Here is a 144,179-nt window from a genome sequence, read left to right as displayed (position 1 = left end):
TCCTTTGCTGGGAGGTCTGACCTGCCAAGTAGTGCCAATTCCAGTTCTGGAACCTTGGATGTGGCTTTTGCAGCAAGAAAGGAAGGAAATCCATGCACTAGCCTTCAGCGCCTATATTTCCTGCCGCAAGCTTGCCATGCGGTTGAAAAACCAATGCATCCCCACAGTGTGGCTGAAGTATCGACTCACCGCCTGTCGTGCGGCTCCAAGTTTGCCGCAGCCCGAGTTCGAGCACTGTGTCTCTCACATCCAGGACACCAGCTCCGACTTCATTGAAGGCCCTGCTGTACGGCTGAAGATTTGATGCATCACCTGCTTGATGCTGGGAAAATCGGCACAGGGCCTGTTTTGCCACCGCTACATCCACCCCAGCACATCCAGATTTTCCATGCATCGCACCTTATTCACCAAGTTCTTCACTTCCGTGGTCCCAGCTCTAAGGAATCGAGGCTGCAAGTCGGATACCGATGCATAACCTTTCCTCACAGTAAGGATTCAATGCGTCAAGTCCCCTGACAGTAAAGAACCGAGCCATCATCTACCCTGCAGTAAGAAACCAAAGCATTACCTTCCCTGGCAGTAAGTAACCGACTAATCACCCTCCTGGGAGTAAGGAACAGACGCAATATTTTGTTTTCTGGTGCCTATTTTGGTCTTTGAATTGTGACGCAACCCAGGTGCTAAAACTGACGCATCCATAGTTTTCTGTGAATGAACTATTTTAAACATTTTAAAAGTGATATCTTTGCTTGAGTATGTTGAAATTATGTTATTTTGGTCTTGTTTTACTGAGATATGGATTGGTTATCTTTCTAAACTGGTGTTGTGTCCATTTGTAGTGTTTTCACTGTGTTACTGTGCGTTTATGTGCAAATACTTTACACATTGCCTATGAAATAAGCCAGACTGCCAAGCTACCAAGGTTGTGAGCAGGGTGTATCTTAGCTGTGTAATCCCCTTACCCTCACTAGAATATGGGTCCCTACTTGGACAGGGTGCAAGCCACTGCCAACCAGAGACTCCCATTTCTAACACAATCTCTACCCATTCCATTACAAAAACAAAATAAAGACAAGAGCGGGGGTTACTTTTCTAGAATAGTACCCCATAATAATGATACAATTATAAACACTCTACTCATTTCCATAACGATTCTGTCTCAAATCACAAAATATCTACAACAAATAAAAAACTGGTTATATTGGGGTAACAATTTTATCATCTCCATCTTAGAATGGTTTATCATACAGTAAAGAAGAAAATAAAAGACCGATAGACATATTTGCATCTTATCAATAAATATATCATATGCTTTGTACCCAGAGTGTGGGTATTATGCGTATAAACATGTACCTTTCACTCCATTAATTTGTCAGTAATGTATAATAGTTGCCATAAACAGGAGAAGAATTCATAATTACAACTAGATAAATAGAATGAACTGCATCGCGATATGCATTTAAATCCGCTATGTTGACGTGATCTATTTTAAAGCTTTATCATCACGATATTAGAATCATTCATTGTACATCAAAAGATATATAAGTGTGGTATGTATTCATATTGTAAACGTTTTACACCCACAGAATGGGCATTATGTATATGCACAGATTCTCTGTTTGCATTCGTTTTTCAGAAATAACTAATACTTACCACAAACAGAAGACAAATTCAGGATTTCGACCATAGATAGATAATGGGCTGCTAATGCTTTTAAAGGGATTAACTCACCTCTAATGTGTAACTGGTTATAATAATGCATTCACAATGATATAATGTATCTTGTCAACAGATTGTATATGTGAACGTATGCAATACCAGAACAAATGTGCATTTTATTAATCATAAATAGTCTTTTCCCTCACAAGAGTAATACATTTCCTATTAAATCTTGTCTTCATATTGTACCAACATTAGGTACAGAAAATAATGCATTTCAATGTCCGTATAATGTACATATTTCACAGACCCTAATCCACAAATTGATTGGGTCTCATCTTGTCTTAAGCACATTTCTTTGTTCACCCCTTATGTTAACTTCAATCTGCTCAATGGCATGCAAACAAAAAAAATAGTTATTAGAGTGTACTTCTTGAAAGTGCACTGCAAGGAATTATTTTGTGTTTGTCTGTCAAATAGACATTGCATTTTTATGTATGTTTAATTTTAATGGCCTGGCCATACTGCCAATATAGATTTTGTTGCACCACTACCTAGCAGTGGCAGCTGGTGAAGTTTGAGGGTGGTGAAGCTGGGATGCGTGCAGTGTGGGGGGGGGGGCTGTTAGCATTAGGGCAGAGGACAACCAAAAAGGGGGATATGCATGCGTGAGGTCATTTTTTTACATAAAGGCGCAGCCAGCTTATGACTCAGACCACCACTAGAAAGTAGAGAAAATGCTTCAGAATCCTCAGAGCACAAGAGTATTCCCATAACCAACAAATGTACAACAATAATTAATATTCACTACACCAATTATTACCTTTTTTGGGACACCATTATACTCTGTAACCCAAAGAGCTTTAACTCGTAAGGGGTATTCAACGCTATGAAAATGCAATTACAATAAAACTACTTTACATTATTAAGTGCTCTTTAAAAAGTGCAGCTCTAAGCCTTAAGTGGTGATTCCAGTCATTCATGGCGAAAGCAGGTAACATCCTCCATCACCAGTATTATTGAGAGAGGAATATGCACATGTGGTGTTACCACCAACATATTACAACATGGCAGCAGTAACTCCACCAGGAATAGTTCCACCAGCAATGATCCTGCCCAGGTAAGCCTTACAAATGTATGACTTTACAACGCGTACATTTACAACGCATGCACTTACAACACAGTTTTTACATTGCAACATCCACTACAACGCATTCCATTACATCGCATGACATTACATCGCATATTAAAAAACTACCTTTACAACGCATTCCATTACATCGCCTACTACCTTTACAATGCATACCATTCCAACGCATACCAATACATTGGATTTAAGGTAAGTATTGGATAGTATAGGGGTAGAAATTAGTATTCTAACTCTAGGGGGTGCAACAGTAGGGTAAGTGTTGGATAGTGCAGGGTTAAAAATTACTATTCTAACTCCAGGGGGTGCAACAGTAGGGTAAGTGTTGGATATTGTAGGGTTTAAAATTACTATTCTAACTCCAGGGGGTGCAACAGTAGGGTAAGTGTTGGATAGTGTAGGGTTAAAATTTACTGCCTATCTGCAACTCAGCCTCAGGCCCTATGTCATGCATGCACTCAGGCTACTTTAATTAGAATTTAATGACCTTTCTCTTTTGCACCTAATTGAGGTCTCTGCAGCCATTTGTACGATGGAGAGGGATGATTAAGATTCTCACATGTCAGGAAATAAAATGGTTGCCAGGGCCGGACTGGGAACCGAAATCGGCCCTGGCAAAGTGCTCAGCCGGCCCCCCCTCTACCCCGGGGGTGCGACCGCACTCTTTGCCAGGGCCGTTTTTCGGCCGATTTTGTTACAGGGCCGCTTTTGCAGCTATGCTGCAAAAAACGGCCCTGTAACAAAAACGGCCACCTGGGGCCCAAAACCGGCCCCCACCCATGCGGCCGACCGGGGGATTGCCCGGTGCCTACAACGGCCAGTCCGGGCCTGATGGTTGCATGTTCGCAGACAGACAGGAAAGAAATTACATTTGTGAAAATCATGCAACATTATGGTTTTCAGCCATACAAAGTGGAAGACAAGGTGCGCCTTCACAACGATGTGGTCAGAGCCTCCCACAGACAAAATGGAACTGCACATGAATGATGCCATACCTTCACACAATCCTGCAGCAGCAATGCAGGAAGCTGACACCTCGAATCTGCGTAGTGTGTCTTAAAAATTCCTGATGACAAACTGCGTAGACTCAGTTTCCCACTTGCAGCCTCTGCCACACCCTTTTCCATCTTGTCACATGGCAGGACCCACCTCCCTGTAACGAGTTGGGAAAGGGTGGGGTGACCAGCCTCTCCACTCCCTGACTGATGTGAAGCCCCAGGCTTTACAGGGCTTGAGCCCGAAGCGCCCAGGGCTAACTTTAACCCCATGTCATCAGGGAGTGGAGACTGGTCCTCAAGGCTATGTCTTTGCCGAGCTAATGACCTCACAGGCCTCAGGGCTGTGAGCTCGTCAGCCCGGCAAAGTAGACTGAGGGGTCGCTGCCATGGTCATGTGACAGGACACTCATGATCACTTTTGATCACAGCAACAACAGCCCCGAACCATCCCCAAGCAAGTAGAGGTGTGAGTAATTGAATTTTTACTGATTATTAAAAGAATTTGGCTTGACTTTTGTAGTAGCCAACCCTGGGGGAGAAAGTAAAGGGGACAGAGCCCCGTCGTCCTCACACAGAAACCGCCGCTGCAAACTAGAATGTATTCGGTGAAGTTACTGTAACACTTAATAAACTTCCTGATCTTGTATCTTATTTTAGTTGTATAACTAAATTTATTGGTCCCATGTTGTCCATATTCACAGAAGTTGCAATTATCACATTTATAAAAACCAGTGGTTTATCAGGCAACCATGTGCTCTCTTTTGTACGTTTTTTTCTCCTTTCTAACATAATAAGGACAAAATACTTTCCCTGATTGTGTTACCTCTTCTATACACCACTTTGGGTTTGTTGTAAATCATTCCTTGTAACGCTGACAATTTGATAGAAATTGACCAATGTTCTTTACGATGTTCAATATTTTATCACTCTGAACTTTGTATAGAGTAATGACTGCCAGAGATGTGTCTTGTGTAATCTGTTTAGGTAGCAAAGTATCTTTTATTTTATTTTCCTTACCTGTTGTTCTGCAAGTCTCAGGCTTTTTACAGTATACTGTCTGACCCTTATGTTTTTTGATGTCATTTACATTTATTAACCGCATGCGCGCTAGCGGCTTTCCCGCTGCGCGCTGCGTTTTTCAAATTACCGCATTACATGACGAACTCAGCTCGTCATCATCGCACGGCACGTTACGCTCATGACGAGCTGAGCTCGTCATCAGCCCCGAAGGGGTTAAGGAATTGGCTTCTTGACTACAGCCACATCTAGATCTCACCATTTGACTATACGGGAACACATCAATTGTAGACCACAGGTGGGCACTCGTGGAATGAAGAACATTATTGTGATGTTTAGGAACTGATAAAATTCTTTCAACCTATTTCAGTTCCAGTCCAGATAACAAAAATGTCCTACTACATAACAGGAAATGCTCAACCCATTGTTTGGCCCTGTGACCCATAAATCCCATAAAGAGAATGGCTTACAACGGAGCAAACCTGAAGCTCATCGCAATTGGATTAGAACTCACATTTTCACAGCACTTAGGATCCCACAACTTTCTTGTGATATTATTATTATAGCCATTCTGATTCATAATTGCAAGTTCCAACCTTTATCTGCTTCACATATTACAGGTGTATCACTGTTTCCAAAGTTTTAATAATCTATTTCTCACTTTTGGAAACTCTGATACATTTTAGACCTTTTTCCTCAGGTGAGTACAGGTCTGCTGTGACTTTACCATAAAAGTCTTCAATATGTTGCTACACGTGACCTACTCGTATAAATATGAATTATTTTTAAGCCAACCATCCGGACAGGTGTCCTCTACTCCCCAACTAATTCAGACTCCTTTTAATTTCATTTTAAAATTCAAAATTAGTCAGTTTTCACAGAGTTTGGATTTAAAAAACCTAAGATATGGATTGATTTGATAGTTTCAGTCTATTAACTGTAGGCTAAAATTGATTAAATGATTGATTGAAATAACTTTGTAACATTACCTTTCTTATAAATTTATAGATATTCACATGTACATTGTAAAATTACAATATTCAGCTATACAACATCCAATATCTCTACTCAAAACAGCCTTCTCTTCATTATTCATTGGCCTATTTTGCAGATTAATTATTGAACATGTCTTCACTATGATCACTTGTTCTGTGATTCATGGATCTATCATTGATATCCTCAATCTCTAAATATAATCTGTTTTTTCTGACCCTCCCTTTCATGCAACCTGATAGGACCCCCACCTCAAATGTTTAAAAATAAGCATGAAAGTGGCAGATCTGAAGAAATGATTTTTGTTTCAAACTTATGAAAGTTTTTAATGGTTTTTGTGTCTTAAACTTTTCTCAATTTCTGTAACGTATTTTTAGAACAGCCAGCATGAGGAGCGCGGAGAAACAATGGACAGCTGGAGGAGGATGAGGGAAAGAAAAAATGGACAGTGGGAGGAGGGCGGGGAGGAATCAACACGGACAGCCGGAGGAGGGCAGGGGAAAAGCAGCCATGGATAGTGGGAGGAGGTAGGGAGGAAAACAAAATGATGGAGGTGTAGGGGAGAAAGTACATGAAGGAGTATGAGGCCAGTGCAAGAACATTGGCCTCAGACAGGAAGCTGTACTTGGCTCATGCTCCATGGCAGGGACAGGCACTGAAGCCCCAGGAGGAAGCCGGAGGGAAGGGGAAGGTGATGATCAATAAGTATCAAGGAAACAAGAGTGATGTTGAATGCAATCAATGGTAAGTAATGGGCAGGCTCTAAGCCCACTTTTGGTTAACAATATATTTCACCAACAGCGTATGTGCGCGGTGCAGGTGAGATCTGAAAAGCAGGGCCCTCTTCCTTCAGTATTGATGGAACTCTGGCTCCATCCCTTGTTTTGTTGGAGAAAGCAAACTGAAATGGAAAAGAAGTCACTTAAAGTAAGCAAAACACTCAGTTTGTTTATTTTGGTATTGCTCATTGTGGCATTCAGGCTTGCTTGCCCCAGTGTTTTTGGATTTTCTACTTGCATTAAAAAGAGAGATGAGCAGCTACCGTAAGTTACAGTAAAGTAGCATTATCATTTTACTATAACTGATTCTCCTCAGGGTTCTATGCGGCATTATTTTTGTTTTTAGTAGTATCAGGGATTTTAATACCCATATCATGCTTACCTACAGGTCAAGAATGGCTTCAGTTACACAACCTTTATGATGTCCCCTGGCCTGCAACTCGGTGCCTGACTGTGAGCTAGGTAAATAAAGGCTGGGACTTTAATGCTTGAATGATGTGCCAACATCTACACTTTGGGAAAGGCAACCAGAAGACAACTAAAGTCTTGCCTCACATGCACATCCCTGTAAGATATTACATTTTTGTTGTTACTGACTGCTGGTATTGGAAATGTCCCTTTCTGCAAGGTCTCCCACAAACCTTTTGCCATCATCCTCCCCTTTTTGCTGAATTTTCTTTTGTTGGATTTTGGACTTTGGGAGCTTTACCACGTTTAACCAGTGCTCAAGTGCATGTGCTTGCTCCTTAAAACATGGTATAATTAATCTCCTTAAAATATGGTATACTTAATTGGTTTACACCTAGCATGAGGAGTTCAAGGAGTGCGGGGAAGTTTTCTGAGTCTCAGGGACCCGACCTTACAACCTGAAACCTGTGCTAGCCCACACTTCATTGCATAAGGTGTCTGAGAGGTGTTGGGGGAAGTTTGGCGAATCAGCGGAACCCGAGCCTGCAGCCTAGACTGTCTCTGACCTCCAGAACAGGAGAACAACAGTTCCTGACATTGTGGCCTCAGTCCGAGGTCACTGGCTCCCTCTCCACAGACCGACAGCACAAGGCACTCTGTTGTTGAGAATATCTTGACTGAATCAGAGGTGTCTCATCTTGCTTTGTGTTGAATGCAAACAATGGTAAGTAATGGGCAGGTTCTAAGCCCACTTTTGGTTAACAATAGATTTCACCAACAGCGGAGGGGGCGGAGGGGAAATCATTCTCCAAATTGGAAGTGTGACAGCTTCCGGCATCACAGTCTTTTGCTTATGGGGTGGATAGTGTCAGATCCCATCTTAGTTTCTGCAGGAGTGCTAGGGATTTTCACAAGGTAAGTTCCCAACTTCACCCGCTACCGAGACAGCTCAACACTAGTCAAAGCTAATCTAGGCTAAATGAGTGAAGAGAGGATGGGAAGAGAAAGAACATTGGCCCCACGGAGCCAGTGCAGAGATGTATGTGTTACCCAGATTTAGTCTATATGCCTCCTGAAAAAAGTAAAGAAATTGGGAATCAGTGAATCTGCTACAACGAGAGGTCCTCTACAGCATGTGTCCATATTGCTTATTACTGGTGAAAGGCTACCTGAGTAAATCCCATCTTCCTTTAAGTGGGCAAATGACTGCATACATTGAAGTATCATACAATCTAAGGAAATACAAATAAAAATAAAAAGTAAAGGTTTATGGGGCAACAGGGTTCTAGAACACCATTGACCCTATATGCATGTGTGCGAGTTAAGCATACCTTGTAGCTTTCTGTTCTGGGTGACAATAGAAGGCTTAATCTACAGACTAGAGAAGTAGAAAAAAAAATCAGAGATAAAACAGGAACCTCTATATACAATTCCCAACTGTATATCAATTCTAGTAAAAAAAAAAACTCAAAAACAAAATCCAAAAGTATACAGAGCATTTGTAAGTGTCCTTGTACTTACTTCATTAGCATGCAGAAGCAAGTATTTTATTTTTCTTAATTTTTATCCTTGGAGTTATCACCACGATATGTCAGAATGGCGGACTCCTGATGCTGGGTGCTGTGAGCAGATAAGTATAGTTTCATGCCGTAATTATCATTAATTAAGGGCAGAGCGCATTACCACCGAGGAGCTTGAAGAATGCAATCCTTTAAATGTCCTGGTTTTCCTTTCTTATCTCTGCAGGGATGTTTAGGAGCTGAGCAGGAGAGGCCATGTAGGATACCAAGGATGCCGTGAAGCACTGGAGAAAGCTGATGAAAACACAACCGAAGGTGCCGAACATACGTAGAGTGACCCGGAAGCAGAAGGTAAGTGAACCAACATCAGGAAGGCTGCAGGTGCAAACACTAGAACAGCAAACAGCTTCTTGCCTAGTGAGGTCAAATTTATTCCTGAAGCTCTCTGCCCCTGCCGCATCTGGTATATGGATTGCGGCTTGTTGGACAGATAGTTATCCCGCTCTCGTGATGGTGCCACTGAATGCCTGAGGACCTAATACGGATGTACGGGAATACATGTCCTTTTGCTTTAGGTGCTGCTGGCACACTAATCAAAATGTTGTCAGCGTGTGCAACATGTAGTCAAAACCTGTGATTTCTTGACCATTACACCTGTACAGGGTATGTGGTATTGGGAATGTTGTGTTTTATGCTAATGTGTGAGCGGGAAAGTGGGATACCTCTGGACAGCCTGCATATATGTTTCTGTCATTTTTGATGGGGGAGGGATTGCTTGGATCGTGAATACCTCAGGGAAGTACGCACATGGGTTTATGTTGCTTATGAAGTTGAAGGGATACCGGGGCAAGTGAATACCTATGACTTTTACATCTATGTTCATGTCCTTCTGCTTCTAATGGATGAGTTTGACAATTGCATATAACTGTAAGGTATATACCCAATGTGCATGCCATTTTGATTTCCATGTGTGTGTAATACAAAGACCCAGTGTTTTCATACATACAGTGTGGAGTCTTTTTTGTAGCGTACACAGTGTGTTGCGAGGATGGGAGTTTTGCTAAAACTTTACAATCTGACCCTGAGGATAAGCCTGACTGCTCGAGGCTAAGTAACACAAGGGTGAGCACAGGTTTTCGGACAAGTGCACACTAATCCTATCTAGGACGGTGGATTCTACCTGACATCAATGTATTCCAGCCAGACAGAAACTGCTGGGTCTAAAATTGTACTTTTAAGTTTTACATGTAGTGGTAGTGGAAAATTCTCACATTCATTTTTCACTACTATGAGGCCTATGCGCGCACAGGTTAATATTGGGGATTCCTTGTTACATCTCACAAGCCGTAATTCCCAATTGGAAGGAGAGCTGTTATGTTTAGTATCACTGGAATGGTAATGATAAACCCTCTTTAATGGTAAAGTCAAATGTATCATTCCTATTTTAAAAATACAACTTTTAGAAAGATGGCATTTTTCTACTCTTAGCCCCGTGTGGCTGCAGCCTGTCTATAATACATGCCTGGGGTGGGTGACAGCTGGGCTTTGTGCATTCCCTCTAAGCAGCCACACACAAAGGGATCGTAGGTGTGACCTGATGGGCCATCCACATCCTGATGGGCCATCTTGGGAGGCTAGGATAGAGGGTCTAGGCAAGGTCTCACATTTACACCTGAATAGGCTGTTTCCTGTCCCCACACGAAGGACTGCTTAACCCCCTGTAGCGAGTCTGCAGCCATGATAGGAAGGGAGGACCGCTGTGCACCTCATAGCACTTCCTTGAAGCCTCCCTACTTCAAAGGCACCACTGGGTAAGAGAACTGGACTTCACACTCTACCACTTCTGCACACTTCTGGACCAGTGTATACTCGCCAGGAAGAAGGACGGCTGTGCTGCTGAAGGACTGTCGCTCTGTTGGACTGCTGCTCTAAAAAAACTTCTTTCTTGCTGTGCTGACATGCTGCCCTCCTTGCCTGAGTGAGTAGGACTGGACCAACATCATTTGACCCCATAACCAGAGTGTCTCCAAGGGCTTGACTACTGATTGAAGTCTCAAGGACATTACAGAATTCCAACTCACCTACTACAGCACCTGGACTGTGTCACCTGTGAGGCTGCCCTGCCAAGTAGTGCCAACCCAGTCATGGACCCTTGGAAGTGAGTTTAAAGTGCTTCTCCAGCAGAATCCACACGTTGCCGGTGACTCAAAAGACTCAGAACCAGAGCATCACCTCCACTGTGAACGCATCGCTGCCATTGGGAGGATCTACTCTGATTTATCACCAACTGCGCTGTGCATCAACTTCATTCTTGATGCAACCTCGCCGTTGCGCTGCTTGGAATCCAAGAATCGCCTTACTTGGTGGATTGATGATGATGTATTGCCTCACTTGCACCCCATTTTGTAGTTGACAGCACAACCAATGTACTTTGCAGCAGGCCAAGGCTGGTCCCTGCATCCGACCCGTGCTCCATCCCGGACAGCCTGAACTTTTGGATTTGACATGCTCTAGCACAACCAGATAGCCCCAGTTGGTGCTTTATGCTTTTAAGCACTACATTTGAGTTTATTCTTTACAAATTCATAACTCCTGTTCTGCTTATTGGATTTTTGTTGTTTGGGTCTTGTTTTGCTCCTTAAAGTAACCTCTATTTACTAACCAGGTGTGGTATCATTTTGTGTGGTTGTTGTATTTTTTACAGTGTTGTACAAATACTTAACACATTGCCTTTTAAGTTAGGCTGGCTGCTATGTTCCAAGCTAACAGGGGGTGAGCACAGGCTATTTTAGGGTTTGTTTGTGACTTACCCTGACTAGGATTGGGGTTCCTGCTTGGACAGGGTGATAACCTCTGCCAACCAGAAGCCCAATTTCTAACAGGTGGCCACCAAGCGTTGCTTCAAATTTACATAGCCAATGCTTAGCCTGAAAACACGTCTGTCTACAGTCCTCATGAGCAGAAACTGGACATCCCTGGTGTGAGAGTTGAAACTAGATAAATATGCTCAGTTTCTGTCATAGCTCGATCATGCTGTCATTTTAAGGCACGCATATGTCTTACTGGCTAGAAATGGACTCGTCATGGCTACTTTTTTCAACACTGGGCAGTGCCCTCTGTAAAGAGCGTTTTTCCGGAGGCGCTTATCCAAAACATCATTGCAGTTAAATATCGGTTCCAAAATATTTCTGAATTTAATGGCTGCTCTCTGGTGGCATCTCTGCTGTTGCTGCTTCTGTCTTTTTTAAAGCAACCATTTTGATCTTCTTAAGCTATGACCATGAAAATAATGAGAACCAGAGGTGCATCGTTGATAACTGTAGTTATTGTGTCAACCAGACATTATGCTTTAGTGTGTGTTTCACCGATGTTTCGGTCTGACACTTTTAGGCTAAAATGTATTAGTAAGCCAGCAGTAGTATATTAGTATGTCCCAACTACTCGCATAAACGTCTTTGTGGAACAAGACCAAAACCTGCATTCTAAACATTGAATTCATACCTACAGTATTAATTATGCAGAGGAACTTTGAAATATGTACTATCGTAGATTTCAAAAAGATAATATTCCTCGCTTTAATCCATCCTTATTAATTCAGCTCTCTAGAGTAAGCAAAAGACCACATAAAATGCTATACAACACTCCTTATTCAATAAATCCTTAGTATGAATATCGACCTATGAACAACAATAAATACATATTTGTATATTGCAGTATGCTCGATTGGGCACAAGAGCAGCTGGAGCAGATGAAAACTGTTCAAGAAAGCCAAGATCACTGGTTCATGTTTAATATGGTATTTTATCAGATTATAAGAGTCGTGCAAAACAAAACATTGTATCTGGTACTGACCAGGCGGGTCTTGCCACTTCTGTAACTTTACTACTGAGAGAAGCTCTCAAAGGCGCTAGAGTTGACAAGGCATACTACTGGAATATATTTATACTCAAAAAGAGATGTAGATCCATCAAATGTTTTGTTAGTAAAATATCAAGGCCCAAACATTGTCTAAAAAAATCCATTGAGCTAAATAAATATAATTTACAAAATGTTGGACGTCTGGAGTTAACAATAAAGAAAATACATAATGTTATCGTTATTTATGTAATGAATATGTATGCCATATGTATGGCACAGTATTTATGTTATCTCTGTTCTAACACACATGCCCAAAAGTTACAGTGGATCCAGGATAAAACTTCTTTTGTGAAAAGATTTCTGCGTATCTCACTAATGGCATAAGGAAACTACACTTATTCCAGGGGGAGGACAGATTTCAATATAAAATAGAATGCATTATTTACAAAGCCTGCTAGGGAGGGAGAGTCCAATACCTTATGAAACCCTCATCATAAAATCTCAAAGGAAATAAAACATCGGTCATTAGCACATGAAACGTCTCTGTACATTACTCTTAATATTTTATATTTGACACCATCGCAGGCCTTCCTACTGCCTGTATCTCTTTGTTTCAAAATCCTTTTTGTTATTTAATAAACCGGCTTAGCTCCTGCGTGCATCTTGGTGTTTGTCTAGGAGCTGGTTGCTCATCTTGATGTGTTAGTCAGTTAAGCAAATTAATTGCTTCTTTTTAGGCAAAACAAAGAAAAGTCTTAACCCTTGATTATGCTTTTAACTTGGGCAGGTCCTGAACATTACACAATCCCGATTTTTTTAAAGCAGATCAGCCATCTGATCTCAACAGACGTATGACTAAAGCTGGGTTTTCAACATTTCCTCTGCAGGAGATTCTTAACTAATACTTTGTTTTTTAGCGTTAGTTTTGAACATGTGAATTTCTCTGCAAAAAGTTACAAGTCTGGTTGTCAATACCCGCCTGTTCTAGAGTCAGTCAGTCAGTCAAAATACTTTATTGTGATAACTTAATATCATATAAAGACAATGGCAAAATACATGTTGTTTAACATACATATACAGAAAAAACATACTTTACAAATCAGTTAAAAAACTTTAAGAATTAAAAATCATACAACATGTTGCATATTACATGTCATATCAATATAAAATACAGAATACAAATGCTAAAAAGCTAGTAAGCCCCAGAAAGACAAACATTTCTGAGACCAAATATGTCCCTGTCACAAGTCCTATTATAATTACATAGTGCCTTTTAAAGTGCTCAATTTGTGCAACAATGGGGGTGGCCATGTTTTTTAATCTAATGTTCCTGCTCCTTATAGCACTCACCAGGAAACTAGCCACATGGAACATAATCCTAGGAGTCTGTAAAAGCTGTAGGTAAATAAGGGCAGGTTTGACTTGGATAAAACCAGCCTCCTTAAGAATGGGCACTAGAAACGTACTCCTTGCCTCTATGTAATGACTACAAAACATCACTAGATGCATAGTATTTTGTTCGGAGAAATGATCACAGGAGCATGGTAGCGCCTTTTCTGGGGTACTCCATACAGGATAAAAACCAAGATTAAAATGTATTAGATTAAAACGAAAACGAGTTAAAGTAAGCGTGTGGTAGGGGTGAGTCACCTTATTCAGGTAATTTTCTGGGCCGTCAGGTATAGATAATAATAGGCTGGCCCTAACGCAGGGTTTTTTCAGCTCACTCTCTTCTCTCTCCAGAGATAAAAGCTCTCTCATTGCACTCTTTACGAACACAATATCTTTGGGTGTTATAGTCTCTATTGCAGAGTATAGCTCTGGCCTCCCCAGCCTGGAAAAATGTTCCTTGATGTAAGTTAACCATTTAATGTTGTTAACTTTGTCCAAACACAAGCAATCTCTCATAATAATATGATTTAGGGGAATTTCATTATTTAGCCACATCCTCAGCCATGCTATTAAAGGTGCTGTTTTTATCAGGTCTGTGATTTGGCCTTCCCCAAGTTCCAAATGAACAGTGTAAGACGGGGTTGATTGTGGAACACCAAGAACAGATCTAAAAAATGTATTTTCCATGATCTGTAGGGAATCCAGTCCCCTATAACCCCAAATTGAGCTGCCAAAGGATGCCACTGATATACATTTAGCTCTATAGATTTTCAATATGGTTGCAATTGGCCTGGCCCCCAATTTGTTAGAGAACCCCCGAAGAGCTGAAGATGTTCTTGCTAACGAGGTTACTCTGTTCTTTACTTGGGGTCCCCAATTTCCCTTTTCATCAAATGTGATCCCTAAATAGGGAAAGGAAGTTACTCGAGCGAGCTTCTCCTGTCCACAATAAAAAGTTTTGTTGCAATTTCTCCTTGCTACGCTACCCATAAGCATAATTTGTGATTTCTTCACATTTATTTTTAAGTCAAGTGACCCCATAAAAGTTTCGAAGGCATCCAGAAGGCGTTGGAGCCCCACCCCGGTACGTGCAAGGAGCACCGCGTCATCCGCGTAAAGGAGAACAGGAATCCCCTGCTCCCCTGCACGCGGAATGTCCGGGGTCACATCCCTAAGGGCAGGCTCCAGAGCATTCACATATAATGTGAACAAAAGGGGCGCCAAAATGCACCCCTGTCTGACCCCTTTTTCTGATGCAAAAGCCTCGGTACACCTTCCACCCGAGGTAACTCTAATTTTGGCTGTAAGGCCCTAATGCAGGTCAGCCAATAGGTTAACTATTGTCCTATCCAAGCCCATTTCCAGCAACATTGACCAGAGTTTTCCTCTGTTAACAAGGTCGAAGGCAGAGGAGAGGTCCATGAAACCTAGGTACATGGACCCCTCCTTAGCCTTAGTGTATTTCTCTATCAACAGGTGGAGATTAAGACATTGGTCCTGGGTGCTTCTTTTAGGTCTAAATCCATATTGCACGTTTGTCAGAATACTGTTCTCAGTAGCCCACTCATTTAATTTTGCTAATATGACTCTTCCTAAGATCTTAACTGATGAGTCAATCAATGAGATTGGCCTATAACATGCAGGATCCTGCCTATTTCCCTTTTTAAAAACAGGGATGATTATAGAGGTTTCCATGATTCTGGAATATTATCATGGCTCAATGCGTTAAAGACCCTGCATAATAGTCTAGACCAAGAATTCGGGAAGCATTTAAAAGCGTCTGCAGGAACACCATCAGGCCCTGGCGCCTTTTTCTGCAGAGTACAGTCTATCGCTTGTAAAACTTCTGCTACCTCGAAGTGCAATTGGTTTACATTGGCTATACTGCCATCAAGAGGCCCAGGATCTCCACTACTGTGGTCAGAGTAAATATCACTAAAATGTTTTATCCAACCTTCATCAGATATGTTAGTTTCAAGCAAGGAATTTTCCTCCCCTGTAAATAATGGATGATTAACAATCTTCCAAAATTCACCACTATTTTTCAATGTGGCTGGATCCGATAGCTGAGTCCAAGCTTCATCTTTGATCTCTTTTTTTCTGTCTGCTATGGCTTTTTTATACTGGCCTCTACGGGTAGTAATAAGTGCAGGGAGTTTCGGAACAGCCTTCAAAGCATTTAACAGAGCAGAGTGTGCTTTTGAGCATCTACGATCAAACCATCTTTTGATGGGCAATGTCTTAAATCTAGGACCAACAAGCAGTCTTTGGTTAATCTTACTGCAGATGCTACCAAAGGCAGATATCACTTCTCCATTGGGAGCCACACTAGACAAGCAGACACCCACCTCGTCCTCAGCATCAAAGAGTACCTCTTGTACAAAGGATTCCGGGATTATGCTATCCCATTTCAATCTGCGACCCTGGTCTTTAACTTTGAGTACTAACCTGTTGTCGCAAGAACCAACTTTTCGCCCTATGAGGTTAGTGGTTACTAAATCCAAAGAGACAGGATTATGATCGCTAAAAACAGAGACCACAGTTTTATACATTAAAACATTTCCTAATAAACACAATGAAATAAATATGTAATCAATAATGGAGCCATTGTCTGTACCCTTGAAAGTTGGGACCCTAACTCCCCCCTCTCCGCACCCAGATTCATATAGGTTCCATCTTGCTAAAAAGTTTTCTAGACATTCCCCCTGTTTATTATGTTCAAGATGGATAGGCGAACAATTAGGAGGGGATTCTTCTTCATCACGAACGCACATCAGTAAGCGCGGGTGAATATTAAGGTCCCCCAAGAGAATAATTTCAAAAGAATTTACGTTTTCACTATAGACTGACAAAAACTGATCCAATCTATCTAGACTATATACAGTACAGTCAGATGCGTTGGAGTTATAAAAGTTTATAAATAAAATATTAGGGTATTCTGTTGAGGAAAGTTCGACAATTAAACAGTGCTCGGAGCCCGATTCACATTTCTTCAGGCAACCTTTAATATCTAATTTAAAAAGACTCAACAGGCCTCCCTTGGCTCTTCCTGCAACACTGGGCACTGCTGGGATACAAAAATAACTATAACGATCTAGTGAGAAACTATTTTTTGTGTCCCAGGTTTCTTGTAAAGCAATTATGTCGAACTTAGACACAAAATCTACCCATGCCACATTTCCTACTTTTGCCTTAATTCCTGCAATATTCCAGGTAAGTATGCTAAATGCAGGTACGTGTTCCCCTTCATGACTATTTTGTTTAGGCTGAAGTCAATCGTTTTGGTCCAGAAAGGACAAAGGAGTATAACGATTAGACAACAAGAGAGGTTGTGCAAAAGGATTTTGGTATGCTGAATGAACTTGATGGTTTACCATATTACAATTTCGGTCTTGGTCCCATCTATTATTCATATCCCAATTGTTATCCCACCCGAGTGCAGTGGTCCTAGAATAGGTGACATTCTGTTGTTCTCCATAAAAATTTTTTAAGGTTAATGGGACAACAGTGCCCCGTCTAAGTTGGGGCGGGAGTAAGTTGGTGAGGATGTTTGGCAGAACGCCTGGATGTGAAAAACTAACTGCCACACAATCCCCTTTAAATTTTTTGGGACGATTTCCTAACCAAGCAACCCTTTTTGCAGACTTAATGTCCCGAGCCAGTTGCTGCCCCCCCCCCCCCGGGGCTAACCTCATGTTATTTGTGAGCCATTGTAGTGCCTTGTTTGACAAAGAAGTGGAAGATTCTACTAAGCCACCTACTAAGGGGGGAACGTTGGCTAACACTAAAACCACAGGTGAAGCTTCAACTATGAATTGTAGAGGGTCCGTTATCTGAGCTTGTGTCTGGGCTTGTGCAGGGGGATTTTCAAATGTTAATAAATCATCACTTTTACCAGCAATTTCATTGGCATTCAATACCGGTAACTGCGTTGGGGGATTATTGTGCAGCAGATCATCTATTCCCTCACCAGCATCATTCCCTCCATTATTAACGCCCAAATTAACAACCAACGTAGTAATATTTTCAACACCCTCCACTACCTTGTTCTGGTGTGCCCCCAGCTTTTTAACCTCGGTTTGTAGTTTATCTATTTTAGCTACTAGGGGTTTAATAATGGCTTTAATTTCCTTTTCAATTAGCTCGGCAATTTTAAGAAACAAATCGTCATCAACATTATGTTTTAGTTTGCCCTCTCCCTTGTCTTTTGGTTTTGCCTTTGGGGTAATAGCCCTCTTCCTCCTTGTCCCAGACCGCAACCCTCCTCGTTTTGGCTGATTTTTTACACTACCACGTTCTGACCGAGGGGCGTGGTCTGAAATATACTGGTCTTCATCTGAAAGACACGCCTGTACCTCCTGGTCAGAGTCAGTGACTATGTCATTCCCATGTCCCGCAATAAGTACCTCAGGGGTAGGCACTACATTCTCCAATAAAGTGTTCCTGCCCTGATTGGTAGAAAGGACAGAACGGTCCTCGGGATCAGTTCCCAAGGGTATAATGTCATCCGTAAGAGGAAGTATAGTAGGGCTCAAACATTGTAAGTCTGGGGATTGACTAAGCCCCAAGGACTCCCTCCTCTGTATATTTATTTTTTGCACAGTTTGAACCAGGTCATTTTCAATAGTATTGTTTGTAGTAACAATACCTTTTTTCGGCATCCTGCCACTATAACCAGTAAACTATTGCTTCAAACTTCAATATAGGTGCTACAATAGAGTCTTACTTGCTTGATCGGGCTTTCCTCTAGCAACCGGCAGCGTTACTGGCCCTGTCCCTGTCTCTTCCTGCCGATGAGGGCCGTAGAGGGCCCGCCCTTTGCCCGGGCTTAGCCCCGGGCGTCCCGCTCGCGTCCCGTGAGGCGGGGATGACGTTCTATTTGAGAGCCTCCTGGTGCCAAACGCTGTAGTTTTGCCCCGCTGGGGCTGCTGGGATTTGTAGTTTCCTGGTGCCCGCCCACGCTCCGCTCGGTGGCCCTACTCCACGTTGGTAGAGGGAGTTAGGCGGCGGGAGGCGGGCAGGCGAAAAGACCCCTGGCGCTGTTTGTCCGCTTCCCTCCAAGCAAGGACACGAAGAACAAGAAGCTGACAGGTATAATCAGTCTCGGCAAAAGGCAAAGGTTCCCCCACTCGTCAGGGACGACGTTCTATTTGAGCGCCTCCTGGCGCCAAACGCTGTAGTTTTGCCCCGCTGGGGCTGCTGGGATTTGTAGTTTCCTGGTGCCCGCCTACGCTCCGCTCGGCGGCCCTACTCCACGTTGGTAGAGGGAGTTAGGCGGCGGGAGGCGGGCAGGCGAAAAGACCCCTGGCGCTGTTTGTCCGCTTCCCTCCAAGCAAGGACACGAAGAACAAGAAGCTGACAGGTACAATCAGGCTCGGCAAAAGGCAAAGGTTCCCCCACTCGTCAGGGACGACGTTCTATTTGAGCGACTCCTGGCGCCAAACGCTGTAGTTTTGCCCCGCTGGGGCTGCTGGGATTTGTAGTTTCCTGGTGCCCGCCCACGCTCCGCTCGGCGGCCCTACTCCACGTTGGTAGAGGGAGTTAGGCGGCGGGAGGCGGCCAGGCGAAAAGACCCCTGGCGCTGTTTGTCCGCTTCCCTCCAAGCAAGGACACGAAGAACAAGAAGCTGACAGGTACAATCAGGCTCGGCAAAAGGCAAAGGTTCCCCCACTCGTCAGGGACGACGTTCTATTTGAGCGCCTCCTGGCGCCAAACGCTGTAGTTTTGCCCCGCTGGGGCTACTGGGATTTGTAGTTTCCTGGTGCCCGCCCACGCTCCGCTCGGCAGCCCTACTCCACGTTGGTAGAGGGAGTTAGGCGGCGGGAGGCGGGCAGGCGAAAAGACCCCATGCGCTGTTTGTCCGCTTCCCTCCAAGCAAGGACACGAAGAACAAGAAGCTGACAGGTACAATCAGGCTCGGCAAAAGGCAAAGGTTACCCCTGTTCTAGAGGTTTAGCCGAGCACTTGGTGAGAAGTAAACCCAAAACTCTGTTGTGCTAGGTGGTGTTCCACAAGCGGCCAAGTGCGTTATGTCACACCATGCGCCCTGATCTTTAGCGCCAGGTGTTTGTCCCATGCTGGAAAATCAGTGCGAATGGCACTATGCGCAGCGCAAGAGGGCGCTCCTTCTTTCTGCCCCTTTTCTGCTCAAGCCGCAGCCACCTCAATGTGAACGGATGGTTTCTCAGCGAGTTGAGAAATCTCGCTGGGAGGAGGTCTAGCATTGGAATCTTTACACTCGTGCTCACCAATAATGTTGGCGAGCTTAAACGAAGGAAACGTTTTTTTTACACTCTGCATGGTCCGCAAAGCGCGGAGTGCGGAAAACTCCGCGAACGCCGTGAACGGAGCGAAGTTCACAGCCCAGGCTTAGCTTAGCAATGAAGTGCTGCAGATTTGTCCCCCTTCCATCGTCAATTACCTGAAAGGTTTCACGTCATTCTGATAATATGATTCTTGATTTATTCCTGTTAAAGATCAATTGAGTCCAAGCACTTTCACCTGACTCCCGTTCGTATCAACTGGATCCTCTAACATAACCTTCTGGTAATAGAGATAGAAAAAAACATTATACAGGATGCTATAAAAAAGACATTGCCTGTACACCTTGTTAGGAAAGTTCTCATACTTATCGTTTACCCATTTTAGATCTGTAGTGAGTAAATGTTGAAGAGAGCAAAGTCGAGTGCTCCCTGTTGCTAATCTTGCTTCCTGCACGTTTAATTTCCCTTGAATTTAGGTTTCGTGCTGCTTTCTATCACTTGTTTTCCAAACTTTTTCTCGTTATGAGGTGGCACAGACTATAACACTGAGCATTTGAGCTCATCATCACAGTTCTTTGAAGCATCGACTTGCTCGCTGTTGAGATTAATTTAATTTTGTCCGTGCGCACTGTTAAACTTCATCCATTAACCTTCCTTCCTGAGTCACCATTTTTCAAGGCATTGATTTTCAGCAATAGAAATTGGCAGGAAGACATGGTATAGGAAGCCTAAGTACCAACTCTGCTGTTATTTCTATTATTTTATAATGCAGTACACACCTTACAATTTTAGCTTGTCAGTGCCCACAGAAGTGTGCAATGTTCTCAGTTAAACTCTGCATCAAAATAAAGAGCGGGCCTAAAGGAAAGATCGCCTTTCAGTAGCACGGTGCTCAATCGATACATTGTTTCATTAAATGTCCAAGAACCTTGGCTCGGAGGCAAGATCGGACTAGAGCTAATCCAGACAATAAGGAAAGACTAATAAGGAACACACCAGGTACAGAAAGGCACACTCAAAAACATAACAATTTTCCTTTCTTAAGAAACGAGTGCAAGAGGATGATGAAAATGCATATGCATATCTTGAATATATCACACAAACCTTGTCAGGCCAAATTACAAAGGTCACTAAAAGAAACTGCCCTTAACCCATTGGTAGCTTGGCACAAAGCAGTCAGGCTTAACTTAGAGGCAAAGTGTAAAATCTTTCAGCAGAATACACACTGTAATAGTGTAATAAAGTTATAAAGTTAAAACATAACAGAGTAATTTTTGATAAGTAAAATGAGACCTGAACGACAAAAAAAAACAATCAGTGGAACTGGGGTAATGTAACTTTAAAGTTTTTAGGTAAGTTTACGGCCTAAAAGCATATCTGATTATGCTAGATTGGGATCAAGGCAAAAGCTGAGGTCATGGAGCGTGGCCAGATACATGGACCAGGTTAGTCCCACTGAAAAATCTACCTTCTTGAGTCCAGATTGAAGGGTTCTGTTCATGGTGGAGGAGTTTGCGAGTAGTAGGAAGAGCTTCACAGCTGGTTGTTGCTGTAGTGCAAATTGCAGGCTGGACATCATTGACAGCCATCTCTGTAGTGAGAAGATCCTGTTGGGCGTCACAAACAGTCGTTGATGAAGATTCGCGTTCACCATGGGCTATTGATGCTGTAGGGCAGATCTCACGTTGCTGGTCATCAGTGGCAGTTGCTCTAGCACGGGTTTATCTGAGCTTTGCGTTGGGGGTCAGCCTGGGTGGCAAGATCTTGACATGAACAGGCCAGTTGATTGTCACAAAGAGCCCAAAACACCAGGAATTCTCTTTTTCCTTTAGGAGTAGCTCAACTGAGGCTACACCAAGGGTCCAAAACCTGGGAGGCACTTTTGGGGATCAGGAACTCAATCCATCAGAGGCCAGCATAGCTCAGGCAGGTCCAATTGCAGTTCCAAACAGGTCCTGTGCAGCAGTTTAACTGGGCAGTAGCAGGGAGGACTCTGAAGCTTGTTGTGCCCCTGTAGCTCAGAACAGGACCGCAGCCAGCTGACCATTGATGTTATTACAGCCTGGTATGAAGAGTGCAGGTCCTGCGTTCCTTCTTGTAGGGAGTCAGAACTTCAAGAGTGGGCATAAAAGAACTATAAGATTGGGATATTTGACCAATTCCTTGCAGAAACTCCACTGCTGGCTGTCTTTTTTTAAATGCCTTCTCAGGCAGTCTGGCAGGCCTCAGGCAGGCCAGTTGCAGGTCTTGTACTGCAGGTTAGCTTGTGTGATGCTTGGATTTTTCAAAATCCCCATGACTTCAGTGAAGTAACACTGATGGCAGCAACCCCATTCTGAAAATATTTCCAACAATGTTGCCCAAGAGCAAGTGCCCTATTTTGTCAGAGATTTCCGCTAGTCACTCCACGTACCTGGAAACCTCAAACACTGGCCCATGTGACCTGCGATTTATCAACCACACTTATTACCTCTAGCGAAGTTAAGGACATCCGGTAGTATAGACATTAATTTTTTATTTTCATTCTTCAAGTGGCCCAGTCATCAGAGCTTCCTGATTTTCAGAAGGACTAGTCTCTCAATCTTGCACAGTCTTTTACTTCTGTTCTGTTCTAGCACGGTCAACCTCACTGCCTGTTGAAAACACAGGGCTGAAGCAAGTGTTTTTGACATTATAAGGCAATTTCTTTTTGCATTATACATTTATGTATTGTAAAACGATCGTTCGACATCCGAGCTAATAGCTACTGTATGAATTAGCTAAGAGAAAAACGTAACACAACAATTCGACTCCCCCTCCCTAGTAGGCTTTGTAAATAATGCATTCTATTGAATACTCTCCTCCCCCTGGAACAAGTGTAGTTTCCCTAGGCCATTAGTGAGATACTCAGGCTGTTTTCAAAAAAGAAGCTTTATCCTGGATCCGCTGTTATTTTTGGGCATGTATGTCAGAATACAGATTACTTTAGCACCTGAGAGAAAATAATGTAGCTTGATTAGTGAGTCAATTTTCTACACTTGCTTGTCTCTCTTGACAAACGTTTCTGTTCACTGTTCATCTATAGGGTGACAGATCTTCATATTGGGAATGCAGGAGTAGTTCTCCTGTCATCTTCCTCATGTATCTTACTGGCTACAGCACCTCAATGACTTCTAGTGCACTGTCAATGTTCCTGACACACTCAGTCTTCATTTAACACTCCCCAGTTTCTACTGCTTGGCGAGTCTCACTGTCTTTCCTAGTGACTAGTGGTTCCTCTGAGAGTCCATATAAACAGAGGCTCTCAAAGGGTCATTTTTGTAAACTTAGGGCCAGATGTAGGTAATCCAGATTTACCGTTTCTAAAATACCGAATTTTACCGATTCGGTATTTTAGAATCGGTAAATGGGATGTAGGTATTCATTCAGTAAATTTTACCGAATCGGTGTTTACCGATTCGGTAATTCCCATTCATCCCTATGGGCCTCCAGGCCCTTAGGAATGAATGGGAATTACCGAATCGGTAAATACAGATTCAGTAAGATGGGGAACACATTCAAGGCTGGCAGGGTGTCACTTTGACACCCTGTTGCACCCCTGAATAGTGCATGGGTGCACATGTGGCACACATACATGCCCTAGGGGCATGAATGTCTGCCACATGGCACTGTTATAATTTGCAAAAAATTGCTTTTTTTAGGGTTTTTGATATTTACCACCAACTTGAAGTTGGTGGTAAATAACGAATCCTGAAATGGGAAATGCACTCATTTGAGTACTCCCTACATTAAGGATTCGGTAATTTACTGAATTGGTATTTTAAGGAATCTGTAATTTACAATTCCTTAAAATACCGATTCGTTAAATTACCAAATCTGTAAATTGGTCACCTACATCTCAAAAGCCTAATACCGGTCGGTAACGTCCGAAATTCGGTAATTTCGGCCATTACCAGCCGGTATTAGGCTACCTACATCTGGCCCCAAGTTGGCAAATAATCAAAAGGGAAGTCAGTGAAATAACATCAGACCTCAGTTAAACAATACATGTAGATTACATCAAAGTAAACATCCAAATACAAGTGGACGAATTCCAGCATACACATGTAAGTGCTATTCTATAGTTTTGATCACTTAGTAATCATCACATTATTTCAATACTTTAAAAAAACATAAGTGGTTCAAAACTGCAGATTTGCACGTGTTGGTTCAGCAGGAGAAACAGTATTGCAATGTACATTTCACAGGTGCACAGATGTGCTACTCTGCTCTTGGGTGGCATAGTGTTCAAAAAGTATATCCTTTGGTAGCTTGAATAGTTGAGATGTTGGCACTTTAAATCCTGAGCAAGATGCGGAGTTTGAGTCAACATTTCAGTCTCTAGATAAATGAGTAGGCAAGATGGCCATCAGGACTGTATGCTTGCGCAAATCGACTCGGGCCATCCCTATTCAGTGTTCAAGAGAAGCAAGATACACCTAAAATAGTTCGATACAGGCAACGATATTAAAATCCAAACAATCAGAAGAGTTGAATGTCGATAGGTGGACCCGATATACAGACTTAGGGGCCGATTAGGATGGCGGACGGACTTGTGTCCGTCCGCCACCCCTGAGTAGGAGGGACCGTCCGCATGGGCAGCGGCGGTCCCTCCATGGCAATTAGGATGTGACCGCCAGGGTGGCGGTCACATCCTCTATTTTTAACATTGCGGCGGGTGCAGCTTCAAGCTGCACCCGCCGCAATGTTAAAAATGCATGTGTTGCATTTACATGCACAAAGCGGCAGGCACCGCACGGTGCCTGCTGCTTTGTGTACGCAAATGCAGGGGGGTACCATAGGTACCCCCCATGTGCACCCCCCACCCCCCATTCACCCAGGGGGCCCGCAACGGGCCCCCAAAGTGAATGTCCGTATGCTTTTCCATGGCGGAAAAGCCGCCGTGGAAAAGCATATTTACACCAACATCATAATATGGCGGACGGTGTCTCATAGACACCGCCTGCCATGTTATAGCTTTTCCGCCGCGGTCGGAAGCCGACCGCGGCGGAAAAGCGGCGGACGGAATTCCAGACCCACCAGCCATCCTAATTTGGCGGTGGGTCTTTGGAGTCTCCGCCGCGGTTTTTCCGCATCCTCCAGGCCGGCGGACACTTCCGCCGGCCCGGAGGATGCGGAAAAACCGCCATCCTAATCGGCCCCTTAATGTGGACATTTCCTGCTAAATAATAATTTAATACACAATCGGTTACTTTAAAGTTTGCTGCATATTTTGGTGTAAATAAAAGGTAAAAGTTGGAAGATGTTCATTATATTTAGGTTTATAATCGAATAAAAGATAGTTCATTTACAACAATGTTCTGACTCCATTGAGAAGTAAAGTAATTCTGGTTTCCTTTTCTCCACAAAAACATACACTAGTCAGTGACATCGATTCTGGAGTCACTCCTCCTTCGATACTTTTATCATTTATCATATGTTATGAGATTCAGGATCAGAACAGACTCACATTTGCTATTCAACATTCCGGTATTTAAGTTAACTAAACCAGCATAAATACTATGGGGCATATTACCAACAACTAGCGATAATTTTTGTCTCTAACTTGTTTAGAGACAAAAATTATCGCCGCACATCGGCGATTTTTATCGCAGATAAACCTTGCTATTAGCAAGTTTTATCGCAAATGCGATAAAAAACGGCCGCAATGCATGAATATCGCTGAAAAGTCAGCGATATTCATGCATTATCGAGCAAATGCTCTTAGCCATGTTATCCACCTCCCATTGGATAACATGGTGAAGAACTGCTCAGGGCAGGTGTTAGCTTTTGGAGATATTCGCGCTTAGCGCGAATATCTCCAAAAGTTGGTAATAGGAGATAGCGATGTTAGCGACTGTTTCCAGTCGCTAACATCTTGGCACGCCCACTTTGCATGTCATTAGTGATAAATATCACTGACATGCAAAGCGGGGCCCAAGATGGTCGCTATCTCCTATTAGCTGTCACTAACTGGTGTTAGCGACAGCTTGGTAATAGGGAGATAATTTTATCTCCGCTTTCTTGGATTTTAAAGCCAAAAAAGCGGAGCTAAACCCCCTTGATAATATGCCCCTATGTCCCCCATTAAAACAATTCTGTGCATTGAAGGGATTGACAAACGCATTTGGGCATGCCTTTTGCAATACCCTTTTCTTACAACATAGCCTACAGTGGAATAATTTAGTTGTGGAAAATGGTGCTTGTACTGTAGATTTGTCGGCAATTGCATTGTAAGTAAATATATACTATGCTTACCCTTCATTTTGTGATGTCTTATTTACTCGTGACAGAGTAATCAATAATTACAAGACTATTAGAAACTATCTTCTCAGATGGTTTCCTATTAGCACCCTCATTATATATGTTCAGCTGGTAAAGAGAGCTAGAGTCTGCTAAAATTTGCTCTAACACACCTACATATTTTCTCACACACATTTCTTTCAAATCTGTTTTATTGAGATTTGCATCAAAAATGGATAGACCAAAACATCAAAAAACACAAAGAAACAACAATTTTCCTAGAGAAGAAGGAGGAGAGGAGAAAGAAAAGAGGAAAAAGACCAAGAGATAGAGAAGGGAAAAAGGAGAAGAAGAGATGAGGAGCAAAAGGGAAAAGGGAGTATAAGGGGGAGTAGTCTGAGAGATCCATTTTCTAAACACAAAAGTAAAATACCATAGCAGCGGTTATGATAAAACCCCAAGAACGTCAGTTCGTATACAATGTCAAGATCGAAACTGTGAAAAAAAGAAAGGAGGTTATATTTCAACAAGGTATTCTTAGTGTAATAAGTGTCGGGAAATGAGCTTGGACAGAAACATGTGGACACCACTGTGCAAAATCCAGTTACCATGATTATTCCCCATTCCTAAGGATCCAACCATTAATGGTATTGTGATAGCGTAGCTAAGAGTTATCATACATTGGTGCATCAAGCTTCCCAGGTGAGGTATCACCTCATTAAAAGTAACAAGATCCTAGTAAAGAGGGCTTAAGTGTTTGTCATCACACTGAAACATACAGTAAACTCATATAATTTCTGAACTCAATGTTCGCTTATTGGGTAATATAGTCATCATTAATCTTGATTTCGGTTTACAAAAAACATAACGGATACAAAATAAACAATTCATACATATTGGCAACACACAGTTAAAATACAAAACATTCCATTGGTGCCACCTTAGAAAAATGCAGTTACTAAAATTTTTACATTTAGAATAAAATACAGATAAGTCGATATATCAAATAAGGCGCGATAAAAATGCTAAGCTTATGGTCCGGTATAATTAAAACATTGAAGGGAATATATAATCCAGGTTGGGTTAGGAAGGTGCAAATACTAGAATGGTACATGTAAATGAATAAAGCTTTCTCTCTTAGGTTCTGAACAGCAAACAAAAGTGCAAGTGCTTCAGAAGTGCTTATAAGCGAACTTAAGCAGCACCTACCATATACAGCAGTGCGTTCTGCCTAACCTCTGGAAAGTTCTAAAGTGCAAATGCAGGAAAGTGCATATTAGTGGTTAAAACAACACATAAGATTAGAAAATAAAAATGTCAAGCCTTTTTTTTCTCTTAGTATTCCCACAGCGAACAAATATCTACTAACACTAAAAACTATTTTCTGTGACGTGTCAGTTTTTAGTATTCTTTCCGCCTCGAAACAAGACCTATTTCCCAAATTTCGACAGATGGATTTAATCAGTTTCTGCCTTGGCATGGCGTATGCTGGGAAGATGAATAGTAAATGTAAATAATTTTCCTGTGCATTAGATTGACATAGTAAACAACAGTCCTTGTTATTCTCGCCTATTCTTCGCCCCCATTTTTATTGGGTAATATAGTCCTTCATGCCACCTCATCCACCTCCAACCAACAAGCTCTTTGCTCAGGGACGCTGTTTAGTTGCTTGACTAATGCTCTTGTTTATTTTAGGTACCCTTTCTCCACTTGAAAACTTAGGCACATGATTTTTACCCATTTAGGTTACCAGAACGTTTCACTTTTGAGCACTCGGTTTTTGGACCATTACTGTAGGTGATTCTTCCCACCTGAATCTCACTCGCAATAAATTCATGGTAATTAGACTGAGCACATTTACCGCCTGTGTCCGTCTTTCAAGATATGGTCACTGCGGTGCAACTATGGTAAATGGCAATGGGCTGATTACACATGAACAAGTATGTGGGCTGCATATGAGAGAGTGCCAGTGTGCACCGCCTGATAGTTGCTGTAGATTATGTCATCAGTGATGTCATTTGAGATGTCATCAGCGATGTTAGTGATGTCACTGACCATGTCATGAGTAATGTAATATGTGAGGTCACAAGCAGTGCTTTGCGGGGGCGCGAGTTATAGTTAACTCAGGTAACTATAACAGCTACATTTCTCTTGATTTGTATGCATAAAACCTGACCCAAACTCTAACAACCCTATCCCCTTTATTTTTTTACTGAACATATATATAATATATCAAATATTTTTATATGCTGTACGAATGCCCAAACATGAGTTTTTGTGTTCTCACAATCTCCCCATCAACCTCTTCCCTCAGAGATGTACTTCTGATTCTATAAAGAACTGTGTACTTGCATAAAGCTGCTGGCAACACAACGTCCTGCGTATAATCATTACACACAATTACACCAGTGGGAATAGCAGTGCTCAGCCAGGGCCAGGAATTCACAATGCAAAAAGTGTGAAAGTGGCTAACTCGGTAAAGTTCCTTCTGTGGCTTGCAGGAAGTCGTATATTTGCACCTTTGTGAGATTGATGTAGACGTGACCTGCTTAAACATTTATGGCTTCCCCTTTGTGAAACGAAGTTAAAAAATGGGCCTGGGCCTTCCCGAGTTCACATACCACAGTCCACACACTGTCACTATGTGCATAAGTCCCACTCCCTACAGCAACATCCAATGCTGTGCCCAAGAGAATAGTTGCTGCCAGCACTGCAGTAAATCAGACTGCTGCCTCAATCAACAAACATGCAGTCGGTCTCGCAGTCACGCAGCAGTGTTTAAGAAATGGTGCCCCCAATGACCAGGATTAACAGGTGCTTGGGAAGCAACCTAACACACTACAAGTTGAGTCTGCCCAGATTTGTATTTAAAATGCCCGGGTCTAACTACCTCCACGCCATCAGGGGGTGGAGACTGGGCTGTGAAGCTTTGTCTTTGCTGAGTTGATGGCCTACCAGGCTTCAGGGCTGTGAGGTTGTAAGTCCGGCAACACTTAGGGCCTGATGGGGTTAGGAATGCCTCCTAATGGCATTTGCTCTGTCCAGATCGGGAATGTGTCTTTCCAACCAACTCGGAAAGGTTTCCAACCTACCGAGTACGATGAGAATTAGCGTTAGGAATATCCCAATCCAAACCCGACGTCATTTGGAATGACCGAGCCGAACCGAGCAGAATTCTACGTCTTTACGGCCAGCATTTCCTAACGACTGAGTACGATGCTTGATTTGGACAGCCTTTTAAAATCGTGCCATCTGACTCGAATTGGCAGTCGGAATCAGACTTTGAGGGTCTGTAGTGGGCCTCCCTGCACCTGGAGTCTTTCATGGGGGTACCCTTGGGTCTTTCCTTCCCAGTCATGCACAGTGTGGCAGGCACCAGGGGGTGCCCACCACAGGGTGTCCGATTTTCCCCAGGTACCTTTTCCTCAATGGGAGCATATGCATTCGGTCGGAACAAAGGCTCCCATTGAAGTCAAAGGGAGTCCAACCAAATAGTATCTGGAAGCACCTGGATGCATTGTACTCAGTCAGTTGGAATCTACCGATCCGATTCAGTTGGAAACCATTCTCAAACCCATTCGGTCGGGAAACGTTCCAAACCACATCAGAATCGGGCCTTAGAATGATTTGGGCCTGCCCAGGGAGCAAGCAAGCAATCACCCGATGACGGTGTCCACAATAGTTATTGGACAATGCCTGTGTTGATAGTGAGTAGGGCTGACAGTGTTTAACATAATATACAAAATTAAATTACAACAAGGAGGATTTTTTTTAATTTAAATCAAAAAGAGCATTCAGCATTGCTATTATTGCTGAATGTAATGTAGGTTGAGCCCCGACGCCTGTGGACAGAAACCGCCTTTCCTGATTAAAACTCTGACCTAACTATAACTACATGGTGGCGACTGCTGTTGTGACATGTGCCTTAGCAATGACAGAACCCTTGTGGATCCTGATGGACCCCTTAGAATTGTGACGTAAGTGTTAGAGTGTAGCGAAGTGAATGCAGGTTTAGAATCTTGAACTAGTAGTTAAACGCAGAAGAATAAAGATGTGTTATACCAAGCTTTTTGGGTGGCATAGTCATTAGTGGGTACCCAGGCTGGGTTGGACCCTACAATTGGTGATGTGGTAGGAGATAAGTAACCCGAAAATCGACTGGGCTCTCCCAGAGAGTTTGCTGTGGTCCAGCTAACTGCTCCTGCTTGCCATGTGTGCCTCCGTTGAAGTGCAGAAAAGACATTTGGTATATGTGGAGTCAAGGCACAGCCCCAATCCATATGAAGTATTTGAAGATAACAAAACCCATACTGAGAATACTACACATTGTTGGCACAGAACCTGCTGACAAGGCCACAAAGAGAGAAACCAGGCCAATACATAAACTAAAGCTATACATACTACGGAGTGATAACGCTAAAGGTGGATACAACCAGGTTTTGAAAGATCAGTGTCAGATTTGGGGGTCTCTAATAGGCACAGGTAGGTTCTTGTGACAAATAGGGATCCTTGCCTCTAGTCAGGGTAAGGGGGTACACTCCTAAAATAACCGCTGCTCACCCCCTTGGTAGCTTGGCATGAGCAGACAGACTTATCTCAGAGGCAGTGTCTAAAGCATTTTCAGTAATCAAGTGACAACACTACAGATGGACACCACACAGGGTTTTTTCATCAAAAATAAGCATTCTTTATATAGATTAAATACAAGACCATAAACAACGAAAATTCACAAAACTGTACTTAAAATGGTAGTTTTAGCTTAGTTCTCTTTAGTTCTTAAAATGCGACAATTTGAGTCAACGTACCTTACGATGCGTCATGCTTCCACAACGAGAGTGTTGCAGAGTTGAAGATGCGGCAAAGATCCAGTGCAAAGAAATAAAGACGTGAAGTTCTTCCTGATGCGGCAAGCTTCTCCAATGTTGCAAGAAGTCTCGACTCGATGCGTCAGTGACATCCTTGAACCGTGATGCGACAATAGCGGCTTTGGCGGCGACACTCTTCTCCGATGATGCGAGACGCTTCCGCTTGATGCGACAGCTGCAGCAGCAACACCCTTGTTCCGTGATGCGACGACAGCGGTTGCGACGGCGACACGCTTCTCCGTGGATGGGAGGTGCTTCTTTTGATGCGGTGCAATACGACAGCTACACCGGCGACATCCACAATGCGACGGCAACGGCTGCGACAGCGACACGCTTCTTCTTTGTTGCAAGACGCTTCTCTTGCTGCGGTGCAATGCGACAGCTACAGTGGCGACATCCACGATGCGACGGCAGCGGCTTCGATGGCGACACGCTTCTTCTTCGTTGCGAGACGCTTCTCTTGATGTGGTGCAATGCGACAGCTACAGCGGCGACATCCAGGATGCGATGGCAGCAGCTGGTACGGCGACACACTTCTTTTTTGTTGCTAGAGGCTTCCAGCTCCTTGCAACACACAGTCCCTCAAAAGGCCCAAAACAGCAGCAGGCACTTCCAAAGAACTCTTGGGGAGCTGGTGGTTGAAGTTTGTTGTCCCTGAGACTTCAGCAGGAGGCAAGCTCTTCTCTATTGGAGATCCTTTACAAGTTGAATAAAGTACACACAGTTCCTTTCTCCTTTCTTTAACAGTCAGGCAACCTCTGCAGGCCAATCCACCAAGCAGCACTTCAGCTTAGGGATAGTCTCTCCTCAGTTTCTTCTTGTTCCACTCCTCAGCAAAGGTTTCATCTTGTTGTTCAAAAGTGATCTAAATTCTTGGGATCAGGGTCCCAATACTTATACCCCAAAATCCTTTGTCCTCTGTGGGCAGAGGGGTCTTTGCCTAGTCCAAACCAGTTCTGGTCCTCAAATGCCCCGACCCAAATGGTTCATTATCGGCCCATCTCCCTACTGCCCTACTTTGGGAAAGTATTGGAATATTTAGTGAACAAGCGGCTTACTGCATTTGTGGAGGCACACAGGATTCTGGATCCCTCTCAATCTGGCTTCCGTGCCGCCCACGGTACTGAGACTGCAGTCCTAGAGATTGTGGATAACATCAGGCTTACGTTGGACAAAGGGGAGTCAGCAATTCTGGTCCTTCTGGACCTATTGGCAGCTTTTGATACCATCTCCCACAACATCCTGAAACATCGATTGTGGGAGATGGGTATCAGAGGAAAAGCCCTTAACTGGCTGTAAAACTATCTTACTGACCGTTCCACCACAGTTCAAGTTGACTCCCTGATCTCCAGTAGCCGCCCAGTCAGCGCGGGGGTACCCCAAGGATCAATCTGAAGTCCTGTGCTGTTCAACCTGTATCTGACCCCGCTGGCTAACGTAAAAAATCTTACATCTTTGAAACCGTACGCCGACGACACCCAGTTACTTCATATGCGGCTCAGACTACTCTGACACCCGTTCCCGCTTCAAAAATTGCATGATTGATATAAGTAACTGGATGAGTAACAATAAACTCCAATTAAATGGTAGCAAAAGTGACATCATTCTGTTTGGTAAGGCTGAGGAATTTTGTCCACAAGTGTGGTCGCCTTTTCAACTGAGTACCTGTCCCTCCCCCAAAACTAGCAGTCTGCAATCTAGGGTTAACAATGGAGCGTGCCCTGTCCCTGAAAAATCATGTCAACCAGGTAACCGGCGTCTGCTACGGGATTATGCGTAATCTTCTGAAGATCTTCAAGTGGATTCCTATTGAAGCCAGGAAGCCTCTGGTGCAGGGTTTGGTCATCAGCCGTCTTGATTACGGCAATGCCCTGTTTGCAGCACTCAACGAAGATTTGCTTTCCAAACTGCAGACCCTGCAGAACGCAGTGGCCAGACTGACCCTTGACCTTCCACCTAGAACTACCTCTGCCCCTACCTTGAAAAAACTCCACTGGCTCCCCATTCGTCAGAGAAGCCACTTCAAGATTCTGAGTCTGACACACACCATCCTGTACAACACCAGCCCTAAATATCTCCTAAAGAAACTTAATTGGTATATACCCAACAGACCTCTCAGATCCAGCAATAACTTATTTTTGGTCCAGCCTCGTGTCCATACCTCTCGAAACGGCCACCGCTCCTTTTCCTATCTTGCCCCTCGACTGTGGAATAAACTGCCCCCCCCCCCCACCTTCTATCCATTTCTGAACACAAACTCTTCCGGGAAGGTCTTAAAACATGGCTGTTCCCTAAATAACGCCCGCCGTTTCTAGAAACACTCCTTGGCATCGTCAACTGTTTTTCTCTGCTCAAGCGCCTTGAGACCTTGCGGTGATAAGTTGCGCTATACAAAAACATTTGACTTGACTTGAATTGACTTAACTTGGTCAGTCCTGGGGCACTCTGTTTACATGACTCCTTCCATGACTCCTTCTTTCCTTTCACAGTGCAGGGCAGGGACATCAGACGCACCACAGGGGGTGGAGCCGGCATTGTGGAAGGCAGGCACAGCCCTATTCAGGTCCCCGGTGAAACTCCTCCCTCCCATCTAGATGCAGATCTCTCTATTCACCACTTGTCTGACTCACCCTGTCTCATGGAATCCCACAACCCCTGTCACTGAAACTCCAGACAAGGAATTCACAACCTAGCAGAGGCAGGCTTGGATAGTTAGGCAAGAAAATACCTACTTTCTAAAAGTGGTATTTTCAAACACAGAATGTTAAAATAAACTTCACTAAAAGATGTATTTTATCATTCAGAGTTCAGGCATACTAAGCTCGATTTTCTACCTAGTTCCCTGGGTCAGCTAGGATTGTAAAATGTAATAATCTAACAGCCTATGGGGAATAGGTAGCCGTGCAATAGTGAAAAACAAAAATGGCTGTAATTCACTAGTAGGACATGCCACACACACCAGGGCATGTCCTACCTTATACTTACAATGCACCCTGCCCTTGGGCCTACCATAGGGGTGTCTGATATGAAGAAAAGGGAAGGTTTAGGGACTGGCAAGTGGGTGCACTTGCCCGGGCAGCATGGCAGTACCAGACTGCACACAGGCTCTGCAATGGCACGCCATAGACACACTTTTACAGGCTGCTTCTGTGGGTGGCCCAACCAGTGCTGCAAGCCCACCAGCAGAATTTGGATTACCACCCCTGGGCACTCCTGGTGCACTCCACTAGGGTCTGACAGGTAAACCAGACCAGCCAATCATAGAATCACTAATCCATACATCAATTTACAATAGGGAGGAAGGCAAAAAGTTCAGGGATGACACTGCAAAAAGGCCAAGTCCAACAAGCAGCAAAAAGTGACGGTCAATTGCAAGATAATGCTGTGAACAGAAGCACTGTGAGGCATAGATCAATCAGATGTCAGGCAATACAAATCGACATTTACAAGCTGAGCCATTCAAATACAAGAAACAGCACCACCAGCACTGCGGAGTGGGGCTCAGAATAGCTCCACAGGTCTCCGAAGTTCAGAAGGCCGAGAGTGAGGATCAGAATAGTGAAAGTTTGCTTCTCAAATGGAGACCAGGCTAGAGGTCATGTTACCTATAATTCTCAAAGATGAACTAGAGGCCAGCCTGTTGTAAGGCCTTAGAGATGGTTTGCGTAAACGAGATCAAGCAGTGTCAGAAAGCAAATTCCTCTCCACATCAGTACATTCCATCAATGATTATAATGCCGCAACCTTCCTGAAACCACCACCACCATTCAATATCACCAAGAAGCAGAATGTTGGTGACAGATGGACTGCTTGGATACACACATTTGATGATTTCATTGATGCACTAGAAGAAACAGATAACAAGAAGACGATCAAATATCTTAAGAATCTTGCTGGCGAAGGTGTAAAAGAAGCCAGAAAGAAAATGCTGCAAGTTGACAAAAGTACAAACCATCAAATCAAAGAAGCCTTGACTCTCAAGTTCAATCCAATGTTGAATGTAGACTAAGAAAAACACATTTTCAGTCAAGCACAAAAGAAAGATGGAGAAACCATTGATGTATTTGTTGAGAGACTAGATACACTCATAAACACTGTAAGTTCAATGAATTTAATTATGTGGAAGCTATACGCCTTAGTGTTGTTGACAGATGCCTGTCATATTTATTCAGATGAGGCATGCTGAGAGAAACTCTTAGTCTGGAATGAGTTCTCATGGCAGACAGAGCTGAATAGCATGCAGATCAGCAAGATGCTAACATGGAGGCCAAAGGTGTCTATAGTGAGTCAGTCCTAAATGTAAAAAGTAACCCAAAGCACAAGGCAAAGGGACATAGAGTGTTGTCTCCACGGAAGAATACGTTGTGTTTCAGGTGTGGATTTTCGTTTCCACATGAAGATAAATATCCTGCCAATGGACAGGTTTGCAAAGGCTGAAGGAAAGATAGCCATTTTGTAACGGTTTGTTATGTGAAGGAAAGAATGAATGCGGCACTGCAGAAAGAAAAAATGGCCACTGTAACACTTCAGAAGTGATGCTCGATGAATACCACAAAGCTAAGTGATCACACCAAATTAAGGCAAATTGACACTCAACAGATTCGATTATCATCTAAATTATCGTCAAAGAGTTATTCAGTATGTACATCAAGTGAAATTAAAGACCATGGTTGTGCAATGTCGTTGTTCAACTCAAAAAACTTATGCATGTTGAACTGGACACTTGTGAATAAAAATACAGGTCAAGGAAAAGTCTAAATGGAAGCACCACCGTTATTCAAACATTATCCGAAGATTACACTAAAGATAAACTGTGGATAAATACATTTTATTATTGACAGAAGTGTGCTTATAAACATAATGTTCTTGATAAAATCACACCCAAGTTGGACTGCGTGGTCAATCGCTCTAAACCCTTGGCACAATGGTTCAATTAGGAGCTACTTCTGCTAAAAAAGACCTGTAAAGGCCTGAAACGAATCTGGCACAGAAATTTCAATGGCATTTACAAAAATAACTATCTTAGGGCCTGGAACAATACCACAAGTTGATTAGGTCCATGCGCTACCACTTCTACGCTGAAAAAATTGAGCAAGCTTAAAACTCCTCTTGGAAGCTCTTTTCCATTTTGAATTGCTATCCTCTTTGGGTTGTGTTTTAGCATCTGTTACGCCCTCAGTGGAAGGCTGTAATTTGATAACTACATTTTTCTTTGACAAGATGTCTGATATTTGTGCTACATTCCTGGAAGTAGCAAGAAATGTTCTCTGTTTTGATGTCTTGTTTAAATCATCTGCTACGAAGGCAGGTCTTAATTTTCTACCTTTTATCTAAGGCGGAGTTGCTCCCTCTGATGACTGAGGTCAAAGCAAGCTCACTTAGTGACCTTGCCTCACCCATAATCTTGGATCCAGTGCTGGAGCTAATTGTGCCTGGGCTGTGTGATGTACTCGATAAGCCCTTTGAGCAAGGTCAAATCCCTATGAATTGGAAACACACTTCTATAATACCACAAAGACACAGACAAACTGCATTTCATAAACAGGAAGCAATTGAAAAAGAACTTAATTCATTGCTCAAACACGATATCATTGAACGATCCACTGGTCCCTTGCCCTGGGTTTTCTTCCATAGTGGTAGTGCCCAACAAGGACGTTTAATGAGCTGTATGTATTGACATGCACCAAGCAAATAAGGGAATTGAATGAGAACGTCATCCTGGTCTGCACTTCACCACAATGATTACCCAATTAAATGATGTGAAGGTCTTCTCGTCTTCTCATTCATTACACCCTTTTATGCACAAATTGGTCTGCTCCAGAACAAAAGACTAAGGGGCATATTATCAAGAACAGCTTTAAAAGTATCGCCGCTTTAGTGGCAGGAAACTGCCGCTAATGCGGCGATAATGGGATTGATAATATGCCCTTGCAAATTCCCATAGAAGCCCAGGTTCTGGTGTGAACCTGGGCTTCTATGGGAATTTGCAAGGGCATATTATCAAGCCCATTATCGCCGCTTTAATTTTAACACCGTTCTTAATAATATGCCCCTAAGTTTTGTGTCAATTTAACAAAACAGGGTCTTGGCTCCTACCACAGCAAGGCTAAGCCAGGGATATCAAAGTAAACAAAAACACGTGCCAGTACTGTTCCTTGTTTTCTACAGTCAACTAGAACCCATATGAATAAAACATATTGGTCTGTTTCATATAACGTCACTCGTTTAATGGTTTATTAATTCCACTAATTTTTTTTAAACATTCTTTTGAATTTTTGCGAAAAACCAATTTAGTGCATATACAAAACTGTACAATTGGAAACAATCGATAGATGTGACAGAAGATAATTATATATATACAGTTCACCCTCTCTATATTTACAATCTCATTCATTCCACAATCATACCATTCTAACATAAACAAATCAAACAATAAAACAGGAAAATGAAAAATAGAAAATGGCTTTGTGTCAAAACAAATATTTCTTTACACTTGATGTTTCCTAGTACCTTTTACATTATTACAATGTTAAATCCTAATGTACCAAGGTCAAGGCTAATCTAAATTTTTGAAAATAGCGTCCTTCTAACCCTAGTTAATGACACTAAGCCACCAACAGTCGACACGTTTCGAACTCCCTGATTGCGGAGTTCTCCTCAGGACCATATATGAATCTAAAAGGCAATAAACATCACTTTAGTCATCTGTCCTAATCATATAAAATGCAGAAAAAACAACATGCCACCACCGGCCATAGAAGGTCCGCCTACCTCTAAACTAACAGGGTGCCATTCCCAATCAAGAAGTCTTGATGAGAGAGTTGAAGGAGAATTGAAGACCTGTCATCTATGCAACTGCCTTTCATCAAAAACCACTCAACACATTTTAAACATGTCAGAGTTGCCAAAGCATTTATGGGAAAGAGTTACTGTTGTCTTCTTTGGTGCTCCTGACAATGGACACCACCTGATGTTGATTGTTGATGAATACTCCCATTTTCCATTGATAGAAGATCTCTCATATGTCACTCAAGAAAGAGTCATTGGGAGATTAGGTGGCATCTACGCAACATGGGGTGTCCATGTGGTCCTAAAATCTGACTACGGCCCACCTTTCAAATAAGTAGAACCCATAGATTTTGGGTTCAGAGACCTAGCTTGTGTGATGGCCCCTGAAAGGATAATCAGTAATGACCATGGAGAAAGAAAAATTTCTTTCTAGTGTCCCCTCACTCACCGGGGTTGCCCCACGGTGACATGCTTCATCATTGGGGCCATCCCAGTTCTCTACGAAAAGGGGCGTGCTACGACTCACGGACTACGCAGGAGCACTTGATAGTGAAGGACTATGTGTGGTGCAAGTGAGAGTGGTGGAGTGGGTGTGAGTAATTAAAAATACCGTGCTAGTGGGCCTCAACAATTTTATTCAGTGCTCCTAGGTAGGTATGTTAAAAGGGGTGACACTGTTTTTAACCTGTAATGTTGGCTAAATCAGTGTTTGGTCGACATGTTTCAAGCTCCCCAAGCTTTTCTTCAGGACCATACAGGGACCCGCCCTGTATATGCCACTCCTGTCAGTTCTTAAAATTAAGAGGTGAAACTTTTCTTATGTAAATAGTAAACGCCGTCTTAAATAAACATGCGTATCATAGAGCCCACCTTTCAACAGTCAAGAATTCAGATACTTTCTCAGTCATCTTAATGTGAAGTATCAGAAGAACACCTCTTTGGCCACAGACCAATGGCCTTCTCAAACGTTTCATGAGTACTCTTAAGAAAGCTGTTCAGCATGCTATACTGGGCAAGTTCATCCTTGAAACTGTCATGAATTCTACACTTTGAGCTTATCTTTCAACCCCTCACTCGACCACAGTTGAAAGTCGTGCAATCTTGATGTTCAGGAGAGCCATGACGACCAAGTTCCCTACACAGAAGAAGAAATCCTTGTACAAGACCTGGGTCATAAAATGGAAAATGAAGGCCTTTGTCGATTACCATTGACATGCAAAAGACATCATTTTCACTAGAGGATATTGAGTGCTTGTCTTTGAATCATGAAAACGAAAAGCTGATGCTCCCTTCATTGTTGAACTTTTTCATGTTGTGACTAGTAAAGGGCACATGTGACTGCCCAACATTCTGGGATGTCTATTACAACTAATTTAACTTTTGTAATGCCTTAGTAATATGTTTAACACTCATAACCTTTTAGAAAACCCTCAATCACTGGATGGTGTAATCAGTGATGTAATTTGAGATGTCATTGGTGAGGTAACATTTGAGGTCATGAGCAGAGAATTGTTCGGGCTGAATTTCACTGGTTTTGTACAAGTGAAATATGAGCCTAACTATACTGTCCCTGTAACCTTTGTTTTGCCCAGTGAATTTCAAAGGGTTTTTATTTCTATTTCTTCACTATAATGTCCTGTAAACTTTGTTTATTTAAGTGAATTTCTATGTTTTAACAATGTTATTACCGAAATATAAGGCCTAAATTACCTTTGGTTTTTTTGGAACTTTTTTATTTTTTTTATTTTCAGTTTTATGGCTATAACCTGTAATCCTAGCATGCAACATGTGAGGAGAAACAATGTTATTTTCCGATTAAAGCTGCCAAAAATATGTAAATATAGAAAATGGGTACTATACCCTAAAATAAGCGCGTAAACATGCTGCCATGTCTATCTGCAATGTCTATACGTTTAAAAGCAGAAGAGTGATAAACGTCTGATTAAAATGTAAATACAATGTGTGAATAACAGAACACTACATATCCCATAATGCCCCTTCATGGCAGATATGAGATATAAAGTAGACATAAACAATGGCTCACTTACCATGAACAAAGCTGAGGGAGGCTGAAACGCATTGGTCGAGAGAAAGTGTTAATAAACTAAGCCTCGAACAAATACTCAGTCTGGAGTGCCGCGTCCTTGGATGAAAATTGTTGTTTGGGCCATGATCCGGCCCCTACGCCCCTACGCTGAGCACCGGTAGTTGAGCGCACTGCGGTCCGAGGGTCACATTGTTGGAGATATATATATATATGTATATATATCAAGCTCAAAGTACCCACAGGTAAGGAAGCACACGGCAGCAGGTGACCAGAAGGCTTTATTCGGGTAAAAGACAACTCCGCAGTCCAGCTTGATTACAGTTCTCGTGTCGGTAGTAATAGCCTGACGCGTTTCTGAGCTTCCGCTCTCTTCAGAGGCACGACAATGAGTTTGTGCTACTTAAGACATTCCCACATGATTGCTGAATTAAACGCCCTCCCATGGACTTCTCAGGTTCATTGAGCGCAATGCATGCTGGGTCTTATAGTCCGTGTCTTAGGTACTAACATCAATGCACATTAATTCTACTGTGGCATATGAAGCCCTCCAATGGGCCCCGGGATGCGTGTCATCCATAGATCCCTCACGTGCTGTTCCACATTTGGGGCTCGGCAAGATTCCGGGCTCCGTGGCCCCCTGTCTTCATGGGGTAGTGCAGTCCTTCGCGGCTGGGCTGCTGCGTTTTACATCAAGCTCAAAGTACCCACAGGTAAGGAAGCACACGGCAGCAGGTGACCAGAAGGCTTTATTCGGGTAAAAGACAACTCCGCAGTCCAGCTTGATTACAGTTCTCGTGTCGGTAGTAATAGCCTGACGCGTTTCTGAGCTTCCGCTCTCTTCAGAGGCACGACAATGAGTTTGTGCTACTTAAGACACTCCCACATGAATGCTGAATTAAACGCCCTCCCATGGACTTCTCAGGTTCATTGAGCGCAATGCATGCTGGGTCTTATAGTCCGTGTCTTAGGTACTAACATCAATGCACATTAATTCTACTGTGGCATATGAAGCCCTCCAATGGGCCCCGGGATGCGTGTCATCCATAGATCCCTCACGTGCTGTTCCACATTTGGGGCTCGGCAAGATTCCGGGCTCCGTGGCCCCCTGTCTTCATGGGGTAGTGCAGTCCTTCGCGGCTGGGCTGCCGCGTTTTACATCAAGCTCAAAGTACCCAAAGGTAAGGAAGCACATGGCAGCAGGTGACCAGAAGGCTTTATTCGGGTAAAAGACAACTCCGCAGTCCAGCTTGATTACAGTTCTCGTGTCGGTAGTAATAGCCTGACGCGTTTCTGAGCTTCCGCTCTCTTCAGAGGCACGACAATGAGTTTGTGCTACTTAAGACACTCCCACATGATTGCTGAATTAAACGCCCTCCCATGGACTTCTCAGGTTCATTGAGCACAATGCATGCTGGGTCTTATAGTCCGTGTCTTAGGTACTAACATCAATGCACATTAATTCTACTGTGGCATATGAAGCCCTCCAATGGGCCCCGGGATGCGTGTCATCCATAGATCCCTCACGTGCTGTTTGGGGCTCGGCAAGATTCCGGGCTCCGTGGCCCCCTGTCTTCATGGGGTAGTGCAGTCCTTCGCGGCTGGGCTGCCGCGTTTTACATCAAGCTCAAAGTACCCACAGGTAAGGAAGCACACGGCAGCAGGTGACCAGAAGGCTTTATTCGGGTAAAAGACAACTCCGCAGTCCAGCTTGATTACAGTTCTCGTGTCGGTAGTAATAGCCTGACGCGTTTCTGAGCTTCCGCTCTCTTCAGAGGCACGACAATGAGTTTGTGCTACTTACTTGCCTCTGAAGAGAGCGGAAGCTCAGAAACGCGTCAGGCTATTACTACCGACACGAGAACTGTAATCAAGCTGGACTGCGGAGTTGTCTTTTACCCGAATAAAGCCTTCTGGTCACCTGCTGCCGTGTGCTTCCTTACCTGTGGGTACTTTGAGCTTGATATATATATATATATATATATATATATATATATATATATATATATATATATATATATATATATATATACAAAAACATAACCGTTAGAAACCGTTAGAAAAATTATATATTAAATATATGTGTGTGTGTGTGTGTGTATATATATGTATTGATCAAGCCGGTCTCCGAAATCAAAATAAAAGAGAGCCTCCTCCTCTGAATTGTTATAAGTCAGCCTCTGATGAGATGCGAAGTGCATCGAAACGCGTAAGGCAGAAATACTTTCAAGATCACGGCAGGGAGCAGGAAAAGCAAACCAGATGGTGTTCCTTTGGCAGAGTGAACCCCCGAAACAGCTTTTGGGCAATTGGTGGACAATATATATATATATATATTTTACTTCGTCTCTTCTCACCACAATTCTTCATGGATGAAGTCACGGCACTGCAACAGGTTGGTTTTAAGATATTTTATTTACACACCATGTGCAAATTAAAGTGCATCAAAATAACGGTCTACGTGTTTCGGCTACTCCTAGCCTTCTACTGGACCATATATATATATACATACATGTATATATAACCTACTGGCAGTCACCAGTAGGTAGTTATAGTTAGGACCTATTATGCATAGGAAATCAGCAACATTCTATTGCCAATAACTTTGGCGTCGATTGATGAATCTTCTCGAAATTTTCAAAACTTTTGGCCAGCTCAGATCCGCTCCTTTCCTGAAGGTTTGGGGGTGATTGGTCAAGCGGGGGCCGAGAAAAAAGGGGAGTCCCAAAACGTGTTTTCGCCATGCAATTTCCCATTGGACCTTCAGCCACAGCTACAGCCCGAAAGGCTGAGCGGAATCACACCAAATTTGGCAAAGAGGTAGTCCTTGGTTCAGACTTGTGCCTTTTGTTTATTTGGTGTAAATCTGTTTAGTAGTTTCTGGGAAAATGACATTTAAAAGTACATATATTTCTATGGGCGTGGTGGATCCGCGCACCCTGCGCGTACCGTGAGCGCATCATAAGCGCACCCACCCGATCACGCGCTGAATGCTAATTGGCTGTCAAGTGTTGTCAACATTCGAATCTAGAAACTGTTGGCAGCCATTTTATGCCTCGGTAGAAGGAGGCTGAAGAAGTCTGTGAAATATGTGTGAAAAACGCGAAAAGGGGGCAGGGTAAAGACACCCTGACCCCTAGGTCTGCTCAGGGGGTCCCAGAAGGACCCCCAGGGCAAACAAAGTGAGGGCTCCCACGGTTTAAAGGTTATTAGCCCCCGGGGGCCAAATCCTGGCTGCATTTTAACAAAAATTGTGTGGGGGTTTCAATCCCCTACACACTGCCCCGGGGACCGCCACCCCCTGGGGCTGTAACTTAATATATGGGGGGGCTCACCGGGCCCCCCCTGCAGCCCGGGGGACAGCCACCACCCCAGAACTTCTTTAATGTGTGGGAAGAGGGCCGCATGGCCCCCCTCCTGGAGCCCTCGATGGCCCTGGGGACCGCCACCCCCCCATGGCCAGCTCCTGCATTGTCTCGTGGTGCCCACCCCCGGGACACTGCTGTTTGCAATGGAAGGACTGGAGCCTCACGGCTCCCACACTGTCATTGCAAACTGCTTTCCAATTTGGTAGAGAGAGCAGGTTAACCTGCTCTCTTTTCCAAATAGGAAATCAGATTGCTTTTCCTCCGGGGAGCAGCATGTTAGCTGCTCTCCCTGAGGAAAAGAAATGCCAGCTCCCAAAGGATGCGGGGAGCTGGCTGGGACCGTGGGGGCATTGGGGCTCCCCCCACGGTCTCCAACGTATTACATAAGCCCCGGGGGATGGTGTCCCCGGGGATAATAAAAATTAATGATAGGGGCAAATTATTTTTTACAGTTAAATTAGGAGTCGCGCACCTAGCGCGGTGCTCAGTGCAGCCCCTGGTGTGCATGTGTTTGATGCACGGCATCTAACCCGTAGTGCACGACTTGTACGCATTGGCTGCACGACTCCTAACGCTTTGAGTATGTGACTCCAAGCCAACAACAAATAATATTTTTCAGATATACATCAAGCTCATGTGTTTAGTTGTTAGGTGGCTCTAAAAAGAGCCCTTGTGTTTATTGAGAGGTTTTAGTACCTACAAGTAAGTACCGATGTAGAGTCTGAAGTTCAAGAGGAAGACTTTGTTCCCTTCATCTGTAAAATGTACACCATCTCTCCTATAGATGCCATGCATATTGAAACACAGATTGTTGTGGGATATGGACCCCATTCTATAGTCTCGGAAAAAAGCAGAAACAGATTTATTCACATGTTTCCTAACTTTCTCAATCTGTGGACACAATTGATTGGACCAGTTCCATTTCTGCCTTTGGCATATGCTAGAATAGACAAAGGCAGTTTGGGGGAAAAGTGACATAAATTCTCCAAAGGTGTGCTTCATAAGCATTTCCAGACCTACCCCAGTCAAAGTGCCTAGGTCATTGCCACTACTGTGCACAATTATGAGGTCAGGGTGTTGGAGATGGAAAAAGGATTTAAGCAATGGCATCAATTGGTGCCACTTTAACCCTCTCTGTCCAATCCATTTAATGTCTACATTTGGTAAACCTAGGTCTGTGTGAATTCCTTTCTGTTCTGCGTACCTTTGGCTCCAGAAAAAATAGCTGTGTCCCACAATCCACACTCTAAGCATCTTGAAAGGAGGTCCGGATGCACTCAGATGGTCTCTGTAAATGAAGTGGCAGTTTGAAAACTAAGATTTTTCTAAAATGGTGGATAACATGTAGTGTTGAAAAACAGAAAATAAATCATTGGTTGTTTGACAACATTCTACACTGAAAACTAGGGTGCATGTTTCTGTTTTTTAAAAGCATGATTCTTATTGGTTATCAGAAAGTGATTGAAAAGAACATTACATAGGATAAGCTGGTATATTGAGAAGTCAAGCACACTTGCTGTTTTTATTAGCAACATTGTGTGATGAACGTTTGACCTGTGTGCTCAGTTAAGTGTTCCATGAACCGTTTCTATGGTAACAACCAGAAGGCAGATTGGGGTAGGGTTGAAATTTATGTCATTTGGAAAGGGTTGAAATCTGTAACCAATACAAATGTGTGTTTGCTTTTGAATTACTGAGGAAAGCAATGTGATTTGATGTGAAGGTGTATATGTGTTCAAAATGAGAGGAACACTGTGCCATTATTTGGTTCTCTTGAGAGGTGTTCAAAACAGAGATTCTGTATAAGAAATTATGCTGTGTGACTGATATACTTCTTATTCTACAAAACAATTTGAAAGGTGAGTTATTAATTTGTGAGGGAATGTATGTGGTGCATTTTGATTTTAATCATACTAATGTGTTTGTCCTGCTAAAATGCAGAGAAAACTTTTTTTCTCTAGAATTTTATTGTGAGTGTGTGTGTATTAAAAAAGCATTCTGAGATAAGCATTTGTGTATTTTATGTGGTTGCAGACATATAACTATGCTATTCTCATGTTTTGGTAGAATTAGAAATGCAGTACTCATTCTAGAATATGAAATGTGTTATGGTAAAATGCAATGGATAGTGTTGGTTGACTAGAGTGTCACAGTGAGTCTTGTGTGCATTTAGGAATTATACTGATAGAAGCACTCTATACTGATGAGTAGTAGAACATTTTGTGAAATTTGTAGAGTTACCTAAAGTCTTGATGAGTGATAACTATGTTTTGGTAAAAAGCAAGGGATAGAGTTGCTTGAGTAGAATCACACAGTGAGTCTGTGCATTTAGGAATCACTCTGAGAGAAGCATGTTGGTAGTTCATGTGTTTCCCTACATGTAATTGATTAAAAACTTATTGTGTTCTCACATTTTGGTAGAATTAGATAATAGTGATTGGTTATGTGTTTCGAAAATAAGTTTAGTATTAAAAGTAAAATGCAGTTCTCAAATATATGGAATGCATGCTTGATGTTTTTGCAGAAAAAAAGGTACATGCACTCTTGCAGTGACACTACCCCCAGGATGATTTCATACACTACCCAAACACCACTGCACTACTGTAAACCCTTAATCTACCTCCAGCATGACCACCTACACTACCTAATCACCACTTTACTAACCTAAACCTTAAATCTACCCCAGCACAACTTCCTACTCTACCCAAACACCACTTTATTTCTTAGAACACTACCCTACCATGACCTCCTACACTTCACAAAGACCACTGCACTACCTTAAACCCTAAAATGCTAACCCTAGTATGATCCCCTATGGTACATAAACACCACTGCACTATGCTAGAACACTACCCCAGTATGACTCCCTATACTATCTAAACACTATTTCACTACTCTAAAGCTTAAATCTATCACAGCAAACCCCCTTACACTACCCAAACACCACTATACTACCCTGCTACTGTATTTATAAGAAATATTGTTATTTGTCTAAAATCAAACAGTGAGTCTGTGCATTTAGAAATTATCCTGAGAGAAGCATTTTGGTAGTTCATGTGTTTCTCGACATGTAATTGGTTATAAACATATTGTGTTCTCACATTTTGGTAGAATTAGAAAATAGTCATTGGTTATGTGTTTCGAAAATAAGTTTAGTATTAAAAGTAAAATGCAGTTCTGAAATATATGGAGTGCATGCTTGATATGTGTGCAGAAAAAAAGGGACATGTAGTCTTGCAATGACTCTATCCCCAGTATGATTTCCTACACTATCCAAATACCACTGCACTGCTGTAAAACCTTATTCTACTTCCAGCATGACCACCTACACTACCTATTCACCACTTTACTACCCTAAACCTTAAATCTACCGCAGCACAATCTCCTACTCTACCAAAACACCACTTTATTTCCTAGGACACTACCCTACCACGACCCCCTACACTACACAAACACCAGTGCACTACCTTAAATCCTAAAACGCTATGCCTAGCAGGATCCCCTACGGTACATAAACACCACCGCGCTATGCTAGAACACTACCCCAGTATGACTTCCTATACTATCTAAACACCATTTCACTACTCTAAAGCTTAAATCCATCACAGCAGGACCCCTACACTACCCAAACACCACTATACTATCCTACTACTGTATTTATAAGAACTATTGTTATTTGTCTAGAATCACACAGTGAGTCTGTGCATTTAGGAATACCTCTGAGAGAAGCATTTTGGTAATTCATGTGTTTCCCGACATGTAATTGGTTAAACACGTTTTGTGTTATCACATTTTGGTAGAATTAGAAAATAGTCATTGGTTATGAGTTTCCAAAATGAGTTTAGCATTAATAGTAAAATGCAGTTCTGAAATATATGTAGTGCATGCTTGATGTTTTTGTAGACAAATAAGTACATGTAGTATTGCAGTGATACTACCTCCAGCATGACCACCTACACTACCTATTCACCACTTTACTACACTAAACATTAAATATACCCCAGCACAACTTCCTACACTACCCAAACACCAGTGTACTACCTTATGACATTATCCCAGCATGACCTCCTACACTACACAAACACTGTTGCACTACCCTAAACCTTGAATATACCCTACGACAACCTTCTACACTACCCAAACACCACTGTACTTTCCTAGAACATTGCTCCAGCATGACCCCCTACACTAGACAAATACCACTGTATTACCTTAAAAGAGTAATTCAGCACAATCTACTACACTTCAAAAACACAACTGCACAACCCTATATCTACCCCAGCACGACCCACTACACTACCCATTTACCACTGCACTAAACTAAATGGTAAAACACTATCCCAGCACAATACCCTACACTACCCAGACATCATTGCACTACCCTAAACCTTAAATCTATCACAGCATGACCTCTTACACTACCCAAACACCACTGTACTACCTTAGAACACTATCCCAGTATGACCTGCTATACTACCGAAACACCAGTGCACTACTCTAAACCTTAATCCTATCCCAGCACGATCCCTTACACCACACAAACACCACTGTAGTTTCATAGAACACTACTCCAGGACGACCCCCTGCAGTACACAAATACCACTGCACTACCTTAAATCCTAAACACTATCCCCATCATGACCCTGTACATTACATAAACACCACTGCACTACCCTAGAACACTAACCTAGTACAACGTCCTACACTACCCAAACACCATTGGACTACCGTACATTTTAAATCTACCCCAGCATGACCTCTTACACTACCCAAACACCAGTGTGCTACCTTAGAACACTATCCCAGCATGACCTCCTACACTACCCAAACACCATTGCACTACCTTAAACTTTAGATGTACCCCAGGACAACCTTCTACACTACCCAAACACCACTGTACTTTCCTAGATCTTTGCTCCAGCAAAACCCCCTACACTAGACAAACACCACTGCACTACTTTAAACCCAAAACACTATCCCTAGCATGACGCCGTATACGACATAAACACTATTGCACTACCCTAGAACACTACCTCAGCACGACCTCCTACACTAGCCAAACACTATTGAAGTACCCTAAACCTTAAACCTACGCCAGCACGACCTCTTACACTACCCAAACACCATTGCACTATCCCAAACCTTATATCTACTATAGGACAACCTCTTACAGTACACAAATATCACTGTATTACCTTAGAACACTATCCCAGCACGTCCTCCTACACTACCCAAACAGCATTGTACTACCCTAAATCTTAAAACTAATCCAGAATGATCCTTTACACTACCCAAACACCACTGTACTAGCCTACTACTCCATTTATAAGAAATATTGTTATTTTTCTAGAATCACACTGTGAGTCAGTGTCCATTTTGGGAAAATTGAGAGAGAACGATTTTGTTGCTTTATGAGTTTGCAGACATATAAGGACATCTACTCTTGCAGTGACACTATCCTTAGCATGATTTCCTTTACTAAACAAAGACTAGTGCACTACCCTAAACCCTTAATCTACCTCCAGCACGACCACCTACACTACTGATTCACCACTTTACTACCCTAAACCTTAAATCTACCCCAACATAATCTCGTACACTACCCAAACACTACTGTACTTTCCTGGAACACTACCCCAGCACAACCCCCTACACTACACAAACAGCACTGCACTACGTTAAAACCTAAACACTATCCCTAACATGACCCTGTACACTACATAAACACCACCCCACTACCCTAGAACACCACCCCAGCACGACCTTCTACACTACCCATTCACCAATGCACAGTACGACCCACTACAGTACCCAAACACCATTACACTACCCTAAACCTTAAATCTACACCAGCATGACCCCCTACACTACCCACACACTACTGCACTACCCTCAAACACTACCACAGCATGACCCTCTATACTACACAAACACCAGTGCACTACTCTAAACTCTAAATCTACCCCTAGACTACATAATCACCACTGTACTACCCTAAACACTAAAACACTACCCAGCACAACCACGTACACTACTCAAACACCATTGCACTACTCAAAACCTTAAATCTACCCCAGCATGACCTCCTACACTACCCAAACACGACTGCACTATCCTAGAACACTACACCAGCATGACCCCTACACTACCCAAACACTACTGCACTACCCTAAAACACTCCTCCATCACAACTCCATACACCACACAAACACCACTGCACTACCTTAAACTCTAAGACACTATCCCTATTATGACCCCATACACTACATAAACACTACTGCACTACCCTAGAACACTACCCCAGCATGACCTCCTACACTACTCAAACACCATTGCACTACCCCGGAATGACCCCATGTAGTACACAAACACCACTGCACTTAAACCCTAAAATACTATCCCTAGCATGACCCCGAACACTATATAAACACCACTGCACTACCTAGAACACTGTCCCAGCAGGAACCCCTACACTTCACAAAGACCACTGCACTATGCTAAACCCTAAATCCAACGCCAGTACAACCACCTACACTACCCAATCACCAGTGAAGTACCCTAAACTCTAAAACACTACCGTAGCACGACTCCCTACACTTTTGAAACATTATTACACTACCCTAAACCTTAAATCTATGGCAACACGACCTCCTACACTACTGAAATACCACTGCACTACCCTAGAACAGTACCCCAGCACGACTCCCTACACTAGACAAACAACAGTGCACTACTGTAATTTCTAAATCTGTACTGTTGCAAAACCATAGTGACTGTTTATGTCCCATGTAGTAATATATTTATTAAATTAAAAATGAACCAATTATGAATTCAATCAGTGTCTTTCCTTATAGTATTGTGATCATTTAGTAAATATGCATGTAGTCATACAGTGCTTCAGGTTGTACTGTTATGGAGTGCTTCAAACTGCTATGCATTATGTATGTAGTGCTCTTATCAGCTTCACAATTGTGCTTCAGGTCTATAAATTTTAGTCAGAATTTATATGAAATGTGTTTGTATAGTAATACAAATGCATAATTGTTAATAAATACGTATTTATGTTTATTTTTTACAGATACTATTTATCATTCTTAAAATAAAGTTATCATGCCAGAGAAACAAAGAAGAAAAAAAGGTCAGAAAAAGGATACTTACTTGAAAAAAACTAAACCACAAGTATTGGAAGACCAACATAATGTGGCTAAAAGGAGTATCAATTCTGGTAAGACCACAAAGGACTTCATAAAAAATATTACTAGATTAAGAAATCATAATGCAAATGTGCAAAGCAGTGAAAATGTTCCAAGCATTAAAAAAAGTGCAAAGAATAGGAAAGGAGAAAAAGGCAATGTAAAAACAAAGGATACAGCTTATAGTTAAAGATGAGAAAATCAATAGAAAGAATTGCGCAAAAAAAATATTTTACAACAGAGTAGTCCATAATTTGATGAAAGATACAAATAAATATAGAAAGAGAACAGTATTTTATAAAAAGAAGCATATCGAATCCATTGTTGAAAAGGCTTTTGAAGTAAAGAGGAAACTCTTTATTTTAGTAATAAACAGAATTCGATCACTAGATAAACCAATCCATTTAATGAAGGCCAAAAGTAAGAGGAAAAGAGTAATTAACAAAAGTAATTGTTGTGATATTTTTTTAGGGGAATGGAAACACTCTTCAAGTTCTGAGTCTTTTTTTAATGAGTTATTTACAGAGCAATAATTTGTTGCATGCGGTTTACACCAGTGTTCGAGCTTATGAGGTTAAAAATGGTTGTCCTATTGAGAAAGAGAAAATGGTTCCTAGAAATGCAGAAGAAGTGATAGCTGATGAAGTTCTAGGCAGATGTCCTAAAGCCCCAGTGTACACTTGGGATTGTAGTAGTATTTGTAGTGTACCACAAGAATTTATTGATAAATTACGCAATTTCTTACAAGCATATTGTAAAAAAAGTGTTAAACAAAAGATGATCATCTCGTTCCTCGCCGGAAGAACACAAAGAGTCCGCCTCCCCCCGTTTCGCTCCGAGGCCACCGAAGTCATCTGCGGCGTCCCGCAAGGATCTTCACTCAGCCCCACCCTCTTCAACATCTACATGAAACCTCTCGCAGCCATCGCACGCCAGCACAACCTCAACATCATCTCTTACGCCGACGACACCCAGCTGATACTCTCCCTCACCAGAGACCCAGACACCGCCAGAACCTGCCTACACGAAGGGATGAAAGACGTCACCGAGTGCATGAAGGACAGCCGCCTGAAACTGAACTCGGACAAGACGGAAGTCCTCATCCTGGGATCTTCGCCCTCCGCCTGGGACGACTCCTGGTGGCCCCCAGCCCTGGGCACCGCACCCAAGCCAACCGACCACGCACGCAACCTGGGCTTCATCCTGGACCCCTCCCTCTCGATGACCAGACAAGTCAACGCCGTCTCCTCATCGTGCTTCAACACCCTGCGTATGCTTCGCAAGATCTTCCGCTGGATCCCGACCGAGACCAGGAAGACTGTCACCCAGGCACTCGTCACCAGCCGACTGGACTACGGAAACGCCCTCTACGCCGGAACCACAGCCAAGCTACAGAAAATACTCCAGCGCATCCAGAACGCCTCCGCCCGACTCATCCTGGATGTCCCCCGACGCAGCCACATCTCCAGCCACCTGAGGAACCTGCACTGGCTCCCCGTCGACAAGAGGATCACGTTCCGGCTCCTCACCCACGCACACAAGTCTCTCCACGACCTGGGCCCCAAGTACCTCAACGACCGCCTGACCTTCTACACGCCCACCCGCCAGCTACGGTCCACCAGCCTCACCCTCGCAGCCGTACCACGCATCCGAAGAGCCACCGCCGGAGGAAGATACTTCTCTTACCTGGCTGCCAAGACTTGGAACTCCCTCCCCATCCACCTTCGGCTGACCCAGGACCATCTCACCTTCAGGAAACAACTCAAGACCTGGCTGTTCGAGCAGTAGCATACCCCTCCACCCAAGGGCCTTGAGACCCTCCCGGGTGAGTAGTGCGCTATACAAATGGCATGATTGATTGATTGATTGAAGGTGTTGCAAGGACTAGATCCTTGCAGAGTGAAAAAACATAATGGTTTGCATGGTCATTCTCTGGATTGTCTTTCTAGGAAAGTGTGTCAAAGTGTTTTTCCTTTCAGTATGTTGGCTGGACATCATACTCAAATGCGGAAGTTAGTGAGAAGATTTTATTATGCAAAAAGTCCAGCACTAAAGTTAAATGAGTTGAACAGTGCACTTTTACGTGGGTCAGTATCAGATGTGCAGACGGTTTGTGATGATATCAACTTTTGTTACTTTGGTCCAGAAGAAGAGACTGAAGAAACTCAGACATTAATAGAAGAAAATGTTGTAGAGATTGTCGAACATTGTTTTTTTTTTATTTTTTATTTTTTTATTGAGAGTTCATATATAACAATACAGTACAAGAGACAGGGCACATTTGAAATCCAATTAATACAGTCTAGAAGCAAAGAATATTGAAAACAACCATACAGTTTTTAGTTACAACATTTAGATTATAAAGTGCAAAATTGTGAGAGAGTAAACAGGCAATAGACTTTCACTAATATTCAAAAGATTTTGTTAGAATTAAAACAATATAAGAACTTTAAATTCCCTGTGAGATTTCTCAGTTAATTTTTCATAGCTAGATTTGTAAAGTGCATCGTGCATATAAATAACGGACTTGATAAGCTAATTTTAAATCCGATTAAATAGTAGCAAGGCAAATTTAAGGATCAAACCCACTCCAAAATGTATCATATTTTTTCAGAGCCCCTGATCTTAGAGCGTATTTTCTTTCCCTATCCTGGATTCGGAGTAATTTTATCTTCCATGCTTGGATAGATGGGACAAAGTCTGTTTTCCAGGACTGTAATATAAGGGATTTAGCTATTAAAGAAGCTATAAAAAGGGACTCATCATGTTGGGTATGAATAGAAGAGCAACCTAGGACGGAAGTCAATTCATCCAGTACAATATTAGTTTTAAGGACAATTGAGAGATATTTTTCTATTTCCTTCCATAATACCTGGATTTTGGGGCATTCCCAAACAATGTGTTTCCACGTGCCTTTTCCTTCACATCGGAAACATTTGTCAGCTATTTGAGGGAAAATATTATGCAAAAAGGACGGAGTTCTATATATCAACCATTTGTTAAAGAATTGCATACGTTTAAAATTTGCTCCTCAAAAAATGGTTTTATTAAACTTATTTATTTTGTCCCATACCTGTTGATTAATTGTAATATCTTCCCTCTTTTTCCATCTTTCAGTAATCTTGCTGTAAAGGTCCTGGTCTTTACCGTAAAGATTGTCGAACATTGTTGAACAAAAAAATTTCAAAATGAAATTACAAAGTTTAAGGTGATTTCAGGTGAAAGGCCTAATTTTTCTTGTATTTGTTGTCGCCGAACTCACTACAAAAATCAGACTAGGAGTGTTGATCTGTATTTAAAAAGTGAAAACGAAAATAATGATAAATGGAAAGAATTTGCAACTTATTTGTTGGTAGAGAATTGTTTTGATTTGTGTTCTGATCAGTGTATTTGTAAATATTGTTAAAAACAAATTAGATGAGAATAAAATGCCCACTAGAGCTGTTCATAATAATCTAGAGTTGGTTGCTATTCCTCCAGAACAGATAGATTTAAACACCTACGAGTCTATTCTCATTCAATGTGTGCACCCATTCCAGGCTATTGTTCGTATGGAGCCTAAAACAGGTAAATTGCCTCCTTCAGATTTACAAAGAGTATTAAAAGGAAGAGTTGTGTATTTACCGTTAGATTTAAAGAAAAATATTAAACTATTGGTGTAGAGAGGGTAGAAAGTGAGCCACTAGTTATTCTTGTTAATGGTGTGCTGACTAAGAATAAGAAAATCTGGCAGGAGTTAGTGGATCTTAGGAAAGTATAAAATGCAACATTGTATTTGATAAAAAACAATACATACTATAAGAATGTTTATATAGAAGAAGAAGAAATAGTTTTAGCAGAAGATACTGAAACGTCAAGTGGACAAATTAAAAAAGTGGATATGTTAAGATGTGAAAAAATCTATGAACATTACAGTGTGCATCCACTTCATTCAAAAGAAGTGAACACTATTGATTTGTTCCAAATGAAAAAAGCAAAAGGAACTCCCATGAGTGTATGGGAAGAGAGCTCGGAAGCTCGTTGTTTTCCACAGTTGTTCCCAACTGGAAAAGAAGAACGATATGATGAACGTCCTGTGCAAATTCCTGCATCTGAATATCAGACAACAAGATTATATGCAGAAGATCCAAGATTTTGACAATGTATCCCATATATATTTCATATTTTGTTTGAAAGTGACTTGTCTGGACTTTCATATGCAGTCAATGGCATTCTAAAAACTGGAATACATCTGCAAAACGTATCTGCTAAAGGTTTTATGGATAGAGTGCACTAGAGAGATGATCATCTAGAATCTCAGCTCATTTATTTGATGGCATGTCAGCGTGGCACTAATGAATATTGGTACAGTCGTCATGGAGAACTGAAATGTATGCTATGGAACTTAGGAACTCCAACATGGTTCCTTACCCTAAGCTGTGCTGAGTATGCTTGGGATGATTTACTAGAATTTCTTCCAGAGACAAATTCTAATATAAAAAATATTGAATACAAGACACCTGGAGAATTGTGCTCTTTGGATCCTGTTAATGTATGCAGGTATTTCAATCATAGATTTGAGGCTATGATGTCTTTTATCTGCAATAAAAAAATCCTCCTCTTGGAGAAGTTGTGGATTTCTTTTGGAGAAAGGAGTATCAAGCAAGAGGTGCTCCTCATATACATATGCTGTTATGGATTAAGGACGCTCCCAAATTTGGAACAGATGCGGATGATACAGTTTTGAATTTTATTGAACAATATGCAACATGTGCTGTACCCAAAAGCACAGAAGAAAACAACTTAAGAGCACCAAAGCCACCGATGTGGAAAATACTGTTGACGAAAGTACAAATCTAAGGACAAGTTCTACACCAAATGTCGTTTTGGATTTCCACGTCCTGTAATATCGAAAGGAAGAGTGAACAGTGTTATGTCATCTTTGCGACATACTATGACAAGAAAGTCTCCCAAAAAACCTACAACTTAAGAAGAAATGAAGAGTCAAAATACATAAATGACTACAAGCCAGTTATTTTGTCCATGTGGAATGCTAACATGGATATTCAATATGTTGCAGACAATTCCATGGCTGTTGCTCGATATGTAACAACTTATATTACAAAATCAGAAAAGACAGAATTGAAAGAAATGTGGGAAGAGATTTCTCACGAGAAAACTCTAAGTAAGAAATGATACAGTTTCAGTTTGTAGATGTTATCGCATCGAGAAATCGGACCATATGAATGCTCAGATCGTTTATCATCTGCAAGTCTGCACTCCAAATCTAGAAGAAGAATTTATGTCAGTCTAGGTCTTGCAGCAATGCGAAATCGAGTACTGAAGTCTGTACAAGAAATTGAATATTTAGCTAAAAAAGATCCAGAAAGTACAGATATTTTGAAAACGAATATGTCGGACACATATTACCCAAACAGAAGTCATCATCTTGAGAACATGTGTCTCTATGAAGTGCTACAAAACTACACTTTTAAACGGAACATAACAGAGAACATCAATGATGGAAAATATGGAGTCATTGGTTCCGAAGGATGTTTGGTAAAACAAACAAAAAGATGTTCAGTTAGTCACAGAAAGCTGAGTTGCAACACTGCTGATTGAAGGGAATTTTACTATTTAGCCCTTTTACAGCTATTCAAATCATGGCGTTCAGAACTGGAATTACTTGGAGAATTCCAGAGCTATGAAGATTCCTTTAATACTTGTAAAGATAGCATACAATGCAGTGCTTTTGAAAATTATGTGAAAATGTTGAACGATGAAATTGATCAAGAAGCTACAATTGCAGCTAAGAATGCTAGAGACAGTTCACAAGACAGTCAAAGTTCTGCTGCGCTGAGTCAAGATCCACTAGGACAACCAATTGTTGAAAATGAAGCAGCAATTGCCATGAATGAGGTGGAAACAGCAATGCATCAAGCTCAAGAAGATGTAACTAACTTAGCAAACTTGGAAGAACAACTAAATGTTGAGCAAAAACAAATATATGAGCAAGTGAGACAAAAGATTGACCATGGATTACTTCATGAAAAGCAAGAGTGCTCATGCACGTCATTTCAACCTATCCGAATGTTCGTGAGTGGACAAGCTGGAACACGAAAATGTTTTTTAATTAAAGTAATTACAAGTTATTTACAGAAAACAACTGATTCGCATTTGTCTTTTGTTGTCACTGCTCCAACTGGGTTGGCAGCACACAATATTAAAGGAATTACATTGCATAGTTTACTAATGCTACCAGTAGAGCATGAAAACAAATTGGAATACCACAAGCTATCTGGAGAAGCTTGTGTGAGGTTTCAAGAGTATTGAAGAAAATGAAACTTCTCATTATTGATGAGGTAAGCATGGTATCAAACTTAATGCCTGCCTTTTTGCACTTAAGAATGCAGCAAATTCTCAAAGCAGAGTATGACGTGTTATTTGAAGGAAAACACGTCATAGTTTTTTTAGATCTATTGCAACTGACTCCTGTAAAAGGACAACCAGTATTTAAAACACTTGCGAATGAAGACATCAGAAAGTCTCTGGGTAGTGTTGGAAATGTGAACATTGGTCATATTTTGAATACAAAGAACTCATTACAAATATGCGACAGGCAAATGATGTTGATTATGGAACTATTCTCCAAGTTATAAGAATTGGACTACTGACTGATCTCGGCAAACAAGCTATGCAGACTCGATTACTTTCCAATTTGTTGCCAAATAAAAATGTATTTCCTTAGAAAATATACATGGAAATTGCAGAAAAGAAATCTGTAATCTGTTTAATGCCAACACTGTATGAGTGTTCTATATGCAAAGAACAACTTTTGAAACTGGAAAATGAAGAAATAATAAAAATGGAAGCCATTGATAAAATAGAGCATGAAGGAATCACTATTATTTTGACCAAAAAATTGAAGATAAAAATGGATGCTTTAGAAAAATCAATATCTAAAACTGCTGGTTTAGAAATGAATCTATCTGCATGTAGCAACTGTTGGATAATTTAAAGGCGTAATTTGGATATAGACAAAGGTTTATTTAATGGAGCAATGGGCAAAGTTGTGGATTTTGGTAATTATCAAAATAAAGATGGTATTGAATTCTTAAAAATAAAATTTGATCAGATTGAAGAAGTTAAACAAATTGGTTGTTGTTCGGTTTGTTTTTTGCGTGTTAAAGATTTATATGTCCATAGAAAACAGTTTCCAGTTTCTCTGGTATATGCAGTGACTATTCATAAATTTCATGGTTTAAGTGTTGACAGTGCTTTGGTGAACATTGGAAATACTGTGTTTAAAGAGGGTATGGTATATGTTGCTTTGTCGCGAGTTAGAGCATTATCTGGTTTGGTTTTGATTGATTTTGATGATGCAAAGGTTACTGCAGATGCCAACTGTGTCAAAGAGTATAATAGGTTAAGAAGAACATATGCTCCTAATTTTGGTAAATATCATGTATTTGAAAAGCGTGTGGTTGGTTGAAAAAGAAGGTATGAGAATATCTGTACTGAAGATGTAGAGAAGGGAAAAAGGACACTTTTGAGAGATTGTTGGTTATCAGTTTGAAAATGGTTCTGGTGTCAACTGCTATGCTAATGTAGTGGTCAATGTTGGGTTTTTTCTTGAAGGTTTGCAACAGCAAGTTATGGAGAATCGGGGAAAAAAATGTTGTTCCTTGTTGCATTCTGTTTATGGATAATTGAGAACTGATAAAAGTAAAATACAAAGTGTTTCTGATGTTCATAATCTTTTAGATGTATGTTCTGGTTCTACACAGTTTACACAAAATATCCAACTAGATGCTCAGGAATTTTTAATGTATATGCTTTCTGTTTTAGAAGGTGTAGACATAGACAGTATTTTTGGCCTTTGTTATAAATGGGATCATTATTGTGAGAATTGGATGTATACATGTCGCTCTAATTTAGACACTGTAAGATTTTTACATTTTACATTACCGGACTGTAAATCAGTGTCTTTCAATAAATTAGTTAAAGCTGCAAATCAAAACATGGAGTGTAGCCAATGCAAATCAGAAATGTTATCAACACTATGTATACAAAGATATGGACAATATATAATTTTAATGATGCAACCTTGTACAGCTGACGGAAGAAAATTGGACACTTTAATAAAACATTTTGTAGCTACACAACTATTAATATCAGGAAGGACTTTTGTAGCAGTAGAAATTATTTTCCATGATGGTCTTTCAACAACATCTGGACATTACACTGCCTATTTAAAAAGTGAGTCTGGAGCCTTTGTAATGATGCTGAGTTGGTTTTCAAACAATTTTTGCCTTCTGAATTACCAAATTCCTACCTAATATTTTTAAAGCCAAAGTTTTAGGAAGATAATTCAGGCTCTGAGGAGTATAATATTATAATTTAATAGGATCACCATTGGACAATTTACATACACATGACTGCAAAAATACAATTTGGCCTCAAGGAAAGGTATTTCTTTGAATTATGGACTTTTTGTTGCACATTGTCTCTGTGTATAATTTTAACTGACATCAGTTACAGTGTTTATAAATTTAAGTTATAACATTTTCTTAGCAGTAATCATTTTAGATATGTGTGATTTGTATTATCTAGTATTTTACTATAGACAGATTTTTTTTTTTTTAAACAATCTAATTGATTGGTTTTTTTGCCCAGTGTTATTTGATGAGTACGATTGAAATCATTATTTCTAGTGAAATTCAATATATTCTGAGAACAGCAAAAACAGCAAAGAAATTACTTTGTAAAATGTTAAAATTATGATGTGCTATTAAAAATGTATTATTACATGTTATAACTATTTTTTCTTTTTTTTACAGATCCTAATTTTAAGATATCAAATTTACCTCCATTTAGATGATAAAAAACAAGTGAATAAAATGTGTACCGTTTTTACGTGTATTACTGTTAAGGTAAGTTTTAGTAAGTCTTAAAATGCACAATGGACTGTGTTTCCACACAGTTGAAGAAAAGGAACATGGATGGACTCGATTTCAGCCAGAAAATTTGAATGCAGACAGGTATTTAATAGGAGACAGCTTCAGAACACCTGTCTGCAAGATATATGGTATAGTATAGAATAGACTGATATGGTTGTTTTGCAGGTCTTGATAATTTCAGAATTAAAGTAAATGAACCTGTTTAACTTAAACCACATCAGTCAGTCTTTTTGCAAATTTCATATTAGGTCTCATCACTTCCCTTCAGTAATATATAAACATGTCCTATCAGTTCCCTAAAATGTAAGTAGTTGTAAATGTAGCTTGTTCTCTGTTATCAGTACAGAAATGTACTCCTATAATAACAATTGGCCTAGCCATTAACAACTTTCTTATTTATAAGGTGAGGAAAAGGTATTCTGTATACTTTTTCTTTTCCATGTAAATATAATCTCATCATACACAGCACTTTGCTTTGAAAAGGTGTTTCCATAGGTTATGCTGTGTATGTTTCCACAGATGACTCATAGAACAAGACACATCTCCAGCTTTATCAGAAATCTTATATCTGGACATGTTTGTGAATGCTACACCAGCCTCCTATTGGTATAGCACAGCACAACAAGAAAAATTGTTTTCACTTCTCCACTTTTTTTCACTTTCAATATATGCTGCAATGTATAGCATATATTGAAGGAGAAAAATGCCTTTACTGATTGTTTTTGTGCAGGAAGGTGTCCCTTCCTGCACAAAAACAATCTCCGCATGACAGGGATATCTTTGCACCATGGTGCAATGGTGCCTGTGTCACCACATGGCTGCAGTTTAAGCAGCTGTGCAAAGTGAATGAAGCACAGAGCTGCAACATATTTATATACATATGTTGCATCTCTGTGCTTCGGAAGTACCACAGCATGCTGTAGTTAAACAGTTTACAGTGTCATGCTGCACTTATGCATTCACCACACATCAGAAATGTATTTTTACACTCAATTTTGCACTACACATACATTGATCTAAACTTTCACACACTAGCATACTAGTTTAGCTCTTTCTTTAACCAGAATAGTTAGTTATGAAAATATATATATATATACATATATATATATATATTTTTTTTTTGATTTTTTGAACGATTTTGTATTTTTGTTTTTTTAAAACAGGGGAAAAAAATGTGAACTGGGAAAAGAGAACTAAATACTGGGAGGCGAGGAGTAAATGGTGGTGGTCAACGGCTAGACACACCAGATCCACTGACTGCTCCCCATACCAATCAGCCGTCCACATTTTATGAATGTCTTTCTTTTTTTCCCAATTTGGGGACGGATGCCAGGCTGTAACGTAGAGCTTGCTGGTGTTGCTGCACTGGTACTCTGGACGGCCGATGAATCAGAAGGAGTCTCCTTCAATCTTCTTAACTCCTCCCTGGCAAAGTTTATTGGATGCTTGCACATACTTGCAGTTCCGCAAGAGTATTTCTTGGTGGGGTCTCCCCTTGAAACACTGCCTTGCAAATGCGACAGGTGACTTTGGTCGCATTCACTTTCTACAATCCAGGAGGAAATGTTAAAAAATGTCCAAACAATATCTTTCTTTTGGTGGAGGTTCTGCAACAAATTCCTGCTCTGAAGAATGCTCTTAATCAGAGGATGGTGGTTGATTTGCAGCCATATTTGATTCAGGTGTATGTCTTCTCCAACAAGAAAGGAACAGAAGATCTTCTGAGGAGCTCTTTCCCTAGGAAAAGTTCTAAGAAGATTGATTGATTGATTGAAATGGGTGGGGTCCTTCAATAGTTTCAATAGGAAGTGTAATGAACCAATCAAATCTCTTTTTTGAGGTCACATGGGGTGCACGTAGGATGCGCGCACTCAGCGCGCACCCTGCTCGCACCGTGCTCGCACCCAGCGCGACTTTGCAAAATTGCATTAAAAAGTGTTGTACTTTTTAAGAAAGTTAAAGAATATTCAGATAATCTCTTGCCTTAATATTTTTATTAAATATATACAAATAACTTTTTCAACAATAAAGAAATTTGTGGGAGTCGCGCACCCACCGCATCCGATATGCATATGACGTCACGCGCTACCGTACGTCCGTCACGTCGCATAATACGTACATCTTGCGTATGCGCCAGAAGTCGTGCACAACTGCGTTGGAAAAGTCATATCCGTTGTGCACCCTACACGGATCCTAGACAGCGACCTTAAAATGGCGGACACGTTTCACGCAGTAAACGAGTAGGGTGCGTTTTCGGTGCGCAACTCCAAGAAAAAGGGAAAATAATATTAAAAATAATTTAAGTATATCATAAACAATATAAAATAATAAAAATAATATATTTTTATTAATGTAATAACAAATATGTGAAATGTAATTTAAAAAAGAACATATCTAAAAATGAAAAAATAAAAAATGTAGTTAAACAATATTCAAAAACACAATAAATATATTTAAAAATTTGCATTTTAAAAACCTTTGAAATTCACTGATAAAAACATAGGTTTCAGACATGTTATAGTTAATAATGAGCATTTAACCCCTCCGCTGCGCTGAATGTTCCGCGCTGGTGCGGAACTTTCTATTGCGCAGGCGGGGAGGAACATTCAACGGACGTGCGCAGCACTACCATGGTAGTCCACGCAGCGTCCGCTGAACATGGCCAGCACTGAAGGGGTTAAAAAACCTTTGAAATTCACTGAAAAAAACATAGGTTTCAGATAAGTTATAGTGAGGAATTAGCATTTAACAAACCTTAGAAATTCACTGAAAAAAACCATAGGTTTTAGGGGTGTTATAATTAGCTAGACATTTCACTCATACAAAACCATTGAAATTGCCCCGCTATAGTTCGTTGTACTAACTATAACTCGCGTGCCCACAATCCACTGCTGATGATGTAATATATTACATCATTCATGACATGGTCGGTGATATCACTGATGACATCACCGATGCCATCTCAAATGACATCACTGATGATATCATCCATGTGATAAACTGATATACCTCATCATACAGTAGCATAACCTTTCAACACTCATTATAAAGTATTGAGTATCATGTTTGAAACTATTGACACAGTAATACAAGTTTCTAAAAACTCACTTAGTAATTCCTACATTTACACACACATCTAAACACATATAGATTCAGTCATACATGCTAACAAAGATCAATAAAATACTATTAAATATACTTATACACCTACATCAACATTACACACCTGCACACATCCTAGTCACTTATGCAGACATTCTAATCACTTTTGCAAATAATTGATCATACTTACATGTACTAAGATATACACTTATACAAATACCACTTTATTTATTCATAAAGTTAGAAAGTAATACTTAGTGTGTTATAAAATCAATATTCAAATTATACAGTTATCCATACAGTCACTCACACAATCACTGAGTCTTAGGTATACTTATTTATATACAACAACTGTCACATACACTGCCTTTTATATTTCTAGTTTGTTGGACTAATATCATTGAGAAATATATTTACTCATCACCACACCCATAAAGACATCCACTCACTCAAACAACTGGTTCCATATACAGTCTTAACCTCATATACCGACTAAATCAACTATGTACACGTATTTGGACAGTCACACACGTCCCATCCAACTACACACACATTCATTCACTATCCCATACAAATAATCATTTAACTAATTAATAAATAATATAGACTTTCACATAGCTAGTAACCAACTTATGTAGAAGTTTATACAACAAGAGATAGAGTGATAAAGGTATTCACACAGTTTAATCACTATCCCCTATATTTAGTGCGACACTTTAAATTAGTCATTTAGACAGTCAATCAAAGTGCTACTAAATCCTCCATCCAGACACTTATACATCCACAGATTCTTCAATGCAGAATGGTATATATATATAATACATATGTAAATAACAAACCAAACCACATTCACTGGATGATGTCATCAGTGATGTCATTTGAGATGGCATCAGTGATGTCATCAGTGATGTCACTGAGCATGTCATGAATGATGTAATGTGTGACAACCTCAGCAGTGGATTGCGGGCGCGCGAGTTATAGTTAGTACAACTAACTATAACGGGAGAATTTCAATGGTTTTGTATGAGTGAAATGTCTAGCTAACTATAACACTCCTAAACCTATGTTTTTTTCAGTGAATATATATATATATATCTATATATATATATAGATATATATATATACAAACTAGTGATGCCCAAGTGCAAGCGCGCACAAGCAGGACCACGGACACAATTGTTTCTGTTGCCAATGCTGAGTGCTTTATGTTAATCAACAAAGGTGCAGTCTCCAGACGCGTTTCGGACACAGTGTCCTTGTTCACTTGGAGACACATTACAAAACCGGTAAATATAAACCCCAAAGCCCTTCCGGTTCATGTGATCGGCACCTAGATAGACGTAAACAAGTTACTTCACATAATATGACTCCATGCAAAGAAAGACCCTGAATGTACATACTCGGCTGGAATCGAGAGTATAAAAGCATAAGTGCACATGCGTAAAAATGACATTTCATTGCAAAAATTTTTCCCACATGGAAAAATTCGTATAAGGCAGTCTCATATCCTGAACATGTAGGCATTACTGTTGAGGCCTGGGATGAGGTAAAACAATACTCAGAGGGATACCTTCGGTCAAAATTGTCCAAATTACACCATTAGAACATAATCTATAGATTGTGCAAATTACGCTATTTGAACATTATCCACAGATTAACAAAAGCCAGATAAATATATATAACAGAATAACCTATGGCGATGTTATATTTGTGTGCAAATACGCTAATGTAAACATTCCCAGAAGATAATGAAACATATCGGGTCATATTAGTAATGTGCAAATACCCAAATTTGGATTATAATGTTCGACTAATGTTAGGCGGATAACCGATGTAACTGCCTGAGCAGACTATAGTAATAGGATATAACTGTGCAAATACGCTAATGTAAACAATCCCTAGGGAAAAAGGACATAACCGGTCTCAATCATAATGAATGTGCAAATACGCAAGATTCAATAATAATGGTCCCATGGAAAACTAAACTGTCTCGCCATCACGTTAGTCAAGAAAAGTGCTATGCATGCTAAGAGTGTAAAAAAATGATCCATGTGCAACACTGTGCTTAAAGAATAATATAAAAATAACTCAAAGCCAAAAAGTGGGTTAGACAGCAGATAACCCTATCGCCTGGAGGCAGACTGGCATAAAGCGTGCACCCCTATATATTCTCGTACAAATACTAACTTCTGATGTGCACAAACAGTACTGCCCCAGCTAAACGCAATGCCATGTATAATCCCAAGATAGAAAAAGGGTAATTAGATGAAAGGTATTCCACAATCAAAAAGATAAACAAGCAGCTAGGAAACAAAACAGAAACATCATGTGGTATGATTCCCCTCAGCCAAGGGACACTGAAAACAGGGAAAGTGGAGAGAACGAACCCTGAAGGGAGACTTAAATACAGGTAGAATAAAAGGTTGCAACCCACAGGGGAGGATCTTCACAATTTCACAGGAAATTGTGAAGATCCTCCCCTGTGTTTAACCCAGACGGGAACTTGGTATCCAGCTCTACAATGTATTTGAACTCTAATTGGCACTGTAATCTCTCTTGGTTCCCACCTTTCTTATTAAGGGGTACTGCATCAATTACATAGTATTGTAGACACTTGAGATTGTTCTCATGGACAGCCTTAAAATGTCTTGCGACTGGGTAAGCAGGGTCAGAAATAATGATAGCACGGAGGTGCTGCAGTATGCGTATGTGCACCGATAACTTTGTGCTTCCTACATAGCATAAACTGTAACTACACCTGAGTATATAAACAATGTGGTCAGTTCTGCATGTATAGTGCTCTGTAAGTGGATATTCAAAGTCAGAAAAGGGTGTCTTATACTTGGAGATGTTGATACCACATTTGCAAGCTCTGCATGAGCTGCATCTCGTAACCCGCTTCTTAGGCGTCAGCCAATTGATGGATTTGGTAGTTTCTGCACTATTCTTGACCAGATCATTGCGCATCGAGTACGCTTTTTGGAAAGTGACTGTGAGATTAGGAGAAAGCACTTTTTTAAAAGTTGTGTCGGTCATGACTATTGGCCATTCTTTTTTAATTATTGTTGTTATGGCTTTAGCTTGTTTACTAAAAGTAGCTATTAGTCTATGCTCATTCCCTTCAGCACTAGTCTTTTCTTTCACAATGATGGAACTACTGGTATCTCTGTTAGGATCTAGTAAGGCAGTCCTGTACTTCATGTGGCTTTCCTCATACCTGTGTCCAGCTTATTGGAAGCATAGCCTCTAGCTTCTAACCTCTTCTTCACCAATTCTTGGTGATTGTCACAGGCTTCTCTAGTGCTACATGCTCTATGTGTTTGCAAAAATTCCCCATACGGAATGCTAGCAATCGTGTGATGGGGGTGACAACTATTAGCGTGTAGCACCGAATTGCCTGATGTAGGCTTTTTGAAGAGGCTGGTTTCAATTCAACCTTGTGTAGCTTCAACAGTGATAGTTAAAAAGTCTGCACTATGTATGTCAATATGGGCAGTGAACCGTAAATTCAGATCGTTATCATTGATATCATTGACGAATTTCTGGGCCTCATCTTTGGCACCCCTCCAAATAATGAAATATCGTCAACGTATCGCCTTTATATATATAATTTTTTTACCGGTTATGTTTTTGTATAATTTGAATTGTAGTTACACTATGCCCACCTTTGGACCTTACTAACCCTTACAACTATCCACCTGTAACATTATGGACCCATAAAACTCTCCACCTCTGAACCCTAAATAATACATTGCACCCATATAAACTAGCCACCTCAAATGCTTAAAACCTCCTATTGCCTCTTAAAACTTCTGAACCCTAAAACCCCCTTACTATTCATTCAAACTGTGCACACCTGACCCCTAAAAAAGACTTACTCCCCCTGTAGTCTTCCCAACCCTGAAACCTAAAAACTCATTGATACTCTCAGACCTAACCACCCCATAACTTTAAAAACACCTTACCTACAATTTTTAAGTTAAACAGCCCTAAAATAAAACAAAATAAATATGTATAATGTAGTAAAACATATTATGTATATATACTTATCAAAGGATATGTCACTTAAAACCATTTAAAATGGCTATCCTCCATGGTAATCCACCACTTTGTAAGCCTTATAATTCCAGCGTTGTAACAATATCTGTGGTATTTACTTGCATGGTAACAAGTGCATTGTAATAGCCGAGATGATACTTTTTTGTTAGAGGGTGTCAAAACCTTCCCATAGCAGAATAATTTCAAAGCTCATTTCAAAATATCAAACCCAATAATAAAAAGCCTGGTAATCTAACCGGATATAACAGGATAAATGACATAGGCATAAAAAAAAACGCCTTGTAAATGAGGCCCTCTCTGTGCCAAAACCTCTGGCGCAAGGAATCTTCCATGTGTCAAAAGAAAAGGTCATGCATGCGCTGTATCTATGAGATATGCCACATTCCTTTCTTTTTCCCCTTCACTGGCACACAGTGGGCTGCAATGCGCCAACACAGGCACCCTTGCACCACATTGCAAGGGTGGCTGCATTGTGGGAATGATTGATTTTGTGCAGGAAGGGACAACTTTCTGCAAAAAATCAATCAGTGGAAGCGGTTTCCTCCTTCTATGCGTGCTGCAGAATTCATTACAAATAGAAAGCGGAGAAAACGAGGAGAAATAAGAATATTTCTCCTGTTTGTGCCTCCCTAACGCCACTTCTTGGGTGGCGGTATACACTGACGCATTCCCAGGTTTACAATTCCTTGTGAATCTGGGAATGCTTCACATTCCATGAGCATCATTTAGAAGGTTTTGGTACAGGGCCAGAAGGAATCATGGTGCGATGCAAGAAAGATCAGGAATGCACTGTATCTATGAGAAATAGTTCAGTCTTGTCCTTTCCCCCTGCACTGGTGCAAAATGGGCTGCCATGCGCCAACCCAGGCACCTTTGCGCCATGTTGCAAGGGTGCCCGCATTGCGGGGATTATTGATTTTGTGCCCAAAGCTACACCTTTTGCACAAAATTATCCAGCAATGGAGGCAATTTCCTCTTTCTATGTGTGCAGCACACATAGAAAGAGGGAAACTGAGTTGAAATAGGGATATTTCTCATTGTTTCGTCTCCCTAACGCCACCATTGGGGTGGTGTTAGCATCTGATGCAGTCCCAGGTTTACGATTCCAGGGAATGTTTAAGATTCCATGGGTGTTGCGTGGGAACACCCACACCATCACCCATGGAACACCCTTTTTTTATGTAGCGTTCTGCATAAAAGGTGCACATATTTACAAGGCCATGAAAAGTCATGTAAAGTGGCTTACGCCACCAGAGCTTAAAAAAAGTGATGCTCTGACGGAGCTAAAGTGAAACTATAGACTCGTAAATGAGGCCCACACACTTTGGAGGCTTCCAGTGCTCCTTCCAACCTGTTGTTTCTGAGACAGGTTACAACATATGCTGAAGCTTTAGGAGGTGGCGTGCACTGTGCGCTGTGGTGTTAGCTGTCATTTGCATGAAAAGACATGCTCTGCTGGTTTGGGTTTCTAAAGCTTATCCCTCACTGTGAAGCCGATGCTCAGGATATATTTCATTTAGCAGGTATTTGTAAATTTCATGTATGTGGATGTTTGCAATGCTGATGATTTTATGGAATTGTCTGAGGTCCTGTTCTCTGGCGGTCTAAACCATTAATGCGTTAAAAATATGGAAATAAATGTGAGGGTATTGGGTTTAAATGCTTTGGTATTCAGCATCAGTTCTGCATTTTGAGTAGCTGTGAATCCGTTACGATCAATTTAATTAAATTGAATACATTTTGTATGCAATTATATTAAAAACAGACCTGTCAAGCGTTTTACCTTCAACTTTCTAAAATGTAAAAGTAGGATGTTGTACTGTCTTTTCCATTCCTTGAAACAAATAACAACCCACGATATTATTTTTAAACACATTTAACTTAATGTTAATTAAATCTCAAATTTTGTAATCTACTATATGAGGGTATTTTATATTGTGCAGCTCCATATTACTTTAAAAAAGGGGGAAGCAGAACCCTGGACTGCCAAGGAAATAGTGATATAGTAAATAATAAAAAAGTTCTGCCTTTGATTTTGCCATTAGTGCATTCATGTATTTACATATGTGGCCAAAGATGGCCTAGCTTTTATATTTTTTCAATCCCTTTTTCATTTCCTGAATTTTTCAAAAATAATTTTCAATAAACAAGACAATGGGGCTCCTATTTAGCGGTGCAATGAAGGTAATTAAAGTGCAATAGCGGCCCGTAGTGGGAGTGTTGCGGGGTAGGGTGGGGCAGGGTGGGCAGGGTGATTGGTAGTAAACTCCGGTATAAGGACAACCGGAGGTAGGTATATAAATAAATAAAACAAATTACATTGTGCGCGCTGCAACGCAAATGGCGTTACAGCGCACGCAATGTAATTGGTTTTATTTATATATTTATGTACTTACCTCCGGTCGGCTGTATGCCGGAATTTACTAACCCCCCTGTCCGTCCCCCGCCCCACCCCACCGCCCGCAACACTCCCACTACAAGCCTCTACTGATAAAGTGGCTAAGTGGTGCGCTTGTGTTTTATACAGAATAGATACATGTGACTGATTGTGTCAATATGTTGTTACAGACGGCATTCTTGAAATGAGTTTTGCTTGACACAATCAAAATTTAAAATCAGTCCACATAGTGTTTTGTTGATGTTTCGATTCCTCGATATAATGATTTAAAAGGGGGGCATCAATTGAATGTGCACAGAGGCTCACGGTGCCTACCAGACTCAGAAGGACAGAGGGGGAGGGAGAGCCAGAGAAAAGTGTACAGCAAATTCTGCTAAAAAGGAAACCAGCGTGGGGTATATTGGAACTAAAGGAAAGTTGGAATTACTGATCAATGAGAGGGGAAGATGAGGGAAAACTGCTGAGAAAACAAGGCAGATAAAGAAGCAATGCTAGCTGTAAGAAAGGGCGAGTATCGAAAAATTAAGTTAAGTTACTGTGTTGTTTGTGCAGCCACGGCCGGCAGTGGGAGTACCTGCAGGGCGGTGACGTGGGGAGGGGGAGGGGCAGGGTGGAGGGTAGTAATGTATGGAGTACGGAGTTTTACAGGTAAGTAAGCATTTAAATAAATAAAACAAATGTTGCGCGCACTGCATCGCATTTGGGGATGCAGTGCACTCGACGAAATTTGTTTTATTTATTTAAATGTTTACTTACCTGGGAAGCTCCGTAATCCATACATTACTACCCCCACCCTGCCCCTCCCCACGTCACTGCCCTGCAGGTACTCCCACTGCCGGCCGCGGCTTTGTCTGTGTCAATGTGTATGCACGCTTTGTTGAGGGGTTTGCTTTAATAAGTGTGTGGTCTGTTTTGACAGTGTGTGTGTGGGTGTGTGTTGTGTTATCCCTGCTAGCGTGTGTCTGCTGTGTTCGTCTGCATTTGTTTTTGCACGAGTAACTCTCGTGCACCAAGTAATTTAGGTTAAGAATGTTGAATTCAGTGGCGCTCACTGTCTTTGCAAGTGGTGATGTGGTAGATAGAAACACCATCTTACCAGAGTCAAAGTAACATGTTTTGCCCTTTGACCTACTTTTTCTAGCTCAGGGACAATTTAAGAATTTTGGGGTTCCTGAGCCAAGCGTATTTTAGGGGACCCAGCTCGTAACAGCTTTGAATTGTGTGATCCAGTTTCACCTCTGACAGGTCACTGACAGTGCACAGGCACACTTGTCCAAATTCTTTAGGTGTTTACATCTAATTTTCAGGGATAGTGAAAAGTGTCCTGTCAATATTGTAACAAAACAGCAACTCACTAATATGACAGCAAACAATCTCTGTGACACCTGTCCTGATTTCCCCTTATCTCTGCTTAATGCATCCATTTCCCAAGGTATAGTTCCATCCTCATTTAAATCTGCTGCAGTCATCCCCATTCAAAAAAAACCTGGTTCCGACCCTACCCTCCCTATTAATTTTAGACCCATTTCCCTCCTCCCTTACCTCAGTAAGATTCTAGAGAGTCACATTACTTCATGCCTGTCGACCTACATAGAGGAAAATCACCTTTTAGCTTCCCATCAAGCTGGCTTTCGTCCGGCCCATTCGACTGAGTCGGTGGTTATTTCTGTTCTTGATGAGCTAAAGAGAAAGGCGGATTCTAATTCTCCCCAGGCCTTGGTGCTTCTCGATCTGTCCGCTGCCTTTGACACGGTCGACCATTCCATCCTTCTTGACCGTGTCAGGGCAGCGGGCATCCAAGGCACCGCCTTCTCCTTGTTCTCCTCATTCCTCCATGGCAGGACGCAATCCGTTCGTCTCTCTGGTTTCTCTGCTCCCCCCCGGCCTATACCCTGTGGGGTCCCCCAGGGTTCCTCCCTCTCCCCTCTTCTAGATTTTCCATCCTTGCCCCCCGTTTCTGGAATAGTCTCCCTCTTCCCCTCAGATCCATAACTGATTATTTGCATTTCCGTAAAGCGCTAAAAACCCATCTGTTTACCCAAGCCTATACAAATCTGTAAACTCCTGGCTGCCCCCCTCCATCTGACACTATCAACCCAGCGCCAGGAAACCGCTTGGTCACAGTGCGCTATACAAATACTTTCAACATCAACACCCTTCCATTTCTCATGTGAGGTCCTGTTTTGCTCTAGATGAAACTTTTTTGTTGTTGACTTGCATGAAACATAAACACACTGCAAAATGTAAGTAATAGATTCTCACAGATCACCCAAATTAAAAATAAATCAAACGAAAACGGTTTTTAAAACTATCTGTTTAAGAATTATTCAAGGTCATCAGGGCAAGACTCTCTGCGGCCCACTTTGCGCATGCCTTAAAACTTCTCTGCTCCAGCTACTGTCAGGCTTAACTGCACATAATGTAGTAGCTGAGCATGTATAAAACACATATGATGCATCTATGAATTTTTGTATGCCACACCATTTTGAAAAGTCTCCATCTGTCACTGGTACCCACTTCCATTCCTTAAGTGGGATTTAGGGCTTTGAAGAACTCCAGGTTCGCAGCATAAATCCCTGCACCAGTAAATATGCTTACGCCTGCCAGCAATCCCATTGTGAATACCTGGCAGGCCTAAAAATATGTTAAATTGGTTGGGAAAATCTCAGATTTACATATTGCACTCTGTCCAATACTCTACAGCCATCGATCTGTAACTCAGCTGTTTGTTTTTCTTTAAACTTCCTTCTGCTTCCACTGATTTCTCTCACTGTGAGCTGTAAGTCCATACCCATCATGTAGAAAGTATTAGTTGAGGGGGTGAAAACCCACCTCAAATAACAATCACAATCCTTGTCAGGCTAAACCACTTGAGTCTCTAATTAGACCTGTACTTAACCCTCTGATAGCCTCAGTGAGGCTTATCTTAGAGGCAATGTGTAAAATATGTATGTGTTACTCAAACAGTAATAAAGTGAAAATAGAACACAAGAAAAATCCCACACCGATTTACAAAAATAGTGTAGATATTAAGTACCAACATGGCACCAAAGTGCCAAAAACCCAATATATGGAACCGGAAATATGCATTTTTAAACTTGAATTAAAAATAGCTCCAAAAAGTTAAGGTTTACTGTTGGTCGCATATATGGATCGAGTTTATCCAGGTGGAAAGATTATCTTCTGACTTTGAAATTTTTATGGAGAAAAAGTGGTCAATGATGAGAAAGTTGAAAGGGGAATCTGCAAGCTTGAGCTGAAGCAGGACTTGACAACAGCAGACTACTGATAAGTGCAGTGCAGTTGTCGACAAAGGCGGGAAAGCGATGAGCCAGCAAAGTCCATGCTCGTGAAAGCCTCAATGCCGATAGGATGCTGTTCGGTGGTGGTCAAAATTAAGTCCTTTATGTCTGGACTTAAACTTTTTTCTGGAAGTTAGATCTTCTTCAGTGGGGCAAATGAGCAAGCTGAGGCCAGCTGGTGATTCTACGTCTGCAGCTTCAATAGTGATTCCGGTCTCTGTCAGTTCTCCACACAGAAAGTTGACAAAAAGTTTCTAAGTCCCACAGTTAAGGGAACAAGTTGATTGTCTTGGAGCAATCAACGTCTCAACTCAAGGGAGCCATCAGTAGTCATATGACACTGGCAGAAATGCTCCATTTGGCTTAGGCAGGAAACTAACACCTTTCTGGCACCTATTATGTTTAATAGTGTAAGCCAGTGTTAACCTAGGGGTGAGTCAGCCTTGCCACAGTGAAGAAAAACATTGTAGGTTTTTCACTGCCAGGGAATATAAAACATTAGCTATAAAAGCCCTTCTTTTTAACTACCATGCACCCTGCCTATGGTCGTTTAGGGCTTACCGTATGGGTAACATATTTATTAAAAAGGAAGGTGTATACCTGGTAAAAGGTTTATTTTGACAGGTCGACATGGTAGTTTACAATTGCAGACTGAGGCTGCAGTTGCAGACCATGAAACATGTTTTAAAATGCTACTTTACTAAGTGGCTCACAGAATGCTGCAGTCCACTAATTGCATTTGATTTACAGGCCCGGGGCACCTGCAGTAATATACACCAAGGACTTACAAGTAAACCCAAGGTGCAAATTAGGTGTACAATTTCCAACAGGTTTAGAGAGGAGAGCACAGCCACCTTATCACTGGTTAGCTGGATTAAAGTGTGCAGAGTCCTATGGCCAGCAAAAATGGGTTCAGCAAAAGAAGGGAACAATCTGGGGGAATACCCTGGTAATTTCCAACACATCAGTTTTACCTCCTTTGTGTAGTTTTTAAATTCATTATGATTTTGTTCCTCTTCCCTATCAATCTTCACTTATTCTGATTCAGCTCACAATCTTTTTTCTGCAGCTCTGGAATGTTATCCTTATCCCAGTTTGACTCTGCTCTCAATCTTGGGTTCCATCCTTTTCTCAAAATGCTATTAGCTTATAGAATGCTTTGACATTGCTTATCAATTTTGCCACTATTATTTGATTTTTTCATCCTCTTCTTGAAGATAATTTTGTGTCTTCAACTTTCTCATAGCAAACATTCACTTTGAATAAGGTCAGCGATTGATACCATTTCTTTAAGACTTTAATTATCATTTTCCAGACAAAGAAATATAAAGAAAGGGCCCATCACATGGGTAATGTACATTCAATAATGTTACCAGTGGAAGGTAAGCAATCAATATCGTAAAGTACAGAAACGACTACTGTGCTGCTTAAAGAACTCAGCATGACTGCTTTCTGGAAGCACTGCTTTTCTGTTTGTTGCCCTACTGCTTGCTGCTCCCTGACTCTGCTGAAGGAGACCTGGACTCTGTCTTCCCTCCAAATGATTTCCAAGGGCTTGCCTCATGTTTTCCGAAGTCTCATGGACACAAAAGACTTCCTCTAATTCTGCTGATGCTCTTGAACTCTGTCTTCTGTGAGTCCTACCGCTGCCTGCGGTGCTCTATCCAAGTTCTGGGACTCAGAAGTCAGTTCTCCCTCTGGTTTGCTACAAAACCGATGCATCGTAACCTTTGCGCTGAGCATGCCCTCAGCGTCAACGCATTGCTCCATCCAAGGTACTTTCTCAGTGGGCCCTGCATGGGTCCTGTAGCCGTCTGTTCTCCATTGTGGTTGGCCTGAACGATGGATTTACCCCTTGTCCCTTGTGACCTCAAGTAACCTTGGGACCGCTAGTGACTTCTAAGCACTGTTTTTGCAATTAGTCTTTAAAAGCTCATATCTCAAATTCTAATGATTAAATATGTGTTATTTTGGTCTCATTTTGCTCAAATAAATGTTCTCTATATTTCTAAACCTGAATGGAGTCTTTTTGTGTTGTATTAATGGTGCTGCTGTGTGTGTTTGTGTGCGTTGCACAAATACTTTACACATTGCCACTGCAGATAAGCCTGACAGCTCTGTACCAGGCTATCAGAGAGCTGGCTCTGGTTATCTTTTAGTGTGTATCTAGCTTACCCTGACTAGGGCGGTGGTTCCTGCCTGGCGTAGGTGCATACCTCAGCCAACCAGAAAACCCATTTCTAACACATTACTTCCCACAGCTAGACCAATTTGAATAATTGTCTCTGATCCCCATTGGAATATTATATCCTACTCTCTTCAACTGGCCTTTTTAGTTTTTTCAATTCTCCCTGATTGACAGTTTTGCTTTTTTCTAAAACCCTTTCTCTGATTGGAGGTTCTGCATCTGCACCTGTGAGAATTATGAGCTGGCCAAACTTGAGGGTTACACTGTGACCCAGCTCAAGGAATTCTACAAGCTCTCTGGGATTCCTGTAAAAAGCACCACCAAAAAGTGAAGCTTCAAAAGGCACTGAAAAGTGGTCATATTACTTTAAAGCTGCAATATTTTAAAGTTGCACACTAGATGTTAAACTTTGGATTTGCCTATTAAATTGTTCTTGCGCCGTCATAGCTTTCCGTTCCACCACGTCCCCCTGTTTGTGTGTAGAAAGCTTGTATTCTTACTTACCCCACCTCCTGCTTGCCATGAAAGCAGTGCTTGCAGCAGTCTAGCTGAAAATATCTGGTAGGTTACTTAATGGTTATGCCAGCGTGGACACGTAGATCGCAATTTCAGTGAACTTGGCACATTATTTTAAAGATGCATTTTTTAAAGTTGCACATTAGAAGATAAACTTAAATTGTTCTTGCACCTTCACAACTTACCATTCAACTGTTCGCCGTTTGTGTGGAGAAATCTTAGATTTTTACTTACTCCCCTTCTGGCTTCCTGTGAAAGTGGTGTTTTCAGCAGCCTACCTGCCAATATCCGATAAGCCACTTAATAGCGATCCCATCGCCGAGGTGCAGACAGTAATTTCAGGGAAACTGGTACATTATTTTTAAGATGCATTATTTTAAAGTTGAACATTAGATGTTGAACTTTGAGTTTACCTATGAAATAGTTCTTACACCGTCACAGCTTTCCATTCCACCACTGTTCACCGATTGTGTGGTGAAAGCTTGTATTTCTACTTACCCCACTTCTGGCTTGCTACTTAAACGGTGCTTTCAGCAGTCCAGCTGCCAATATCTGGTAGGCTACTTAATGGTGATGACAGTGCTAGCACACAGTGGGCGCGTCAAAGGCACTCAAACGCAAGCCCGTCTACACCTATCCATGCCCGACCATCGCCAGGAGCCAGGACCCCTGCATCATTAGCACCAGAAAGCAGGAACTCTGTCAGAATCATATACTCTAGTGGAAAACGACACATTTATATTTGGTACAGAACTGGTCTCTCGTTTGGTCCCCTATGTAGAGACTCCTTCCCCTCAACTCCAGAAGGTCCTGTTGCTTGCAGAAAATGTAATTTCCATTGTCTCTATAACTCAGGGACAGACATGTGTGCTCCTACCTCACTGACCACAAATTGCCCTTCAGCCTCTAAGCCCCTAGACTTCCAGCATTTAGAGAGTCTCCTATGCAATGTCAGTTCTCTGCAAAGCATGCGATCGAACTCTGGGACATGTTCTCTTCCTTGTCACCTGAATTTGGTTTTCTTACTAAAACCTGACTGAGCCCTACTGAATCTCCTGCCATTCCACTGGCTCTCATGGAAAACTACTGCATGCTCATAGAGGATGGAGTCAGCAAGACAGGAGGCGGAATAGCCATTGTTTTACAACAAAAAAATACTCTCAAACACTCCCTGATAGACACACTCCATGATGCAATAGGCAGAGATCGGCATTTTCAAGCTTGGATTCTCTTCCACTGACTGTTTGAAAGGTGCCCTAGTGTATCGGACTCCTGGGCCAAAAACAGAGTTTAGCCAGAGCCTCACGGAATATATTGCAACTCATGTCCTGGCATCACTACACCTTCATCTGCTACGAGATTTTAATCTCCATGGTAAGGAGGCGGGAAATGCCGAAGTGTACAATTGATCTCTGACTTAGACACGCATGGTCTATCCCAGAAATTCAGTGGAGCTACCCATAGGGTCAGGCACACGCTGGACTTAATTTCTACAAATTCTGTATTCTTGTCCTCTGATCCCCCCAAACCCTACTTTGGATGATCACTCCCTCATCCATTTTTAAATACCAAAAAAAACAGGGGTGACCAAAATGAACAAAATTGTTCCCACAAAATCCGGTGCCTCTTATCAACATGGTACTCACCCACTATGTTATACATCTGAATTGAGAGCAGAGAAGGCCTCTTGTAAATAAACGGGGAAGACAATGACGACGATCATATGATGAAGTTTACAAAGAGAAATATAGAGCATCCGTAACAATCTACTATTGATATATAAAAAAAAAGCCCAGTAGGGCCACAATTCCAACCAACTCAGGCAAGCGGGTAACTCCTCTAAAAAGCATTTCAGAGTAATTAATGATTTTGTCAACCCTCGGGCCTGTGCACAAGAAATACCTGCCTTTGAAAAGCTATGTGACTCTCTTGCAAAATATTTTGATGAAAAAAAAAATCAGATTTACCAAAATGTCCCTAGTCTCCCTGACCAAGCCTAGAAGGAGACTAATGCCAACTTATCTCTTCCCATCTGTGCCACAAATGTAAGAAAGTTTGCTTCTTTCTCATTTGAGGCAACTCAGAAAATATTGGCCACAGCTAAGTTAGGATTTTCTTCTGACATTTGTCCTCCCAGGATCGTTTCTAATCTATCTGATCAGCTTTGTCCTGTGATTTGCTCACTATTTAATCTATCTTTCAACACTGAAAACATTCTGTCAGCCTAGAAAGCAGCTCAAAAGAAGGCTAACCTGCCTCCCATGAATCTAACAACTACTGACTGATATTTGTGCTTACTTTATTGAGCAAGCTGTTAGAGAGTCAGCTATATAAACAACTTGGGAAACACCCTTTACAACACAATTATCACATCGCACTACATTTACAATGCAGTTATTACATTGCAATGTCCTTTACAACGCATATCACTACAACACAACCATTACATTGCATGTCACTACATCGCATGACACTACAATGCAGGCATTACATTGCAAATCATTACAACGCATACCATTACAACGCATAGTACCCCTACACTATCCAACACTTACCCCACTGTTGTACCCCCTGGAGTTAGAATAGTCATTTTTACCCCTACATTATCCAACACTTACCTTAATTGAAATGTAATGGTATGTGTTGTAATGGTATGCGTTGTAAAGGTATAATGCAATGTAATGGAATGCGTTGTAAATGTAGTTTTAGAAAATCGTTACAATGGCATGAGATGTAAATGTATGCGTTGTAAGGGATGTTGCGGTGTAAAAACTGCGTTGTAAAGGCGTGTGTTGTAAAGGCATGTGTTGTAACATCATACATTCAAACATCTTATGGCCTACCTTGAGTTCAATAAACTCTTGGACCCATCTCAGTCTGGTTTCAGGTCTTTTTACAGTGCTAAGACAGCTTTGATTGCGGTCACTGACCACATTAGATACTCTCTAGATGCCAATATCCCTTCTCTGCTTGTGCTGCTGTTCTACACTGTTTATCATCACATACTGATACAGAGGCACAAATAGAACCCAAACTTACATCTTGGGTTCTAACAAACCTCACACCTTGAACCTGGATAAGCGGGTGCCACAAGGCCCATGTTTGAACCACATGCTCTTCAACATCTATGTTGCCCCCCTTGCTAAGATCATCTGAGTCTTTGGATTTGAGGTAATATCTTACGCTGAAGTTCACAGCTGAAAATCTCCTATGATGAAGATCAAGCCAAAGTCTCAAAAATAAAGTGAAAGTGAAGAAGATGGTGTACCATGTCGATGTTCTCCCCAGAGAAGCATGTGCATGTTAGACTGGCTGTCTGTGAGGAAAAACACCAGTCCAAGAGAAACTGACGGGACAGGGCACCAAAGTCATTCAAACATTGTCCGAAGATCACACTAAAAGTCAATAGTTGTTCAATACCTTTCATTATCAATAGTGGTGTGTCAATAAATATTATGCCTGAGGAGAAATGTAATGAACTGTGTCCAGTGCCCCAACTTAACCCATCGAAAACTAAAGTGTATACATGGGCTGCATCAATACCACTAAAAAGTCAAGGTTCATTTGTGACAACCATGAAGCATTAGAAAACAAAAGTGCAAGCACCCATTCATGTACTTCAAGGTACGACATCAAGAGCCTGTTTAATCAGCTTCAGCACAGCAGCTGAAATGGGACTGATATCAGTGAACTATAACGTGAATGCTCCTCATGACATAGTAAATCAATTCCCTTTGTTGTTTCATGGGTTGGGAAAACTCAAGCCTATGAAAGTCCAATTACACATTAATGAGGATGTCCATCCTATTGATCAAAAACACAGACAAATTGCCTTTCACTTACAGGTGGACGTTGAAAAAGAATTTGAATCTTACTCAAGCACAACAATTTCATTAAGCGTTCTACTGGTCCAACTCCATGGGTTTTTTTCTGATAGTGGTAGTACCCAGAAAGGACAGAGTAGCACCTGTACGCATCTGCATGCCTATATGTCAAGGCCATTGAACGAGAATGACATCCAGGTCCGCACTTTGCTGACATGATAACACAATTGAATAGGGCAAAGGTATTATCAAGCCTGGATCTGAATAAAGGATATCATCAGTTGGAACTCGAGGAGAATTGCAGGTACATTTCAGCCTTTTCTACACATGTTGGTCTGTTCCATTACAAGCGACTATGTTTTGGTGTGTCATCAGCTGCAGAATTATTCCAAGACGTAATTCATACAGCCTTTAATGAACACTTTCAATTATAGTGATAACAAATTGGTTTAAGGACCTACATAGAAGGAGCATTAAACAACTCTCATGCAAGTGTGTCAGTTGCTCAACTTTGTTTAACTTTGAATGTCGCGAAATGTGAGTTCCATAAGACAAAATTAAAATCTTTGGCCATATCTTATTTGATGGAGGTATGACACAGGATCCTACTAAAGTGCTGGTAACTGGCATTCCCCCACAAGATGTTTCCATTTTACGTTCATTCCTTGGTAGAGCCAGCTGGTGTTCTAGATAGATATAAAACTTTGCGACTGTCAGTACACCATTAAGAGACATGACCAGAAGAAATGTTTCTTTTTTGTGGTCTCATGAATGCGAGTAACGTTTCAAGAAAATCAAGCAATCTACTGAGAAGCTGCTGAAATGGCATATTGTGGTTCAAAGCTACATACTGAGGTTGTTGTTGGATGCTAGCCCTGTCTGGTTGGGCACCATCCTTGCACATCACAGCAGACACCCAAAAGCTTGAAGACGTATTGTGGCCTACGCCAGCCGAAAATTGTCCCAAATTGAATGTGTTTTCTCAGAACCTGAGAAAGCAAGCTTGGCAGTGATGTGGACTTGTGCACATTTCCACGTATTCTTATTTGGAAAACCCATCACGCCTGTAACCAATCATCAAGAACTATTGACTATGTTTGGAAATCCAATAGCAGAAAAGGCCTCCCTACATCGAATGTTGGGGTCTGCGATTACAAGAGTAAAACTGCACCATCATGCATTATCCAGGGAAAGATCAGAACCCTGCTGACTTCTCGTGAGTCCGTGTACAATGCCCCAGCACCCATTCTTCAACGGCTGAAACTTACATACATTTTATAGTGAAATCAAGCACTCCAGCTGCCATTTCATTGGAACAAATTGGTACTACCACACGTCAAGATAGTGACATGTTGAAACTCAATCAATCAATAAATCAAACTGTGGTCCTTGGTCGTGGAGGACTTCGTAGGAGTAGGACAGAAACTTGAAATGCCATCGTTCTGGATGAGGAGCCACTGGAGGTCTCTCAGGTGCTGGGAGATGTGAGTCCTTTAGCACAGGTTGAGGGTGAGTTTGGCAGCTGCGTTCTGGATTGTCTGGAGTCTTCTCATGAGTTTGCCGGGGGTGCCTACATAGAGTGCATTGCCATAGTCCAGGCAGCTAGTGATGAGGGCTTGCATCACAGTTTTCGAGTGCCGATGGGAAGCCATTTGAAAATTCTGCTGGCGCTTGTTGAGCGTGTGGAAGCAGGCTGAGGAGGCGGCGTTGACCTGTCGTTTCATGGAGATTTTGCAGGCTTAGGACGATGCAGAGTTTCAGGCATGATCTTTCGGAGTGGGGCCAAATTCCGATGCCCACCAGGAGTCATTCCACAGGGAGGTGTGGCTGCCCAAGAACAGTACGGTTTTCTTTGTGTTGAGTTTCAGGCAGTTGTCTTTCATCCAGGCTGAGACATTCTTCATGCTATTGTGAAAGCTTTTTTTTGTTGTAATGCGGTCTGCTTAGAATGAGAGGACAAACTGGGTATTGTCGGCCTAGGAGATTATCTTGATATCGTGATCTCTGATGATGTCTGCTGGCGGCGTCATGTAGACGTTGAAGAGGGTGGAATTGATGGACGAGCCTGGCGGGATGCCACAGATGGTGTGCTTTGGCTGTGAGGTGAAGGGAGAGAGACAGATCTTCTGCATGTGCCCTGAGGGATGTATGACGGTACGACGCGTACTTTGACAACGCATACCGTTACCACGCTAGTTTTACAACGCAAGTCATTACAATGACTTGCGTTGAGGGGCGCTGGATAGTAAATAGTTTTATTTACTATTCCAACTCCAGTCCCCATGGACTCTAGGGAAGGAGTTGGATAGTAAATTAAACTATTTACTATCCTGGAGCGCCCCCCAGCGCAAGTCGTCGTAACGACTTGCGTTGGAAAAGTAGCGTGGTAACAGTACCGCGTTGTTAAAGTTTTGTCGTAATGGATGTTCCAAGCCCTGAGAGGAAAGATTCCTTTCATCTAAGAGCATCGTCTTTGATTCTGCTCTGGTGCACTCAGTTGATGAATTTTTGACGGGAGATGGTGATGAAGGTAGCAGGGAGGTTGAGAAGGATCAGGGTGGCTGATTTGTCTGTTGTGGCGATCAGGGCCCTTTCGGTGCTGAGGTTGGATCTGAACCCTGATTGGAAGGGGGTAGAAGGTTGTTTCTCTCCAGGTGTTTGGTGAGTCAGACGGCCTTCTCCAGGACTTTCATGGAAAACGGGAGCAGCAAGATGGGGCGATAGTTCTGGAGGTCTTTGGGGTCTGTGGAGAGTTTCCTGAGGAGGATTCGGACCTCTGAGTGTTTCCAGGTGTCAGGGAAGGTGACTGTGGTGATGGACGTGTTAAGGATGGTGGTGAGCTGGTGGCTGATTTCATCGCTTCCAAGCTTTAAAAGTTGATAGGGCCAAGGGTGGGTGGGTGCTCTTCAGTGGATGGAGCTCATTAGGGGCTTGGTGTTTTCTGTTCCGAGTTGTTCTCATGTAGTGAGTGGGTGGACGGCAGCTGTCTTCGCAGGAGTGGGGATGGTGAGGAGGTCTGTGGCTTGGGGGCTGATGTTTCTGTATATGGTGACTATCTTGTTGTGGAAGTAGTCTGCATGGGCATGCTAGAGTTCCTGTGAGGAAGGGATCAAGTTTTCTGTGCCTGATACGCAGGTGAACTCTCTGACGATGAAGGAGTTCCTTGGTTTGGTTGGCACTGGCCATGATGCGGTGTGCAACGACCTTCTTTTTCATGGCTCAGAAATATCATTTCACATTAGTCTTAACAGTGACAGTGAATATCAGGTGTTTAAGAATTTCAAAGATGAACTGTCCATTACATAGGAAGGTATCATTCTAAGAGGGTTTAGAACTGTCATTCTGGAGAGTCTGTGAAAACAAATATTTGAAGTGGTCCATGAAGGAGGTCATGCAATTGTTACCAAATCTTGATGAGAGGGTTGAAAAAGAATTAAAAGCCTGTCATGTATGCAACAGCCTGTCATCAAAAACCACTCAATACCCGTTAAGTATGTCAGAGTTGCAATGCATGCATGGGAAAGAATTGAAGTGGACTTCTTCGGTCCTGTTGAAAATGGACATTATCTAATGGTGATCATTGATGAATGTTCCTGTTTTCTATTGATTGAAAATCTCTTTCTCTATCACTCAAGAACTTGTCATTGAGAGATTAGACAGCATCTTCGTGATCTGGGCTGTTCCTCAGGTTATAAACTTTGACAACAGCCCACCTTTCAACAGTTGAGCATTCAAAGACTTTTTCAGTCATCTTAATGTGAAGCATCAGAAGAGCTCCCCTCTGTGGCAACAGGCCAATGGCCTTGTCGAACATTTCATGAGTACTTTTTAGAAAGTTGGCCAGCGTGCTGTACTAGAAATCTCAACCTTAGAGCTAGTCTAAATTCCACTCTTCAAGCTTACCGCTCAACCCCTCACTTGAGTACAGGTGGTAGCCCTGCAACCTTGATGTTCTGGAGTGCCATGAGGAGCAAGTTACCTCAATGGACCAACGGAAGAGCAAATAACGAGGAAGAAACACGTATGAAAGACTTGGGTTATAAGAGGAAAATGAAAGGCTATGCAGACGAGCATCAACATGCTCAAGATGGCACTTTCACGACAGGAGATTGAGTTCTTGTTTGTAAGCATGGAAAATGAAAGGCTGATGCTCATTTTGATGATGAACCGTTTCACGCTGTGATCAGCAGAGGACACAATGTGGCTTCCAGGCATCCTGGGAAGTCCATTATGTGAGATTCCTTGCATTTCTGATGTATGGCTCATCACTTGTCAGGCACTGATTTCATTGTAGAGACTGGGTCTGAAAAGGCAAGCGAAGAAACCCTCACTGTTGCTGTCTCTCCTTCACTAATGGCAGTCATGGACATTTCTACTGCTGGTTCCTAGTTTCCGCAGACAAGGTCAGGACGTGTGAGCCATACGCCACAAAGACTCATTGAAGAGCTCTAATTATCTATATTTGTAAAATAAATACATTTTTTCTTTTACAAAGGGGTAGATGTAGTTTCATGTGAGTATTTAATGACGGAACCTTAGTGGCTTCTGATGGACTCCTTAGAACTGTGATGTAAGCATAGTGAATTGACGTCAGGTTTAGAATGTTGAGTCTTAAGTTACACATGGAGGAATAAAAACGTGTTATACTAAGCTCCATGTGTAGTGTAGCCATTGGTGAGTAAGCGATCTTGGGGGTATGGTACAATTACATCATTCCAACCAAATGCAAACTTATATGTACTTTAAACACCAGCTAGAACCAAGCTGATCTCGCCTTACTGTGTCTGATATCTCTGTAGCAGCTAATCAGCATAAAAAAGCCTTATAGAGAGAACTGCATTATACTGGTTTGTAGGGCAAGCTATGTGCAGCTGTAAAAAGGTTTTGGTGGTATTATTAGAATACATTTTCCAGAGTATGGTCATTGTATATTTGGAACGAACAACTGATAAGAAAAATAAATTGAAAGAGCCAAAATGGGAATGGGAGTGTTTTTGTATCAAGAATTTAAGGAAAACGGGCAGATAAAGAAGGATTCCATTGAACCAATCAGCCATCATGACAAATATAATTTAAAATCAGTAATGCAAGATTAGAATTATTCATGTTTCAGTTTCCTGAGGGGAAGCACTTCTATAAAAAGATATTACAACAACAAAAGATTGAGGGGTTGATTTCAATCCTGGTGGATAGCCCGATATTCTGTTGAGGCGATGGAGTAAATTACTCCATTGCCATGGTGGAAGGAATGCCCACCAGTTTTAAAAGTGACTGTGAAGCAGGTGGTCATTTCCAAAAAATGCCATCACTGCGGTTCTTCTCTATGCATTTTGCTGTTTGTTGCAGGTTTCCCTCATGACGGAGCCCTGCACCAAACAGTTTTCCTTTTTTATTTTGAAAAAGAAAATGCTCCCCTCGCCAGGGGAGTCCTTTCCACGGCAAAGGGAGCATTTAGCAGTTGTCACTGCCCCTTACTGCCAGACAGTTCTTAATTTGAGCCAGTGGATACATGTGGAGGTCACCAGCACTCATTATAATTAATTTAGATGCAGGCAGACCATAGGATTCATCACAGTGGAGACTACACCATGATTGAATCCCTCCTGTAGCCTTGCAGAGTAATGGCCATCAAAGGCAGACCTCGCCTACTTCAGATGGGCTAAATTACAGGCCTGCCACCAACAGCCTTTAAATTGGACGGCTAGACCATTATCTTGGTGGTATAGATGTGCATTTGCGATGGAGTAGCTATACCACCAAGATATACCTCGGCCCCGACGTGACAAAACAACCTGGAAGCAGAGTGGATAATCTCTAGGTAACTGAGTTACTTTTGAAATACAAAACTTGACACATACAGAAAGAGCAGTGAACCAGCCAAGAGAAGCAAACTAATGAATGTTGCTGCAGGCAGAATGAATAACGATGGCTCCAATTGCTTAAATGTCAAGCAGCTGACTTGTCCAGCTTCCCAATCGACCAGCTCTCCTCTCTCAGGTTTCAGGACTTTATTTTGGCTGGGGAAATTAGCAGTCATCTGAAAAAAGCAGACCTTACCATTTCATTCCCGGAAATGCAGTCAAATATTTTAAAACGTCGAAATAAGTTTACATGTTATGTGAGTTTCTATATTGTTTGAGAAGTAAGAATCACAGGAATCATTCAGTATCAACATTATGTAGTTGCAACACGTTTCATTAACGACAAAATGCAAGACGGAATTATACATCTGTTCTTCCGCTTGTTCCATAGTACAAACCATCCCAGACCTCTCTAAAACCACGCAATGATCACACACCAAACCATGTCCATCACCAGCGGCCGAAAATACTTGAAAACCATCACACACAGGAACCTCTTCTTTCTGTGCATGAGAAACGTGAACATAAATGTGTGAGCTGCTTGCATATTTAGAGAAATTGACCGAGTAATCTGGAAGAAGAAATGCCATAATGAGACATGGCGAAAGAGAAGCAGTTCTGTCAAAATAACAGCTCTCAGTAGATTACTGTTCCCCTCCTCACACTCAAACCTAGCCTAAAAGTTGTTATTGATAAAACTGAAGACGTAAGTAACTGTTACATTAATATAGAACTTCTTTCTTTATGTTTCAAGTGTGCTTTAAAGGTAATATCAGTCACACCTTACCATTGTTAGTTATACAGATATTATCTACAAGTCTTAGTACAGCTGTAAAGTAACACACCTATTTAGTAGCAAAACAAACACCTGCACCGTAGTTTAGTCAGCCAATCATATTTGTAAAGATACTAGGGTTCCCAAAATGGGAAGCCAGTTTCTGTTTTGGTTCATACTTAACTGTTGGACGTGACACTCTCTGCAGGTTTATCCCCTAATATTTGCCTTTACTTCTCCTATTTTTGCCGGATTCATTTGTGGACTCTGTGCGCTTTACCACTACTAACCAGTGCTACAGTGCTTGTGCTCACTCTTGGAACATTTCATTTACTTGGAGTTCCCTAGTAGAGGGGTACAATGTACCCAGGGCCTGCAAATGAAATCCTACTCATGGGCGTGCAGCACTTATTGTGCCATTCACTAGGAAACAGCCTTTACAATGAGGTTTTTACCAAGTTGTGCCTTTACCACACATTTTGTGGCGCACATGTTTTTACAACGCATGCCCTTACCGTGCATTGGAGGTAAGTTGGGGGTGTGGGGGTCTTCCTGCGCACAAATGCATGGTTTATATATATATATAAACAAAGCATTGTAATAGCATACATTGTAAAAGCATATGTGTTGTAAATAAATGCGGGGAAAAAAATGTATGGTTAGGCATGCAATTTATTTCCCTTTGTTCTTCTGTCGTACAACTCATAAACTTAAGTAACTTTTTAAACATGTTTCAAGCCTGCCATTGCAGCCTGTGTGGGCAGTTTTAAGCTCCCAGTTTGGCTAGGTGTAGCTGGCAGTTGGTCTTGGTGCACTGTGACTGTGAGACAAACAGCGAAAGGGTGTTGGCAGGATGGTCCACTGCTGTTAGGTTGAGGGGGTGAGCTGTCACTTGCGCATTACCAAGACTCTGCCTCTGCACACTCATAAAGGGTTTCCAAACAGCCTATTGTGCCCCCAGACAATCTGGGGCTAGGGAAGGGGGGAAGGACATTCTAGACACTTATCTAGGAGGAGAACTCTAGAAGCTACTCCCACTTCAAAGCTAGCACCAAGACAAATAATGGACCCTAAGAACCAACTCTTCAGATCACTTTTGGAGCTGTGGAAGACTCAGAATAAGAACTGCTGCGCTGCTCGGCTGCAAGAAGCATTACACCCTACTGCTCTGCTACCTGAGTGAGAAGGACTGGACCTGCATCTTGAACCCAGGTCCACCAGACTGACTCCAAGGGCTAGTTGGCTGGCCTTCAGATCAGAGCCTCAGGGGCAGAAAGGGCTCCAGCCACCTTGAACCCTGCACCTGAACTCTACCTTCAGTGACTCCTAACCTGCTAACTGGGGCCCTTCCAATCTTGGCCCCTTGGAAGTGGGGCTAAAGGTGCTCTGACAACCCAGCTGTGGTTTTAATGAAACCAATGCAGCACAACACAAACACGATGCAGCACCTCATCTGGACCAATGCAGTGGAACCTCGACACAAGCCTGCGATGCAGCAATCGCAGCTGATCAGATTAACCACTGCACAATGCATTCTTGATGTGGATCTCGCATTGCTTCTTGGGACTGCAGTTGCAAGGCACAACACTCCGCAACACAGATCTAACATACATTTCTCAGTTGGGCTAACTTGATCCCTGTATCGAGCCATGATCCACACGCAATCGCCCTGAATTTGCGACTTTGTCCCTGTTTGGCATGAAATAATAACCACAGATGGCCCTTTCTTACCTACATTTTTTAAATTGCATATTTCCAGTTCTACTAATTTGATTTTTGTCATTTTGGTGTAAACTATTTATTACATTTTACTCTACTTTTTTTAACTGCTAGGATTTTTCTTGTGTTTTGGTTTTATTTTATTAGTTTGTACACGGCATACATGCTTACATATTGCCTCTAAATTAACCCTGACTGCTTTTGTGCCAAGCTACTAGAAGTTCTGATGGATTAGGTGTCTCTAGTTTATATTCTATATAGTTTGTTTCATAGGAAATCTAAACAGCCACTACCCCTGAGCAAATTGTATGTCTCTGTATTATACAATAAAGTTTCCAATCATGAATTCAAAAAAGGAGTTCAATAGCATTCAATAGGAGTCCGTGGTTTTTTATTTTTGTTTTTTATGATTTTCCGCGAAGACTTGTTAAACATATTCTCCACTTCCGGATAATGTAATCAATACAGCCAACACACGTGTTTTGTCTACTGGAAAATTCTCCAAAAAACTTCATCAGGGCTGTAATACATAAATGTATACAATCAATTACCATCTACCAACTCTCTCAGTTGGAAGTTAAGCCTAACCTCCACCGAGTGGAATGAGTAAAAAGGAACAGAAACTGAGAAAAAGAAGAAACAACACCCAGTTTGTGTGCAATATAGTAAGCCAATCACCAATACATGCCTTTATATACCAAAACAGCACAAGTCTGAAATCACTCAAGGTTCACAAATTGGTGAACCACCTACATGCAGTGCAGCATGAATCAACCAATAAATATAAGAAATTAGTTGCTATAGGTGAGTAGGTCGGCAATATATACTGAACCTGTGGAACATTTATTGGTTGATTCACGCAAATGTTGTATTATCCAAAGATATGGTTTCTGTTTTGGGGAGGAGTTCTGTCCTACCCCCAAATGTGATATGGCTAATTTAAAAATTGACTTGTACAGATTTGTTCGCAACTTGAAGCTGAAGAAATACTTTGCTAATGTTCCTGTGAATAAACCAATAAACCAATAGAGCAAAATCAAGTATGTGTGGGAAGCCAATTATTCAAGATATTAGGGACACAGCCGTATTGCTCTCAATAACTGAAAGCGAACATGATCCTGCTACTTTAGGACAAGTTTTGAAAGATCTGGAATTGCATACAGACGCCAGTGAGGATAGCGGTCTGAAACCCAAGTCTAAATGGACACCACAACTCCCTAGTGGGAATAATATCGAGGTGTGTCACAGAATCGTTAGTCAAGAACTTGACAAATATGAAGACAAAATGAGAAGCAAACATAACAGTTTTGCCCAAATCACATAATCTCACAAAAGGGGAACAATCTGCCCTCAAAATGCTGAGTTCCAATGACAATATTATTACAAAATAGGCCGATAAGGGCGGAAATATTGTTATTATGGAGAAAATTATGTATGAAGCAGAAATATTAACTCACTAACAAATGAACAATGTTATGTGAAATTGTTTAACAATCCTGTCTTTAAATGAACACGTTTTGTCAATTCCGAACTTAAGAACTGGAATGCCAGATGTCTCTTGAATGATGATGAACATGCATGTTTGAAAATTGTGAAACCACGTTTCACTGGTGTCTATACCTTGCCAAAAATTCACAAGTATGCCTCTAGACTACCAGGGAGGCCAATTGTCCAATGGAAAGAATGTCAGAATTTGTGGACATATTTTTAGAGCCATATGTGTTCAACCTGGCCTCCTATATCAGAGACACTAAGCATATATTGAATGTACTGGCAGATATGAATTGGGATACAACAATGACTTTGGTGACACTAGACGTGGTGTTGTTGTATACGAACATTATACACGATCAGGGACTACAGGCACTTGAATATTTTCTGTATAAAAGACCGGTTGAAATGATGGAACATTCGGATATGTTGATTACCATGTCACGTCTGATTTTAGAGCACAATGTATTTTTCTTAAAAAAGGAATGGTATAAATAAAGATGTGGAGTAGCGATGGGCTCCAGATTTGCGCCATCTCTGGCTTCCTCTTTATGGGGAGGTTCGAGGCGTCGCACATCTGGAGCCCTGGTGGTGCAAAATGGCAGGAGAATATCTTATAATATGGAAGATATATAGATGACTGTCTCATTATTTGGACAGGGGGTACAGAGGAATTACAGAATGAATAACAATCAATATAATATGTCTTTCACTATGTCTGCCATTCAGGAGAGTATTGTATTTCTGGACACTGAATTGTTTGTGAATGATGGTAAGATTACATCCGACTTCACAGGAAGAGCATGTCATGTAATTCGACATTGTATGCAACCAGTGCCCACCCTAAAGCACAGGTTATTGCCATACCTTATGGTGAATTATATAGAGCCCGGAGATACAACATTCGGGATGAGGATTTTCTCAACTGTGCTAATGATGTGGAAGCATGTTTTATAGATAGAGGTTTTGACAAGGATACAATTGGGATAGCAAAACAAAGATCATTGAAGTTATGCAGACATGATACCTTGAAACTTAGAACTCACTGGATGAGCAGTAAGATTGATTGCGTAAGGTTAGTAATCAACTATCATCCTTGGTCTCACAAAATTTAAAACATTCTCAGTAAACATTGGCATCTATTGACCTCAGACCCGCCAATATGCACTTATGTTAAGAGCAAGAAGGGGGACTACCATCCGGAGTATGATTAGTCCGAGTTACCCTAGGATTGTGAACAATGAACAAACATGGTTACATAAGCATAACGTAGGATCTTTTGAATGTGGGCACTGTAGTATGGGCAAGTATGCAGAGCATGGAATTAAGGAATTTCAATATGATGGCTTGGCAAACTACAAGATTTATCAACACATTGATTGCTGTACAAAATTTGTCGTGTATGCGATCAGATGCAAATGCCTTAAATCTATATAGGTAGTACAATCAGATGCCTAAAAGAGAGGATTGCAGAACACTTCGGAGCATTGAAAAAACTGGACCTAAGGTATCCCCTGGCCAACCATGCTAGCAATTGCCCAAGCCAGACAGAAAATCTGTCATTTACGTTCCACGGCATAGAACACATATTAAGCGATAACCGTGGAGGAAATAGGGAACTTAAGGTTTGCCAATGCGAGGCAAGATGGATATTAACGTTACGTGCGGTAGAACAGGGAATTAATGTCGATTCTGAGCTACAGAACTTTTTAGGCTGTTAATTGTATATGATTGATATATCTGTGAGTGATCCTTTTACTTCAAATACACGTATGGATGAAACGAGCTGACATCATGAATTGCTGTATTTTTTGTAATATCTATTGCAATACAAGAAAAATATCAGTATTGATCGTCTTGAAATGTATAAAGTAAGAGTACATTACTGCTGAATTGTATCCCCCGAATCTGTGCTAACCCATGTGAAATTATGATCTAGTACTTCAAAGTTGGTGGAAAAGAAATAATGTATTTGTACTGCTTATGGTCACGTGATTTGAGTAAGTTTAATTATCCTTTTGGAAACATGGATTGTATATAGGAACTGATTTGCCTAATGCAAATTTAATTTTCATGGTACTCTCCCAGTGGAGGGTATCACTGTGACATATCACTATTTGGGTGTTACTATTTCTCCTCACAATTGCCCTTTTGATTAACTATTTATTTTATACTTACTCATGTGCCTCTTTGATATGTAGATATTTGGTAGCAGGCAGCGAAGAGGTAGCCGTTTTATTTAATTTGATATCTCAGGTGCGGCATGTTGGTGGGTCGCTGTGTTTGTAGCATTGCAGCGAGTGACAATTTTTGGTGATTAATCGCCTTAATACATTTTTAAGTACAGTACTCTTACATTTATAGGGAGAAAATAGCAAAGGTTAATGAACACGGATAGTTAATTATAATTAATATGATTTAATCAGGCTCTTTAGGTACTCCAATATGGCGCCCGTATATTTTCCTTCGTGGTTTAATAGTCCGCTTTTAATGTCTATGGAGTTTACTAAAAAGATGGATGGTATTGCGACATCTTAACACGCCACAATCGCTCCGATTTACACACATCCGGGAGCCTTCGTACTGGGATACAGGTAAGCGCCTAAATAGGGCAATACTAAGTAACTATGTTATTTTGGCTTTTGAAACACAGTATATTATGCTGGTGGTTTTAGTTAGCAACACGATCCCCAGTTGTTTTTGCGGGTGAGTTTTTAACATGTACTCGATTGCAGTAAGGAGGTGAACGCTATTGAGTTGAAGCAAATTAAACACAAATGCTAAGATTTATGGACTAAGCTATGATATTGTTTTGAAATATAATTGAAGAAAGTGGCAATCTAACTGATGGTTTGAATTATATTTACAATAGGGACTTACAGCTTGGAAGAAGTGATATAGGATGTGGATGTTCGGCCAATGTGCCATGAATTGAGTTTGGATTACGAGAATCATTGGAGTTATGATTGCATTGGATTAGGTAAGTAGATGGAAATAGATGGTTACTCAGAGATATTTATAAATGTAGCATATTGTAACTACTGGTACTGATGGTAGTGTTTATCTCCTTTTGATTTTGTATATATCCAGTTTCTTTGACAACGGTGAATATTAATGTGAAGGTTCATAAGAAATTAGTTGCTATAGGTGAGTAGGTCGGCAATATATGCTGAACCTATGGAACATTTATTGCACTACATGTAGGTGGTTCACCAATTTGTGAACCTTGAGTGATTTGAGACTTGTGCTGTTTTGGTATATAAAGGAACGCATTGGTTATTGGCTTACTATATTGCGCACAAACTGGGTGTTGTTTCTTCTTTTTCTCGGTTTCTGTTCCTTTCTACTCATTCCACTCGATGGAGGTTAGGCTTAACTTCCAACTGAGAGAGTTGGTAGATGGTAATTGATTGTATACATTTATGTATTACAGCCATGATGAAGTCTTTTGGCCAATTTTTCATAGACGAAACACGCGTGTTGGCTGTATTGATTACATTATCCCAAAGTGGAGAATATGTTTAACAAGTCTTCGTGGAAAATCTTTTTGTTGCTGGCAGGGACAGTGGGGAGTACCAAACATACAGGCCTCCTGAGAAATACTTAAGGCACCACCACTTTCATTTGTACTAATTAAGCAGTGCAGCATTCCACACAGACCCTCAGGGCACCGTAACATGTAGAAACATCGTATTTATTATTAGAGTTCATGACACTTTTGGGTAAAATGGTAAGGAGAAATAGAACCTTATTTTGTTACGCATTGGCATGAGATTAAGTGCCAGGCCCACAATTTTGTTCAAAAGTCAATGCTTTCCCTCTTTCTCCTTCTATCCCTCTACAGTATTTTCTCTCTCCTGTTCTGGAATAAAAGTTTGCTGAGGAAAAATGAGTGCCGGTTCCCAAAAATCAGTGACATCAACTGCAACCACCAGCTCAAATTAGGAACAGGTTCAATAAAAGGGCAAATGATTATTATGATGCTCTTTAATTGTTTTTCAAAACAATATAATTTTAAAATATTTGCTATAGCTTTTTTACTTGGATACACAGAAATATCTTATCCGGGTGAGTTGATTATTTGCAGACTTTTATGACCAACCATTTTCTACATCAGGCTGTAAAACGAGACTTGGAAAAACATCCATTTTGATACGCAAAACGATTTACCTCAAACTCCAGCCGTTGAGGTATGGTCCTCAAGGCCTCTGTGGAGACCAAGCTGTAAGGAACATATAGTCCAGTTCATATAACTAGAGCCTAAAAATTACATAAATATTTGCAGCGTAACCTACATTTTTATCTACTGGTGGTAAGCGTTCAAATATGCTGTCCTTCAATGGGACTGACTTGCATGACATGAACTGCAAGATACGAGGTTAAGTGAGGGAGAAAAGACAAATATTGAGAACCTTTGGGTTCCGCTCTAAAAGACAAGTTGGTCTGGGGCAGAGCCAGCCACATGCTATGTTCATCTTTGTTGATCACATGCTTGCAAACAAATGATTTCTCTAAACCAATTAAGGCAGCTATTTGTTGCTAATTAAGGAAAATGTTTTTGCTCATGTGCTTGGATCACAGAGGAAAGCCAGCCTGAAATAAAATATATTTACTCCTCTAAACAACCATGGAAGCCAATTATGGTAAAACCTTCTGTTAAGTCGCGCGAAGAACAGAATTATTGGCTATCAAATATAGGAATTTATGCTCCTTATAATAATGCCCAACATAAGTATAATGTGCCAAAAACCACGAGTACACCAGTTGTTAACACCGTGCTTTATCATGTAAAACAGTGATCTCGACAATCACCCGCTGCTCGCAGGCCAGACTCCAACTGACATTTCACACAACATTCCGTAGAATGTTTGCCTCATGATGTTCTACACAATGTTCTAAGCATATATCTAGCATGTACGCATTAAAAATACTGTATGAGTTTTTCCTTTTAACCAAACCACCAGACTGAACAAAAACAAACAGGAAAAAGAAACTGTAAATAGTAATGTAAAATAACTAAGCAAATACTAAGCATGCATAGTACAAGATGTAATCAAAACCCCAAATCTTAGACAATGCATGGATTCCTTAAAAACATGAAAATGAAGAAAACATGCAAACTTAATAATCTTATCTGAGAGAACACAGACCCACAGCTGAATGGGCAAATGGTGAATACTCGTAAGATAGCAAATTATCTATATCCCATAGGTTTTCTGTGACTTCTGGTTCTCCAGTGCCCTGGCTGTATGTTTTGGACACTTAAAGGTTTAACACAGACTTCAGCACTGTTTCATGTCGTTACAATCAATCTGAACATTTGTAACCAATGGCTTCTTTTGATTGGTATTAGCCTTGCCAGTTTTGCTATATTCCACTACTGTCGCCCCCACACTCTTACTACAGCCCCCCAGGCATTATCCATCATCACTGGATTAGAGAATTGTGTGTCTCTTTTTTGATCACTCCAGGTTCCTTTATACATTCCCAATCACCCACACCAACAGTTGCTTCTCTCATATTCTTCTTGTTGTCATGGTACATTTTCTGTTTTAGTTGTGCCACCCCTCATGTTAGCACCCACAACAGAACTCAAACTAGAATACTTTTCCTTCAACCATTTAGACATCCAAGCAGGTCGAATTGAGTTGCAGGTTTCCTGCCTTTCAGTGAGTCAACGGGTGACACATCTGTGGAACAATGGGGTCTGGTCCTGTAAAACCATAGCATGGATTGAACATCAGTGTTGATTACACACTTGTTGAACATAGACAATCGTATACCCTCCACAAGAACACAATTGAAGTGCTCAACAAGGCCATTAGTATGTGGGTGACATAAAGATCTGTTAAAAAATGTCTGCCTCAACAGACACAAACTGCACACGGATATCAGAAACTAGCACTTCAGGGATATCTTCATTCATGAAACATCCTTCAATAATGTCACAACTGTGTTAGGATTTGGTTCCCCAACACATTTGACATGTGACTACTTGGAATAATAATCCATGAGAGCCAAAGCAAAACATGAATGTTGAGGTAGGACATTGAAAGATCCGGTCAAATCAATACCCAGTTTGCACCATGGACCAGGAGGACAATCTATAGGTAGCAACAGAGGGATAACGTTTTTTTATGTTGCAATTCTTTATTAACATTTTGCCTAAGATTTCATCATGAAAACAATGGCATCAGTCACATTTTTACAACATAAATAATAATAAATGTGTGCAACATATGTCTCTTGATGATTAAGAATAGACATATAAATATATAAATAGGAATACAGCTCGGGGAGGGAGGGGAAAGGGTAGAGGGGGAGAATTACAAGGAAATCCAAGAACTGATCTATTTAATGATAACAGCAAATCCAGTGTTGGTCTATTGCAGGAGGCACTAATGGTGGCAATTTTGGTAATTTAATTGACATTAGCGTTTGTGGTTGAGGCCAATTAGCAATTAAGCAAACCAAAATTGTGACTCTGGGAGAATACACTCTCTATTGCTGGGTGTAGCAACTGTGCCTAGTGGTGGTTAGGTGCTGAAATTTGGGAGGAGGAGGTCTTAATATGCATCTTCTTTTGCTGGATGACTGCACTGATTTTTTGCGCAAACTGATTGCAAAGTATCCAAATTGCTATATTGGTACATTGCTGCAATACCGTGTTGCAGGGTGTTGTATTGCAGAGTAGAGTAGAGCCAGGGTGGGGGGGGAGTGGGCATGGGAGGGAAAAGGCAAGAAGGAGGGGAGAAGAGGTGGGTTATGAAAAACAGGGATAAAGGAGGGAGTAGAGAAAAGAACGTGTAGGGATATGGGAAGGATCGTAACAATGTCCAGCTGAGGGTACAGGATGACAGGAAATGTCGAGAATAGATAAAGAATGATGTAAGCAGATCGAGTGTGTCCATATGAGGGGTATAGATAAGGGAAGGAAGAGTTTTAAGTGCATGGAAGAACACATGAGCACTGATGGGGGATGGTAAGAAGAAAGATGACATTTTTAGCAAGGGGTCATTATTCTTGTTTTGGATTAAAGGGCATCAATTTATGTCATTGAGCTGCAAAAGTTGGAATGTCTGCTATGGAGCTGTTTTCAGTGTCGCTCTCCACATTCAGGAAAGGGGCCCATATCTGAAGGAATTGGTCAGTCTGGTTTTGGAGCTTGTAAATTACTCGCTCATAGGAGGGCATGTGTATCATAGCTACCAGCCATTCCTCCTGCGATGGTGGGGTCTGTGATTTACACTGTCGCAGGATGTATATTTAGGCTGTAGTTAGTGCTGTGTGAAGGAGGTGGCATTGTGGTTTTTAAAGCTTTGGGGAGAGTTGCACATCGTGCAGGAGGATGGTGGCAGGAGGGAGTTGGAGGTGCAGAGGCATTGTTGTATGTAGGACTTTGCCCACATGGACCGCAAAGGATTGCACCATCAGACATTCACATATAATACGGGCCGTGTCACAACTGATGTTAGCACATCTCCAGCAGTTAGCATGCGAAAGCAGTCCAACCGTATGCAATTTTATCAGCAACCAGTGCCATTCATGGAGGATTTTGAATAAACAGATTTTTAGCCTTGCTTCCCGAGTGCCCCTGTCCAAGTCTTCAACTATTTCCACCCACTCTTCATCCGTATAGGAGACCAATAATCGCGTTTGCCAACTGGTACGAAGATTCCGCAAAAAGGGATGAGAAAAGTGATGGGATGTGAGAACTCTGTAAAGACCAGACTTTACTCACTTATGTTTACCCCATATGTTTAAAAATGATACCACTAGCGAGGACTGAAGCGATCAAGGGAGCGGACCCAAACTGTTCTTCAAAAAGTTGGTTTCCCTAGCACACACTAATGTCAACATGTATTACATAAATAACAGATATCAACAATTCTTGTCCTCCTTTGTATTTGTTTGGTTTATTCTCATATGTTTTTTCTTTTTAGCCGCTTTTTAGCCAACACGTGTTTCGTTGCCCATGGCAGGTGGCCGTGAATTCCTCAGGGCTAAAAGATACAAGCTTATGTATTTGCTACTAGAACATGATTGTTTTTTCTAACATTTTGAAATATAGGTGACATATGTGTCTAAATCAATCTTCCTGGGTTACCAGTGGAAGGGAAATCTGAGTATAGCTGCTTTTGTGGTTCCATCTGAGATGGGCAGTGCCTCACCTTTGTCCCAGTTTAGAAATCATCTATAATTTGGAGTGGAGAGGGCAAAGAGCGGGGAAGATTTGTTAGAGTAAGCAGGATCTCATCCGTGTACAAGTAAAGTTTAGAATCTCCCATCGGGAGGTGCATGCCCATTACTCCGGCTGTTTGACGTATCGTGGCTGCGAGGAGCTCCATAGCTAAAAGAAAGAGGAGTGGGGATAGGGGACAATTGGGAATTAATCTGATATAAAACCCCTGCGATTTACTTGGGCGGTGGGGTTATCATATAGCAGTCGTACTTTGGCTATGAACTGGTCCCCCAAACCGATTCGTTCCATTACTTTAAAAAGATATTCTCATTCGATGAGATCAAATACCTTCTCTGCGTCAATGGTAGTGCGTCATTTGTAAGGCATTTGGCAGACCACAATGTGTGGGCTAAAGTGCGCAGGTGATTCCTAGCAGAGCGTCCTAGTACAAAACCCACTTGCGTTTAATGTGTCAGGGAAGGCAGGACTTTATGGAGATGGGCGGCAAGGATGCTAGCCATTATTTTAATGTCACAGTTTAACAGCGAGATGGGTCGGTAACTACTGCAAAGTAGGGGATCTTTTCCTGGTTTAGGTAAGACGGCAAGCACTGCTTTTTTAGAGAGAGGTCTAAGTGAGGTCTCATGATCTGCCTCTTGGAATGCGGCGTGTAAAGTGCCAATTACACAGTCTAGAAGCCATCGATAACATTCAGCTGGGAAGCCATCTTCCCCGGGAGCTTTATGATAAGGCAGGTTAACTATTGCATGTGAAATCTCCTCTTTACTGATCTCACCCTACATCCGAAAAGATAGGGAAGATCCGCCCTTGTGAGGAAGGTAACCATCTTATCTGTGGAAGCCTGTGTCCCCGGGGTGTAGAGAGACTTGTACATGGACGCAAATTAATTCACAATATCCTGGGGTCGGGTGAGTGTGGTGCCTCCAGCTGACCGTATGGCCGGTATGGCCATAGCGGCTTCTCTTTGGCGTAGCTGTGACGCCCGTAGTCTCCCTGCCTTTTCTACCTGCTCATAGTGTCTCCCATTCATTCTTGGTAGGACGTACTCTACCTTGTACGTGAAAAGGCCATTCAACGCCATATGGGCTTGCTTCAACAATTTGCAGTGCTGTTAATATGCTAGCCAAATCTCAACAGGACAACGCTTTCAAGCCTGATCAAATCCCATGCAATAGATTGGCCGAGTATTTTCAAGAGAAGGTACAAGGAATTTATAATGACCTCCTAAGTGTCCCAGGACCTCATGATACGACAACACCTATGGCACACCCCCCATTGTAGGCTAACCTGCTTTCAGGCAATAAACAATGTGGAAGTACAAAAATTTCTACTTTCCATAAAATCTGATGCACCTACTGATCCCTGTCCCCCTTCCATTATGCATCAAGCTGCCCATAAGATCTGCGAAAATCTCACCCTAATCCTGAACCAAGACTTAGCTTCCAGTTGTTATCCAAAAACCAGGAAAATGGCATCAATCACACCCCTCTTAAAGAAATCAAGCCTACACCCCAATGATCCTAAAAAGTACCGCCCCATTGCTGGCTTACCAATTGTGGCCAAAGTTCTAGAGAAACAACTGAACACAGTGTTGACCGAATACCTGGATGTAAACAACTTGCTGGACACCTCTCAACATGGCTTCTGCTCACGCCATTCCACTGAATCTGCCTTAATCCTTGCCGCCGAAGAGATCCGAAGGGTGGTGGATGAGGGAGGGAGGGCGGTCCTCGCGCTCCTTGATCTATCAGCTGCATTTGACACCGTGAACCATACTGTTCTGGTGCAGCAGCTGAGGGTCATAGGGGGAGGGGGGGCGCCCTGGCCCTCCAGTCCTCCTTCTTGGAGGCAAGAGAGCAGAGGCTGTTCTGACATGGCATGAAGTTGGAGAGTTTCCATCTTCCATGCGATGTCCCACAGGGGTCCGCCCTTTTCCCGACCATGTTTAATCTTTACGTCCCCCCTCTGGCCAATCTCGTCAGGAGGCATGGCTTTGCTCTGGTCTCTTACACTGATGACTCTCAACTTGTCATCTCTGTTACCAATCAGCCAGAGACCACAGCAGCCAGGTTCCATGCCTGTCTCACGGAGATCATGGCCTGGATGAGTCAGGGTTATCTGAAAATAAATAAAGATAAGACAGAGGTGATGGAGTTTGGTTCGGGCCAGCCCCTGTGGAACCGGTCCTGGTGGCCAACTGAAGCCGGAGAATGTCCCTGCCCAGTAGAGAAGGTTAGTAACTTAGGGATCATTTTCAATGATAAATTGAATTTTGGTTCCCAGGTAAACAGCCTTACTTCATCGTGTTTTTTCTCTTACAAATCCTGAGAATTTGTGTTCCATACATCTCTCTACAAAAGACGGTGATGGTAGCGCTTTTTCTTTCCAAACTGGATTATTGTATCGCTCTATTTTTGGGAATTGATAAATTCCAACTGCAAAAATTGCAATCCATACAAAATGCTGCAGCGAGACTTCTACTGGGCATACCCAGAGGACAGCCAACCTCGGCTGGAATTAAATCACTTAATTGGCTGCCCATTAAACAGCATAGAGAATTTAAATCTCTAAGCCTTGTGCATAAGGCAATTTATGGTGGCAGTGCTGAGGACTTTCAAAAACTATTTTCACCGTATTTTCCCTCACGCGTTCTCAGATCGGCCAGTCTAGGTCTCATTAAAGCTACAAAGATTAGACGGGCGAGATGGGGGGAAGAGCAATAACACACTGTGCGGCTAAGCTCTGGAACAAACTGCCTCTTCCTATGAAGCTTCAACACAACCTTCAGCTTTTGAGGAAGAGTCTGAAAACCTGACTGTTTACAGCCGCATAAGCCTTTCAACTATAGTGCACCTTTCCTGCCCACTGGCCCCAGCACCAAGTCGCCACGGCAATCGAGCGCTATTTAATCATATAAACATAAACATAAACATAGAGTTGGCTTTGCTGTGTATAAGCGAGTATAGAACGCAATGTCCTGTTCCAGCTCCTTCTGTCAAGCAGCATTTTGCCTTCCTGCTTGTGCAGCGTCTCGCATAAGTTGACCCCTAATGGTAGCTTTAGCAACAGCCCAAATGATCCCACATACCCTTGATTGGTAGAGAGATAATCTTGAAGGTGAGTTCGTAGTTGAGATTTACCTTTAGGGGTCTTATTACGCTGCATGTTCATTCGCCAGGGTTTCCATCCAGGCCTGGAGAGCCCTAAAATGCGGGATTCCTGTACCAGTTGTACTGCTCTCTGGGATACCAGGAAATAATCTAAGCAAGAAAGTGTGCCATGAGTAGGGGAGGTAAATGTATATTCTACATCAGTCGGTGACAAAGGCGTCAGTGATCCACCAGACCATTACCGCTACCATGTCACTCATCAAGGCTCTTTATGCAGCATTGCTCCTGTCAAGGGGACCAGTTTTGTCTAATACTGAATCCCTCAGCAAGTTCCAACCCCCACCAATAAGCTACTGTGAGGCACCTATTTCTGTAAGTAAACAGTTCAATTGTAAAAGGAACGATTTTTTCACTCCCATCGGCCATAAACTGATCCCACGCAGACATGAGCTTCGCCTATTCTCAACTTAGCGAAAACATAGGGCCATATGTATCAAAAGTCATTTTGCGATTCTCAAATAGCGATTTTTTGCGAATTGCTATTTGAGAATCGCAAAATGCTATGTATGTAGGAATTACAATACATTTTGTGAATCCTACATATTCCTTAATTGCGAATCTCAAATTGCGATTCGCAATTAAGGAATACCTCCCCATTCATTCAGATGGGCCTAGAGGCCCATAGGAATGAATGGGAAGACATTCTCAAATTGCGATAAGCAATTAGCGAATCGCAAATTGAGAATGCAATTTCAAGGGTGCAAGGGTGTCAAAAGGACACCCTGTTGCACCCCTGAAATAAGCATGGGTGCACATGTGGCACACATACATGTCCTAAGGCATGTATGTGCTTCACATTGCACTTTAAAAAATGCAAAAAAGTGCATTTTTCACAGAAATCGCAAATTACCATCAACTTGAAATTGGTGGTAATTTGCGATTTCTTAAGGCCAAATTGAACTTTTTTGGTGCTTCTTAAATTGCATTTAAGCAATTGCAAAATGTGCGATTCCTTAAATGCAATTTCAAAATAAGGAATCGCAAATTTTGCGATTCCTTATTTTGCACGCAGATGTGCCTCATACATACCACAAAGCAAAAATGTGATCGAAAATGCTGAAATTCTGTGAATTTTGGCAATTGCGATCGCAATTTTGCTTGATACATATGGCCCATAGTGTCCATCTGGATCTAACCATGTCTTTGACACCGTGGCCGGAAGAGATTTGCTGATGAGGATGGTACTTCGGCATTTGTGAATAGGGTCCATATCTGGAGTTTCTCCCACTTGCACACTGCTGTGAATCACCTTTCCCACTCAGCCCCTGTGCAATTTGTCAGATTCCAGCGCATCTAGATGTTTTTCTAGAGGAATGCCATGTCTACCCACTTTGCCTGGAGATAAGAAAGTTGGCATTTTCCTGCCTTAGCCACTTGGTGCCTGCAGCCTGTCTCTGGGTCCCATGACTGGGTGTAGTTGACAGTTCCTCTTTTTGTTTTCATCCTAGACAGCCACACACAATATGGAGCTTAGATGTGCCTGTATGGTCCATCACTGGCAGGATGAGAGGGAGGAGCTGGGCACAGTCCCCTTTCACTTGAATAGGCTGTGTCCTGCCGCCACAGAAAGGGCTACATACCCCCTGTAGTTAGTCTGGAGCAAGGGCAAAGTAGACAGGCCACCTGTGCACTTCAAGGCAGAACTGGGTATAAATATTGGACCTCAGACATTAGCTCTTAATTAAGTACACTTCTGGACCTATGGATACTCTGCCTGGAGAAAGAACTGCTGTGCTGCTGAAAGGACAGGCACTCTGCTGTACTGTTGCTCTGCATGACTGATACTCTGCTGTGCTAACCTGCTGCCTGCTGGCCTTTTGTCAGGGTGAGGACTGGACCTGCATCTGTTTAACCTAGGACCCGAGATGGACTCCAATGGTTAGTTGACTGGCCTCCTGACTTGAGCCTCAAGGACATAAGGCTCCAACAACCTCAACCCCAGCACATGGACTTTGCCACCTATGCGTCTGCCCTCCCTCATAGTGCCACCCCAGTCTTGGACCCTTGGAAGTGAGCCTAAGGTGCTCTAACAGCATCTGTTTATACAGCAGAACTGATGCATTTCCTCTGCTGTGCGGCACAACCTAGAGCAGAAATAACGCATCCCGACCTCTGTGTGGATATCCACTGTTGTGAAGACCAGCATTGCACTGCAGCTCCCCACCTCATTGGAACCACTGCTGCGAGACGCATCATCAGTGCAGGCTCTGTCATCCCTCATCAATGGCATTCTTGACAACTACGCTGGACTACAAATCGCGGCTTCACAGCTCCTCAGAACTGATGCATCACCCCAGCTTTGTGACACATCCTCAATGCTAAACTTTGCATTGCAAATCTTTGTTGACAGGATCCTTGACAATGACTCAGAGCCTTGCATCACATCTTGGAAATGACACATTGCTCATGCTGCATGACACAACTTTGATGTGATCCATTGCAGCGCTCCGCAAACCAGGATTTAAAGCACTTTGTTCAGTGGGCCTAACTGTAGCAGGTCCATGCTCCATCGTGGTCGGCCTGAACTTGTGACTTAGTCTCTATCTAGCCCGACAAAATATCCACAGTTCACGTTTTGTGCTTTTTTGACGATGTTTTCACTGAAATCTTTAAACTTGCAAATCCCCAGTGCTACTGATTGTATTTTTGTTGTTTCAGTCTTGTTTTATGGAATACTTTTTGTGTTGTGATTTGCACTTTATTACTGTTTGAAGGGTGGCATAAATAGCTTACACATTGCCTCAAGATTTAGCCTGACTGCTCTGTGCCAAGCTACCAGAGGGTTGAGCACAGGTTAATTTAGGGCTTGGTTGTGCCTCACCCTGACAAGGAATGTGGTTGCTGCTTGAATAGGGATCACACCCTAGTCAAGCAACAACCCAATTTCTCATAAAAACAATTGATAAAGTGCTCATTAACAGACACATATAAATGTTGACCACATTTGATTTTAGAGCACCACAGTAAAGTGCGAATTTTGAAACAAACTGGGTGCCAGCTTACCCACTTTTTCGGTTGGAACCCTAAAACATAGAGCAGTAACATTATATCGTGGGAGTTCTAACGGTGTATAGACAAAAGCGTAAATAATTTTGAACTTTTGGAGAATTTTATTCTTACAACAGTACAGCATTTAATTATATTTTCGTGGAGGTTGCAAGATGTATATTCTAATTTGAGACTAATATGTAAATACGGTATCCCTGCACCTTCCTTAACACAGCAAGATCGAATCGGTATGTCAAGTTGATCTGTATTCCTATTCTCTTAAGGGGGATTTTATCCGGCTGTTGATTCCGTGGTTACAAAATAATTGTGTTCGTGACTTTTTACGCTTGGCTTCTTTGTGAAAATTACATGCATTTGATTTTCTTGCGATGGGTCCAATGCTGTTGGTTTATTTACAACCTCATTTAATTTAATGTGCATTTACATGTCATCGTTCCAGGGCTGCTCGCTTATTTGTGAAATGACTCCGTACTTGAAGGAATGCCTTTCCCATGGGGCAGGTAATGGTAAAAGCTCTTTGGCTGCCACTTGATTGAAACGATATGAAACCTATTTTCGCATTGCAAGGGGATAGGGGATTAGCAGGGAAAGCGAGGTTCCCTGTAGAAACTACCTGGTTTAGTTCAGTTAAAGAAAACACTGCCAGTTTGTGGAGCTGCCCCTTCAGGAGTAACATCCTGTTTCTTTTTTATTAAAGAAATGCGTCAATTAACATCGTTTTAGTAGCTTTTAAAGTATTCTTATTTATGTTTACAGCAGTCTGGTTTAAAAGGTTGTTTTCTCGTGTATGTATTACTAGATACAGTTGTGTAAATGCTTTTCTTTTATTTATAAGTTTCTATTTTAATGCTGAATAGGTCAGCCTGCTGGTCTGAGCTATGTGACCATTGTCCTTTTGCTTTGTGATGCACACAGGGGCATAATTACGAAATAGTGGCGCACTGCTGTGCAGCAATTCACCTTGCTGTGCAGTGTGACAGGGAAAGGTCAGGGCTGCACTTTATTTAAGGCCTGTGGCTCATTCCAGTCTTTTGCCCAGCAGCGGCACCTCCATTAGGGCAGAGGGGCATTGCCCCTCTGCTGCCAGCCCCACCTTAAAGGAGAAAAATAAAATGGTAATAAAAAACCTTTATTACCATTTTATTTTTCCCTTTCCCCAGCAAAGCCCTGTTTGGGGGTGGGGCCGCGGCTGCTGACTGGCAGCAGGAAGTGGTGCTCACCTCACCTATTCTCACTGCACAGGTCATTTGACTGGCTGTTTTGCGACGGCCAGCCTGACATGTGCAGTGTAATGCTGTCCACATAGCTGTCTCAGACAGGGGAAGATGCAAGGATCCGGTGTGGTAAGTAAATATAAGTTTATTACAAGTGCAGCACAGTACATGCATACAAACAGGGCAAAGGTTATGACTGTCAAAATCAGGACTCGGGAACATGGAATGCAAGACGTACACGCAGGTACGCAGTTCCATGTTCTAAGAAGGGACAAAGCACGAGTGGAAAGAAGGGGGAAAAGGGGAGGGAAGAAGAAATAAGGATATAACACAGGTCATTTTGGCTGGCTGACTTGCGACGACCAGCCTGACATGTGCAGTGTAATCCTGTCCACCTAGCTGTCTCAGACAGCTTGGTGGAGAATAGATACAGGCCCCCATTGCCTCGAGGAGCACTGAGGCAGCCTGCTCCAGCCAATCAAGGTGCTGTTTTCATGCTGTTCATCTGCAACATGAAAGCAGCATCAGGATTTGTGTGGAGAATTCCACTGCTGGAGTCTGAGCGTCGAGGGACTCACAAGGCCTGTAGGAGACAATCCAGTGGAGATAAGTGCATTTTTATTGTTCATTTGAATTCATTTTCAGCCTCGCCTTCAACTCTAGAGCTGTCAGTCGCGGTTCTTTATAAACACGGTTTATAACGAGCCATGACTGACAGTCACACAAGGCTGGTACCCTAAATATTTAGGTGGTTGCCCTACCAAATGTTTAGGTTACCAGCCGCCACTGCTTTCCCCCTACACTGGCGCACAATGGACTGCCTAGGCTCAATGTAGACACCCTTGAAGCATGACGCAAGGGTGCCTGAATTGCTCGCAGGATTGTTTTTCTGGAGGAACGGGCACCTTCTTGCAATAAAAGCAATTCTGAGAGGCAAATTCCTTTTTCTATGTGTTCTTCCGAAAGTAACACACATTGGGGTAGTAACGATGAGAAATAACTATGTTTCTCCTTATTATGCCTCGCCTGGGAAGGCGTATCTTTTTGACGCATTCCCAGGTTTACAAGATCTTGTAAATCTGGGAATTAATCATCAAAAATAATGAGAGTTGCGTGGGAACACCCACGCAACGCCCATGGCACACCTTCCCAGGGCAGAGTAATGCAACTCAGCAATTTTTGCTGTGTTGTTTTACTCCAATTTTTTGGAGACACTCAAGCCATGCAAAGTGGCTTTGCGAGGCTTAAAACAATCAGATTTAAGGTTTGCTTCGCTCTTGCACCATGTTGCGTGGTGCAAAAGCGACACATACCGGGTCATATATGGCCTTACATGTTTATCATATCCACCTGCTGTAGTTCACTCCTTGTTGGTTCTTCTGCATTGTAACATTTATTGAACATTTTGAGATTACATTAAATCCCTTCAGCTATTCTGCGATTTATTTGGCTCTTGGAGTCTTATGATGGGAAGCACAGAGCTGAGTGCCAGTTTTATGCGCCTGCAGTGGGTAAAGTAATTTTATTTAACCCAATATTTATTGAAGATAGTGCTTTATTTTCAGACAAACATAAAGAGGCAAACCTTGTCCACTTGTTCTAAACTATACTCACTGAAAATAAAGCCGAACCATAGAGAAATATCAGGTTAAATTAATTCCCAGTACTGTCTGCAGGTGCATGAAACACACGCTCCCTCTGCACTGCGCCAGAAAAGTAATTCATGATACAGCCACTGCAGTTGCAGCCTGTATCACTTGCGGGTGGGCGGCGGGGTGGGCGCGGGGCAGAGGCGCAACTAGAGCCACATTTCGGGGGGGCTAAGAAAAAATTTCGGGGGGGGCTGAAACTTTAAGCAGTAGGTCGAGTGGCGCAGCAGGGGCTCTTAGAAGGGGTGAAACATCAACAAAGCTTCTTTAACATGCACATCGTCTTTTAAAGACCTGTGAAGTGCTCGAGTGCGGCTGGGCGTGTGCCCGGGAGCTGTCTGAGCCTGGGCTGCCACACACGATGGGGGGTGGCTGAAGCCCTTTGATTCCAATGGGTGTTGCGTGCCTGGCGCAGGGGTAGGTGCCGTGCGGGGTGGAGGGATAAGGGGTTAATTAAAAAAAATAAAAGTTGATTTAACTTACCTTTGCCGTGCCATCCAGCATAGTGTCTGTCATCCTCTCTCCAACAGGAAGCAGCTGCAGGCAGCTTCCCTCCCCTTCCCTAAGCTAATCACAATGCTGCAATGGCAGCGTTGTAGTTGGCTGGGACGCCAACCCTACAGGCATCTATGGAGAGGCCATTTTCTATGTATGTTGAGTGCGTGTGACTAGTTTGGTTCGGGCCTGGGGCCGACCAAACAGTCAGCACACTCAAAGTGTGCAAGCCACTCCTCCACTGGACTTCTGCAGGACCGTCCACCCACCCAACCCCAACCAGGCATACCCTTCTGCTTTTTCGCAGTGTGAGAAGCAAAAACATAAAATGGTATTTAAAATACCATTTTATGTTTCTGTTTCTCGCACTGCAAGAAAGCAGTGGGGTGACGCTCCTCCGCCCACATGGAGGAGCCGCACCTGAGCCACTTAAACCACTTATGCGGCTTCTTCGGTATACCAAATTTAAGAAGAAGAGTGTTCACACTTCTAAGAAGAATCCCCTTTTTATTCCACTTAAACCTGTGACACAGAACGCGAAGCCTGCTTTTATTTCCGAGAGTCACGAGCCATGTAGAATTTGCCAATAACTTTTGATATTTGGGAAGCTTTTCGGTACACAGCGGCTCGGATTATTCAAAATTCCCCAGCATTCCAAAAATGTTTCTGCTTTTTATATGTTTCCAGGGACTAATATGATTATAGAACCATTCAATGCTTTTTATATGTCCCATGCTTTAACCGGAGTTGTGTGGATACACGTATAGGGCCAGATGTAGGTGGCCCAATACCGGTCGGTAACAACCTAAATTACAGAATTTCGGCCGTTACCGACCGGTATTGGGCATTTGGGATGTTGGTGGCCTAAATTGCACATTCGGTAATTTACCGATTCGGTATTTTAAGGAATCGGTAAATTACCGAATTTGAAATGTCGGGAGCACTCAAATGAGTGCTTTTCCCATTTTAGGGTTTGTTATTTACCACCAACTATAAGTTGGTGGTAAATAAGGAAGGTAGGGTAAGAAGTCCAGTTCTTATACCAAGTGGTGCCTTTGAAGTGAAGGAAAGTTCAAAGAGGGGCTTTAACATGCACAAGAAGCCCTCCCTTTCTGCCCTAGCTCCAGAATCACTATAGGAGGTTAAGCAGTCCTCTGTGTGGACAGGACACAGCCCTTTTAGGTGTAAGAGTGAGGCTGTGCCCAGCTCCGCCCTCCCATCCTGCCACTGATGGCCCATCAGGATGTTGATGCCCATCAGTCACACCTAGGCTCCCTTTGTATGTGGCTGTCTGGGGGGAATGCACAAGGACCAACTGTCACCCACTTCAGAGTTGTATTGGAGACAGGCAGCAGGCCCACAGGACTTAGGAGCAGACAAATGCCAACTTTTGAAAAGTGATATTTTTAAAGTTATAATCATAAATCAAACTTTACCAGTAAAGATGATTTATTATCGCAAGTCCAGAGGTACCAAGCATGACAGATCTACCCCCTATCAATCAGTAATTATACTTATTAGATGTAATTAGAAATCCCCAATGCTAACCTATGAGAGGGGTAAGCCTTACAGTATTGAAAAACGAACCCTAGGAGTTTTTCACTACCAGGACATGTAAAACTTACAAGTACATGTCCTACCTTTTAGTTACACAGCACCCTGCCTTCTGGGATACATAGGTCCTTCCTTAGGGTGGCTTATATGTAGTGAAAGGGGAGTTTAATGATTGTGGCAAGTGATTTTAAATGACAAGTTGACTTGACAGTAAAACTGCACACACAGGCTCTGCAGTGGCAGGCCTCAGACATGTTTAAAGGGCTACTTAAGCGGGTTGCACAATTATTGCTACAGGCCCACTCGTACCATTTAATTTATTGGCCCTGGATACTTGTGGTGCACCTTACTAGGGAGCTATAAGTAAATTAAATAGGACAATTGTGGATAAACCAATGTTACCTAAGTAGAGAGCACATGCACTTTAGCACTGGTTGGAAGTGGTAAAGTGCCCAGAGTCCTAAATCCAACAAAAACGAATTCAGCAAAAAGTGAAGGAGGAAAGAAAAACGCCTAGGGTGGGGGGGGCCCCTGCAGAAAGGGTTTAAATTTTCATGGGAAGAATACGTTCCTTTTGAAAACAATGACACCTATGAAATTATAAATTAAATTATGCATGGCATAGCTGGGATTCTCCTAAGAAAATTCACAATTGTTGAGACGCTGCATTTCTTACACTTCATATTTGCTATGAAGCCGATGCTGTTGTATATTGTTGCAGGATGTTTATGGAATGGGATCTATGTCAGGGCTCTGTGAAAATTTTAGGAAATTAAAGGAGCCTATTGAAGGAACTTAGTGAATTCAATGATCGTTGGAATGTACCCACGGAAACTGACTTTTAATAAGTAGAAAATGTAATCGGGCTGATATGATAATACAAATAATTTAAATACTACTACATAATCTTGCTATCAGCAGAGGCATCTTTCTACCATCTTTAGACAGGAACAAAGACAGAAACAAAGACGTTGGATAAATAATCTGAAATGTACGGTAACATTTGGGTTTGGTTGTATCTTTTAACCCAGAGGGTAAGCTATGCAATAAACAATGGACCTTCAAGTGTGCAGCGTGATGCACTCACCTTTTAGTACTAGAGGTAGGCCGTATTACATCTTGAATATATGAGATAAAATGTTTTAAAAATTGGACCCACCTGGATTTCACTGCTAACCAATGGAATAAAATATTGGCCAAGCAAATAGGTTTGGCTTGTTTCAGTTGCATATGTTCTTTGTTAATGACTGACTATACACACCGCATGAAGACACACATGCAGTCAGACATGATGCATACTCGCACATGCAGTGCAGATTAAGGTGGATGGATGGCTTTGTGGTTGTATAGAAGGATACACAGAGAAGACTGTCGGGTGGTCTTGCATAGCTGGATCGATAAAAGCTTGGATGGTCGAATTTTTGGGTTTGAAAGCAAAAAAAAAAAGGTAGTAGTGGTCCTTAAAAAGAATAAACCGCACACCAGAATGTGACCAAATATATAATCCACAGAAAATCTTGTTGGCGTATACCGTAATGTTATATCATTTGGATCGGGGTGCTCAAAGCAGCTATTGATATCTACTACCCAGAGACATCACGAGCACATTAAATAAATAACATGCAACTGTTACAAACAAAAAGAAGCTTGAACAGCACACCCTGCATTAGGGATATCAGTTATTTTGTTTACTCCAGAGATGCACTCCAGTGCCGCACAGTACGGGTTACTTCAGATGCCCGTTAATGAAAGTATTAAGACACCTGCTCAGGGGGTACATCGTTTTTAGGCTCGCAGGTGTTGTTGGTCCTTCCATATCAGGCTTGTATGGAGGGTTCTTCCATCGCGTTTGTGACTAGCAACTTTTGATGCTCCCTTATTTTTGATCGCCTTGAAAAAGTCTGAAGAAACAGACGAAATACGTGTCGGCTAGATCGTGTGCTGGAAATTCTTTTAAAATCAATAAAGACAAGAATCTATGAAATTGATTGGGTTTGAATTTCCTGTTGGACATGAAGACTACTTATTGATTGAATTGACCGCTGTAGCTTTCAGATGTACCAATCAGTACATGTTTGCTTTTGCATGTATGAATGTTTGGGTTTGGTTGGGTGGATTTGTACATGGCAAACAATGGAAGCATGGGAGGGTGGTTGAATGCATCTATGTGAGTAGATGTGCTTGGAGGGGGTGAACGTCTGTGGTGCAAAGGATAAAAATAAAAATGCTTGGGTGGATGAGTGTATTAGAAATGTAGATGGAAATATGACTGTGAGAGTAGTAGCCTGAGGAGTGGGTCGGAATTAGTAAGATATTTACAATTAGAACAAGATTATCATCTGAATCCGTAAGACTTGTGGAACAAGGACTGCTCGGTCAGCTGTGCCCTGCCTAATGACACAGCTCCCAATGCTTGTATAGTGTTGTGTCATATTTAAGAAACACTATAATTACAAGCTGAGTTAATGGACATCCATCATCAGGTGCAAATACCCAAAACAGCTACAGAAGGTGGTGCCTACTGTAGGCATCCTCTGCTCCAGCGATCTGTCTGCCTGCACCCTTTATAGCTCTGTCAACTTTCAACCACTTGTAGCCAACTTTCTGTCCGCCGCCTGATACAATTCCATCTGCTTGAGGAACTGTAAATATGCCACTAGATGTTGGGTTTGCCTGAAAATATTCACCCTGCATTGTCACTCACTCCTTCCTTTCCCGACCTTCAGGGATAAAGGCCTGTTCCCTCAAAACGATTGTCAACATTCATCTCACAGCTATTGAGCATGGCACTTGCCTATTACCCACTTGTTCTGCTCCAATCTCCTTCAACGTGTGCCATTAGCCTTATGGACTCTTACTGCACAGTTTGCCATGGAGTGTCCAGACATGCTGACTCCTTGAAGCCAACGGGCTGCAGCTAACACCTGTTGTATTATTTTGCCTTAACCAGCTTATCTCATACTGGGTTGTCTTGAAGAAAGCAAGCACACCCTCAAAAGTGTCAGTGTGTGGGAAGTGGGTATGAGCGATCTATGAGTGTGTATCCGTCTGCCGTCAATGCGGTTGTTTCACTGTTTTAAACTGTCAATTTCTCTGTCTGGGTAGTCTTCACTGTCAAACCAATGTTTGTAACTCTGTGAATGTGTCATTGTGCTTAAGATCACTGTTTCTGCCAATGTGTATGTTTTGCTACAACATATCATTGTGTCTGCCAAAGTGTTTATTTGATAGTTTTTTTCTGTTTTTTATCAATTTATGTGTTTGCCACTGTGTGTGCACATGTCTGTGCCTTATCGATCGGTACTTGTGTATGTCAATTTGTGTTATTTGCTGTAAGTTATTGGGTCTATCGGTATGCATGGGTGGGAGGTGTACAGCTTTTATTGTATGAAATCTATATTTTGTGTATGTGTCAAAGTTTATTTCTTTGTGGGTGTGTGTGAGGGCCTGGTACTGAGCACCACCTGCAGGAGGCTTCTACCCCATACATCTGATCCCCTTCTCCTGCCAAGTGCTATGATCCCAGGATGAACATTACCACTTCCGTATGCATCCTCATCCAAATTCACAGCATTGGACCTTATATATGTTAGCTTGTCTATCAAGTGTGTGTGTGTTTGAGACTGCCAATATATATTTAGGTATGTGTTTCACTGTGTGGATGAATTAAATTATTGTTTGTAGCTATCAGTCTATGTATTTGGTAATGTGTATCTATTTGCTATTGTCTGTGTGTCACTGTATGTGTAGCAGTGTGCATCCTGGTGTGCGCATGTGTCCACCTGTGTTAGTCATTGCACATACGTATGTCATGCGCATGTTTGTCCGTCATTGTATGTGTGTCATGGTTTGTGTATTTGTAGCTGTCATTGTATGTGCAGCTAGTGCTTGTAAATTTCTGTGAATGTGTTTGCCACTGAGTTTATAAGTGTGTATCATTCTGTGTACCTGTCCTGTTTTTCTGTATTTGGGTCAGTGTGAGCGTGTGTGTGTTGGTGAGTGTATACATCTTTTACTGTGTTTGTGACTCTTAGTGTCTGATAATTAAAAATGTTAGGGGCTATTTGGCTGTGAGTTTCGTATCTGGGATTACTTTTGTGTTTGTGTGTGTGGCTTCTTGTGTGTGGCTGATAATGGACTATGTATCTGCCACTAAGTGTATGGCTGACATTGTGCGTTTGTTTCAATCATTGTATGTACGTTTTGCTACATGTATTGTCACTGGCAGGCGACCACTTCTATCATGCTTATGTAGGCCTGCCTCATCCCCTGCTATTATACCACGCACTCACTGATTCCATGACTACCAAAATTCAACACTCATTCACAGCCTGAATCCCAGTCACAAGACTGATCCCACTCAGTGTGCATGTTTCTATGTGTGCAGGTTTTACTGTGAGTGTGTCAAGTAAGTGGCTGCTAGTGTAGTCAGCCATTGTGCTTGTTTTCTGCGCACCAATGACCCTCGATACCTGCCTGTTATTTGTGTTTGTGTGTGAATCCGAATATATCAGGGCGTCTGTCATTATTTCATTGCTTCTTTGTTTTTTAGACTTTGCTGTTCCTGTCAGCATGTTTGTGTCTGTCTGTGTGATGCTGTCACTATGTGCCTGCCTAGGAATGGGTGTACATTTACTTCCTTTGGTGGGAACTCACAAACAATGCCAGACTGGCCGTACCGGGCACCGGCCGTTTCCTCGGGAGGCTGGATGGGGGGTGGCCACTTTTGTCACTGGGGGCTCTTTTTGTAGCAGTGCAACAATTTTAAAAGCACTGCAGAGTTCCTTGTATATTCAACAGTTTTCAGGCAACAATAAGATATCCAAGACAACTCTGATGATTAATATACCTGCTGAGCGGTGTTTTGCCTAGTGGCAGCTTTGACTCATCTAAGGTAGCATAAAGCGTTGATGTGCCTGCTGCAAAGGGTGTGTACTATGTAGATCACATAGAAGTATTTTATGTGCATACCTCCCCCCTTGTAGTGCTCAAGCTCGCTCGCTATGCACTATATGGGGGCTGGTTTGACAAACATTTCCAGGGCTGCTTTGGGTTTCCAGTCCGTCCGTGCCTGAAAAGCTGCAACAGGTGCATCTTTGCAGGCGAATGTCATGTGACATGTTCTGCAGGCTCCTTTTACCCCAGTGTGTGCTTATTCACATTGTGGAGAGTGGTGCACCCTAACCTCTGACAGCCATGTGGTCCTAAAAACCTGAATTTGATTGGAAAAGTATGATAGGAGAACATGGCTGCCTTATACCATTTACTCAGATGCTCCCCAAAACCTAGTCAGATGTGGAAGTGTTCACCCTACATTAGTGGAGGCAAATACCTGCCTGTTGTCCTCGGTATTTTACTAAATCACACAGTGCACCTAATGAACCGATTCTGATCTTTTTTAACAGTATTGGGCATATAGAGCCTAGTTGACTGAAAGCCATATTGCAAATTGTCACATTATCGCCATAGTAACATAATTCATTCTCCCATTATGTTGAAGAGACACATTCTGCCGTCTGCAAAATGTCAAAATATTTTCTCCAGCAGTGGTTGCTGATTAGCTTTCTGAATGTACGTGGGCTGTGGTGAAGTATAATTTCCAGGAATTCTACTTTTTGTTTTACAAATTGAAAAATATAAGAAATACCATTAATCATCAGAACCTTGCTGTATTATAGTTATAGACGAACTTCTCAAAATGTAGAAGCCCCTATCTCTATATCAGGAAAATCAATTTCTCATGCCCCGTGTAATATGATAAGGCCATCTGCAATGGCCCCTTCGTTCATGCTGTGGACCTTTAGGAGCACAAGTGAAATCGCGTTTATCTTAATTTTGTTATAAAATGGCTTCATAAACAGCATGAAGACCAGCAGGGATTGCAACCATTCCAGCCTGGCCATCCTCTCTATTCTCCCTAATGAGAAAATAATGCTAATTGCAGCTACATTCTTCTAATGGCATCCGAATTGGTTTTATAAAATGGTTTGGAAATCCTTCAAATTCCAAGGACACCAAAAAAACAGTGCCCTTACCTTGAGCAAATGAGTTTTCGGTATTGGAAACTGTTATTGGTCTCTCTTTATGGGCTGCAGCATTTATAAGTGTGCCTCTGTTTGCTTGAGTCTTTGTTGTTTGCCCAAAGATTAAACCTTAATACACAAAGCATGTATGGGGTAATATCCAATAGTTGACAACAATACATTTCCATTTATACTTAATTAAACAATTAATACAGAGGTGCAGGGTTTGTTGTCTTTGTTTTTCCTACCGAAAATAAGGATACTAGCAAAAAAGGAACAGAACCAAGATGCAAACCTCTGGATCCCAGCAGCCTTCTTAAGTCGAATGCATTATTTCAAATAATCGACATGTGATATTTTCACTGTTCTAATATTTAATCTATTTTATTTCAATGTAGCCAACACTCCTTTGTTATTTCTGCTGAGTAATGGCATGTTCTCATAATATTTTCGCATACTACAGGGCAAATACCTCTTTTATCACACAAAGTGTTTTACCCAAATGCTCGTTAGGGTTTGGTTGTGTTGCAAATGCGGTGGACTGTGTTTCTCTTTGCTGTTTATAACGAGCATCTTCCAACTACACTGACGATGTTGGTAGTCTTTGTAGAACCAGTCTTCTTTGTTGCACCAAGAAACTGGGTTACTGGTTGAGGGGAACAAAGCCCTACTCAAGCGGCAACCACAATCCTTGTCAGGGTGATGTCAATGCTCAGGTAGCTTGGCCCAGAGCAGTCTGGTCTAACTTAGAGGCAATGTGCAAAGTATTTGTGCACTTCAAACAATAATAACGTGGAAATAAAACACACTAAAAATCCCACACCAATGTAAAATAATAGAGTGCTTTTAATAAATAAAACAATACAGAAATTACAAAACTCAAATTAGTTGAACCAGAGGTATGCAGGTTTAAAGATTTCAGTGAAAATAGTGCCCCAAAACTAAATTTTCAACTGTGGATATCGGGTCATTCTGGACCGACACAAAGTCACAAGTTCAGGCCAACTGCATTGGAGGGACCCAATTAGGCCTGCAGAACAATAGTGCCCTATATCTCCATTGTGGAGTGTTTTGGGGTCCTGCGTCTAGGATGCGTTGTGCAGCCCAGGGGAATGCAGGACTGGGTCGGAGATGCGTTGCGCTGCATTAGTTATGGGGAGCTGCAAAGCTCCAACATGAGGTCTTGCATTGTCGTCAAAGAGGCAATTGGTGAGGGGGTTTGTGATGTGAAATCGTGCTTTAAGGATGTGTCATGCACCGGTCGGTTCAAATGAAGCTGTGGGACTTGCGATGCAATGTCCTTGTGTCATCATCAAGGGGCTTGTGATGCGATGGCCTGTGTTGGGATGCGTCACGCAGTGGCAGTTCCAATGAGGCTGCGATGGTGATGCGAAGTCCTTGCAATAGGAACGTCCACGCAGCATCAATGCACTGGTTCAGCTGGGTTGATAAATGAGCTGGCAGAGAACCTTAAGGGTTTTTCACTATCAGGACATGTGAAACTTAAAAGTACACATCCTACTTTTTAAATACATTGCATACTGCCCACTGGGCTGTTTACAGCCCTACCCCAGGAGTGACTCATATCGATAGAAAAGCAAGGTTTAGGCCTGGCAAAGGTTATATTTGCCAGATTAAATTGCCAGATTTAAACTCCACACACACACAGCCTGTAAAGGCAATCCTGAGACAGGCTTGCAAGGCTATTTAAGTGGGTGGCACAACAAATGCTCCCGGGCTATTAGTTGCATTTAATTTGCAGGCTCTGTGTACATGTAGTACTACTTTTTATTTTTAAAGTTTAAATTTTATTGAAAAAGAAAATGTAGCATACATAGAAAGAAATATAATTTATGAAAAAGCACAATGAAAAATGTCTATGTTGAGTGAAAAAGGAGGGGGGAAGAGGGAAAGAAAAGAAGAGGGAGGAGGAGGGGGGAACTGTAGGGAACAATAAATGCAAAAAAAAAACATTACCTGAACCATAAGTGTAATTCATCAATAGTAACAATTGCAAGAACAGTATGAAACATAAACATCAAAAAAGAATTCATAAAGGAATAAAGGATTAATATCAAAAGATAATCATCTGTAATATGAAGTAAAAAGACGACGAAGAATTTATGGAGGTTTCCTAACATCAGCCGGAGTGTTAACTATAGTGGAAGAAGTTGAGGCTGCATCTGTTAGATATGAGGATAAAGGGAGCCATAAAATATCTCTTTTAATGCACAAGGAAATAGGGGAGACATTGCTTGTATCGATTATATGATGAAAACAAACAGCATTCCACCAAGCTTTAAAAGTAACTTTCTCAGTCTGTTTCCAATTAGAAGTAATTAGGTGAAGGGAAATCGCTAGTAGCAAGTCAACTAATGAGGGACTGGAGGTAGGGCATGGCCAGGAGGGTGATAAGGAACCTAAAAAGATGTTGGAAATGGAAAAGGGGACATGGATATTGAAAATGTTCTTAATTTGGGACCAAACTAAAAGCCAAAAACGAGAAAGGGAGGGGCAATCAAAAAGCATGTGTTTTACATCAGCGGAAGGACCTTTACATGACCAACCAGCTGAGGAAAGGTCTGCGGAAAAGGAGGTTAATTTCATTGGAGTAAAAAGAAGGCGTTTGTAGATGAAAAATAGAGTTTAAGATGTATTAGCTGCTCTTGACGTTTTATGAATCTTTAACCATAATTTGTTTCAAAATGAGACAGACCAACATCCTTTTCCCAGGCCGATTCAGATTTTCCTTTGGGCCTAACAGAAGTTAAAAATAAAAGTCTATAAAGAGAAAAGGCCGAAGTAGTAGTAGACAATAAAGGAAAGAGATGAGAACATTTGTCAGGAATATTCGTAGTAGGTGACAAGGAGGATAGATATTGCAAAAGAGAAGGAAGACGTGAATCATATTGGGATTTACATGAGGAGGGTAAAGAAAAGTGTGATTGGAGGTCTGAAAAGGAAAGAGGAAGGTTATTAGATACTAATTGAGAAATCCAGAGTAAACCTTTGGATCTCCATGATTTCCAATAAATGGTACGGCCTTTAATACGAATTAAGTGATTATGCCAAATAGGTGTTTGATCTAATGAAGAAAAAGCAGGATACGAGGACAGAAGGAGGGGTGTTAATATTTCACGTGTATGGGAGATCACTTGAGGGCGAAAAGAAGAAATATTATTAGTAAAAGCAAGAGATTCATCAAACTGAAAAGGATCTATAAATGATTTCTCAATATTCAACCAGACAGGTGGATGAATATTATGAACAGGATCATGAGAAAGCCAACAAAGAATATTGTTTTAAGCAAAAAGCATAATGATAAGATTTAAAATCAGGAAATTTGAGACCGCCAGAAAGTTTATCAGCTTTGAGAGCATGAAGGGCTATTTAAAGCGACTTATTCTTCCAAAGGAATTTGTTTAATATAGAATCAAATTTTTTAAAATAGAAACCAGGAATATGAACCGGAATCATAGATAAAAGATTTAAAATTAGCGGAGAAAGCATCATTTTAATAGACTCTAGTCGACCCCACCAGGAGAGAAAAAGTGGATGCCAATGGTCGATAGATGCAGACAAAGTTTTGGAGATATTGTCAAAATGTCCTCTTAACGTTTCCAGAATGGTAGGAGAGAACCATAAACCTAAGTATTTAATTTTAGAAGTTTTCCAAGAGAAGCCGGTCGAGATAAAATCTTGTTTTAAACAAAGAACATTTAAAGGAAGAATTTCACATTTATCCGAGTTAAGTCGGTATCCGGACAATTGAGAAAAAGTATCGACTTGAGAGAGGAAAGCTGGAAGAGAAGTAGAAGGATTAGAACAATAAAGAAGGTTGTCATCAGCGGAGATGGACAATTTAACATGTGAAGTATCGAGCTGAAAACCAGAAATATTTTCATCTAACCGAATGTTCTTTAAAAAAAAGGCTCTAAGGCAATTATAAATAATAGGGGAAATAGGGGGCAGCCTTGACGAACCCCTCTAAAAAGAAAGAAGTATTCAGAGGATTTCCCATTAACAAAGGTAGATGCTTTCGGTCCAGAATACAATAATAAGATGAGAGAAATTAATTTAGCAGGAAACCCAAGCCATTTAAGTGCTTGGAACATAAAATCCCATCCGATTCTATTGAATGCTTTTTCAGCATCTAATGCTATAGCAGTAATGTGATAGTTAAAAGAAGAGGCCTTACTTAAAATATTAAAGAAAACTCTGGAATTGTCTGAAGATAATCGACCCTTGACAACTCCAGATTGTTCGGGACCAATAATATTGGGGAGAATGGGGTCAATACGAAGGGCAAGAATCTTTGCAAAAATTTTATAATCTAAATTAACTAAAGATATCGGATGATAATTTTTACAAAGAGAGGGATCTTTATTATCTTTGGGGATTAAACAGATCATAGCTTCTTGAAAAGAACCTGAAGAGGAAGCGTCCTTCACAAAAAACTGATAAAGCAATAAAAGATGTGGAAGTAATAAGGAGGCAAAGTGAGCATAGAATTCAATAGTAAAGCCATCAGGGCCAGGTGCTTTACCCCTTTTTAATTTTGAAACATCATTCTTAATTTCAGATAAGGTGATGTCCGATTCCAGTGAGATAAAATCTGTATCATATGAAAGAGGGGGAGGAATTGAATGGAAGAAAGAGGAAAGTGCAGCAGAGGAAGGTTGTAGCTCTGGTGTGTATAGCTTCTTATGAAAAGAGACAAATTCATTGAGAATATCATTATCTTTGAATAACGAATCGCCGGCATTATTACGAATGGATTCAATTTTAGTCAGTTTCCGACGAATCTTTAAATAATTTGCAAGTAGTTTACCCATCCTATTTTGGCCCCCATAATACCGGGCACTGCTTCTTAAAAGAAAAGATGAAGCAGCCTCTGTAGAGGACTTATTAAAAGATAATTTTGCCCCAATAATATTTTTTAAGGAAATTTCAGAATTAGAGCGATAATAAGAATATTCAAGATGTTTAATTTCGGCCAATAACTGGGTATTTTTGGCTTCCAAAGACTTCTTTTTCCGTTAAACAAAATTTATAATAAAACCTTTAGCCGCAGCTTTAAAGGAGTCCCAAATCATTACTGGGGAAGAGTCTGGAGTAGAATTAATAGAGAAGAACTCAGATGCAAATGATGTGAATTGACCTGTGAAATTGGGATCTGATAATAATGAATTATTAAAACGCCATCTGCGAGCTTGAGGGGAGAAAGGGAGTTGATCAAAATCTACAGAAACTGGAGCATGATCTGAAATTAGGATGGAACCAATTTCGGAATGAGAGACAAGTTGGGATAAAGGTTTACTGAAGAAGAGATAATCTATTCTAGATTGTGAATTTTGGGGAGGAGAATAAAAGGTATATTCCTGTGGGTCTGGATTACAAAGCCTCCAAATGTCAGTTAAAGCTGTACGTCTAATGGCAGAGGTAAATTGTGAGTGCATCTTGGTGTTAGAAAACTTTATAGAAGAACGTTTTTCTAGAATAAGGTCATGGACCTAGTTACAATCACCACAGAAAATAACATAGTCATCATTAAACATGACAAGCTTATCAGAAATCTTAGTCCAAAACACATTATCAACAGTAACAGGTGCGTAAACATTGAACAAAACTAAGGTTATCTGATCAATGAGTAATTTAACAATCACCCAACGACCCTCGAGATCATTCTCCTGATGGACTACTGAAATACAGTACTTTTTATGACACAATATAGATAAACCATTTTTCTTTCCTAAGGCAGATGAAGAGAAAACGTGACCCACCCAACCTCTTTTCAATTTAACTGCCTCGGCATCTGAAGTGAGTTTCTTGAATAAAAACAATATCAGTATTTAATCTAGCTAGATGGGTTAACACATGTTGTCTTTTTATAGGATTATTAACTCCTTTAACGTTCCAAATTAGAACTCTAAATGAGAACTATTGAAGAGAGCATGCACAAGTAATATAAAAGCGTCAAAAACGTATCTGTCAAATAGTATATAAGCAATAAGAATCAAGAAACAAGTAATAAAAGAGTTAGGAAAATATTGGTAACAATAGCATGCACATTTTTTATACAAACAATTGAAAAAATATCTATCAAATAAAAATGAGAGCAATAAAGAGGTCAACAGAATAGCATTGCAAATTTTATTACCAGGGAGAGAAAGAGGAAAGGAAATGAGAAAGATAACTAGATTCAGGAGTAAGTAGGAAAACAGGATAAAGAAAAAAGGTAGAAGAAAAAAGGAATATTGGATAATACAGAAATGGAGAGACAGCAAAAGAGAAAAGGGAGAAACAGGGAAAAGAACATCGAAGAAAGAAAGGCCAAAGATGTAATTCAATAATAATATATGACACAGAAGAAAAACATCAAAGAGACATACCACAGAGAAACAATGAGCCTGGGGGTGGTGGAACCACATGAGGAAATGAACACACCGAACCGGGAAGACCACAGGGACGAGCGCAGGGAGAACGACCTCCAAGTGTACAAGAAGAGGATATAAATCAAGGGGTCACAAACCGCATCTAGAAGGAGCCAAAAGAGATAATGTTAACAAATTAAAATCACAACAAAATCAGAAAACAACACAAAATACAGAATTCAAAATACAAAGTAGAAAAAATAAAACACAAAAGGAGAGGAGAACAAGAAGAACATGATAACAGACAAACACTTCAATATATAGAGAATTTATGCACAATATTTATGAACGAGGGATCTCTATTGAGTCAGTTGTACATGAGTCAAGAAACTGCTGGAGCACCGCCGGGTCTTCATAATTAGTTGTCTTGTTGTTATATGTCACTTTGAATAGGCAGGGATGGAATAAACCATAGCCAGCATTCAGGGAACGAAGAGCAGGCCGCATATCCCAAAATTTCTTGCGACGGTCTGCAGTAGATTTGGCCTAGTCCTGTGCAAAGAAAAGATTAGATCCATTCCAAATGATTTTTCATTTCCGCTTGGCGGACTGAAGAACTTTGAGTAAATCAGTATATTCCAAGAAGTACAGGATAACGCCTCTGTGTTTTACTGTAGAGGAAGAAGAAGTAGAGAGACGAGAAGGTGGACCTAGGCGATTAGCTTGTTGGAGATTCAAAGCTGGAGAGTTTGGGAGACCAAGGAGCCGGTGTAAAAAGGATTGTAAAAAAGTGATGGGGTTTGATCCCTCAAGTCCCTTTGCAAGTCCGTAAATGCGTAGATTATTATGCCTGTTTCAGTTTTCCAAATTTTCGACTTGGGGCTTGAGACTATGAATTTTTCTCTGCATATTCGGAACTTGATCAGTTAGAACTTGAACTGAAGTGATGGTTTTCTCAAGATGATCAACTTTTTGCTCTGTATGAGACCAGTTATCTTCAATATTTTGGAGTCGAGCGTTAGTGTCTGCCATATAGGGTTTGAGAGAACGAATTTCCTCCGTGTAAGGTTTGAGTGAGCGAATTTCTTCTGACAGAAGCTCCATAGAGATAGAAGAAGTTTAGTTGGTAGGTGGTGGAGGATTCGTTTTAACTCGTTTCCCTGGAGTAGAAGCAGACGCAGAGGGTCACTTAGAAGTAACTTTTGTGTTTGAACGAGAAGTATGAGGAGAGAAACATTTTGTGGAAGGAGAGTCATTGGCTGCGTCTTCTAAATTCTCCTGCAAAACACTGAAGGGGTTAACATCCTCAGCGGTGTGTTGGAAAAACTACCTTGCTGGGAGGAGTTACGGTTATGACGTGACATTGCCATTGAGGGAACTGTTCAAAGGATGAAAATTCTGAAGACGTGAACCAAAAAACAAGACAGTCTGCATGTCTTCAAAAAAGACCAATTACTTCATAGTAGGAGGGAGAGAAATTCACATCTATAATAATAATGACAGTAAATAATAAAGAGTTTCAATATACAGTCCAGTAAAAGAGGGAAATTGCAGAATATGCGTAAGTTACTGAAAAACTGACAATAACCTTGAATTTATTATGAGAATCGCATATTATAAAAGGCGTTTGTCTTATGTAGTGAAAACATATAAAGAAAGTAGTTGAAAGCTTGTGAGGTAAAAGCTTATATCCAAAATGGCGGTAAGGCAGAACATTGAGCTGAAGCATGGATGGAGAAACAGTTCATATTGCCAAAATCCAAAAGATAAAATTCCCTTAAGGCAAAGAATCGGAAAGTAGAGGAGAATTGAAGCGTTTTGAAGCGTTGCATGCCATTTCACGCTTCAGCGTGTGCGAGGGAACTTGCAGCGCGTACGGGGCGGCAGAGGCTACAAAATGGCGGACGCGATCAAACGCGATCCGTCATTGCCGAAAAAGTAAAAAAATAGAGGCTGTTGCTCACCCCATACGTCGGATATAATGTCATCCGAAGCAGCAGGCGTTCCAGAAACAAATGGTGTGAAACAGCGGACCTCGTAGACGTTGGGAGCACTCGAAGGGTTACCGTCTCGTCTACATCGCTGCGGAGCTCCTCGGAGATGCGGCCATTTCCAGCGGTGCTGAAGCCACACCCCCATGTAGTACTACTGTAATAGGGTTTATTAGTAAATTAGATTTGTCTATTAGGGATAAGCCAATGTTACAATGTTTTAAGGAGTGAGCACATGCACTTTGGCACTGGTTAGCAGTGGTAAAAGTGCACAGAGTCTTAAGGCCAACAGAAAGAGGATTAGGGGTGTGTGGAATTTGCTGAGTTTCACTCTGCAGAATTCCATGCAGTTCCCTAAAAGCTCCCATGGAGCTCCATGCATGGTGGAATACGGTACATTGTTCTGCTCTTGCTGATTTTTAATGCCTGGAGCTTGTCCCATGCTGTGCAATCAGCGAGAACAACACCACTTTGCCTGCTAGAGAGTGCTGCTTCTTTCTGCCACTCGAGTGGATTTTGAACTGCAGCTTTCTCACCTTGAGCTGTAGCTTTCTCAACATGAGCAGCAGTGATCTGCTGCAACCGCACTTGATTTTCCCACTGGCGCTCGCCAACGTACAGTTGGTGAGCTGCATGTGAGGAAAAACTCCACCAAATGGAGGAGTACGGCAAAAAGTTTAAGGGAAGACCACCCAAAGGCTGACATGTCTAATAGTTGCTATCACATAATCCTTGCTTGCTTTTACTAGACTTCAATCTATACAGAGGAGCTAGAGGAAACTGATCACATGAATGTTATATAGTGCCCTGGAGCTGTACGATTGCGTTGCTGTATGTCTGTAAGAGTTTAATGGAAATTGCAGATGGATTACTGCTAGATTTCTCGGCTGTATCAACAACTACTACCCACTTTCATAACCATGAGGCTGACAGGTGAAAACACTTTCAAGGATTTAGAACGTTGGGCAACTGTACATATCACTTATGGAAGCAAAACATTCTGTATTGTCCTTTATTAAAATGTTTGTATTGCCAGAACCTGAAAGTCCTAGGAACCAGTTTCAATAGGAAAAACTAGCACAGAGAGAACCTTTAAAATATTTGAGACATACCTGCAAATGTTGCTCTCTGTATGTAGTCGTTGTATATATTAGATAACATTTTCAAAACTCTTTTGCATTTTATACTAACTTGCCAAAATTAAGGTTACCATCTCTCAAATGAGCAGCCATTGAAGCTGGCAAAAGAGATTTGAAATCAGAATAGAAGTAGTGAGAAAAATAAAAGAAGATGAGAATGTATCTACATGTTTAATAGAAAGAAGTGAAATAACTTATTTCAACTCATTCCGAGATGTCATATTGCTATACAATGATAACAACATATTGATGAATGATATGATGTGTATAAATAATCTACACCCATTTTATTTTAAGCATAGTGGACGAGGCTGATGGTATCTTAACCTGTTATATTTATTAGACTTGCCAGATAGCAAACTTTGAATCATTGCCACACAAAATTGATGATAAAGCCTTTCTGGGAAAAGCCTGGAATAGAAGACATGATGCCTAAACAAATGTCACCAACAAATCAGCTCAAGTCGCAGTTCAGATTCAGGCAACGTACTAAGAGCGTACTTATGTACTTGCTTCACTGAGTATTAGGGGGTCTGCTGTCAAAAGTGGATCTGTAAAATTATCCTATGCGTGATTCGCAATATGTGAAGCTCATTTTTGATCTTCAGAGAATGTCATTGCAGTGGTCTAGGTCACATTGCATCTTGATAAGGGAAGTGATTATAAGAAGTGTGTGACCAGCTATAGTCACCAAAACCCTCACACCGCCAAAGTCTGTTTTATTTCAACACAGATAGTTAAAGAATTGGTCTATCAAATCTAGAATCATAAAACCAGGAGTTTGTAGCATATACATTTAAAGTGAACTTATATGCTAGTAACTGCTGGTTTTATGGTCAAGGGTTAAACAGGAATTGTTCCCCAAACTCATCAGACTGATAGACTACATGTGCAATATAGGATTGCTGCAAAGGGTACGTGTCATGTCAGGAGAAACTTGTCAAAGGCCTTTTAAGTTGGGAATGCAAATGCGACCTACATTTTTATTTGAATACTCGCCCGTATATCTACATGTGCTTGAAGAATGTGAAGAATGTGCAACCAGGTAAGAGATACAAATGGCAAGTTGTTAGAGCTCAAGATCTTTCCAGTTGTTATTTGAAAATATTGAATCTATCACAAAGAAAATGATTAAACTGACAACGTTATCAAGAAAGTCGAACCACAAATATGGAGTGGGGGTTAATGGAGAAGATGTGACTTTCACTGGAAAGTGAGACAGAGAGAGAGGCGGAAGGGTGGCAGTGACCAGCCAGCCCCTGAAACAAAAAAGCTTGGTAATGAAGTCGACAAATGGGTTTCTTTGTTTTCACAGATCCGAGTTGCCTGACAGAGTTATCCATCCCACCACATTTGGGAAATAATTAGGAGATGTCATCTAAACTTTTCTTCTAGAATCGTATTTGAGGTTATATTATATGGGGTTTTTGCTTTTTGATGAGACATAATATTCATTCTTTCTACTTAAAAATAGCAACACCTTCTTAGAAATCAATCTGTCCAATTATTGGGGCTCTGTGTTTCCATTACTGCTTGTTTATCAAGAGCAAAAATTGAAAGGCAACTGTTTGCCTCCTTTGGTACAAAATATTAATGCTTATTGCATCGATAGACCTGAACTTTTCATTCACTGCAAGTATTATAAATCCTTCCAATATTTCCCAACAAACAAGCAAGATTAGAGGATTTCCTTTCACTCTCACATCTCTGAGATGCTGAGCTTATCATCATTTTACAACACGCTGGATAGACACATTCTCGAAACACATTTTTTATAGATATTATTTATAAATTAGTTCCTCAAAACAAAAAGGCTGTCAGAATTCACTCTGACAGAAGAGGTGGCTGACAGAAGGTTGTCACAGAAACTAGAAAATAAAGAAGCACATCATTTATTATTCATTTAGGAGGTAATGGAACGCGTCAGAATGTCTCTTGCGTCCACTTTAAAGTGCTAGGTGGTTGGTAATTTGACAAACTTTACTGCCACTTCAAATATCTGTTTTTTTCAGTGAATTATGTTTTTTTAAGCATTGTTACCACAGATACCAGCCTGCTATATTTTGGCCAGTCATGGATTTCAGTGCAAACAAATACCTTTAAATGGGCTAATGCCACAGCTGTGTTCGGTTACGAACACACACAGGGTTCACATTTCTTAAAGCATGAAAAGAGACAATTATTGTCCCACATTTCATTCTCATTTCACCCAAAGAACCTCTCCTTGTAAAATGTCAAAGCTATATGTCACATTTTTGCCCAAAACTAAAGATTTTTAAACATTATTCATTTAATTAAGAAGGAAAATTCTGTAAGGATGAGTTGCTACTTTAAAAACTTTTCTTTCGATATAAATGTTCCTTTATAAACGTACAATTGGTTCTTGGAACAAACAAACTGATTCACTATGAAACTAATCAATTTACAATGAACATAATTTTCTATTCTCATTTCCCAATCTAGAGAAACATTGCTCATTATTCAGATTTTCAATGTACTTCATAATTGTCAGTGGAATTTGTGCCATTAGACCTATGTGCCTCATCATTATTATGATGCATGCTATGATAGTTACATATTTGCAGCCATAAATATACAGTGACATAAATAAATAATAATAAAAAAACAAGTGCCAAGCTAAGAGATTATAGCGGTATACGACTTGAATAGAGGCCAAGACCAGGCTACATAACCTTATGAGGGGGAGCCTTGCTCAAAGGAATATATATCCTTCCCTTTTGATAGTGCAGGACAGGGTCAATGCTAGGGCTTCGGAGATGTGAGGATTCAAGCCAATAAAAACTCAAATTGTAATACAATCAATAAATACATTTGTATTGTGTGCTTTTTTACATAGGGTGTACCTTTCCCAACTGGCAGAGCGCTTTTAGGTCAAGCCCTGAGCAGGCTCGCAAGCGCTGCTCTGGGGTTGATCTGTGGTAGTTCACTATGTGAGGGAAGCCCCGCTCACTCCCCGCCATCTTTTTCATTAGCTTGTGTCTTTCTTTGTTCTTCCGAAATGCTGCCCCCTTTTGTACCGCTTCCGAAATGCTGCCTTCCGATTGGTTTATAGGCTTGTTAGTCCCTCCTTTTGACGGCCATGTCGTTATTTGTATCCTTCCATGGCTACTGGCCCCTTTACTTTGAGTGTTGCAAGGTATGTGTTATTTAGATTGTGAGCACTATTTTCTTTAATTAGGTTCTCTTACTGCTCATACCTTCGACCCCCCCTCCCACAGTCCAAGCCTCTCGCTCCCCCGCCCGCACTCCCGTTGCTCGTGCCTTCTCACCCCCCTGCGCCCTGCCCGCTCGCATAAAAGCATGTCCTATTGCATTGCAAATGCTTGTTCAGAGCTGGACTGTCATGGTTTACATTCACATTACATTACAGCTTAATGAGCGGCAGCAAAAGAAACAGATATGAACTGAGAAAATTATTAGATATGAAAGATAAGTACACGAAATTGCAAATGATTAGGGGGTGTATACGAAATATACATATGTTGGTGTTGCATAGAAGTAGTCACAGGGGAAAAGAAAAAGCAAACAAGAAGAGAGTTCAAAGCTATTCTTGAAGGGCCTATTAGGAAAGAGGTAACCAGAACAAATCTGTAGGATAAGTGACATTCAGACCCAGTGGCCAAAGCGTAAAACCGTGTTTACTAGTTACCAAAATGATAATAAAAAAAGGAGAGATGAAAATGGCTAACCAATAACTTTGGAATCAATGGGCTCAACTTGCCTATTGCTCAAAGTATAATCCCTGAAAAATAACTACTTCTCCTTGTGGAACCTCAAACGGAACTTGCAACACATGTAGAGGCAGTACTGAGAACTGGATATAGCAGGTCAACCATCTTTCTTTAGATTAATCTCAGGTTCAGAGCAAAAAAATCATACTGTGGGACGAGGCTGCACATAATTTAAACAGAGATTCTACAGCGCTGGATACTCTTGGTGAGAGCCTAGAATGAAGAGGACAAACTCAATGGGCAAATATTAATGGTGGACAATGATCAAATTAAAAAAGGAAAATACTGAAGCCTTTGATTTTTCTTTTGTAGTTTCTATGGAGTTTGGACAAGCTCTGCATTTACTGCTTATAAGGTGACTCTAAATTGGACCCATTTTCTAGCTCATTGCTACTGGCCTAGTGTGAGAGGCGATCGCAGTCAGCTCACCGGAGGGAGGCTACAGCCGTTATCAATTATTGTGACATATCCCACAAGGAGATTTTATGATTGGGAGCCATGTACCTATGGAAGAACATATGATACTCAGAACTGTTCATGAATATGTAAAGCCCTGAAGAAGCAAATGAATTTTGCAAAACACGTGTTGGATTGGCTATAATTCTTTGTATCTGTTAAAGAAGAATTTTGTATTAGGGCTTGGCTGCATTTCCCTGTATTTGTGGAAGAAGAATTTGTATACATTTAAAGAATGATTACAATGTAGGTGAATTTTGTGAACATGCAAGAAAAAACCTGAGCAATAGATATGTTTAATGAACTATGTCAGTAGAAATGTGTGTTATTCTCAGAACATGATTTAGTGTGAGAGGATATTTGCTAGCTCTCATTTTATTTTATAAGGTACTTCTTCAAATGTAGGTTGAGTCTTTTTCAGATGGGTACTGTTTGTCTGTCTCAGTATCCCAACAGTTCTCCGAGCTTTAAGTTCTTCTCAAAATCGATATTTAGTGGACCCTCCTGGTACAAGTGCAGCAGTTATCCAAAGTTGCAGAAATATTCACGAGTAAGTTCACCAAAGACAGAACACATGATTACATCTTCTGTCCTTCTGACCGTCTATTGTAGTTAGGTCAAGAGTTCCACCAAATACAGTTTCAGTGTCAGACAGTCAGCACCGAGATCCAGATGTACCAATCAGTTTTGATTGTGTACTTGCTGATTTGGAGGTTGTACGAGAACTGTTGATTTTAGGAATGTAATAAACCCATTTTGGGAGTCTATAATTTTTTACTGACTTGTAATATGGGTTCAGAATGGATATTGAATCACTAGTTGGAAGGGGTGTGGTATATGCTTCCCTTCCAAACAAACATTCCAATCCAATGTATCAATTATTTAGGACCAACATAGCTGTTGTAAACCATTGGATGTTACTGACTCCTAACATGGGATAGTCACCCATTTGTAAAAGCTAAGAGACCACAATTTTCTTTAAAGGAAAATGGTCTGAGTTTAAAAAATGTGATCACAAGCATGGTGGTCTTCTGACTCCATCAGGACACCATCACTGTGATGGTATCCAATTGTAGTGAGTTGTAATTTGTGACCTCCTTCATTAATATACATGACATAGGTAGACTTCCAATCCACTATGACTCTGATTTTCAAAAACGGACCTATTAGTACAAAGGGCAGTTCATAAAAAATATTTACTGGTTGCAAAAATAAAGGTGGCAGTTTGCGATCAGCATTGTGTGAAAAGATATTCATGCACCTGACCTAAAAGTCTTTACTCCGGTGAATGTAACACAGTTTTACCATCTCTATTTCAGAGGCAACAATTGGCAAGCAACACACAAGAGTCTTGGCACTTGGGCTTCAAAAAGCAGGTAAGTGGACTGGACTGAACCAGGGTGTCAGTATGGGTTCTAGCTAGAAGGGTTTTATACTTGAGAATGCATCTTGCGTTATTAGCAGTGGACCCAGCTTCTTTCCTTAAGGTAGCCTTGCATCCATGGTAGTGCACCTTGCCTGGCAACAAATAAGCAACTTTAACAGTTTTGTTGAAAAACTTCAACTTTACTAATAACAATTTGCATGTATGCTTATTGAAACCCTCCTTTCCTATATTCAATCAATCAGGGTGTATAAAGTACAACTACTCACCCGTGAGTGTTTCAAGGCTCTGGGGGACGGGGACAGCTCTGTTGACTGCTGGGGTCATCTGAAGAGCCAGGTCTTTAGGTCCTTCATGAATAGGGTCAGTGTGGGGGCATGGTGGAGGGGGAAGCCTCCAAGGTAGGAGAAGGGCCTTCCTCCTGTCCTGGTCCTGTGGATGTGTGGGATGGAGGCCAGAGCAAGGTCGACTGATCTGAGGTGTCCTTTGGGTATGTGGAATCAAAGGCGGTTGTTCAGGTGTATTGGTCCGGTGTTGTGAAGCGCCTTGTAAGCATAGGCAAGGAACATTGCAATGGTCTTGCAGGGTTTGAATCAGGCAGGCAAGATCCCACAGTCTACTGCCTTCAATTTCCATACTGTATGCAGACATTGCAGCTGTGTTTCTTATTCATCTCACTTTCCTTAATTTCAAAGGGAAAGCTCAGGAGAAGCATAGCACATAAGAGTTACTGTGGATGTTAAGACACCAAGACTATTATGATCACTGAGAATGTTATATTCCTAGGTGACTAATCAATAAATGAATAACAGTCCCAAACATGGCCAGATATGAAATGCGACTGAAGTCTTCCAGCTAAATGTTCATTATTAAATGTGAACTGTTAGAAATAGGGTTTCTGGTAGGCTAAGTTATACACCCAAGCAGGAAGAACCCACTACTTTATTCTGGGTAAGCTAAATACACAAATGGGACAACTTGTGCTCACCCTCTGATAGCATGGCACTGAGCAGGCAGTCTTATCATGAGAGGCAATGTGCAAAGTATTTGTGCAACACAAACACACAGTAACACTAAGCATACACCATAAAAAGGTTTATAAAAATAGGTATTGTATTATCAACAAAATGAGACCAAAACTATATAAATCTGCTGAATACTTCTCAAGTTATTACACTCAATGCACAAGGGAATCACAGTGCAAAAATATGCAGTTGCTACTGTTACGTTCTTTATGGAAGTGCAAAGGCTTCTCTTGGCATTGCGGCATTGGTGGTCACAGATGCTGGAATCTTTACCGCAGCGATGCAGTAGATCTGCCTTGAGTTGTCGATGCTCGATCCCAGCAAAGCTCTTGCAGTTGAGCCACGCAAGCTGACAAACCTGCTCAGGAGAGTTGCAGATGCAGGATTCCCATGGAAGAAATTCGAAGCCTTTCGATGGCCCTGGGACTTCAGGAAACAGGGACAAGCCAACAAGTCCTTGGAGAGCACTTTGAATGGTAGCACAGCTAAATGGTAGCAGGCAGCAGGACAACAATGCAAGGCAGGTCGCAAAGACACAGTCCCTCCTGGCAGCTTCACAGTCCTTCTGGCACAGTGAAGATGTAGAAGCAGAGATTTCTGGATACAGGCCCAGAAATGTCTAGTTAGATGGGGTCAGAGACCCTTTACTCATACCCAAAAGTGCTTTTGATGTGGGAGTGACTTTGAAAGAACTCTCTGAAGTGCACAGGCCCTCTTTCAGCCCAGTCCTGTCTGCCAGCCTAGCTATGGGGGCAAATCAGCACTTTGTGTGAAGATAGGACACTACCTATTCAAGTGAAGTGCTACCTCCTCTCTTCCCTCCTACCCAGAATGACCCATCAGAAAGCAGATGACTGCATATACAGTTAAGTGTCCTGTTTTGTGGGTATATAGAGGGAATGCATAAATGTAGCTGTCACCCAGCTCAGCCAAGCCATCCCAGACATGTTTTGGCAACATGCTGTCAGGTACACAGTAGAGTAAGTGCAGAGAAATGTCCACTTTCTAAAAGTTACAAATCTAAAATAGTAAAATTAAATCCAACCTCGCAGAAAGTAGGATTTATCAATACCCGTCCAAAGCTATGAAACATCAGAATCCACTCCTCTCTGATCAGGAATTACACCTTAGAATATTATTAAGGAATACCCAATGCTACCATATGAGAGAGTTTCGCCTCACAGTAGAAGTGGTCTGTTTGTAACTACCAGGACATGCACAACATAAAAGTGCCTGTCCTACCTTTCATGTACATAGCACCCTGTCTTTAGGGCTAGCTAGGGCCTACCTTAGGGGTGACTTATATGTAAAAAAATGGGAGTTTAAGGCTTGGCAAGTAGCATTAAATGCCAAAACGAAGTGGCAGTAAACTGCACACACATGCACTGCAGTGGCAGGCCTGAGACAGGTTTGAAAGGCTACTTCTGTGGGTGCACAATCAGTGCTGCAGCCCACGAGTAGCATTTAACTTACAGACCCTGGGTACAGGGGGTACCACTTTGGAAGGGACTTACAAATAAATTAAATATTTAGGGAAGAAGCAGATGCACTCTAGAACTGATCAGCAGTGGTAAAGTGCTCAAAGTCCTAAGGCCAACAAAAACAAGGTCAGAAAAACATGGAGGAGGAAAGCAAAATATTTGGGATGGCCCTGCAGAAAGGGCCACTTCCAACATGTGCCTATTCAAGTTGTAATCAGACATAGCTTTGTGTATTTGACCTGACTGAGCCATAGTAGCATTTGTATCTTATGGTAAAATTACCTTAAAGGAATATCTAGTCATAAAAACTTCAGAACTGGAAACTTTGTGAAGTTAGATATGCCTTGCCTTTAAATTTTCATATGCTGTTTGTGCAAGAAGAGAGATCTTAAAATTAGGTGTCTGAATAAATCCAGATCTTTCTAAGCACAGACATCTGTTAGCATCAAATATCACAACTCATAGGCAATATCAGCTCATGGACAAAGACAGCACAAGGAGTAAAGATGCCTTTTAGTTTAGAGCACTTATACAATTTAAAATGGAGCAGAACTGTGGCAGATGTTCTGAGCCACATATGAGGCACATAATGTCATTAAATTCCTATTACCAATTGAAATCAGTAGGCATAACTGGTGTAAATCTTCATTCATTTTAGCAGTATTTGTTCAAGGGTTAATAGCTATGCCAATTTACAGAAATAGCACATCTTGACATTATTTCACTGCAATTCAATTCTACTTGTTCCACAATACACATACTTCGCGCACTTTCTTACATTAATCAAGAATTATATACAAAGGGAGAAGTGCATAGGCTTATGAAGAGCCACAAGCTTAATCATACTGTGGCATTAAATGAACTAAAGAGAAGTCTAAAACAAGTTAGGATACACAAGTACTTATTCACGCAGATTATGTATAGGAGCTCCGAGAGGCAATGCAAAGTGCACACACTGCTTTGATCAAAATGCCTTACCCTTCACAAGACACAATCTACTGTCTGCTGTCTCACTACCTCATTCTCTGTATGTGTCCCCAAATATCCTTGGGTCTCGAGGTCATAGAGAGTACAGGCTAGTATGTTTCTTTTTTTTAAATGCAATAAGCAAGATCTTGAATCCAAGTCTGGGCGTTAGGTGTCCTATTGCATGTCTAGTTCTGGGCATCCTGCCATTTACCCAAGAGTGTCACCAAAGCAGCATATTTCTTGCCTGTTGCAAGTATATGCCCCACAGAACTCAAGACAGTTGTCTTATGTACTGGTAATATTGGCTGATAGAGCATGTTAGATAGTTTAACAAGCATGTTTTGCTAGTATTCACCAATCAGGCAGCACATATAAGCAAGATGAAAGAGATCAGCCTCTGGGGTGTTGGCAAACATCACCCATGTACGCTCAGAGACCACATCTCATCAGACTTAGAGGGATGTAGTAGATCCTCTAAATAGAAATAGATCAGTCTATGTCTGTAATTATAACAGAGGTTACCAATCAGCTAAAATGGCCGCCAGGTCGGAGCTCTGCCTCAGAGCTCCCGGGGTTGGGAATCATCAAATCATACATATGCCCAGGTAACCCTGCCATCCACCCACCTCTACGAGTACATAGATATACACAGATAAACACCTGACCAACAATTTTAAACTGCTTATCTGCCTCGGAGATGCCCGTGAGAAACCTCACCTCACTCGCCTTGTCGCACGCGACGGGATCCGTTCCTGGAGTCCCTTGATGAGGAACCTGGCCGGAGGCTTGCTGGGCATCAATATATTCGGAGTTTGAGACGCTGGTGATCGCACAGTGGGTGATCCTAGGTTTCTTGCCTCCGCCACCTCGACATCTGCGATCGCCCCTCACCGCCCCTGTGGGGGTTTGTCCTCTTCGTTCTTGCCGTTGCCCTGCCGTCCACCCCTCTCTGCTGTGCAACACTGAGTTGTGGCGAGCTATTGCACGTACGCCAGACTGGCAGGTCTCCAGCAGCCCTCCGGCATCCTGGACCCCCGTGAGGAGCATTGCTTCACTCACCTTGGTGCGCGTAGTTGGGATGCTCTCGAGACGCCCTGGCGGGAGACAAGCCAAAGGTATTGAGGCGCTGGCGACTGTGCAGTGGGGTCGTCCTGGGATTCCTTTCTCCTCTGACTTGGGGTCTGCAATCGGGCCCACGGTGCCCCAGGGAAGCTTAGCCTTATTCAAATTTGCCTCGGGCTGCAGGGCGCGAGGTACTGGGCCTTAGACCGACGGCTAGAGTCTCCCCCGCGCTGACTCCAGTTCCGGCTTTGGGGATTGAAAATGCTTCTGCTGGGTTGCCTGTGCAGCATACAGCTGGAGCCCAAGATCGACCACTTGGACTGGGTTTCTGATCGGGCCAACCTCACCTTTGTGCCACCATCTCCCTGCGGCGGCCTGGCGTGGAATCGACCGGTCTGGAGTCCTGCTGTTATGAAGTCCGGACAGTTTGTGAATGCCTGACCTTTTCCGTCACAGCCCATGTTCGTTGGCTGACACCAGGAGTTCCCCTCTGGAGTGAGCATCGGGGGCCCCGGCAGTGAACGCCTCCACTGCCAACGAGTCATCTAGATCTCATGCTGGGTTTATTGAGATGAGGGGACGCAAACACCTTTGAAATTGTGACCGGATTGCGCATGGCACACGAGGACGCGCTCCTGTTGCCTCCAACCTGGCCATAGAGGAGCGGCGGTCCCCCCCACTTTGCAAATCACCTCACTAGCTGTTTAACACCAGGGTTAGGAGGAGCGATACCCCCCGCACGGACATTAGATTGGATTCGAGTAAGTCTATGTTTATTTAGCCCCCCACAGCAGCAGTTGGCAGCTCTCAGCGAGCTGCGGCCCTGCACACAAAGATTGTGGAGGCTACTGCTGTGAAAAAGAGTTTATCTCATATAGTCTACCTCAGCTCACTTTCTACCCACCATTTCTTGAATTTTATGATCCACCTATGCCTGCTTGCTGCACACACCCTAAAATGGCCTCCATGGGACTAGCTTACATTGGGCCCTCCTTTTCGTGGCTACTCCTGTCTGTTTTGGCCTGCACTCTCCACACTACCTAAAATGGTCTCCAGAAGACTTGTTTACATTGGCCCTCCATTTCAGGACTATTTTCTGTCTATTTTTTTTTTGTCGGCCTAAAATCTGAACTTGTTTGGACCTAACTCTTGTGTGGACCTTCTTGTTTGATGACCATCGCTACACCGCATGTGCCCCCTCTCCATCTACACTAACCTATTCACTATGCCCTTAATGCGCTATTGACAACCTAATTTTTCTCTTGTGGCTCTTTTTGTTCCCTCATTGCTACTTAATCAGATATGTTTGCATTTGAATTCTGCCTGTATTGAGCGTACACACTATTCTCTGCCTTATATGCTCTCATTTAAGCATCCCAAACTATCCATCCATTTCACAGTCTATCTCTCACCTGCCCTCACACTTCCCTGCTTTAAAGATCTCCCTATCTCCTGTTCTGAGCTCTCACCGCACCCTTTGTTGTCCTCCACTCACCCCTCATTGTCGCCAAACTATCTTTGTCTCCCTTTCTTTTTTTCCCCTCCGCCTCAACTGTACCATTATGTCCCTCCTCAATCCCATTCTTCCTTCCCTTCTCAATTCCGCCCTCCCCTCCAAATTCCCCTCTCTCACCAAACATGGCCCCAATTCTTGGACCATCCTTTACCCTCCCAAGCTCTCTAAAAATGCCAGGAGAAAGTTTAAACATAATCTACTAATCCGACATCCCGAAACCCTGATTGCGGACAAGTACCACAGCCTCACTTTCCACATTAAAAACAAGTACATCTTCGACACTAAACGACCCTCCAAATGGAAAAGCACCTTTCTGCACCACCTACCAATATCTAAATCAAGCAAAATCCCTTACGGCTATAAACTATCCACCACTCCTTCCTCACTTTTCCCTGGTGTAATTGACATTTCCATTTTCCAAAAATGGCAACATCCTGATTCAAGCCTCCGAACGCCACCTCGCCACTTTTGAACACCATTTCAGCACCTTATCCCACCAGCTGTCCACACCTACGCATCCCCAAGACCCCCCATGGTGCTCCCCTGCCTCCCCATCGCAAACTCCTCTCCCTCCGGTCATACCTACCCCAATGTCACTCCCCTCCCTCCGACCTCTACTCTATCACCTTCTCCTGAACCCCCCCTTGAATCAACTCCCACTCCTCTACCCCCACCTGCTCACCCCCAAGATTACTCCGGGATCTCCCCCTCCTCACCTACACTAACCCCTCTAACTTCTTGACACTCCCCCTCCACCCTCAGCTCGGCTATCCATGCTCTAGCGCTTGGACGCCCATTTGGGCAGCAATCGCGCTTTACAAATCACAATACAATACAATACAAATCAACCCCCTACAACCCATCTAATTCTCATACCATCCCCCAAACTACCCTGCCCCCTAATGATCGCCCCCTCCTACCCCTAATCCCCTCTTAAACCCTCCTCCTTCCCCCTAAACCAATCTCCAGATACGACATCCCATCCTACCCTTCCTCCCCCTCACCAAACACACTCCTACTCCCAACTCTGATACTATATCTCCTCACTCCCTATATCCTACCTCCATAACTATACCATCCTGTGCCATGCCCCTCCTTCTATCCCAAACCTGGATCACACCCACCACTCCCCTGACCTCCCCCCCACCCCAGACACTCTCCCTCCCCCAACAACAATCCTCCTCCCATGGCCAACAATGCTCTTCACAGACGTTCACACAGACATCTTCGCACCTTGAGGGTCTACTCCGCTTCTGACCACTGCAACTCCTTCCTTGACAAATCCCCACCTAATGATCCACCCCTCACTCACTCCAACAGAATCCACTCTTCTCCCAGCTCCCCAGACTCCCCTCTCAACTTACCGCCATTCACTCATGCCCTCCCCCCATTACCATCCACAAACCCCTGTCTTGCATGCTGGTGAACTGCCGCTCGGCTGTTCGACATGCAATCGATCTATCAGAAACCATCCTTAACGACGATATTGACATCGCCTTTCTCACAGAAACCTGGCTACTCCATTCTCAGGAAAGACAGACCTGAAAGAATAGGGGGTGGCCTGGCAATTATCTTTAAAAACAAACTACAACTCTCCCTAGTGAAGAACACAGGCTATACTACCTTTGAATACCTTGGAGCTGAACTTAAGATGAAAAAGTCCCCCCAATACGACTACATAATATCTATCACCCACCCGGTGAGCCTCTTCCCTTTGCCGAGGAACTATCGGACAGTCTCACACAATCATCACTCTCAAATTCCCAAATCCTCTTCCTAGGAGATCTCAACCTTCACTGGAATGAACCTGAGGACCCCACAATCAGCCTTCTCACTAACTATCCTTGAGACTATCAACCTCAAACAACTTTGCCACTCCCCTACCCACTCCAAAGGAGCCATCCTTGATGCCATCATATCTAACGTTGACTTAACATCTATATCCAACATCATCCCTATCGACTGGTCCAACCATCATCTCATATTGTTCACGATCTCCCCCCAACCCCCCCCGCCCCAGCTAAAAACTATAAAGCCACGACGATGTCCAGAAACCTTAAGCAAATCCCTCCTGGCACACTGGAGTCCCAACTTCAAACCCAACTTCGTCTCATTCCACCCTCTCTCAATGCAAACAAACTTACTGAGCACTTTAACAAAACTGATGTTGAGGTCTTAGATCAACTGGCCAGCTCAAACTTAAAACACAAAAAAGTCCCCACTAAATCATGGTTTACCCCTGACCTTAACAAGGAAAGACGCTCACTCAGACTTGCTGAAAGAACATGGAGACAACTCTAGTCCCCCTCCCACCTTGCCCTCCTTAGAACCGCTAGATCCTCCCACAAAAAACACATTTTCTCCAAAAATGCATCTTTCTTTCGCTTACAACTCTCCCATGCGAAAAACAGGCCCAGAGAACTGTTCAATATCGTGAGAAACCAAACCTCCCCTGCACCCCCCAACCTGATGGCTTCCTCTAGCAAATGTGAAGAAATTGCTAACTTTTTCTCCCAAAAAATTGCCAAGATTGATCAATCCTTCCTTGTAACCCAGCTCCCACCCTCCCCCCAATGTCCTCTGACTAGTACCTTAACACCACAATTCCCCCTGTTTCCACCCCCTACCCCCTCCATTCACCCTCCCTCACCTACCATCCTGAACCTTTCCACACCAACCCACAGCTTAAAAATAATGCCTCCTGGCAGAATTTCCACCCTGTTTCTGAACTAGAAGTCTTTAACATCCTATCCAAACTAAAACCGTCCTCTCACACAAAAGACCCACTCCGATCCACTCTCATCCACGATCTAAAGCACATCATTGTCCCTTATTGGAGCAATATCATTAACGCCTCCCTTTCCACGGGATGTGGCCCTATTTCCCTCCAACTCGGACAAATTACGCCCATCCCTAAAAACTCCAAAGCCGATCCTAATGACCCTAACAACCTCCCCCCTATCTCTAAGCTCCCCCTACTCTCCAAAGCCCTTGAAAAATGTGCCCTACTTCAATTGGATAAGCACACTGACACGTACAACCTGCTTGACCCCCTACAATCCGGCTTCCGCAAAGGTTGCAGCAGTGAAACTGCACTGCTTAACATTGTTGATGACATCCACCTCGCCTTGGATAAGGGGGAGACTTGCATCCTCATCCTTCTCGACCTCACTGCTGCATTTGACACAGTTAACCATTCATCCTTACTCAATGGACTCAAAGATCGTTTCGGCCTAAATGGCACTGTACTTAACTGGTTCACCTTCTACTCCCAACATAGAACCCTGCAAATCAAAATTCAAAACTGCCTCTCCAGCCCCACATCTGTCTCCCTCGGTGTCCCTCGGTGTCCACCAAGGATCTATCCTCTCTCCTGCCCTCTTCAACCTGTTTATTGAACCCCTCACCCTCATACTTAAACAAGCCAAAATTAACTGCCACCTGTATGCTGATGACACCCAACTATACTATAAAATCAAATCCCACTCTGATATTGTACACCTCAACACTGCCATATCCAAAATTCAATCCTGGTTCTTCAACAACCATCTCAAACTTAATGCAAACAAAACAGAAATCCTTCTTTTCTCTCCTAAAAACAACCCTCTCCCCATTCAAGCATGGATCGTGGATGTTAATGCCCTTAACTGCTGTCTTTCCCTCGCTGAATCAGTTAAATCTCTTGGCGTCACCATCAACAGTAAGCTTGCACTCGATACCCATATTAAAAACTCGGCAAAAGGAGCACTCTTCACTCTCCGGCATCTCAAAAAAACAAACCATTCATTCCAGCCGAAGATTTCAAATTGGTTATCCAATCTCTTGTCCTTTCAAAGATTGACTACGGAAACGCTATACTCTCCGGAACACCCAAAGTTCACCTAGCCCCCTTCAAATCTGTCCTCCACTTAGCGGCCAGACTAACTACTGACTGTAAGCATTCTGAACACATCTCACCTGCCCTCAAGGACCTCAAATGGATGGTTCCCATTGAAGGCAGATCCTCCTATAAAATTGCCTGCATTACTCACAAAGCCCTTTATCAAAAGACACCAATTTACCTCTCCAACAAACTCACCAAAGCAGGCTGTGTCCGGACGTTGAGAAGTACAAACTCTCTCCTTCTCGTCCTCCGCTGTAAAAAAAAATGCATCTCAATTATGCTTCTTCTCTGGAAAGGCCCCCAGCATTTGGAATGCCCTCCCCAAAGATCTACGATGTACCCCTTCCTACATAAGTTTCAAAAAAGGCCTTAAAGTACACCTGCTCAACAAATATTGGGGTACTTAATCCCTCTCCTACCAAACTTGTTCTACCCACCCCTCCTCCCTTAAACACTTCCGCTCCTCCCCCTCACTCCCAACACTTCCCCATCCTGACCCCCTCCACCCTACCTCCGCCTTCTACATTCTTAACTTTCCCCCTCCCTCTCCTTCTCACATACTTCTATGCCTCCTGCGTTATGTCCACTGACCCTACCCTTATGCACTTTTATACTGTTTTGTCTGCATTACTCAATCGACTCTTTTAGTCTACCATGTATAACTGCTTCATTTTATATCAATTGTTCTGTTTCTTTTCCCCAAATAATTTTTATGCAAATGTAAAGCGCTATGATACCCCCCGGATGAAGCTAGTGCTATATAAAACTTCTTAAATAAATAAATAAAAACAATACTTCAATTCAGTATTGGCAGTCTGGCAGTTCACGTCTGCATTTCCTTTGTCTCTACCAGCAGAACTATGTACGATATTCATTATCACTTTTGAAAGTTAAATGTGGGATGTAAGCTAAATGGTAGTAACAGAAATGTGTGAAATGTGCATGTGAAAATTCATAATATAACGTGAAATCTGGAGCCAAGAAATCACCTTGTGCATGCAGGAGAGTAGGAATGTTCCACTTCAGTCTACCTTGTTTCCCAGACTAAGCTAAATTCACCATCAAGGTGCAATAGGTACATTCAGAAAGAGATCCTATAACTAAGGCAGTAGCATCATGTCCATTACTGAAATACAACCTGTATGTGTCTAAGGAAGGGTAATCCGCTGTTTCCTTTGGTTCTCTGTGTTCTCAATGGCGACCCAATAGTTTTTTAGCATGATTATTTCTACTTTGGCATTTAATGGAATCAGAGTAACATTCTAAGATTAACTCGATGGGTAATTCAGGAGTGGTGAGTAAGGGTGGACAATTTGAGATTTCAATAGATTTCAATAGATATACTAGACAGATGGATGTATCTTACAAATTCAAATATATTAAAACATAAATTGTTTACATACAACAAAAGTGGTAGTTGATGATTTGTAAAGCGTAGGCCCTTCTCAGGTGTTCTACTGCCTTTGTACACATGCCAGTAACTGTAGAGCAATGTGAAAAAAGATGGAGGATAAGGCACAGCCTTGCCTGATTCCTCTTGACGTGTCAATTGGCATTGAAATTAGTCCATTACTTCTAATACATGCTGTAGGAAAGGAGTATAGTATTTTGATCCAGATCTATCCCTTCCAAAGTAGCTATAAAGAAACCCCTTTGAATTCCTTGGGAACATCAAGGAACAACTGCTGCAGCATGCTGTGGGTCACATTGGCGCAAGAGTGCAAATATACTGCTAAATTATGAGATGTAGATCATCATGCATAACCTTAAAAGGGTCAAAGTAGACTTAGTTCGGTAGAAGTGTGAGCATCCTATTCATTAAGACATTGGCTAATATCTTAATATCTGTATTTATGAAGCACACTTAGCGATATGTACCCCAAAGGTCAGGAGGCTTCCCCTTTTTCAGCCATGTTAGAGGAATATTGTTGGTAAGTATGAGACATGATGAGTCAGATACTGCAGTTTTAGATGAGTATAAATCAGAATAGAATGTAACAAATTCATTTAGCACTTGTTCTGTATATTGAAGTAGACGTTTAACTTTTTTTTTATTTGAGCAATATTATTTGTCGCATATGGGTGGTAGATTAGGCTCACAAGGGCTTTAGTGGAGCATTCACCCTCTTCATAGGAGCGTGACTTTACATTTCCCTCCAAATATTTTACTTCTGTATTCACAATAGTCTTATATTCAGTAAGTATATTCTGGATGCCAAACAAGGATAGACTCGTGGCCAGTGATGGCATAGTCTAATTCTGTTCTATCGAGATGTCCCAGGCCAGGTGGGGTTTGATGTTTTTTTTATGTACTGCACTGCTTGGGGATACATATTCTACTGATGACTATTTCGAAAGTATCCCGCAGTGTTTACACCTTGCCTACCATGCCTTTGGTTATGGAGAAGTAATGCAGTATTATGCTCTTGACTTCTTCCTTAAACACCGGTCCTGTCAGGGCACCTGAGCAAAGTTGCCTCATATAGTGAGCCTGAAACCCGTATAATGAATGCCACAGACAAGTGGTCAGGTAGAGTCCTGACTAAGTGTTCCACAGATTTTATTCACAAACATGCATCTTTAGTGGTTTACCAGTATTCAATTCTAAACCAAGTGTTATGGACTGAGGATATAAAGGTGACCTAAAGGGGCACGGGGTGTCTGTTTCGCCACACGTCAATCAGTCCATTATTAGCACTAAACTTACTAAGGAGGTAAGTGCTGGCTTTGCATCTTGGGAGGCATGTGCTCTATCTAGATGTCAGTCAATAGCAAAGTTAAAGTTCTGCCCCAGATTACAGTCTGTAAGCATTTGTTCCATAATTCTAATATAAAGTTAAATCTACATTAAGGGCCTCATTTATGAGGCTGTTATGCCGACATTGTGTCACTGTTTGTGACGCTGCAGAAGTGTAAACAATGTGCCACACTGCACCATATTTACAAAGTGACGCATCTAGGCAACAGGTATAATGTATGCAGAGTGGGTGCTCCAACGCAGAAAAGTCTCAAAGAAGTTGCGCAGTGATATCTATGAGATTTCACTGTGCCACTTCTACCGTGTGATTGCGTCAAATCCTTACGCCTGCTTGAAGCAGGGGTAAGGGGTGACGCAGGCCTTTTCACATGGAGCTTGACCAGTGTAAAGTGACACTTTGCTGGAGTTGACCTGCTTCCAGACACACTCCAGCAATGCACCATAATTTCAATGCTAGATACGTCAGGATTCCTGACGGATCTGTAAATCCTTGCGACATGGAGCTCCATACAGTAAATACCACGGATCCATGGTGTCACAAGGATGGCGCATTAAAAAGTGTTGCAACACCGTTTCACCCCAGCGATGCAATACTTTTCATAAATAAGGCCCTCAACCAGTATATATTAATAATAGTAATTTATTTGTCCCCATATGACTGCCAATTATAACAAACTTGGCAAATGTGTCACTCAAGACTTCCCCAAGGTGAAACTGGACCACTTTTTTAAAGGGGATCACAACTGAGAGTCTACAAAATGTGTCTAATTGTTTGATTTAAGTATAATTTTGTGAAAAGGAAATCAGTCATTTTGCACTATATTTTAGCACAAAATACATCCTTGCATACATCATTTTTTGCACGAGGTTGCGTTTAAAGAAAAGCACTTTGAACAAACGGCCACTTTCGTAATGGCGTAGTTTGGGGAATTTTCCGTAAAAAGCATAACACTCAATTCACGTAATTATGCAAATTATACTAGTGTGATTTAAATTTGTCCAGCCCTGATTGCAAACCCTCTTTCATCAGAGAAGTGGAGAAAAAGAAGCAAATAGAAACTTATTTGAGTGTAAAAGAAGGCTCTGTTTAGTTAAATTGGTTTCTTGCAGTAGGGTCACATCAATCCTGTGTGTATCCAAGGATGAAACAACTTGTCTTCATTTCATTACATTATTTAGTTTAAGTTTAAGGACAGGACGTTAAATGATCCAGCCCACCAAGATGTATTTCCTGATGATTTCACGGGGGAAAATAATAACAGTGGGCTTCAGGGTGAATGTTTTTCACAGCAGTAAAATGCGTGGACCGAAGCAACATAAATAATGATAAAAATGGCATGTAATGTCTATGCATCCTTAAATACAAAAAAATCCTTCCACCCATGCCCATAAATCAACCATATGAGAGAATTTTTAAAACCCACCCATCTTACCAAAAAAGCACTCCAAACAAAACAGATACACAGTAAAAGCAACATATCAGAAGTGACTAGTCTACAGGATGCCCCCTGGAGCCAGGGTGGGTAGAACTCGTGAAGTTTCACTTTGCAGAATTCCAAGGAGTTAAATTAAAATTCCACGAGAGTCCACAGAGTTTGAAGAGCAGGCGGAAATTGGCATGACGCACTGATTTTTATTGCTGGGAGCTTGTTCTGCATTACAAAATCAGCATAAATGACACCACGCAAAGCACCAAAGAGCACTGCTTCTTTACTGCTGCTCAAGTAGATTTTCTACTCGAGTGGCAGCTTTCTCAGCGCGAACAGACGCGAATACCCTCAACTGCCTGAGTTGATAAAATCTCACCGGGTGGTCACCTAGCACCCAAAAATGGCAGTAGGGGCTGGAAGTTCTCTCACTGACTTATTGTTGGTGAGACATGCACAAGATAAACCTCTGCCATGCGGCGGTTTGTGGAGTTTGGCCAGAACTCTGCGTTACACACATAATATGGAGTTGCCAAAATTCCGTAAACTCCGCTTGCAGAGCAGAATTTTTCACCTACCCCTAAAGCCAATCATAAACATGAGCTATAATTCTCTACCAAGAAGGTGTAGTCAACTGGGTAGGATATGAAAGCACCTTAGCACCAACGTTCCATGATAATATGCATGTCCATATCAGCAGATTACTTAATGACATCAACAATTAGCATACATATGCAAAGGTCACACAAAATAACCATTAAGAAGGCACCACCCACAGCAAAACTGCATTGTCATTAACGCTGCAGGGCAATATTGGTGATCGGATGTAAGAAAGCATTGAGAGCATTTCTAATAATTAACAGATAATAGAAAATGTGATAAACGCTTGAAGCATGCGCGATCAGGACCCCTAGTGG

The sequence above is a fragment of the Lissotriton helveticus genome, chromosome 4_1 (assembly GCF_964261635.1).
Source record: "Lissotriton helveticus chromosome 4_1, aLisHel1.1, whole genome shotgun sequence".
NCBI lineage: Eukaryota > Metazoa > Chordata > Amphibia > Caudata > Salamandridae > Lissotriton > Lissotriton helveticus.
The sequence above is the reverse complement of the archived record's forward strand: the minus strand, read 5'-3'. Positions refer to the sequence as shown.